Below are 112,982 nucleotides of genomic sequence, written 5' to 3'. Positions count from 1 at the left end.
ACAGGTAGGGAACTTGAACCACATGAAGTGACTTGCCAAAGGTTCCACTGGCTGTGAAACAGAACTTGAGGCCTTGCTAAATCATCCCTGGCTCCCTGCATTAACCTCAAAAGCTTTTCTTCAAGTGAGGCAAGTGTATGTTTCCTTTTGGTAAGCAGATAAGAGGGCTCTGGCAAAATGCCTCTTTCCAAATGTTAAACTCATCCTCTCTCTTACCTGGTCCTAGTGTTTAACACTAAGAGCTGTACATCCATTAGTGTATACACTGAGCCAGATTCTGACTCTACACCAGTTTCACACTGGAATAATTTTGGACTATGTTGTCAAGATTGAGTTATGAAAATTTTATGCAAAATGTTTTTCAACATCCTGACTACAACAATGGCAGATACAGACCCACTGTGTACAACAGGCAAACAGGGTGCACACACTTATGTGAAATGGTTACAAACTACTTGGGCCAGGAGCTGGGATTCTGCAAAGTTTCTCCTGTTAAGCATATATAGATTTTTTTTTTTTTTTTATCATTTTTTTCTTCTCCTGACACTAAGTTCTTGCAGACAAGACCAAGAGCGTCTTCCCTCCCTGGGACAGTAGCTCCATCTAATGGGAAAGGGACGAGTTTGGCCCCATCTCCACAGAAACATACACTGATCTAGGGTGCAAGTGGAACTTAGAGCAGTAATTGTTGTTCATGAGATTCCACATCCTCTTCGCTTGAGGCCAATCAATGTGAGGGCCGGGCACGGAGAAGGAGAAAGCCTACCCAGGTATGAACATGCTCTGTATCAGCTTCCATCCCTCTTATACCCCCACTGCACCAGGCAGTGTCCCGTATGCAGTGGGGAGGGAGAGAGGAATTTGAAGGAGACACAGGGCAAAATTCTTGATTAAGTCAGTGGGGTTATTTAAAATAAGTGTGCACAGATCATATGGGTGTGGATGTGCAGTCAGCCCAGCTCAACAGCCACGCTACTTCTAGCAGGTGTATATGTTGTGACACAGGCAGGGGCTAGGCTAACCCCTTCCACTCCCCCAGCTAAAAGTCTACCTGACCCATCTCAGTCCAAACTCAGGTGGCTAATCTATGCCACAACAGCCCTGCTGCTCTTTTATGCACTAGCTTGAGCAGAGCTAGCACATGCTGGGAGGCCCTCGCAGCTGCAGTGTAGACATACTTAAGTCTCTAGCCACTCTAGCACTGGCCTATTTCTTTCTGGGATGGTTGAGCTACACCGTTGTTGGTGGCCCTAGGAACAGTACCTCTACCACTCCATTCAGTGTTGTAAAGCATTTACTTGAGGGGGAGGTTAGCAGCTGAATGACATCCATTGGTTTGCTCTGCCCTGTCACTTTAGCTGAAAGTGGGACTGACTTAAGGGTTGGGTGACCAGATAAAGTGGAAAAATCTGCATGGGGGTAACAAACACCTCTCTGAGAAAAAGCCCCAAATATCAGGACAAAAGATCACCCTACCTAAGGATGATGATCACCAACTCTGCAATGATACAGGCAATGTGAAGACTGGTTGCTAATCCAAAGTTTAAGTCCTGCCAAGTGACCACCTCAGTGCATTTTATTAGGGCTGTCAATTAATCCCTGTTAACTCACACAATTAACTCAAATTAATCTGTTTTAATCACACTGCTAAACCATAGACTACCACTTGAAACTTAAATATTGTGGCTGTTTTTCTAGATTGGTTTCAGTTACAACACAACACAATATATATATGACAGTGTATATTTTTATAAAAATAGTTTTCAGTTCACCTCTTACAAATACTATAGTGCAACCTCTTTGTTTTGGTTTTGAGTGCAGTTATGTAACAATCTATTTGTAAGTTGCACTTTCACAACAATGTAGAACTTCAGAGGCTACAAGTCCACTCAGTCCTATTTTTTGTTCAGCCAATTGCTAAGACAAATTTGCTTACATTTACAGGAGATAATGCTGTGCTCTTCTTATTTACAATGTTACCAGACAGTGTGAACAGGCATTTATGTGGCAGTTTTGTAGCTGGTATTGCAAGATACTTACATGCTAGATATGCTAAACATTCATAAACCCCTTCATGCTTTGGCCACCATTCCAGAGGACATGCTGATGATGCTCATTTAAAAAAAGTTCATTAAATTTGTGACTGAACTTTTTTCTTTTTTGGGGGGGAGGAGGAGAATTGTATGGCCCCTGCTCTGTTTTACCCACATTATGCCATATATTTCATGTTATAGCAGTTTTGGATGACCAGCACAGGTTGTTCGTTTTAACACTTTCACTGCAGATTTGACAAAACACAAATTACTGATGTGAGATTTCTAAAGGTAGCTACAGCACTCAACCCAAGGTTTAAGAATCTGAAGTGCCTTCCAAAATCAGAGGGAGCAGATGAGGTGTGCAGCATGCTTTCAGAAGTCTTAAAATAAACACTCCGCTGCAGAAACTACAGAACCCAAACCACCAAAAATGAAAATCAACCTTCTGCTGGTGACATTAGATAACATTTGACTTGGAAAACTAAAATGAACATGCGTCCATCCAAACTGCTTTGGATTGTTATCGAGCAGAACCCATCATGGACTCATGTCCCCCTGGAAGAGTGGTTGAAGCACAAAGTGACACATGAATCTTTAGCACATCTGACATGTAAATATCTTGCAAAGCTGGCTACAATAGTGCCATGAGAACACCTGTTCTTGTTTAGAGTGTTACCTGAAAGTGAAAAGCAGGCAGCATTATCTCCTGCAAATGTCACCAAACGTGTTTGTCTGAGTGATTGGCTGAACAAGAAGTAGGACTGAGTGGACTAGCAGGCTCGAACATTTTACATTGTTTTATTTTTGAATGCAGGTTTTTTTGTACATAATTCTACATCTGTAAATTCAACTTTCATGATAGAGATTGCACTACAGTACTTGTATTTGAATTTAAAAATATTGCTTTTTTTACAGTGCAAATACTTGTAATCAAAAATAAGTGAGCACTATACACTTTGTATTCTGTTGTAATTGAAATCAATATTTGAAAATGTAGAAAACATCCAAAAATATTTAAATAAATGGTATTCTATTAAGTGAGATTAATTTTTTTTAATCACTTGACAGCTCTCCATTTTTATATATTGGGCAGATGCTGAATACCTTTTACCCCCTCTCTGCTATAAACAAGTGTTCTTGGTATGGCTTTTTCCCCCCCATCTCTTAGTAAGAAGACTTTTCCTCTCCAAAAATGAATAAATTCAGCCCTCGTGAAGGTTGCCTAATGAACATGGCTAGAAAATGAAGCGTTCACTCTAGAGCCAGAGCAGTGCTAGTACAAAGTGATCCTTGTACTGCTTTCCCCAGTATGCCTGAACTCCCAAGTGCTGGGCTTCTCTGCCAACCTGGCCTCTTGTACATTAAGAGCTAGACAGATACCACTAACTCTTTGCAGCTGTCACCACAAAAGCTAATCACTACTGACCTAGTCTGCCTCCTAAATGGTAACATGAAATACTCAATAGATCTCATCACCAGAGCCAAATTCTTCTGTTAAAGTTGAGGCATGGCTTTACAGAGCACTGAAAAGGGAGTAGATACATTTAACTGTGGTTTGGGTTTTTTTTCCTGTGCCTTCAGTGTGCACTTCATACCATTCTGTTGCTTCAAAACAATGGAAAAAGTTTTTAAAACCCACATTTACAAAAAAAAAAATTGCTTTATTCTGCTCCCCACAGGTTTTGTAGTTAAAGACCCATCAAATGCAGTGTCATAGCATACAAACTGATATCATGCTGTACTGGCTCAAGTTTTAAAGGTTGTAAGCTTCACACAACACTCAGACTTGCATAACTACAGTACAAAAAAATCATATGTAAAATTTCAAAACCATCTTATTTTGAGGAAGGATTTAAGACATTTTTAAATATCAATTCATAGAAGTGGAAGATATTTAAAATGAGACTTGTGGATTCACACAAACAAGTGCAGTATTCTGTGTAAGAACCAGGTATACATAACAAACCCCCACTTTCCACTGAAGTTTCTCTGTTTTAAAACAAAACAAAAAAACCCTAAATCAAACAGAGCATGAAATTTGATTGCATTTATTCTGAGATCTTAGGGGGGAGAAATGCATTGCACAGGTATATTAGTGATGCTGAATATAAATAAGTAAACCCAACGTCAAACTGCATGTTCCCTAAGGTGTTAGATTATTTATCTCAATTGTTACCAAAAATCCAAACTAATTAAAAAAAAACTCCTGCTCTCACCACAGTCTTCCACAGAAGATGACTTTCCATTTACAGGTATAACGTGGTAGAACTACATTCTCAATCGGTTTAAAAAAAAGTTGGGTTTGAAGTCTCTGAATGCCCTACCTTTTAAAAGCCATTAGACCAAAGCAGGTTCAAATGACACACCTGAAAGTAGTTCCTTTCCATATGCTGCTAATCCTGCCATGGATGAATGAAAGATACTTTCATAGCTATGAAGAAATGGATTTGGGGGATGACACTTTCACTAACAGATGCCAGATTCTAAGCTGGCTCACAGAGGACCTAAATCACACTTTTCTTTGGACAATAAAGTTCAAGTTGCAGTTACTGTCCTACTTTTTAAAAAAAGGAACCATGGTTGCGCAAAAAAACCCTATTACCTAAATACATTAGTTTCAGCTGAAGCTGTCTTTCATCAGAAACCATAGGATCTGATACAATGAAGTTCTTCTAGGGTCGTTTACAAGAAGAGTAGCTCAGTGCTGTATATACTATCACTGCCATACTTTGTCTCGTATCCAAGTTTAACTGTGTGTTCAGCCTTAACGCTTGAGCTGTCACATTGCATTTCAATACCTGGCCACCAGAGTCATCTCTGCTTCCCTTGGAAAATAAAGTTAGATGCCATGCTGCTCACAAAGGAGCAAGTCTCTCCTAAAGGAGAGCTGGGGGCCATTACTCCTTAGCATCTTGTTCATCTCCCTCTGCGACGCCGTCATCACTGGCCTCCTTCTCCTCTTTGCTGCGCTTGTTCTTTTTGTGCTTGTGGCGCCGGTGGCTTTCACCCTCTTCACTCTCGTGCTGCTTACTGCAATGAGGGGGAAGGGGGAGAGAAACCAGAATCAAGCGTCAGCACGGCCAACTGCCCCAGAAGTTCAATTGTACCTATGACAAAAGGTGCTGACAAGGATGACATGTTTGTGACCTAGAATAAACGTGATCGAGATTACACACGCTGAGAACGTGATGCCATAGAAAGGTTTTTATCAGCACTTGTTCAAGGACGCTCTTGTTACTCATGAATGTCAAATCCATGAGGGAGTTACACAGGTTGGCCCAGCTGGATGCTGATAAATCCTTTCTGCCATGGTGCACCAATATGTGCCACATATTTGACAGAGGTTGTTGTAGGAATAGTTTCTGGCTTTTACTACAACTATTTTTGGTATCTCTCCATCTGTAAAAGCCGGGCTCCAATAATATGTGGCAGGAGGGAATGCAGACTGTGTAGACAATAAATTTGAGAGACTGTTGAAAAATTTACCTACGCCAGCTTTTCTATGCAGAATCTCTTGGGACTTACCCGGGCTGGAAAGAAAAGACTGATCCCACTGGCAGAGACAACTGCTGACTTCCTAACTGGACAAAACAGCCCAATTCTACCTCTGATAAGCCAGGTGCTGGCCAAGGACTGAGCTTTCCCCATCCTAAGTCTCAGGCCACAGGACTGTGTGGGAAGGTTCTTTCCTGCTTCCCAAAAGTGTAAAAGTTTCTCTGCCAGGTTTTCTTTTCAAAAAGAGAAGTTGCTCTGCAGGTTGAGAATGGACAAACCAATGCAGCAGGGTTGTGTAGGGGAGAAAGTGCAGAGGAGTAGCTCCCAGGGGAGTGTACATGGAGTTTAGCACATGGATACCTTCACGCAGAACATGTGTATAGATAAGATACACAAACACATTCTTATTATAACTGGCATTCCCAAACCCAGTGGTGGAGGTACACCTCTTGCTGAACACAGGCTCTGTGTAAAAATCCCAAGGCTGCAAGTCAGTTTCTAACTTGCTTTAATCATAGTTCTATTATCATAAAAAGAAACCACTCTTCGCATATTGATAACTTAATACCTTCCCTCCAAGGATCTCACAGCATTTCCTGCACAGAGAGATAAGCCTCCCAGCATCCTGGGAGACAGATGATATCTCCTAGCCAGTCACCCAACACATCAATGGCAGAGCCAGGAACTGAACTTACTTCTGCTTGTTTTCAACCCCGTGCTCTGACCACACAGCCATCCTTCCTCTCAAAGGTCTTGAACATTTAAAATGGGGACTTTATTTCTAAACATGACAGATTTTCTTCAGACTTAAATCTAACCTAAAGCAAGTTGAAAACTGCACTGCAGCCCCTTCTCCTACTGCAAGGATCCCACATGACATCAGAGCTTACCAGCATGATAACCTCAAGCACTAGGCTCCAAAATGCAATTGTAATTCAGAGCCACCTTTAAAAACACTGTACGTGGATTTCACCATTTACTCAGTGGAACAAAATTCTCATCCAAGCACTCTGGGCTGCTCAAACGGGGGAGTGCTTGCTTTTAAAGACAGCAAGAGGAAAATCCATCTGTGTTTCATTTCCAGTTGGCATTCTGTATCCTAATTCCCTATCGAAGCACTCTAATGGCTTTTGGCATCATTTCAAGAGAGTACATGCCGCCTGTACAGCCAAGCGATTTGCTGTATTTCTACTACAACATCAGATCTCTTGGGTATCAGGAGTATTGTTATTAAACTAGCACCAGCTTCCATTTGTTTTCCATTTGGATTTCATTGTGGTTCCCACCCTCTTGTGAGATTCTAAACCTTCCTTTACATCAAGAGAGCAGTCAGTACCTCCTGGAGAAATTCATGCGCATCCTGAAAGATGAGAACAGCATTTTACCACCAGTCTCCAGAGAGAAGGTTTTTCTGATACATGGAGAAGGCATCATTATTCTCCCTCCTCCATAGAAGCAGCCCAGCCTGAAACGCTAAGGCCTGGTCTACACTACAGTTAGGTCGACGTAAGGCAGCCTACATCAACCTAATTATGTCAGTGTACATACTGCAGCCTTGCTCCCTCCATGTAAGTGCCCTACTACGTCGACATCATAACTCCACCTCCACGAGAGGCATAGAGCTTATGTCGGTGTAGTCAGGATGACGCAGTATCCATATCAACACTGTCAGTTACTTATGTCAGCTGTTGGCTGCTTTTCTTGTCAGTCACTTACAGCTTTAGCTGTCACCCCGGGGCAGGTGAGGGGCTCCAGCTAGAGCCTGCCTACCACCCAGGGTCCAGACTGGTGGACTGAACCCTCCGTCCCGTGCACACCCCTTGGAGTGGACAGGTCCATTGTTCCAGCAGAGCACAGCTGAGTTTTTCTTCCTATTTTAGTTTGACATTTTTCATGGAAAGTTAGAGTTTCCTGGTGCAGTGTCCATGACCAACGGTATCCCTGCTGGGAATCAATGTGGGGGACCTACAGATGGTGCTTTGCCAGATCCCCTTGCTCCTCTAGAATGTACAATATGAATACACAGTAATACAAAGGAATCCTTCCCCTACCAAGGATGGCTCTGAACCCCTGGCCAGATGCATTACTTATGGGATTTTGCCTTCTTCTGAAGCATCAGATACTGGACAATGTCACAGGCATAGGCAATGCCAGAATGGACTAGAGGTTAGGTTTGCTGTGGATATTCCAGCCTCTGTCCTGAGCCAAGATCCACTCCCACTTAAAGGGTGTGCTGCACCAACAAGGAATCTTACCGTCTTGAAGACTTATGTTTACTGCTGTCCTCCTTTTCTCTGTGCCTGCGCTCCCGGTGGCGATCCTCCCGCTCTCTGCTCCGATCTCTACTCCTGCGATAATCCCGCTCAAAATCATAACCTCGCTCCCGACTGTAGTAGCGATATCGCTCGTCGTCGCTTTGGGGGAGAGACAAGCGTACCGTGAGGCAGGGGGAGCTGCTAGACAGAGGGAGGGGGAAAAATACGCTACTTATTAGCACTTGAGCCTGCCCTCTAATACATTATGAGTTATGTTCATGAAGCCTGTGAAATCCCAGGGTCTCAGAGGGCCTCATCTACTCACAACCTGACCTACATGAAGACCCCCATCCTCCCAAGGGAAACATCTCCTCTCGGCAAAGTGCAATGTTGATTTTGTCTGGAATTCTCCACTAGCACAATCAGAACAGATATTTAAAAGGAAAAACCCTCGCACGTCCATAAGCTGCTTTATCAGAGCTCAGAAGCAACACTGGAGTTCAGATCAACACACACGTTTCAACAAACATTCATGCAACTGTCTGTAATAATAAACACAGAAATAATAGTTTCCTATTCCCATCCCTGGCCCTCCCACAACACACTCCAACCCCTCCAACATAAGGTATAGGAGATCTCAACTAAAGAGAATGGTTTAGAGTTTCTATAAGGATGTATAAGAGTCTAAGGACTATTCTTACACATGAGTGTGTGGTAGAGGACCTGGCCTTTGCCCAGGTGGTCTTTCTGGAACACAATTATGACATGCCTTCTCTCCATTGATCAGTCTTGCTCTACGTTTTCCATAAACTAGAAGGAAATGACCAAAGTGGCCCAGAAATGTGGTCTTTGTATCTCTCCACTCTACTAGTGCAGAACTGTACTCTGCAGTACTTTTGTTCAGGCTACTTTTACATCATGCAAGTCATGGAGCATCTGCCACTTTGAGTCTATTTTTATTTATTTACACACAAATACAGATAAATACACATACACGCACCCAAGGAAACTGTATGATGCACACAGAGACCACATGATCTTATGGTCTGCACCCTTTCTCCAGCCTAAACATCTCACCCTCTTCTATATAAAACTGCATATCCAAAATTCAGACACATTCTTTAATTCCCACTCTCTTCTCCCCTATGCCTGTCTTATAACTCCTCTTCTCCATAAAGACATTGAACACTACACCTCAAAAAGATCCCAAGTCCCATCATTGGAAACAAGAATGAAACATTTGGGGAAAAAACCTGAAGTGCAGTTTTGTGACCTATGGAAACAAGTTAAAGAAGAACACTCCCAAAATAGAAGCAATCAGCCAGAATCAAAGAAAGAGCTATCATCTGGGAAGGATCACCTCAAAAAGGGATTAACCAATTACCGTAACTTGCCCTACCTGGTGAATACAATTTAAGCTCCTACATGCCAACATACTCTACAGCAACTAAAAATGCTAGCACGATGCCTGGAGTGCTAAGCAGATCACATGATTTGTGTCCCCAGAATTCCAGGAGCCTTACAAATTCCAGTATGTTAACATGCTCATTCCTTCCCTGCCTGATCACCTTCCAAAATACCTGAAGCCTTTTTAAAAAGCTCTTTGTTACAAGAAAACAGCCTTGTTTGCTCGGCTCAGTGGCCTGGAAGTTCCCAGAGCAAGCAGTACCCTTTGCCAGGAATATACATATATTCTGATGATGTTTTCAGAAACTACTGGTATTGCTGGGCATGATGCTTGTAGAAATATCAATAGTACTTGTGACAACAGTAACAGCACGAGAGCCCTATGTGGGAGTGTGCAAAGCAACTGCATTGAAAGAACAGCAACCATCTAATCTTTCCTGTCTCTCTGGTTTGCAGCCTCCTCCACTGAGCTCTCTCATGGCTATTGTCCCCTTAAATCACACTTAATTTCCAGCAAGGTGGTTGTCTCCAGAGAAATGCCCATTGTCATTAAGGGTTTACACTGCATGGCAGGTTCACAGTGAACAGTGCTCCTTATCCCAAAAGCTTTCAAACCATGGGCCTCAGCAAAAGGGGGCAGTTTCCCATCAACATTGTTAAATTTAGAAGCTTTTCAACGGTCATCTTGAAACTACAGAATAATTAATGGTACCTAGCATTTGTATAGAACTTGTCATGCAGAGACCACAAAGTGCCTTACAGAAGAGGTGGATATATGTCATTAGCCCTGTATTCCAAGCAGAGAAACTGAGGCATGGAGATTATGTGGCTGCATACCAAGTCAACAACTGAGGAGAACCCAGGTGTCCTATCTCTCGTTCTTGTGCTCTAGTTACTGACCAGTGCTGTCTCCTCCTAGCGGAGCTTAGTACGCACATGTCACCACCGATTCCTCCAACAAGACAACTGTAAGTGTGGTAATAACTTCCATGCTCTCATCTGGCAGAGCCTAGCCCCCTCCCTGGGAGGCCATGGCAGTGTCACACGGACTACCGTGCTTACTTGTTGTATTCACTGGTGGTTGGAGTCCGGTCTCTGTCTCTCTCCCTTTCCCTTTCCCGCTCCCTTTCTCTCTCACGCCTTGAGCTGGAGTACTCCCAGTGGCTGCTGCTGGAGCTGCTTGTGCCCTTATCCACTGTCGTTACCCAGGGCGTGTGAGACGTGGAAATAGGAGGGTAGCTGATGAAACCAGAATCTGCAGTGAGAGAGCAGAACCGTCACTCGTCTGAAGGGTTAGTGCTGCCCCTTATGCTGACCCAGCGAGGAAAGACGACATGCTTCTCTGCACTCTGCAACCAGGCCACACTGGGCAGCAATTTCGTCAGATCCTGCAACCTAAACAGGTTTGCTCTAGGTCAGGTCTGGGATTGGGACTCACCCAGTAACATGTAGGTGCTCCAGTTAGTGGTACTGCTGGATCAGGAAGTGACACTCCTCCCTCTGAATAAGCACTAACCCAACCCCCACCTCTTCACCCAGGAGCCCCTCATTTTCCCCTTGCATATTCATGTATGATATTCTAACAAGTTTTAAGCATTATCTCCCTAGGCCAGAAACACGCAGATGTTGCTGCAATTACTCCAGGCACTGATTAAGGATATTCAATCAGGAGCTGCTGAGACCTGCCCTCTGTGGGTCACAGCTGCCCACTTGGCCATGTTATTGGTCTTCCCCCAGGAAGCCCCATGATTTCTTCCTTCCCCAGGAAGCATCCTCTGAGCAGGAGGACAAGACAAAGAGAAGCCCTGACGGTATGTCTCTTTTTGATTAGCCAGCAGAGTCTATAGTTTGGTCTTCAAGATTCCCAGCCAGCCCTGTTAGCTCAGAGAGCAAGAGGTCTGGTCTCCAACCCCTTGCAGGGTCGGGGCTGGTGCCTGCAGCAGGTAAATCCCAGGTTCCTTCTCTATCAGATGTTGAATTAAGAAATGCTTTGAAATATCATGCAGAGGTCTCAGTGCTGGCTAAAGGAAGAGTGATACCTAGTGAATCCCAGACCACCACTAACCTCCCTGGAGGTGTCTTAGTCACATATTGACCTGCCATTGCCCTGCTTCATTGGAAAGGGTCATCGAGGTCACAGCCTGAGCCGGTATAGGCTGCTGCTGGGATGTTTATTTGAGGGAATACTAGATTAGAAGGCTGCAGTTTCTCAAGATGCCTCATACCCAGGCTCTGCAGTCCCTACCTTCCTCTCCCCAAAAAGGGGGAGGAAGGTGTCAGCACCTGCAATCCTGCCTGCTCGACGGAGACAGGCACCACTTGTAAGTGCCGCTGACCCAGGGCAGGAGCAAGCTGGGTACTAAAGAAACAGGAAAGGACATGGGCAGCACGGGCAGAGTGTAGCGGGGAAGGAGATCTACTGAAACACTGTCACTGCATCTTCCAGCAGGAAACTAAAGGAGACAGGTTCCTGTGAGTGTGCATAGGCAGGGTGTGTACATGTAGCACAGAGTGAAGATACAGCAGGGGTGGGAGGGGGACATTCAAGGGCTCATGCAGGAAAGTCTGAAATTTGGCTGAGGGTGTGTTCTTCCCTGGAAAAAGCTAGGATTACAACTAGGGCACAGGGACCCAGGGCTGCACTGTTGCTGACATGGGAGTTGGGTGCTGAGAGCAGCTGAAACAGGAATGAGAACTGTTTAATTACAAGCATCACCTGGGTCAGAGTCACTTCAGAGAGTGCAGCTGATCTAAGACTGTCTAGAACAGAGGTGGGCAAATTACGGCCCGCGGGCCACATCCAGCCCGCAGGACCGTCCTGCCCAGCCCCTGAGGCCCACTCCCCCCCCCACAGCCTCAGCATGCCACACTGCCAGCGCTCTGGCCTGCCGCTCTTGCCGGGCAGCATGGCTAGCTCCAACATGGTAAGGGGGCAGGGAGCACTGAGCCCCAGGGGGCACAGTCAGGAGACAGGGAGCAGTTGGATGAATCGGGGGGCCTGAATAGGTGTAAGTTCCAGGGGGCGGGTTCCAGGGGGCAGTCAGACAGATAGGGGGCAGGAGCCAGGCTGTTTGGGGAGGCACAGCCTTCCCTACCTAGCCCTCCATACAGTTTTGCAACTTCTATGTGGTCCTTGGGCCAAAGTTTGCCCACCCCTGGTCTAGAACGTTTACTGTTAGGCCCATTACTGACACCCGCTGTCAGCGACTGGGCTGTCTGGAACGCAGACACAGCTTCAAAGGTCACAGTGACAGAGGCATAGGTCAGCCTAGCACAAGGGTAAGTTACCAACAACCCTCTGGCCAGCCCCATGCCCAGTCAGTTCCACCATTCTGTAGCTTCTGTGCTCACCTGCAGAGCTGTATCCAAATGGTGGAGGCTGCCTGTTATTGTAGCCGGCAGGTTGGCTTTGGAGAGAACACAAGGACACCAGTTACTAACATCAGTTACCTGCCATCAGTTTAGCATACAGAGCAGGAACCTGCAATATTGTTAACTCAATGGAGAGATTAAGACAGGACTCCTCCCCGCCCCACAGATGCCACAAGTCTCCTCCTAACCCCCTTGCTTTTCTGTTCAACTTCTGAAATCCAAGCTGGGTTCTTCACACCTGCCTGGTCTCCAGACCAACAACAAGTCTCCACTCCGCTGCTGCTGTTTCCCTCCATTGCCCTGGGTTGAGGGTGGATGTGGGATCTGGTAGCAGGGAGAGGCAGGACAGAGTGGGAGGTCTTGCCGGGAGGATGGAGATAAGAAGTGAGGGACTGGATCTGGCCAGAAGCCCTGACAGTCTCCCCTCCCTCTAGTCACAGATCCTCCTTCCTCTTTGCCATGATGCCCTGCAGCGGCCACACCAAAATTCAGGAAAATGGTCAGTCTTGAAAAGGCCAGAGGCAGTGTGAAAATGGAAGATCGTGCTGGAAATGAGAAGTGAGGAAAGCTTATCAGAGTCTGAGGAAAGGTTCTACTTAGGTTCACTCACGTTTTGGGCAAAAAATTGTATAAATTAACGTAATACAGAGTTTGTTCATCTCTAGCAGATGGTGGCAGATCATTTGGGGATGGAAGGAATGGCGATTTGAATGAAATGAGATTTTCTTTAATAGCTATAAAGCCATGTGTTATGCTACTCAAACAGCAACAACGTTTTGCCCTCCATAGCATTTTTCATGCAAGGATCTCCAACCATTCTTCTTTTGGGGGGGGAGGCCATCTGGGAACTTTAGCCATGCAAGATGACCTTTCACCTCACAGACGGCTCCCTGAAGCATGATGTGGTGTGGTGGACTGGGAGTCTGGCAATTTAAGTTATATTCCTGGCTCTGCCATGAGCCTGTTCTGTGTTCTTGGGCAAGACCCTTTGCCTCCACGAGCATTAGTCTTCCATCATCCTCCCCAATCTACACGAGGCTCATAATGCTTCATAAGAAATAATTCATAGCAGCAAAGTGCTCTAAGATCCTTGGATGAAAACTGCCAGGGAAATGCAAAATGGCATTATTAAGAACACCGTGAAAGTGACAATACAATTCCCAATACTGGTCGTGAACATATTCCTAGCATGTGTGTGACATGGCAAGATACCAGTAAACTGACAAACCAAGGGCGAAGTTTGCTGCAACAGATTAAAGCATTGGAGCAAGAGTTCACTGCAAACTTGGCAGTTCATGCTCCCCTTTCAAACCAGGTGCAGGTTGTAAGTTACAAATATTCTAAACACAAACCTAGCATTCCCAGATACCATATGGCCATGCTTATGGGTCTCCTACTATGTAGCACACCTAGTTACAGTATCCCCACATCCTGCTCCTCAAGATACCTTGATTCTTAGCACTTCTTAAAGATTCTTCACAATTCTTAAAACTGTGAAAGAAACAAGATAGCTTCTACTTCTCTACTATGCCTCCCACCCAGAGTAATTCCATTTTACTGTCATTTTAATGTCCCTTTTACATTTACATTCAGCTGTGTAAAACCAGAATGGAAAATTATCTACTCAAAGGAAGGTTCTGCCTTACCCATCAAGTGTTGGAATGAGAAGAGCTGGTGGAGGAGCCAGAGGTGGAGGGAACAGCCCTATAAATAAAAGCACAGTGTCAAGATGAGGCTGCAGCAGGCTTACAGTGTGGGGCTAGACTCCCCCAGAAATCAGGTAATTAAAGCACAGTTCTACTCTGAACAGTTGTGGAAATGGCACCTTCTTACTCCACAAACTCACACCCCTGAGTGTATTCAGAGCCATATGCCCTTACCACAACTGAACCTCTACTGCTTTTTACTCCTATGTGCCCTACAGAGACAGCACAGCTAAAGAAAAAGGAGCCAGACTCTATTCTGGCTTGTGCACCATCAACAAAATATCAACTCAAGTACAGAGTGAAAATTTCCCCCTACATTAAACCTGTGCAGTCCCATGGAGAACTGAAGGCTCGGCTCTAAGATCCCAGGTCGAAATCCCTAGGGCTGACTGTAAATAGAATGATGGTTTTAGCTGTACATTGATTGAATGTGACATGCAACACGGAAGCCTACTGTACTCTTTTGGGAAAATCACTTTTCTGACCATAACTACACCGTAGAAGGCAGAAACCACGGTAGGGCAGAGCACAAACTAGACAGTTAAATGGATGTTAGAAGGGCCCCACACGATCTCTTTCCACTTTTTAAAAGTGACTTGCATACCCAGGCTTCTAAATCCCATTGACTTTCAAAGTGGCTAAATCACTTTTGAAAATGAGACTTGGGTGATTTTGAAAATTTTACCAGTTTCAAACAAACAAGAAGTTCTTGCATAAGCCATTACCAATGGTAAGGACATCACGCTAAGTGAACCATTAGTTTCTTCCAGTGTAAAGATTTGTTTTTGTTATTTTAAAAGAATGTGTTTTCTTAAGTTATTCTGACACTCAATCATCAAGATTTCCCCCTTCCCTATTTTTGAAAGATTTTTAATCTGTAGATAATATGACTAGAGAAAGTTGTAATGCTTATGAACTCATCCCTCTAGAGCAGTTGCTATTGTTGAGACAAATCTCTGATCGTTATTAGTGAGTCATGAACCTTCCTCTAATTACCGTAGAACTAAAAATCATCACAGGATATTTTCCATGCATTACACTTTTCAATCCAATTACTCTATATGGAGCTTCCACTATAGCTAAAGTCATTTCCTTCCCCTCCAGCCCATCATAACTTTAATCTAGATGGAACCAGAATTGCAACTGGCAACAGCAGCGCCCAGAAGTAGGCTGGGATTTGTGCTCTGCTTTGCTAGAGGTGGCATTTCCCTAGATCCAAGCTCACTATGAGCAGGGTCCATTCAATAACAAAAATAATCCATTCTGCAATATTATATACACTTAGATGAGAAGTTCCAATCAGGATCTGAAGCTCCTCAAAGTCTGGGGCTCTTCCAGCTTGGGCTCAAGCTTATTTGTTACATTTGGTTTGTTACCGTTCACCAACTCTACTGTACGTCATGGGAAAGAGAACTTCCAACAAAAAAGGCCATTGTTGCCCCTTTGTTCTCACACTCTCTCTGAAATCCTACCAAATCAAAGTGCTTCATGTAAAAGACTCATCACTATGTGAGATCCCATGATGACACAAGTTAGATCTTCTGAAATTTAACCAAAAAACTTTCATGATGTCCTCTGCCAACCAAGCTCTCCAAGTTGCTTTCTGGATTATTCTTCTGAAATAAAATGATTGTTTTAAGTGGCCCTATGGATCATTATTGAGCTCTATAAGTTAAGCAGTTGAAGGAGTTTGAGATTGCACTGCTTACTTTAGCCTAAGTCTGAATGAGCTCAAGGTAAGATGCAGCCACTCCATTTCATACTACTATTCTGACTCACTGCCACTGTTAAAAGCAAATCATTAGCTTACCTGGAATGGGACCTGGTGGTGGCAAGCCTATGGAAATAAGAAAACAAACTTAGTGAGAATAACAAGATATTAACATTCTTTTGTTACTGCAAGCTAATGAGCCTGGTTTAGTAGTATCCTCTTCAAAAAGTTTGAGGCCAAGTATATTTCAGCAAACAGATATACAGTAAAAACTGTTCACTTCCCCCCCCCCCCCCTTTAGCCATCATAGAAATGAGGCAGAAAAGACCAAGGAGGCTATTACTTCATCCACTCAGGCAACACAATAATGTTCTCCATGGATTAGATGCCCTGAAAGCATATTTATTCTGGATCTGCAGAAAAGGAAGCCACCGAAGAGAGAAGCACTAGTATGATAGGCTCTTGCTGACCTCTTCCAGTCAGGAGACTAGCTGCTGCATGCTGGACGAGGTAAAGTCCAAAGTTTGGCCTTCACTTCAGTATTCTAGCCCACCAGTAATAAAGGCACTGATCACCATAGTGAGGTCAATTTTTGAGTGGAAGAGGCACAGCCTTGTTTGTAGTAAATGGAAAAAGGTGTTTCAGGCCATTGCTCATGGTGCTTAGTTAGCAAAAGGAATCAATAGGATTCTGACACCGTGCACACCCTGGACAGTCAGCAGGCAAATGCCCATGAATGAGCAAGCCATCTTGGTCTTTGCCTGCACATTTTTCTAAAAGGCTGATCCAAAACTCCACTTGACGTCAATGACAGGTATACATGTGAAACCACTACAGTCCTAAGTCTAACCGTGATTTTAGCAACAGAGTTTAAAGGACTAATTAGCTTTCACCTGAGACACTGACTCATGCAACACTAGATCAAAGATAAATGAATGACAAACTGTCCATTCAGAGTAAATATGTCTAATCTTAATCTCTGGACCAGGATCAACACGCACTACTGAACCAGATGTTTTTAAAGAGACGATTTTGGTTCCTCTCTAGAAAATAAATACTAATCTAACCCCAATTCACATAGGTTATCTCCAGGAAGGTGTGTCACACAGTGCATCAAGTAGCAGAAATGGGAGTAGAACCTGAGACTCCTGACCCCCATAGCCCTGCTCTTACCACTGAACAATGCTCCTTTCCTTCAGGAAAACAATGTAATCCCGCTATCTAATCAGCCCCTCTCTAAAGTTAGGTGTGAAGCATACACCAATTTGTCACAGTTACATTTATTATACAAGGAACCACCATCCACTTGAAATCTAGTCACTCTAAAAATAAATTTAAAATAGTTTCAGGTCTACAAATACTCAAGTCCCCCTGCCGAGTGGCTTTTTTCCCCCCCTTTTGTTGTTAAAATTTCTCTCCCCCTCTTGCTATTGTGTAAGATCCATACAAACATCAGAGGAAGGTGAGTGACTGTGCAGGAGAAAGAGAAACTGATTTATGCAAAATATTGCCAAAGACACAAAGGGGGGATACCCAGACAAAAATAGAGGCACCCTCCCTCTATCTCATTAGGTTCTAGCCTCCTAGGCATTGTAACTACCGTAGGTAAAAAGCATTCTGGGAGATGTGATTTTTAAGTTCAGTGAGTCTTCTTAAGTGCCAAGTGCACTCAACACCACGCCTACCTACTCAATCTCTGTAAGGGAGCACAAACTTGACGACATTGAGAGACACTGACAGCTTGCCAGGAGTCCATGGGAGGCCCCTCATTTGCACATACATTCACACTATTCTCTTAAAAGTGAAAAATAAAATGGGCAGAACTCTAATACCTGCTTACACTCTCAGATGTTTATACAAGTAATATCCCACAGTGACACAAGGTATGATAAAATGTATAGGATACACATATAGAAGGGATATGAACCCTTAGACTTCAGGGCACAAACTAACCACCACCCAACCTGAGTAAGAAAGAAACTTCCCCTCTAAGCAGATTATTCCAGAACTGTCCATTACGGACGGGGTGTCTCACCTTCCTCTGAAGTATCTGTCAGAGAGGATCCTGGACTATCTAGATAGCACGCTATTCTGATCCAATGAGGCAATTCCTATGTTCCTATCTTCCTTCAAAGATTAATAGAAATTGCTAGTCTACTTATCCATGTGTAAGATGCCAAGCAGCATGGTATCCAAGTGACATCAGCGACTGAAACAAAACACTGAGAGCCATTCAAGAGGAACAGCAGCCCTGAAGAGTTTGAAAGCATATATATATATCTGAAGGCAGGGAGGGTTCCCCAGCTGTCTGAGTTGCAGTTTGAGTTAGTGGAATCTCAGTGATATGATACATGGCTGCTCAACTGTCCCTTAACATTTCTTAATTATACTAAATATTCCTTTGATTTCCCCAAGCCTCAGGTATCTGAACTTAACACACTCAGAGATTGCTGGGCAATCAAGATTGCTCTGTATTCAGAGCAAATACCTACCTGGAGGATGCAGAGGAGGTGGGACAGAAGTAACTGGAGGGGGAGGGTGGAGAAAGTGTGGTGGGGGTGGCCCAGCAATTGGGGGAGGTGGGGGACCTGCTGGTGGTACAAACGGCTGTTGCTGAGGTGGCTGCTGGGGCTGTGATGGTTGCTGGGGCTGCTGTGGGGGTTGTGGCTTAGTTCCATGATCTCCAAGAACCTTTAAAACAAAAACAGACAGAAAATAGAAGATGGTATTTTACCCCTTGGAGCCTGCAGTCAGTGCCTCCCAGTGCTGGCAAAAGGGTCATGTGCCACAGAACCCAAGCACCCCAACATTACAGGGAGGGAGTAAGTCGGGGACAGTCTCAGCCTTTTAGACACACTACAGGGGAGAGGTCACAAGCTCAGCATGCAAGGAAATGCCCTGCCAACAAACATCTTTGCTAGCATGAACACAGCAAGTGGTAGAGTCCAAGCTAGCTACAAATCTACTCCTATGCGAGATACCCCTCCCCCAGGGATGCACAGAATTATGACTGAATGGGTCACTTGCATGCCCCTTACGTTAATAATACCCTTAGAACTAGCCAAAAACCGGATCCCAAGAGGGGCTGAACACAGCCACTCTTGAGATCAGGCCCCACATCACAGCCCTCAAAATAAGAGCAGCCCCATTCGAGTGGTGATATGCTAACTCTTATTAAACAGACAATTCTGTTCAAAAATTTGTTTTTGAAGTGCATCCAATTTGCTTTCTTCACAAATACAGTATGAGGTCAAATTCTGCTCCTAGTTGCATCAGTGTAAATCCACCATCAAAATTAACGGAGCACTGCTGGAGTCACACCAGTCTAACTGGCAAGAGAATTTGGCCCTTTATGTTCACATTGCCACTATTTTAAAGTTCAGTATACAGCAAACACCAAAATGATTTGGATATGCAGACACCAGCGCTTGGTAAAGGGAAGAAGAATTTACTAAGCAGATTTAGCCTTGATGCACCACTGGGGCCTACCCTTAGTAAAAGGTTTGTTTGCACTTTCCCAACATTGTTATTTTATAAAAGATTTTGGGGGGTCATGCACACTAGTTTTTTGCGTTGGAGGGGACAGATAGAAAAGAATTGTTCTGGTCAGAAGGTTCTGGGGACTCTCTGAAAACCCCTCGCTTCTGTCTGCTGAGAATCCCAGCAGAATATGGGCATTAGGTTTTATATGGGATGATACCACTGAAGTCAATGGAGTTACACTGAAGTGAGATCAGAACAGGCCCACAGTTTGTAACTTGATTTTTTTGTCCCCTTTAAAGACATCATTAAGTAGTAGAGTCCCAACACTAAGACTCTGCAGGGTGAAGAATGTCGAACAACAACTGACATGAATGTTATTTATTTTTTTAAAATGACAAAAAAAATACATAAATATTCCCTAGTAATGTTGGAAACCCCCACACAACAGCACTAGGTTAGTGCATGGGAATGGAAAAAGAAAAATGACCAGAATAGTTTTACGGTCCAACATGAGAAAAAGGTAAATGACAGCAATTAACACAAAGTAAATTGGATTGTTACAATTCTTTCAGGTTTAAAAGGAGAACACATTCGTAACAAGGTATGGCTTTAAAAAAAAAACAAAAAAACCACTAACAAATCCATCTAGGAACTTCACAGTTAACATTTGCTGAATATCATGATGGCAGTAGGGAGCTCGGACCCTCCTGCTCAAAAAACAGAAGTCCCAGTGTGTGTGGGAGGGGTGGGGGGAAGAGAATCTCCATTAGCACTGTAGGGCTGATGATACAGTTGAGTTCTGATTCCACCCATTAGGGGGGCAATGGCATGTGCATACGTTATGATTGGTGATTTATTTTGCAATCTTGACAGTGTCCATTTAAAACAAACCCCATATTTTACAGAAGTAGACAGTCAGGAAAGTGCAGACAATTGCTCAAAGTTCATCTGAAAGTGCACGGGATATCAAATGTTTGAAGACAGCTTGAAGCTGTTTACCTGAATGGGATTTTCCTCTGAGGCGTGTTTATCGCGGCGTCTTCCTTCTACCCTCCTAATAGTGCCTGCCTGTCCACCAATCACATCAATTGTCCCACCCAGCTTCCTGGTACAAAGTAGATATATCTTCTCAGGTTCAGCACAGAAATTAGAAGTAATAGTTTTTCTCCCCCCCGCCCCCTCAACAGAGAGCCCTCTCTCATGCTGGGAGAACTAAAGCAAAAAGGCCAAGCACATTCTTTTCCACCTAGGGAAAAATCACTCCAGGCAGAGCTCAAACTGGCAGGGAAACACAGTAGAAAGGTGGGGAATCCTTTGCTGCATGTGCACAACTTGAGCTCTGGCTACAGATAGAGAGAGTTAGGTCTCTTTAGACACCACTTTGTGCTTGATCCTGAGATGTGAAGAATATTCTACCGGCTTCAGAGGGAGAAGGGGGTGTTGAACATCTCCAGTTCAGACCCTGAAAACTGTCACTCACCTACCCTTCAATAAGACTACTCAAGTGAGTACAGGTTGCAGGATCAGGCCCAATGCCCTTGCAAACAGGTCTAGCAGGAGTGGAGAGCGCACAGCACTTGAGGCCCTTAGACCAGAGACAGCTCCAAATTTGCACCATTTCATGATGGATCCATGCTAACACTCATAGACCATCACTCTAAACCAAATACTCTCTTTGGTTACAATTCTGACTGTTGGACACATTTTTTGCCTCTATTCCTAGGCCCAGTCCTCCTCTCAAAGAAGTCAGGGAGAGTTTTACCACTGGCTGTAATGGGAGCAAGACGGGGCGTTATATTAATAAAGGGTGTTTGCATATAAACAGGGGAGCAAATTCTGCTGTTGGTTACCCTAGTTAGATCAAAATCAGCCCAGGATCTTTGTTTCTCAAGAATTTGTATCTTCTTGTTGCTTATTCAAAATCCTATACTGGGGACAACTATTTTCACAGCTGTGATGTCACAAGCACAGGATTTGGGGGATGAAGGAGAAGCAGGAGAGTTGAAGGGATTTTAGGAATCAAACGTAGGTTTATGAAAATATTTTCAGTAATAAAGACCAAGTGACAAGGCAGTTGGGACTATCTGAATAGACAGGTTAGAGTTTCTTGTGCAGAGACAGCAGCTCATGAAGGGCCTGATCCTTTAAAGGATGCAAAGTCCCCCTCCTCCCGAAGGCTGTGAATTTGTCATGACTTTTTGACAGTAGCTGATGTTAGGACATAAACCCAGGTCTGGGCCATTCTAGCCAGCCCCTTACTGAGTGAAACTCCACCAGGAAATTTCAGTCTGGCTCTACTGGAAAGCCACATGAGCTTTTAATTAACTGTTGAAGTCATTTACTAAAAAGAGTTCACAGTATTTTAACTAACAATAAAGGATACTTGACTCCAAATAATGGGATCCCATTAAGTGTTGCATTCCCCCCACCCAAAGTTTGTGACTTCTGCATCTTTTGCCTGACAAAGCCATTGCAAACAGCACCGCCACAGTCAGCTTCTGCTGCAATCCATCCGGCGAGAAGTAGGATCACACCTAACACCTTCTACTGTGGTACAAGCAAGTTACAGAAGGGCCAGAGCTAAACAAAACTAGTGAAGTTTGCTGTCCTTCCCATTTCCACTGTCATTGGAAACAAGACTTTGTAAACACAACCTGCTGATTGTTGAGATATAGTAGCACAATAGATGTCCAATTTCATGGCATTTATCCTAGTGCCAACAGAGAGACCTGCTGTGGCTATAGCACCAAAGGTATTTAAACACATTAACTTGGATTAAAATCAATCTCTAGATAAAGGCAATACTGATTCCATGTTAAAATGGACATTGCTAAATGTATTAGGGCTAGAATGTATTTTCTTAAAGAAAAAGGAACTTTACAAAGCCCAAAAAGGAAAGAAAAGTTTTCATTTATTTCAGTAGGAGCAGGTTGGATTTGCACAGACTTTGAGAAAGAATAGCATCACATGCGAGAGCTGGAAAGTAAAACGGATCAGTCTGATTTCTCTGTCAAGAAGGCGGGAAATGCAAGACACACTTAACTGCTTAGACAGAAAGAAAGAAATTGGAACTTTAAAGTTCTTTTAGTATGAATAATCCAGAGCGAACCCAGAGAACCTCTCTTCTCATTCTACTCAAAGTCTCCACTGAAAAGAGTGAGACACAGGTTCAGGACTGGTTCCTAGATATGATCAGCAGAGGTGTGCAAAACAGATTTTTAAAAGAAAAATCTGCTTTGGTTTCCTGTAACCAGGTTTCCCAAAGCTCCTTATAAAAAATAATCAGAGCCATATTGTCACGAAGGTGACTGTTGTCCAGTACAGGTTTCCAGTTAGAATTACTAAAAGCCATTTTACTTTGTCTAGGGAAAAAACACCAAACTGACATCCAACTGACAGTATATGCAGAGCAGGCAGTTCAAAAACCAAGTAGCTCCTCTTGTCCATTACCAAGGCCTGAGCCAGCTCTGGTTAAAGGCAACGGAATGACTTATTGACTTCAATGGGAGTTGGACCTGGCTCTGGAAGAACCAGCAGCCAAACGAGGTGAAGCTCCATAGCAGGAAGACTTCCTTGTCTTAGCCCATCCTCTGCAAAGCTCCCCTTTGTAAGGCTGGGACCATGCAGCATGGCACCAGGTCTGCCTACCTACTCACATGGTGTAACAGTGGGGACACCAACAGGGTAAGGAAATGGAGATTGGGGGGGAGGGGTGGTTTCCACAACTACAGAGCCGAGTGTCATTGGGGAGGGTGATAACTATTGAATTACAGGGTAACATCCAATATAGTTTAAAAGTTGCTGCCTTGTTTGGGGTCCATAATAGACTCAGACAAAGAAATAGCAGGATCCCACTTGTCCTATTATTTAATACATTAAAATAGAGAACTTCAATGCAGCTTCCATACACTTCCTTACCTATTTGGTGGAGGCCCAGCCTTCATCCGTCCTCCTATCAGAGCCACAAAATCCGTTTTGAATTCCGTTTTGATAATGTTGTTCTCTGGTTCTTTCTCTGAATTTCCTGTCCTTCCTTGCTGAACCTGAGGAATAAAAAGAAAAGAGAGAGACATATCTGTCTTTGGTTACCAGCTGAGTTATAAGTCATGAAGATCTGCTCTTAGTAGGAGAAAGAGGCTCCAGCGAGGAGCAAACCAGAACATTCATCTGCAATGATCCAATTGGACGACAAGGTTCACGCAAAGTAAATATCCAATCTTCAGTCAATTACAGATTTTTGCACGTTAAATGACTTTTCCATACTTGGCCTACTTTCCCCATTTTTAATTCCCATTAGAAGCCCCAAGATATACCTAACCTGACTGTGGTCCTGTTTTTCCAGTCCTTAATTCAGGAAACTGGAAATTGGATATGGAGGCTTTTGCCTCTAGCTCACCCATTCAAATCCTGCCAAGTGACCAAAAGCTGTTACCATCTGAGGGCCATTCGGTAGCCCTTGTGAAATGAGTTTGGTGGCCATGGTGGGCAGGAGTCCACATCACAAGAAGTGGCAACACAACTGGTGAAGTCTCGGCAGAGATGCCAAGGAGCGAATAGGCCAGGGAAACAATGCCCCTCACATCACAGTTGGCTCCTGAGATCAGACTTAAGTCAATGGTCTGTCAACCCTACACCTCTCACAGCACTAAATTCACACACACACCAACTTGAGGGCTTTGGCTGTGTTACCTGCCCAGCTCCACAGCCGGACAATCTGGAGGGCACAGCCTTCTTTGGGAATACACCTAAGTCTCACCATCCCAGGGGATTTTTATTTGCCATCGTATCGATAATCTCCATGTTTGCTGGAGTGCCTCATTCAACCAGGCAAGGGAACAACTTATTAGCAGAGGGAGAGTTAATCTCATCTCCACTAAAAAAAAAATGTTTAGGTCCATCATTCTTGACAGCTTGCCTTTCAGTTAATATTCCAGGATCACATTTCTAAACCAGCTTCCATTTTTAGACTTGTACTTATGTGCCCACAAAATGAGCAGGCTTCTGTGCTGCACCCACACACTGGAAAGCATGTTACTTACTGTGATCTTATTCTCACTGCTGATAGGCGGAGAGGGATCCAGTCCAAGCTGAAGCCGTCGCTGTTTTTCACAATAAGCTTTCCATGTTTCTTCATTGAATCCATAATTAAAGTAATCCGAAAGGTCAGCACCTGAAAATGAAGCTACAAGTCAACAGAGCGACTCTGGGAGTACACATTTGCACTCTCAAATGCTCCTGAAGTGCTTACATGGAGAGTTTAAAATTTCCTATAGAGAATTAGACATGGGGTTGTTCTTCACTTTTTCTGAACTTTGTATAGTGTTGGTGTGTGAGTTCCAAAACTGTTGCATTCCTCATAAGAGGTGGGTACTTCTTAGTAAAATATGAATGTAGGGCATATAGGAATGAAATCAGGAAGGCTAAATCACACCTGGAGTTGCAGCTAGCGAGAGATGTTAAGAGTAACAAGAAGGGTTTCTTCAGGTATGTTGGCAAGAAGAAAGCCAAGGAAAGTGTGGGCCCCTTACTGAATGGGGGAGGCAACCTAGTGACAGAGGATGTGGAAAAAGCTAATGTACTCAGTGCTTTTTTTGCCTCTGTCTTCACAAACAAGGTCAGCTCCCAAACTACTGCACTGGGCAGCACAGCATGGGGAGTAGGTGGCCAGCCTTCTGTGGAGAAAGAAGTGATTCGGGACTATTTAGAAAAGCTGGACGTGCACAAGTCCATGTGGCCGGATGCGTTGCATCTGAGAGTGCTAAAGGAATTGACGGATGTGACTGCAGAGCCATTGGCCATTATCTTTGAAAACTCATGGCAATCGGGGGAAGTCCCGGAAGACTGGAAAAAGGCTAATGTAGTGCCAATCTTTAAAAAAGGGAAGGAGGATCCTGGGAACTGCAGGCCAGTCAGCCTCACCTCAGTCCCCGGAAAAATCATGGAGCAGGTCCTCAAGGAATCAATTGTGAAGCACTTAGACAAGAGGAAAGTGATCAGGAACAGTCAGCATGGATTCACCAAGGGAAAGTCATGCCTGACTAATCTAATTGCCTTCTATGATGAGATAACTGATTCTGTGGATGAAGGGAAAGCAGTGGACGTGTTATTCCTTGACTTTAGCAAAGCTTTTGACACAGTCTCCCACAGTATTCTTGTCAGCAAGGTAAAGAAGTATGGGCTGGATGGAGGCTCTACAAGGTGGGTAGAAAGTTGGCTAGAGATTGTCGGGCTCAACGGGTAGTGATCAATGGCTCCATGTCTAATTGGCAGCCGGTATCTAGCGGAGTGCCCCAAGGGTCGGTCCTGGGGCCGGTTTTGTTCAATATCTTCATTAATGATCTGGAGGATGGTGTGGATTGCACTCTCAGCAAGTTTGCAGATGACACTAAACTGGAAGGAGTGGTAGATTTGCTGGAGGGTAGGGATAGGATACAGAGGGACCTAGACAAATTGGGGGATTGGGCCAAAAGAAATCTGATGAGGTTCAACAAGGACAAGTGCACAGTCCTGCACTTAGGACGGAAGAATCCAATGCACCGCTACAGACTAGGGACCGAAAGGCTAGGCAGCAGTTCTGCAGAGAAGGACCTAGGGGTGACAGTGGACGAGAAGCTGGATATGAGTCAACAGTGTGCCCTTGTTGCCAAGAGGGCCAATGGCATTTTGGGATGTATGAGTAGGGGCATTGCCAGCAGATCGAGGGACGTGATCGTTCCCCTCTATTCGACATTGGTGAGGCCTTATCTGGAGTACAGTGTCCAGTTTTGGGCCCCACACTACAAGAAGGATGTGGAGAAATTGGACAGAGTCCAGCGAGGGGCAACCAAAATGATTAGGGGTCTGGAACACATGACTTATGAGGAGAGGCTGAGGGAACTGGGATTGTTTAGTCTATGGAAGAGAAGAATGAGGGGGGATTTGATAGCTGCTTTTAACTACCTGAAAGGTGGATCCAAAGAGGATGGCTCTAGACTATTCTCAGTGATAGCAGATGACAGGACAAGGAGTAATGGTCTCAAGTTGCAGTGGAGGAGATTTAGGTTGTATATTAGGAAAAACTTTTTCACTAGGAGGGTAGTGAAACACTGGAATGCGTTACCTAGGGAGGAGGTGGAATCCCCTTCCTTAGAAGTTTTTAAGGTAAGGCTTGACAAAGCCCTGGCTGGGATGATTTAGTTGGGGATTGGTCCTGCTCTGGGCAGGGGGTTGGACTAGATGAGCTCCAGAGGTCCCTTCCAACTCTGATATTCTATGATTCTATGAAGTGCTCTGGGACCCTTTGGATGCAAGGTTCAACACAAATTCAGGATATTGTAAGAGAGATAACTTATGTGAATTCATCGATTTAGTTTTTCAGAGTGGTATCCTATATTAGTCCTCTTATAATTCTACGGAGGAGTTAGTGCTGATGAAAACTAACTGTCAGTGGCACAGAGACTTTTTCCACCTTAGCTCCACCAATGCTTTTCTATTCTGACCTGGACTGCCCTTTGCCATTCTGATTAAAGATTCTCTACACCAGGGCCTGCCCATTGCGTCAATTGTGCTAAACTGCAAGTGACCTTTATAACATGGTTTAGATCATATAGACTTATTGTTCAGTTGTGATCCCAGCCAGGATTTGAACTGAGGAGATGTGATAATTTAAAGGTTCTGTCTTTATCACTTGTGGATAATTTTATGAAATTGTATGAAGACATAACTCTACAGCAGTGTAAAACAGAAGCACTTCCTAGCATTGTTAAAAAGTCCCTCAACGTTCCCATTACAAAGGTATTTCTAGCTTGACCAACTGTAAAACAACAAATCCTAGTTTAAATCCTTGAGTTTCAGCTAAGACTATCTGGCCATGATACGGTCAGGATTTTGACCTTATACTTTCTTACATCCTCCTGCCAGCCACTTTTCCTGCTGCACCCCCAGGGCAGATGTATTCCAACTCAGGCATAGCAACATGAAATTTACACATCAGCTTCATTGGATTAGATTTTGCTCCTTCATTCATGCTTTGATGGTGTGAAGTTTCATTCCCCTCCCCGGCTTATTAAGGAGACACTATCTCGCTGACTGATCTTATTGTCTAGGACATAACCCAGAAGGCTGCCCAGGAAGAGGCTACTGAAGTAGCACAAAGAACAACCTAATGTGAATGTTAGAATATGGGCCAAGCTTGTGCTTTAATTTTACCTCAATTCATACTTCAAAGCAATATTATTTTATGGCTACTTGGATCATTCCTGGTCCAGAGATGAGTCAGCAGGACAATAATGATCCCCACGCTCGTATCTCTGAACTTTACTGGTATCACTGCTCTAATTCTGTTCTTTCCTAACTTCTTCTCTTCCTAGTCTCTCTTTCACTTCGTAGTCAAATCCCCTGCAGAAAAAAAGGATATATTTTCTATTACATCTACACCAACACCCATTCATCACAAAGTGCCTACTGCTCAATACTGAAATAACACAGTGATTTGAATTTTCCATAGTCCCTCCTACTGCCCTTCATTTCAGGTGGGTGAGATGAATCAAACACATCTCATGCACAGCGTTCCAAAAACAAGTAAAATATTAGCTCCCCGCCATTATATGAAGGAGCAAGTGAGTGGATTTTATTCCCAGACTAATAGATTTTCATGCCAATTTTGCACGGCTGCTGTAATAAGTGTTTGGATCTCTCATAAAAAATAACTAAAGTCCAGAAACACAGCTGAAAAATAGAAAAGACTTCACTTCAAGCATTTTATAGTTTGTACACAAGAGTCACTTTGATGTAGAAAACTCCCCAATACAAAACCAATATAAACAGAAGATAAAATAAACTTCCCATATTTTAATCTTATGTTACATAGCAATTTTTATCTATAGATCTCAGTGTTCTACAAAGATGAGTATCGCTATCCACATAATACAGAGACACAAACTGAGGCATGGAGAGTAACTCACCCAGGGTCACACAGTTGGCTAGTGGCAGACCCTGGAGCGGAACCCATCTTCTGACTCAAACTCTTGCCCTGTTACACACTGGCAGGAAACAACCAATACTTCCCTCCAATGTGTAAATCAGTTTATTTTCCTTACTGGGTTGTTTGGTGGCTTTTTTGATACATCAACTCACATTAGAGATGCTCCTGTCAAGAACTGAGTGTGACTGCTTTCCTTCACAATATATACAGATTATGCCCCAACTCCCACTGACAACAACAGGAATTATGTGGGTGAATGCTAACTTGCTAAGAACAAACTATCCATCCCCATGCTCCTTCATGCACCAGGTACTTCCCAACTGAAGTGCTGACATTCCAAAGGAACACCAATGACAAGGCTGCACAAGGGGTGTCCTTGAGTTCAGCCAGGAAGGGCTAAAGCATGCCAGCTGCTGTGCATCAAAAGGAGACCATCTCTCACCAACAGCCAAATCCTGACCGCACAGAAGGCAACAACAAAAAGTCCAACTGACTTCAAGATTTGGCCAAATGCTATTATACTGCTACCAGAGCTGTATGTTCTAGGAAACAGAGGGTGAATATAAAGACCAGCTACTTTTCTTTAGGAAAGTAAGAAACAGAACACAAGTCTAGCCCAATTTCTTCTGATCACTGTTGAAATTGGCACATGGCTCAGTAACTCTAGTTAGCGTCACTAATTGCTCAGAACAGGAGTCAGAGCTGAGCACTAGGGGTTGTTTGGATTTCCCCCTCCATCCCCCATGGCAGCAACACTTTGACAGAAACTATACATGAAAAGCAAAATAAAACAGAACTGCAGAAAATATTTACCACAAGAAACTTTGAGGCCCCACCTGGTTTCCTCCACGGTTTGTCTTCAAACGAATCTAAATCCACTTCTATTACAGGCAATCCATTTATATTCCCTGTGGCATCTAGATCAATACCTTTGGGCTGCAACTTGGCTTTGAAGAGAGAGAAACGGTTACTGTTTTTAATGCAATGCTTCTAATCCACCAGTTTGATGAGCAAATTATTCAGTTTAAAATAGCTATTATCCGCTATGAATTTAACATCAGCTCTGCATCTGTCTATTTCTAAATGTAACCAGATCTAACTTTTGAGTTAAAAAAAACAACACACTTTTCAGTGACTTGTGAATAGATGGCCATGGTGTTATAGCTGCTAAACCGGGAGAGCTGGGGGGCGAGGAAAAAAAGACCCACCCAAACACCAGCAATATAGATGAACGAAATAAGCCATTTAGGCAACTCTGAGATTTAGCTCAGAAGAAAATATTCTTAACTTTTCTCAAGATCATTCAGTACAATCCCCACCCCAACAGATGCAGACAGGTCTACTTTTAATGTTAGCTTTGGGCTTGATTTTACAATAGGCCAACAATCCACTGGAGCCAAAGGGAGTGTTTGGTGCTCAGCACTTTGCAAGAAGAAAAAGACTTTGGAAGCAACTACATCTCAAGTCTCCTCAGCCAGAGTGAGGATAATCACCACAAAGAGACTGGGAAAAGGGAAAATAGGGATTGCAAAAAAAGACAGTCTCCCATATCGAAAGGAAAAGAGGGGTAAAAGGGAAGAGGACATTGCAGAGATATTTTAAACCCAACATATGATGTAGAATACAAACTGAATGAGGCACTGAGGGCTGATTCCAGCCAACTAATTAGTTAACAATCAAGGGCCAGATTCTTGTGCCCTTACTCCTGGCGATTAATATCTTACACCGCATGTAGCCCTACTGATCTCAGTAAGACAACTCATGGAGTGAGGTAACACTCAGTGCAAGCAAGGATAGTAAAATCCAGCCCCAAGCATTTATTCTCTAGTAACATCCTGTACTGGACAGGTGCTGTGTTACACAGGGATTATTGTCTTTTTTTCCCCCATTTTCAGTTTAAAACAGCAATTACAACCTGGCTGCCTGGCATTTCCAGGTGATCAATTACCAGCTGGCTGTTCCTCCAACACATGTTGGGCCATCAATTCTCCCCAGCTAGCCACTAATCTTTAAGAAACTCATTGCACAGAGCTCACTCTTGCTTTAAAGAAGATACTTTAATTTCACACAACCTTCAAAAGAGAGAAAGCAATATTTTTCGCTGTTCCAGCCATTCATGCCAGAGACTTCAGCAAAAAACCTGTGCAAGAAGTGTGAAATACCCCAAAATACAGAAGGTAAAATAAATATTATTATTATGATTATAATACCTGAAGAGGATGTTCCATAGCCTCTACCTGTTTTTAAGTTCAGATTCATAGGAGTCCCCCTAGACAGAAAAGAATAAGATTTGCATCAGTATTTCAATATATAGATTAGATTGGATTTTTTGTTGTACATTCTAGCCTTAACATAAAGAGTTGTCCCAACCAACAATGCCCTTTACCTTATCTTAAGACTCCATTACTTTAAAAATTAAATTGCACTGTTCATGTAAATCTATTGATGGTGGAGAGGGCAGCATACTGAAATGGATATCCAGCAGCGTACATTCAGATACGCAGCAACACACAAGATTGTCTGGACTCAGAAGCAGAGCCTGATGATTTCCCCAGTGTTGGTAGGTACCATCCTGCCAGAGAACACGCTTGTGATAGACTATGAATTAGGATGGAGCTGGGCAATGGGGGAAAGAATTGTAGCAGCAAGTCTGTACAGAATATGTGAAAGGAAGGGAGTAGTCTGGATAACAACGAAAAACACAGAATCCAAAAAAGGATGTTTGGAAAAATCTAATGAATCAAAGAATGATGAATGGGGCCATCGCTCTTTAGAATGATCCATAAGACCCCAAACCTTTCCTGTAGAAGCAGAGGAGAGTTATCCTTGCAATGAAGGATTACAATATACTGCAATGAACAGGTAAAAGGTTTCCTTAAGACAATGGTTGCCAGCAGCAACCAGAAATGCTGCCCCCTTATTTCCATCTAATACAGAATAGCTAAGTGTTATTCAGACTCAGATTCTGAAGCATCTCAGTGACAGGTGGCTAGTTTGCAAAACTGGTCTCACCATTCCTCAGCTGTGAAGAATTGGCCAGCTGAAACAATTAATTAATTCAGGACTTCGATTTAATTCATCTGCTGTTTAGCTTGATTCTTCATTTAAATTCAGCAAAACCTCAGGAATCAAAGTAATATTAAGGACTTGCACTATTTCCCACCTTCTATTTCACTCAGTCAAGTGCTCCACCGATATTAATTATTTAATATGATGGCAGTTGACATGGGGAGTATTGGCCTCATTTTACAAATGGGTCACCCAGCAAGCCAATGCCAGAAACAGGCGCTAGCCATTAAACTCACTGCCTCTTAAAATGGTAAGATCAATAAACAGCAGGCACTGTAGCCAGAAATACATACATGTATGATGGTGCTCCTGTTTTAATGTTGCCAATGGTAACTTTCACATCATCATCATCATCACTGTCGCTATCACTGTCTTCCTCCTCATCTTCACCACTTGGAGGGGCCTAACAGTAACAGACACATGAAGACTCATTGATACTTACACCCAAGAAATTCACCTGGATGAGAACACAAGTCTTAAAAGCTCAATAAAGTAGTAAAAGTTAGAAGAATTATTCTGTTACAAAGACGTCCTTTTTCACTTGGTTAATAATCAAGAATAATTGTGTAAAAAATAATAAATATTTTTTCACCTTTTATCCAAGGATGTCTGAACTATTTTCAAACTTTAACTCCCACCGCAGCCCTGTGGGGTTGCCTAGAAGTGTTACTATACCAGTTTTGCACATTAGGCTCTGATTCAGGCAAGTGCTTAAGCACACATTTAATTTTAAGCATGTGGTTAACTCTCACCAATTTCAATGGGGTGTTATCCTGAATCAGGGCCAGAGAAATTAAGGTACAGAGGAGTTGAGAGGCTCAAAATGAGTAATCCCAGGAGTCAATGGCTGAGTCAGAAGCAGATCTTGGCAATCCCAACACCTAATACTCTGACCATTGGCGTTTTAGGCAGAAAAGCTATATGCTGTAATTAGCACCTAGAATTGCTAATTAATAAGTTGTTATGGTATAGGTGTAATAAGTTATATTTATGACAGATAGTAGCCCCTTGTTTCCTTGAGCCTTGTTATACACCAATATTTACAAGCAGTGAACATGCACTGCACAGCAATAGCCACATCCAACAGTTACAGCTGTAACACGTACATGTTGAGACATCTCTCGGTCTTCACTGGTGACAGGCCGGCTCTCCTGAGGAGCATCTTGCAAAGGATGAGAAGATTCTGCATGTCTACCAAATATAACAGACCAAAATAAATACGCTTGACCCATGGAGCAACCTATTCGTATGTCCAAAGTGCCCATCAGTACAGAATCAAGATAACATTCTGATCATAGTTTTACCAAGAACAGACATATTTGATTCTGGTGACTGGTAGTAGAGTAGTTAGCTCAAATTCAATCTCAGCAGGTTTTGCTTTTTTTGGTGAAAGTCAATTTAGAGTTCCTGAACGATGCCAAGTGGGCAGCCTTGCACACCAAACACTTATTTATCCACAAATCAGCTAAGGCACTTGCAGGAGCTCTGAAAGATTATCAGTGTGCCTCAACCCCACTACTTCTAAGGGTTAGAAGATAGTTCAGTCTCCATAGCCCATTCAATCCTTGGCCTTTCCCTGAGACTGCCAACAAGAGTGCCAATTATATAAGCATTTTAAAGTGAAGAGGACACCTGCCCAGTAGGAATTAGATTAAGATCAATTGATTCCCTTTCTACAAGCCACCAAACATTAACAACATTCAGTTATTAAGGACTTGGACTGAATTTTAACCAGTCACCTGGAGATTAAAGGATAGGTAATTAACAATCCCTAGACCATCCCATTTCCTTATTCATTGCAGATTAATCCTAATGTCCATTATTGCACTTTCAGATTTATGCTGTTAACTAAAGATTGTGGAGCAAATGTTAGTATTGCTTATTGCATTATCCAAGCAAGCCAGTCACAACAAAAATCATATGTACCTTACATGTTATGGAACTAAAAATCAGAAGGCAGTGTATTTAGCCATGGAACTGGAAGAGTTATTTTGAAATTTTAATAATAGAATCCTTTTTTAAAAAGTTAATTTAACTAAGGACTTAAGGGCCCAAACATTCCAACACTCACATCTGAGCAAAGCTTATTACTGGGAGTAATCCCATTGAAGTCAACGAAGGTACTCATGGGAATAAGCACCATGCCTGTTAGCGAGTGTTTCCTCCCTTTGGGGTTAGTTCCTGCAAACACACGACACACAGAATCCACACACTGAACAGATTAAAGCCATTTCAGAGGCCGCACAAAAGGAGACACCCTCTAAACAAAGAAGTCAAAGATCACATTGACATCATGGAGCCCAGCAATATAAAGTCTTGGAAGTTGTTACCAAGAATCAAATAAAATAAAGTCAACCCACTGCAGTTTTGGAAGCTAATGAAGCTCTCTTATTAGGAGGCGAAGAAGACAAGATTGTGGAGAGACAGACAAACCTGGGAAAATAGGCTAAATGAATTCTTTATCAGCTACACAGTCATGTTGGGGGAGAGGTAGTGGAAAGTTTCACAATTAAACAAAAGTACAGACAAAGATTTCAGTTGCAGTCCTAGTAAGCATAGGTACCAGTATGGACAAATTCCTGAGGTGGTAGCAAAAGCACTTCCATTACCAAATTAGCATAACAGGCTTCAAAAAGAAGATCAGACTCCACAACAACTCCAAGGTCATGGGCATTAAGTCATTGTGCAAAGATAAAGAGAAGCACCACTGGAGGAAATTGCCACAGATGGCTCCCCAAAACCTCTGGCATTCTTTTTACCAGATCAAAAGCAATTAAGAGGATTGACCTCAAACCACAGAATTGTCTCAGAATCTAAGATCATTGAACAGCCAGCACTGAATTAAAGAAAAGCAACAAATGTTACCTTCAGCTTCAAATCACCCGAAGTATCTGTGGATGTGTATTACAATTTGTGAATTGAAAGTTCAAGGACACATCTATAAAGTAATAGCCACTTCCTAACCCCTTTCCTACAGTTTTAAGAAGAGTGAACAAATAATCACTTTGACAGGACTAATGTCATCAGTTTTATGTTGGTAATAGTCCTGGGCATTTTATTTCCATCCCCTGAATCCCAACATAACCCTTTGTGCCAGTTATAAAACAGCCCCTTTACAGCACTGCTATAATTTCACAAAATCCTCTCCATCAAGGAATGTCAAGAGATACTGAAGACATGTAATTTGGTGTACATTGTCTTCCCACGGATAGTCAACATATTCAGATAGAACGTCATACTCGAATTTCAATGGTTAACAAATATCAGGGGGTAATGGTTAAAGAATTTAGCAACTCATTTCATTTCACAGCCCATACAAAATCTATATGTGGGGCAAAGATTCAAAATGAGGGCTATAAGAAAAATAAGAGCAGGAAGTTAATAATAATAATAATAATAATACTTTGCATTCAAGGTTTTACAGTGATTTGCAAAGATTAATAAACTGAAGGATGTAGCTACTTTATTTTATGGAGCATTTCTGATAATCTCATGTAAATCATAAAGAGATAAGAACACTATTTATGCAGGTTAGCAGTACATTTATGTCTAAAATCAGAGGCTATCCCTTGTCACAAGGGATAGTTGACATTACATTTGCTAAGTAACCATGCAATAAGATAGTCTACAGTTTGCTTGTGTGTGTTCATATTGGTTGAATGAGGATACTTGCTCCAAAGAGGATAATATTCATAATGGTCCCAAAGCGCAGCAAACACTGGGCTCAGTTTTCTGCGTTGCTGAGCACCCTGAACTCCAGTTTATGGCAGCTGCTCAACAATCCTGAAATTCCTATCATATGTACACTTACAAAAAACATTCAAATGCAGACACCTCTGGGGTGGAGGAAGGCACAGCTGGTGCATACCACACTGCAAAAGTATAGTGGAGGAGGGGGAATTTTGGTCAAGGATACTGGGAGAATTCTCTAATCTTATGAAAAGTTACACTGGATCCTTAATATCACCGCAGAACTTGTTTTTGAAGGTCTCATCCAAAAGATGTCCAAACAGTAAAGTTCATACAACCCAATTTGTTGCAGTACAAGGGGCTGAGTTGACTTTGTCAAGATCTGAAACTAGGCTCAAGGTATCTAGGTATTACAAGCCTGATGCTGAGACAAAGTTCTCCCAGCAGATACAGTTATTATGAGTGGATAGTTTATGAACTTACCCAGCAATTGGTCCATCTTCTTGCTTACCAGTGGTGTCATCTGCAAATATGATAAAAAGAACATATTAAATCAAAACCCAAAGAGATCGGAACTTATAACGCAGTCTGGACCTTTTGGGAAAAAACTGTCACATAAACACACACATTATAAAGTAATGCTTTGCTTTCAAGCAAAGCTCAATATGAAATAAAGCAATGAAAAAGTAACATTACACATCCTTGACAACTCACAGAATTAAAAAAGGCCTTTTTAATGCTAGACCCCAGATTATGCAACAGAATGAATAAAGGCAGCTATCAAGCCAGGTATGGATCTTGGCTCCAAGAGTCTTCACACATGTTTTTCTATGGGAGAGACAGACCAGGCTAGGTGGGAACAGGACCTCAAGTCAAGAAGTTTTCAAAAGCAAAAATCAAAAGACCAGAAAACATATTGATCTTAATTGACAAAAATAAAAAAATTAAAGGCTCACAACGGTAGGAAACACATGGAGTGATGGATGCATTGAAAAAGATGCTTGGTAACTGTTCCAAGAATGCTCTGCCAGCAAACCCAGGCCCTGACCCTTCACTTGGGTACATATGGAGCCTCAAGTGGCACAGGGGTCCACTTGCATCAATCCAATTACATAACTGGGGCCCAAATATGCATTTACTTGACAGATTTTAAAAGTTATTATGCATGCCAATGTCTTGCTATTAGAGTTTCATTCTGCCCCTTTTCATTCTTCATTACCCTATTACCCTAAAAAGTGATCATATACAAGCCAAACAATGCTACACTGTATTAAACAGCATCAAAGACTGTGACAGAAATTAACCAGAGGAAAAAAATTCTGATGAAAGGTCAACTCCCACTCCAGCTCACCCAGCTGAGGTAGTGGATTCAGACTTACTATTATTGATATAGTGCCATAAACATGCATGGCACACAACTGAAAGTAACAAATTTCTACTCTAAAGGAGTTTACGATCTGGAACAGACATAACCCAGTAAAGGATAACAGTAGTATCACACATGATAGCTAGAACAACAAAGTAAATTAGTAGGGCATACATATGTGTGTAGGTACATATACACTTCAGCAAAGGGAGGGAGAAAAATCCATAGGAACCCTGCCATACAATTTTAATTTATGTGGGAAACACTTAAACACTCCAGTCATGCCATCGATAGGATAGAAAAAACCTAAAACTGATAGACAGGTTAAATAGGTAAGAGTCTTTCATTTGATTGTGGTCTATCAGCAGTGCCACAACCCATGATCTCTATTCCACTCCCAATATAAAATCCTGCAACGGTCACTGGAATCTTATACAAGACCATCACATAGGGCATGTACTGGGTTGGGTATGGACAGGCTCCCAGATAAACCTAAACACCCTCAATTCCATCATCTCTTCAAGAGGAGAAGAAGAAGAGAATGTGAGGGGAAGGGAGCTGCCCAGAAGCTAAGGGGGGAGGGAGACCATAATCTGGAGAGTGCCTGTGCTCTATCCTAGTTTACTTTGCCTTCTGGCTAGTGAGAGCTTTCATGAGTTATGCCTACACAGCATTACAAACCTGGGTCTACTGACTGTTTCCAAGCCTGCACTTGAGCATCCACACTGCACTGTTAAGCCTGGCTTTACAATAGCTAGACCCCAGTCTCACAGCTGTGCTAACACGTCTATACTGCACTATACAGACTAGGGTCTGTGGCTTGAGCTGCGTCCACACTGCCAAACGACCGGGGCTGGACCCCAGCCATTCCGGGGCTGGGGGCCCTAGGCGCTTGCTGGCCCCAGTCAGTGGGGGCGGGCTGGGCCCAAAGCCGAGCCTGAGCCAGGTGCAGTGCGGACAGTCCCCGTGCCCTGCCCGCCCGCCCGCCCGCCCGCCGAGGGGTGCTCGGGCGCAGGGGAGCATCTGGCACAGCGCATCCCCCGCGGCGACTCGCGCTGGGCTCGGCGGCCGCCCGGCTACCTACCCCCGTACAACCAGTGCTCCTCGTCCTCCTCCGCCTCCAGCGGCGCCGCGCCCGAGGCAGGGGGCTCCAGCTCGGTGGCCATGGCCGCCGCCGCCGCGCCCTGGCCTGGGGGGATGCCCCGGCACCGGCCGGGCGGGAGGAGGGCGAGCGGCCTTCGCCGCCACAGGGCCGCGCCGCGCTCGGAGGGGACGCGCGGGCCTGGCGCGCCTCACGCAGGGGGCCAGGCCGCGCCGCCCCCCATGGCCCCGGTGCGTCCGGCGCAGTCCCAGCCCCGCCGCCTGCACGCGCCGCTAACGGGCCGCCATCGCTCTTTCTCTGGAGGAGGAGGAGGAGGAGGAAAAACCCGCGTGCGAGCCCGGTCCGCCGGGTCCTAGCGCCGCCGAACTGCCCCGCCGCGGGAGCAACAAAAGGCGCTCCGCACCCCAAACGAACGGTGCGCTTCCTGCTACTGCGCATGAGCAGAGGGCGGCCTGCCTTCCTACTGAGCATGCGCGGAGACCTGGCGCACATATGCCGTGGGAGAAGTGAAGCCACGGGGAAGCGCCTGTGCCCTCAATTTTTGTGCCCTCGGTTTTCCATTGGCGCTTAGCTCTGCTCTGGGCATGTGCGGGGCGGGGCTCGGTCGCTTCCTCGCGCCTCAGCGCTTGAGAGGTGGGGGGGGCTACAGCCGTGGCGCTTTGGCAGGGCGGGAGCGTGTCCCTCCCGGCCCAACCCCCTGGGCGAGGACGGTCCCTGGGCTCGTGGCCGTCCATTCCCTGGAGCGCGGCCTTTCTCAGGCGACGGGCGGTCGCTGTGCAGCACGGGCTGGGGAAGGACAAGTCCCAGCTGGAGTCACCCAAGCCCATTGTATGCGGGGGGGAGACAGGCTCAGGGTTTCCAAAAGAAATACATGAATGGATCAGGCAGGGGGAGCTGATCGAAAAGTCAAACCGAAATGAGGCGAAACTGGGGAGAATAGAATGGGCGAGGACTGAACAACATTTAAAAGGCAGAGCTGAGCATCTGCAAAAGTAAATGTAAAAAGCAAGGCCAGGTCAAACAAAGCAATATAAACAGGGAAAATCACCGGAGCTCACAAGCCATGATTGTTAGTAGTAGAATTATGTGTTGTGGTAGCATATCGGAGCCCTACTAAGAGGGCAGAACCCCATCGCGCTAGGCACTGTACGCACAAAGAACAAAAAGATAGTCCCTACCCCAAAGAGCTTACAATTTAAGAGGCATTTGGCATCAATCAGGGCCCAAATTTGCTAATATTAATGCACATGAGTAGTTCCACGGAGTTCCTTATGTAAGGGTTAGATAATGCAAGAAGATCCACACAGATGGATTCTTGTACCCATGTGGAGCCATGACTTACAAAATTATTGTTCACTGTTGACCATTGTTTGAGCAATACCTATGAAAGCACAGTGAATTCTGGCCCCTATCCTGCAAACACTTACTCACTTGCTTAACTTTAAGTCAGTGGCACTAATTGTGCTTAAAGTTAGGCATGTATATATATATATTTGTTAGATTGGGAACTTTGACTGTAAACTCTTGGGGGCAGGAACTATAATTTATTATAAATTTGAACTATGACCAACCCTGAGCATTAAAAAATCCATGAGTCAGCCCCCTCCCAAATCATGAAATTGGCTTAAAAATCATAAGATTAAAAATATTTTATTTATCTTCTGATTAACATAGGATACACTTGGAACACATTATATAGCTTTTCTCTGCAACAACGATGGCTAGAAACTTACTTTATTTTTCAAAAATGAAAGCTGACATTCTTATGAAATAACATGACTCCAAGAACTGGGGCTTTAAGAAAAACACCAAATATCATGAGACCTGCAAATTGCAAGTGTTGACAAAGCTGTATTTGCACAGTGCCTAGCATAAAAGAACCTGTTTAATGCTTCTAGTTGCTACCATAATACAACTGTTAAATAATAAATAATAATTGCCTAAGAAATTGTTACTAGATGGAAGGAATGCAATGCCTTGGACCATTTACCCCAGGGAGTGCCCTACACAAAGATCATTACTACGGTTATAACATGAAAATTGATTTTCCAAAAAGTATCTTATAGAATACAAGCAATATGATATGCTAAACAGAATGTGTTTTACACCTACTTTGCACTCGTGTCAATAACGATACAAGGTGCAGAGCAACAGAGAATCATGCCTCAAGTGTACAGAACTTCAGACAATCCAGAAGGGGAAGATTCCCAGCTTCTCAATGGTATAGCACTTGGGTTTAGTTCTGGAAAATCCCAAGATACAGGTACTTAACTTTGTCAGTTTCATATTATAATTATAATAATACCTACCTCTTATGTAGCATTTTCACCTGTAGCTCTCAAAATGGGGGAGGGATAGCTCAGTGGTTTGAGCATTGGCCTGCTAAACCTAGGGTTGTGAGCTCAATCCTTGAGGGGACCATTTAGGGATCTGAGCCAAAAATTGGGGATTGGTCCTCCTTTGAGCAGGGGGTTGGACTAGATGACCTCCTGAGGTCTCTTCCAACCCTGATATTCTAAGTGCTTTACGACGGAAATAAATTATTATCCCCATTTTACAGATGGGGAAACTGAGGCATAGGGAAGTGAGTGACCTACCCAAGGTCACCCATTAGGCCAATGGCAGAGTCAGGAATAGAACCCAGCTGTCCTGTGTGGGTCCAATGCTCTCTCTACTATGCCACAGGTCACAGTTAGTGATTTCTAAAATAGTTAAAATTTTCTTCTCTTTCTGAGCTATTTGCATTGAGATTCATGATATTAAGACAGTTTGGATTCCCTAACAGAAATTTCTAGTGAACACTTTCAGGTAGTTCAAGTTATCCAACTAGATATTGGAATGGAGGGGCTATTGGACTACTGGTTTCCGGGACCACTGGTTCTCCAAAAGAAACTCTTCAAACTGTTGAAGAGTTTTAGTGAGCCATCTAGGGTTTCCACTTGGGTTTTACAAGTGGATGGACACAAAAAGCAATATCACAACACATTTATGTATGACTCTTTAAACATTTTGTTAATAGTTCTTCTGTCAAATAGGTGGCACATGCAAGACACATGGTATGGCAATGCATTATGCAGGATTTACATGCATTTGCTTGGGATGACCTGTAATTCATTTCTGGCTTTGCAAATCATGAGTAATTTCATCTCAGTTGGAAGCCTGGAGCAGTCCACACAAGAGATCCACTTCCTGGACACTACGGTGCTAATAAGCGATGGTCACATAAACACCACCCTATACCGGAAACCTACTGACCGCTATGCCTACCTACATGCCTCCAGCTTTCATCCAGACCACACCACACGATCCATTGTCTACAGCCAAGCTCTACGATACTACCGCATTTGCTCCAACCCCTCAGACAGAGAAACACCTAGAAGATCTCTATCAAGTGATCTTACAACTACAATACCCACCTGCTGAAGTGAAGAAACAGATTGACAGAGCCAGAAGAGTACCCAGAAGTCACCTACTACAGGACAGGCCCAACAAAGAAAATAACAGAACTCCACTAGCCATCACCTTCAGCCCCCAACTAAAACCTCTCCATCGCATCATCAAGGATCTACAACCTATCCTGAAGGACGACCCATCACTCTCACAGATCTTGGGAGACAGGCCAGTCCTTGCTTACAGACAGACCCCCAACCTGAAGCAAATACTCACCAGCAACCACACACAACACAACAGAACCACTAACCCAGGAACCTATCCTTGCAACAAAGCCCGTTGCCAACTGTGTCCACATATCTATTCAGGGGACACCATCATAGGGCCTAATCACATCAGCCACACTATCAGTATGCCATCATGTGCCAGCAATGCCCCTCTGCCATGTACATTGGCCAAACTGGGCAGTCTCTACAGAAAAGAATAAATGGACACAAATCAGACTTCAAGAAGTATAACATTCAAAAACCAGTCGGAGAACACTTCAATCTCTCTGGTCACTCGATTACAGACCTAAAAGTTGCAATTCTTCAACAAAAAAACTTCAAAAACAGACTCCAACGAGAGACTGCTGAATTGGAATTAATTTGCAAACTGGATACAATTAACTTAGGCTTGAATAGAGACTGGGAGTGGATGGGCCATTACACAAAGTAAAACTATTTCCCCTTGTTTATTCCCCTTCCGCGCTGTTCCTCAGACGTTCTTGTCAACTGCTGGAAATGGCCCACCTTGATTATCACTACAAAAGGTTTCCCCCCACCCGTTCTCCTGCTGGTAATAGCTCACCTTACCTGATCACTTTCCTTACAGTGTGTATGGTAACACCCACTGTTTCATGTTCTCTATGTATATAAATCTCCCCACTGTATTTTCCACTGAATGCATCCGATGAAGTGAGCCGTAGCTCACAAAAGCTTATGCTTAAATAAATTTGTTAGTCTCTAAGGTGCCACAAGTACTCCTGTTCTAATAACAGTGAAGTTGCAGTGGCACAAACACAGGGATGAGCTAGCAACCTGAGCTGCTTATATTTATACTGAGTGCGCTTATACTTGGTGGCTAGTCTGTGCTGACATGTCTTCTTTATTCAGTAGATTAAAGCTAGTATAGGTAAATTTACCCTTGCTACAATTACATTTAAATTGCACTGTAAACGTCACTACATCCCTGTAATGTAAGGAAATATCCTCATTTTGCAGATGGGAATGGAAGCACAGATAGATTGATTTACCCAGACTCATAGAGGAAGTCTATAACAGAGCGGAAACAAAATCCCAGATCTCTTTAGTCACAATCTACTACTTTAACCACAAAATCACCTTTCTCCCATGGCTGGAAATGGAAGCATATATAGACTCATGCCAATTTCCCCCCCCCCCCCCCTTCTTCTCCAAAGGTGCAACATGGTGGTGACCGATTGTCCTTCTAGGTGCTACTGTCCACTCCAGAGGCAACTGCATTTTCAGTAGCTCTGTACATATAGTTTGTAAAACAAGAGGGTACAACATGTAATACAAGTAACTAGACCCATTAGCTATTAAAAAACACAAAATGCAAGTCAGAATAAAATTGGCTAATAGAGATTTGGCTCAGCACCCAGAAGTGTACTGTTTTAGAGGGATTTGAGTATTGGGTTGTAGCAATGAAATAAAACTGGTCAGTGAAGTGCACACGTGGGAATGCTTTTTCATTTGCCTAATGTACTGAGAAAATGCAGAGCTCTAGAAAACAGTGCTCTATCTTTGAGCAATATATTTACATATGCTAGTTACAGGGACCCAGGCATTCCCCCCTACATAAAATGCCAAAAGGCTTATGTATAAAATCCCACTCTCATAAGAAACGTTGGTATATCAACAAATATAGGATGGGAACTGGTGCTTTACAGTGTTGTGCTGCATATTGTGACAAAGTTCCTCCTCTGCCTTGGTGGGTCCTGTGCTTATTGGTGGATTTGCTTGCCTCAGAGATTCACAGCAGCCCTCAGTTTGGCCACTTTTGGTAGTGGCTCAAACCTGCTGTTCACTCAGCTAACCTCATCACTGGCCAACATGGGAAAAAGGAAGGAAAACAATCCCTGCAGTCTCTGTTGATCCACCATGTGGGTCGGGGAACAGCCCAGAGACCTTCCCCGCTGGTGGAACCCACAGTCCATGTCAACTCCTCTTGTGTCTGATCAGAACTTGGGAGGCTTGGGGGGAACCTGGGCAGCTCTCTACACTGGGTTCCAGCCCACGGCCCTGTGGTCTGCAGCTGTCTAGACTGCCTCCTGGAACAGCTGTGCGACAACTACAACTCCCTGGGCTACATCCCCAAGGCCTCCTCCCAACACCTTCTTTATCCTCACCATAGGGTCTTCCTCCTGGTGTCTGATAATGCTTGTACTCCTCAATCCTCCAGTAGTACACCTTCTCACTCTCAGCTCCTAATGCCTCTTGCTCCCAGCTCCTTACACGCACACCACAAACTGAAGTGAGGTCCTTTTTAAACTCAGGTGCCCGGATTAGCCAGCCTGCCCTAATTGAGTCTAGCAGCTTCTGAATTGGCTCCAGGTGTCCTAATTAGCCTGCCTGCCTGAATTTGTTCCAGCAAGTTCCTTCTTTTCTGTTTCAAAAAAAACTGCCCCTGTTCCCTTACCCAGGAAAAGGGGACCTGCTTAATCTGGGACTAATATATCTGCTTCAAAAAACACTCTCATGTAGCCATCTGACCTGACCCTGTCACAATGTATAGTCTTCTATTCAAGTATTTTTGTCTAACAGGCACATGTTCTTGTGCCCCCTTCAGGCTCCCCTTGAGTTGGAACTACAGCAGAATGAAAAGAACTTGCTTTTCTCAGTTCTGAGAAGTCCTCACCCTTGAGCTCCAATCCCGCAGGCATTGTGGATGCCTTGGATCTGAAGATGGCATGGGCTAGCTCCGAAACTGTGGTTCCTATTTTCCAGAGCGCTATCTCCACAATGTCAAGTGGAAAACAGTTCTTGACAAAAGTCAGTATCAACCAATTGGACAGATTCTATGGAGAAGTAGGAGTATGGCCCAGGAGGCGGCCTTGGAATCAACCACCCTCACACCAGTAGAGCCTTCATAGATTGCTGACTCCTTGTAACGTGAGCAGGCAAATGTAGCGGAGGCACTGATGTAGAGGACTATCTGGTTGGGTCAGATAGTCTTTTTTTGTAATAAAACCTGTTGTCTCAAAAAATTGACATATATGTGACAACAGAAGAGGCACAAAAGGGTGTTTTCCATTTCTACACGAACTTTGCATTATTTGTTTTAATCTCTGGATTTCATTAAAATAAAAACATTTTGAAAAGTGAGTCAGATTAACCACGTTTGACTTCCAGCTTCTTTAATAGCACAGGTCAATGCAGTAAATTATAGAGACAAAGCTTATTTAGGATTTTATTCAAAAAACTTCAAGGTGTGAGGTCCTATTAAAAAAAGTGGCTATTTACTTGTAAACAGAATAAAAATGTTAAGGACTCAATTAAAAATCCTTTCATACAACTTAAACAAAAACAGATTTCTGATGAGTTACATATAATGTTACACTTTCATAAAAACACCAAAAACAAAAACACCAAAAACAAAAATTGTAGAACAGGAATATCACACAACATTGTTTACTAAAATGGTCAGAACTATTTACATTGACTATTAACTGTTTGACATTTTTATTGCTCAAATGCTAATGTTTATAGATAAATGTAGTAAACTGATGTCAGGAGACACTAATACACGCATATTCATGTTTTTGCATACAGATTTCTGTATTTATCAAGATGAGCATATGAACTTTATCAAGACTACACTAAATTTAGCAAAAATGTGTTTTGTTTCTAGTCTCATACATAATCAAATCTAAACTTTCTACACATGTTCATATACATTTACATTTCTTTAGGCCAGCATGAAACTACTCTCAAAAAAGTCATTTTAAAGCCAGGAGATGAGAGTTTTCCTTCCCTGCCAATATTCGATAATACCGTGACATTTCCTAATGCAGAAGTCTGGAAAAGAAAACAACTATCACAGTGTTCTGACAAAACTTAAACTAAACAATGTTTCCAGACTTGCTTTTCAGGAACTTTGTGGCCAATTACATTTACAGATATTCACTTAAACTGGTTCCCTTTTCTCCCCCTCTGCACGGCACTTTTTCTTTCATTTGAACAAGTCAAGGCACTTTCCTTTCCATTTGCATTAAACTTTGTTCCCGTTACTCTTTGTTGTATTGCTATGGACCCTCTCTGATTAACAATTACTCATCACGGATAGGTTTTTACAAATTCATATTTACTTATAGGGTTTAAGGTAATATAGATTTTAGAAGACTGAAAACTATCAGATGAATGTTTATGTATTAAAGCAAATGGCAGTCAAAATAGAACCTGTCGGCAGAACGCAGTCCACAGTCTAAAGCAACACCAGTGGCTGCTTTCATCTTTAAATGAGAAAAATGATCTATGTCATTTGTATGCTGGCATTTGTAACACAATCCAAAATTACCTCTTTAGTCAGATGAAATTTGCTGTAATCTGCTGTCTTGGCTCTCATGCTCCAGACCATTTGCTAGTATTGCCTCATAGCTGGGCAAAATGTAGGGACCCATTTTTGAACTAAATTTTAATGGGGGTGAAGACTAAACAATTTGTAATGTGACATTTAAAAAAAAAAAACCCTATAGAATTTATGTTCTTAAATGAATCATTTTCATACAGATACAAGTGCAAGTCTTCTAAATTAATAACCCATTGAACATACGGTCTAACTGGGGAGAGCTGATGGTATTTTCTCTCAGCCTGGCATAGTGTTTCACAAAAATGTGTTCTAAATCAGATGGAACAATTCTGACCTGCATATGTTAAGGTCAGACACAGACTTGGGTCTAAGGGGAAGGACTGCTAATAGTTATGAGACTGAAGAGTATTCAATATTCACTACTACTCATGACATCAAACTCTCATTGGCTTTCTTGTCCCCTCAGCTGCAGAGGAACATTCTGAAAATATAGTCACTCAAATGAGGGAAGAAAATAAAGAAAGTGGTGTGGTTTCTGGGCTGTTAATTAACAAAAATGAGAGGGAATAATTATTAACAACCTCTAGCATAATAGTAAGAAGCTTCCATTACTTAAGATTTTAAGGTATTAAAAATGCTTACAATTATTCTTTTATTAGCAAAACTTACTGCCCAGAATCCTGTTTTAACAGAAATGAATATAAAATTAAGCATGCTATTCCAATTCTATTTTGCACTCTATTTTCTCCAAGTCTTTAAGCATTCCCTCTGCTTCCCACCCTTAAACACATTTCAGCATAATATGGCACTATGTATGCTTTTTGTAGTTCTGTAATAAAAAAGTTTAGCTGCAAGCTGCAGCTAAGTTTATAGTCAGACATTATTGTAGATTTTTTTAAAGTACTTACATTCTAGTGGTTTAAAATTCACTTAGTTAGCTGACACTGATCTGACACGAACTGAAACCAGTCTAAGGCTGACAATCCATTTCAGCTTCAAATATCTCAGCTTGAAGCATCACTCTTGGCAGCTGTGGTTGGAAATTACATCACAAGTACAGGAGTTTCCTGTTCCTCAGCTGAGCAACAAAAAGTATGAAGAATTTGACTCAACAAGACTACATGCCTGTAACTGGCTCTCTGTCCCTCACCACTGTTATGACAGTCTGCTGGAAGTCATGTCATGTCAACTGCAGTTTTTTAAATGCAATGGTTTACGAAATGCTTTCTTCCATTCCAACCAGGGTTTGTACCATCCCTTTTCAGTATGGATTAATATGTTAAAACAGGATTCTAAAATCAATCTGGAACTGGAAAACTTAGGCACCAAATAGCATCACAAAGAATCCAAATAACTGTAAAGCAATGCCTGGACACTAAGTTACAATAAAGCTCTTTGTGGCAAATATCAGCTCATCATGGCTTGCATCAAACGATTGTTTTGTGGTTCTCTGTTATTCTGTTTGAAAATATGTATGCTGCTCCTTTTTCATTCTGGAAAGGATGCAGTTTTAGTTAACTGCTCAATATGTAAAAAATAATATCAGGTACCACTGTGCAATAAAAATATTAAATTTAATGTTTCTTCTGTATTGATTTACCTGTCCCAAGTAGTTGGCTTTAGTTATAACAATTCAGTCCAATTACTTTAAATTTGCTTCTTCGCTTTTTTTAATTTTTTTTTTTAAAAAACCCATGTTTTTTCCTGACTTCCATATATTTGTGTCTTAAAAATAGGCTTTTAGGATAGTCTGATAATATATTAGTTGCAGTCTACTCCACAAATACAACTTTTCCAAAATGTGAGAATACTTAAGATTCCTTATTTCAGGTATTAACCAAGACACCTGAAAAATCTCTGAAGAAACACAGAAATGCTATGCATTTTTCATCCATTTACTAACAAAGTGCATCTGAGCCCTACACCTGATAGTATGTACAAACTCATTATGGCTTTACCATAAAAATGGCATATGAATGGGTCCATACAATCAGGATGCTAATAAATGTCATTAATAAATCTATGTAGAACTGTTGGCAATAATCAGAGCTATATTACATTCTGTAAACCTTGACATACCACATTTTACATTATGCAACGAGGCACTATTTACAAATCCACAGTAGGTAAAATAATTAACCCTCTAATGTAAATGATGATTTTGCAAAATGCGGGACAAAACCAGTGCTGTTAATTGCAAGTCCTATGCAAGCAAGTTATAAGTAAAATCATTGCTAACTACTGGAAGCTTACTTGGATGTTTCTATTGAGGATTTATAGTAATGTGATTTTAGAATGAAATACAGTATGATACAGAGTTAGGATGTACATGTGGAAACAGTAAGTATGGAAATTAATAAGGCAGCATGCTCAGAACAAGTTAAGCAGCACTGTTGTTAGATCCTTAGTGGCAACTATATTTGTTATTGTTAATGTTAAAAATTCAGAGTGCAACATAGAAGCCTCATTTAACATAAAAAATGTGCAAATTGTTTTCTTCTTAAACAAAAGAAAAATAACATAGCAAGGAAGATATTCTACCAAATAACAACATTTTAAAGTCACAGCAAAGTAGACCATCTTCTTTCCAAAATCAGCTACAAGGCACTAAGAGTAGGAAATTGCAGGTAACATGAAAGACTGAATACTGCTCCTCAGTCAGGTCGAAATATGGGATATTTTGGTAAGAATTCTATTAGTATTACCTGTTGAAGAAGAAAAAAACATAACATATTAACCAAACTGATTAGTTCTTTGGAATAAAGTCAATGCAATCGTATAAACATTTATTGCCAAGTGCTTGTTACTGGACTTGACATGTGCAGAACCCATGCCACCCAGACATGTATCATCAATATTTTAAAGGAAAATACTCTCAAGTTTAAAAGCTTAAAAATCAGGTACCGAGAAGAGTCCTTCTGTCCTGGGTCCCATTGGAAGGGACCCTATAGGTGCTGGGATTCCCTCCACAACTTTTTCCACTCTGCTTATCCGGAACACCTCTTTCAGTTGTGGGACAGCACTTTATACAGTTTTCTGGAATCCAAGAAATCAGTTCAACTCCAGGCTCGTCACTGAGGTTTCTTTATTGGCATACAGTCAAGCTATACTTGAGTTGATCAGGCTCGAGTGTAGGGGTGGCTACAGGGTATACCACACATCCAAAATACATAATCACTAATCAGTTTATACACATACTTACACTTACTACGTATCGCACACTATGATTGGGCTACAAATTTTTGTAGCCAATCCCTATCTAAATCATGAGCTGTTCATGCACTCCACTGCATGCTAGGCCACTCCATTACAGCTGCAAGTTATCACACATTGCTTACTATCCTCCTTCTACCTCTTTTCTACTAGCTACACCTTTTACATATTTACAATGGTACTGTAAATTATGCTTTGTTCATGGTTTCATTTCCTTGCTAAGACTAGACTTATAGTATGCACCAAAGTTTTTGCCTAAGTGACCTTCCCTGAAGTATAAAAGGTAATTTTTATGCCCAACTGAAGAGGAAAACATAGTCAAACAAGATGAACATCTTGAACTCTGCTTTCTTAGATGGATCCACTATCTTGGTCAAAGCTTTAGACAAACGCAAACCAACAAAAAATTTGCTGAAGTAGCCAAAAAACTACAAAAATTAAACACTTCTAAGTCTATGCTATACTAGTTACTTGTGAGTTATTTACAGATACTTTAATAAAGGAGAAAGGGAGAGATTTGTTCAGTGAGTATTCAACAGGTGGAGAGAAACTGAGGATGTGGGTGAGAACTAAGAAGGGGTGCGGGATCTGTAACCTCATTATAACAGATAGGGCTCCTGGGGACGCTAACTGTCAACTATTATTCAACACAAATCTCTTACAGTAGGGCTCTGAGCAGGCAACGTTATGAAGGAGAAACCCTGTTTTCAGATGACAATGTCTAAGTTTTACTACATGCAGCAGCTGCTCTGTTATGTTGCCATCTTTGTGTATCAAAATAGGATTGTTTCATTCTACTAGCCAAGAGTTTCTGTAGTAAGGCATACAAATGGTGAATTTCAAGAGGTTGTGTGCGCGTCTGCTGAAAATGAATTAGTCATGAGGAGACTGAAAGGTAAAGAGTCTGGTAGTTAATGACATTTGAACTATTAAATCACACTGTAGCAATAGATACTAAAAATGTAACAGGAAAAGAATACTCACATATTCCATCATATTGCTAGTTTCACATTTCCTTTTACTCAGCTTCCAGTGCAAACCAAGCTAAGAAAATAATTATTGTGGGATTAAAGGTATACTATTGCATTATTTCTCATCAACAACATAATATAAGCTTCAGCAATATCTAACTGTTTAAGATCTCAAGCATGTCTTTTTACATTTCATACAGTTTAAGGTGTGAGATGAATTTAGTATTTTAGCTCCAGTCCTAAACAAGCTAATAGCATTCCTGTATTGCAATTGTGCAATATTTTATTAATTCTAAATCAAAGTGGGAAAATAAGTGTATAGATTCTAGTCCTTAATATTTCTTACCTTATGATATAGTCTGTTATTTTCCCATTCTAGCAACTTCTGAATTGATCTTCTAGTCTAGGGAAGAAAGTCAACATTATATAAGAAATGGCTCAACGGTCAACCTCATTCTCAAAGGTCTTAAAGTTTATATTTGCAGCTCTCAAGAATCACATGTAAAGTGGTACCGTATGTTTTAGGAAAGGATAACTGAGCAAAGAAAGAATTTCACCTTGGAGAAATCTTGCCTTCCCAAATCCACTTGTCTCAAGTATAGATTAAAGGGGTAGAAGAGTAGGGGTGTCTTATCAGACCTATAGACTATGATTTCTCTCTAGACTCAGAAGCTCCATCATTCCCAGTACCTTTCTCAGCTGCACAATTTTGGAGTCATCTTGGACTCAGCATTTTTGGGTACCCAAGTAGCTAAGTCAGCAAAACTCCATCTTCAATCTGTTACTGGTCAAAAGATTAGAACCATCTGACCTGGTCACAGTAATCCCTACAGTTGTGACCTCTGGGCTCCAGTATTGCAACTCAGATCTAGGAATGAAGCTACACAGGCTGAAAAAAAGCTCCAGCTGGTACAAAGGTCAGCACCTGTATGCTTAGCGACACAGGACTCTGAATGTATCATCCTGGTGCTCTGCTCTCTGCACTGGCTTCCGAGAATATCAAGTTCAATTCAAGGTCTATGTCCTGAAATTCAAAATCCTCTAAGGGACTGGCCACATGTACCTAACAGATCACCTGTCTTGCAACCAGTTCAGACATGCCATAATGGTTATGTTCCACAAGAGCAAGGGAACTCTTAACACACTGTGAGAGTCACAAATACAGGAAACAGAATATACATAGGAGCTGGATCTACAATATGGAACTAAAAAATAAGTGACCTTCAAAATAGCCACTTGGAGGGCAAAATGGAAAATTCATTTCTTAAACTAATCAAACTATTTCACCAATAAGGTGAGGGAAGGGGGGGGGGGGGGGAAGACAGCGATCCATAGATTTCAAGGCCACAAAGGTTGCGATCTAGTCTGACCCCTGCATAACACAAACCATAGAATTTCACCCAGTAATTCCTATGTCAAACCCAATAACTGTGGTTGGGCTAGAGCATCTCTTTTAGAAAGACATCCAATCTTGATTTAAAGATTTCAAGTGGGGGAGAATCCACCATTTCCCTTGATAAGTTTTTCTACTTGTTAAACTACTCTCAATTTTTAAATTTGCCCTTTATTTCCAGTTTCAGTTGGTCTAGTTTCAAATTTCAGCCCCTGGATCTTGTTATGCCTTTGTCAAATTAGAGAACCTTTCACTATCAGACATCTTATCATGTGAGTATTTGTAGACAGTGATCAGGACACTTAACCCTGTCTTCAATAAACTAATTAGATTAATCTATAATCCTTCACTGTAAGGCATGTTTTCCTGTCCTCAAATCATGTTTACAGCTCTTCTCTGAATCCTCTCCTCTTTTTCAACATTTTTTTTTAATAGTGTTTACACCTGAATGGAAACAATATTCCAGTTATGGTCTGATCAGTGCGATATTGTCTCCCTACTCCTACTCTCTATATACCTGTTTATACCTTTGAGGATTACATTAACCCTTTTGGCTCCAGCACTGGACTGGAAGCTTGTGTTTATTTGAATGTTTGTCATCATACCTAAATCCTTTTAAGAGTTACTGCTTTCCAGGAGGAAGCTCCCCCTATCCCCCATCCAGATCGCTCTGTAAAAGTGGTACAAGTGTTATTTCTATTTTAAATACTTGGGAAGCACTCAGATACACTGATGAACACTGTATAGGATTAGACAAGGGCTATGTCTACACTACAGAGCATATGCTGGCATTAGGGTGACCAGATGTCCTGATTTTATAGGGACAATCCAGTTATTTGGGGCTTTTTCTTATATAGGCTCTTATTACCCCCCACCCCGATTTTTCACACTTGCTGTCTGGTCACCCTAGCTGGCATAGCCCCCCAGCATAGTACGTATGCTGACAGAAGGAGCTATTCTGCTGGTGTAGGAATGCCATGTTAGCTATGCTGACAGAAACACTATTACGTAAGCATAGCTGTGCCTACACTGGGTTTTTTTGTTGGCATAGCTATGTTGCAAAGGTGTACAGTTTTTTTCATGCCCCTGACTGACATAGTATACATTTTCAGTGTAGACCAAGCCTAGGTAAGAGTGCTTGGAGATCCTTTCTGGGGACCAGTGAAGGAGGGAAACTGAGGCAGATGCAGCTGTCGTGCTGCATCCTGCATGGAAGGGCACTCAAGGAGAAGCCAACTGTATGACAGCAGCCCAGTGGGTTAAAGCACTATGCTTTTCAATCCTGAAATCAGGGCTGAACCCTTATGAAGTCAAATATTAAATATAGTCTCCTTGTACACCCCAGCAAAGGTTTGTCCTCTATTACAAAAACCACATATTTTGATTCTCTCTACTTAAGGAAGGCCCAAATATCATAATATAAGGGATGCTGCAGGGAAGAACGAGTATGATCTGGAAGAGGGGCATGGGAAAATGCCTGCCTGCATTCTGCTTCACTCCAAGCAGTTCTATTATTGTTACTTTCATGAACAAATTGAAGGAGCTGCCAAACCACTTCTCTCTGCATGTGGTGCAACCTGTAGGCTTTTTTTGGGTAGAGTTTAGTGCACTTTCCTTTTCACAATTAGCTCACTAGAAAAGAAACAAAACTAGATAATGGGAGAAATGACCCAATCTTTTGACCATCTATAACATTAGCTTCCATTCACAATGATAAATCCTGATATGAAACTAGAAAAGTAACTGATGGATGAAGAAAAGGAGTACTTGTGGCACCTTAGAGACTAACAAATTTATCTGAGCATAAGCTTTCGTGAGCTACAGCTCACTTCATCGGATATATGCGAAAGCTTATGCTCAAATAAATTTGTTAGTCTCTAAGGTGCCAAAAATACTCCTTTTCTTTTTGTGGATACAGACTAACACGGCTGCTACTCTGAAACCTGATGGATGAAGGAATATACTGTTTCTTCCTTTAATAAATTGTACAATGTACACAGGCTTACAAAGAGATTTCAGTCTATTTAGGATGTTCTTTGGCTCATTAACTGCTACTCCGGCACAACTCATTGTTATTAACAAAATTCAACATTGTTTACTTAGTGTGTATATATATTCTATTCCCACATGCATATATACATACACACACACACACACAATATTCTGTTACTATTAAAGATTAATAGCTAGCAAACATATCTCACCAGTGAAAGGGAGACTTACAATGGCAAATGGGGATACAGAAAGAAGTTTCAGAATAAATAAAGGCATCGTTACTTAAAGGTTATTAAACATTAGCAACAGTTGTCAATTTTTGGTCACAATGCAACTTTGAAATGTGCACTTACTCTTTTATTAAGACAGATAACAGGCCACAGGCTGCAACCCAGGGTGCAGCAGCAGCACAGACAGCCACAAAGCAGCCATTTTACATTGACAGGGAGATTCTTCCTTAAACACGCATTCACACGGCTGATACTAGTCTTAAATTCTTCTGGAGCAACCTACAACAGAAATGGCAAACTTTAACTGGAAGCCATTGCAGATATGCTTTCTTATTCAATGGTTCCATGGATTACAATATAAGTGACAGAGGTACAGTTATTAGGTGTGAAATAAAGCTGCAGAAATCCTCCAAAAACATTGCTAGTACAGCTAGTGTGAAAGTTCACCTTCCTAAATCAAGTCCATTTACCCGGTGTTTTTGAAATTTTTTTTATGTAAAAATGATAATTGCAGTAAGTTAGAAGAGTTTCTTCCCATGTTCTCTTGCAACTGTCAAGTCAACTGTGTTGATAACACAACCATCCCCTGTAACGCTAGATTAGGAAGAGAGCCAAGCAGCACACAAAATTGGTGACATTGACAAAAAATTGGATGAAAAAGACATTTTGGTTTTCATGGAAACAAAAGGTAACTTTGTATGTAAAAAGGTGCCATTTCACATACAAAACAAGTGTTCATCACGGTGTCTAATTTCTCCCCATCACAAGCTTGTAACATGCATGTGAAGTTGCACTCTCTTTGGAGCAAAAAGCTGTGCTTGCCAATAGAAATGAAAATATTTTTTCCAGGAACAAATTACTGATTGGTACCATCCCACAGCTCTAATTATGGTATCCTGCTGAGGAGGCGTAACCAAGAAGGGAACAGGTGAGTTATAATAGCTATGCTTTATATAGGAGTATAAAACATGCCTAGGATCAACAGCATGCTGAACAGTGATGTGAAGGTTTGAAGTATTAGCTGTATTCCTTCCTATTTCAACTAATTTTGTTGTTTGCTACGGTGTACAAGTCATACAATGAAGAGTGGCTGGTTCTGAGATAAGTAAAAGTTACAAACATTGGCCAAGATTTTCCAGAGTGACTGGTGGTTCTGGATGCCTCAAATCAGTGGGTGCTTAACCTGAAAGACTTTAAAGGGGCCTGATTTTCAGAGAGTGGATGCTCAGTGCTTTCTGAAAGTTAGGGCTCTTTAAAATCTAAGTGACACACTCACTAACCAAGGCACCCCAAAATTACTAATCACTCTGGAAAGAGCCTTGGCCAAGGTCTTCATGACTGAAAGTTTACTAAGACAGTGATATACAGTGAAGTAAATTTACCCCCTTTCACGTACAGAAAGCCCCACCCCGATTTATAAAACATTCCCCCGTCCAATGAAATGATCTACTACTGCAAGTGTCACAAATAAACTGTGTATTGACAGGTGTTATCTGTGTGAATATCCACCGTCTTTGCTCTGATCAGAGGAATAAAAGCATGAAGTTCTCAGCCTCAAACAGTTACTGTTTAATGTAAGTTCCTGAGATCTGCTCATTGACAACACATGTTAGAAGTCCACAACTCTTCTTACAGGAGGCAAACTAGTGCCTTCCAAGAACTCCAGAAAGTTCTTAAGTGTCAGAACCTGAGTGGCACTAAGACCAAATTTCCCCATATGCACTCAACTTCAGCATTGGGCAGAGAACAAGTGATCTTTAGAAAATTAATCATGCCCCAATAAGTTGACTCTTAGAAGCCAAATGTCTAATATGGAAACAACTTCAGGCTCTGCTGACAAAGATTGGCGACCACAATTGCCAGACACAAGCCACTTTGTAGCTTGCAATTTCACTGACTGAGATAATCTCCCCCATTGAACCTGAGGTGCTTTCTATGCTTGTTTTATCAAAGATGTCAGAGCATGAGTTCTGGCAATCTTCTCAATTTAAAGCAGGACTAATACAGCTCACAGATGTAGTGAGACTTTGGCACCAGCACCAATTCTGTAGTCTCCATTTTCACAAGAGATATTAATATATCCTGTAGTGGTTTACTATGAGAAGGACTGGGGATCAGGATTTGGCCTGAAAAACTGAAAAGCATATATCCATTCAAGAACTCCAGGACCCAGCGACCTGGCGAGAGACCTGACATTCTGCAATGCCTGTGAACATCTTAAAAATTAAAATGGCTTCTAGAGCTTCTGGCAAAACTGCTGTTTCACTGGAAGGGCAGAAGATGGACCAAGATGGATGACTGTTTCTGCAGTGACTAAAAAAAATCTCCTGCACCCTTGAGTGATGTGATGAAGAACTGTGCTGGACCCAGAAACCAAATTAAAAAATAAAAAAGGAGCTTCTGTTGCTTCCCAGCCTCAGTGATCTTACTATTAATCTAATTGCAGAATTACAAAGCCAGCCATGATGTGGACTACAGTGGTGATAACCAGGGACCTAGTTGCAGGGTCTGACATGTCAATGTAGACCATCAATGAGTAAATTTTGCAAATTTCTGAACTACTCCAGTGAAGGAGATCTTTCAAAATTAGAACCAATCTTCAGCAAAGTCTCTACCAGACCATGAGGACCAATGCGCATTACTGGATATCTGTTTGCCCCTATGCTTTCTGCAATTTTTAGAAGCTGACACGTGCATTTGGGGAATGCCTTCACTCTTAGAGCACTTGGCTGTTCTACTCATAGGCAAATCTTTTTGCATCCAGGTTCAGACCTTGAAGTGCATTCCAAAATCCAATGACTAGATCCTTCTCCAACAGATATGAGGACTTCCTGGGCAAAGACTCAGAAGAACCTTCTGGCATCATGCAGCAGTTCTGAGAGACCTCTTGCAGGAGTGCTCTTAAGTGCTGCATGGCTTCCTCCCTGTCAGGGCATGGAGTCCTGAACTACCACCTCTCTTTTGACCTGCAAAGGAAATCTAAACAGAGTCCACACAAACTCTATGAACTTATTACTAGATAAATACTTTATGGACTAAAATATTCAATTAACTCCATTCCCAATGCAAGCAGAGGGTAGGGTTCTGTCCACTTAGGTCAATGGAAGGAGGTAATGACGTATAATTGCATGTGTGTAGAGGAGCTTACACCCCTGATTTCACAAGGTTGTGACAGAGGCATACAAATACTCCTGCAAAGGCTGCTTTGAAATGAGTCCAGCTGCTGAATGGCAGGACCTGTGATCTCATAATGGGATCTGTGGGGGCAAAGTCATGAAGAATATAACATGAACATATTTTAACAGGAACTCTGCTGAACACACATGTACTCACATGTGCTCTTAAATTTGAAACTGAATAAAGAAAAAAGTCTTCTGAAATATATCTGGTTATGATTTAAAGATTAGAACTTTTACGTTTTATATATGCAACTTCAAAAAAGGATACTTTGCAAAACTGGACATAGTAACTGATTAATCTGTTTTTATATTTAAAAAGGAAGCTTTTATTTTTCCATAGTATTGACTATCAAAACATTTTCCTATTACTAGGTTTTAAGATGATGAGATTAAATTCTATAGATATTCTTTTAATGGCAACCACTGGAACAGCTGAGTAAATTCTAGAATAATTACAATCAAAGACATAACTGATTGTCAATTTACTTTAACAGAAATCACTGCTACCATAGCAAGAACTTTTCAGAAGTATACAGTAAATGGATTGTTATATGAGGTTACAAATCTTTGTTTAGCATTAAGGCAAAAATCCCATCTCCTGGAGCCATACCATCCATCCTGCTTGGCGAGAAAGGATTAGGGGATTTGTTTACTGGCCACAGAGAAACCTCAAGAATTGGACTTTACACAGAGCATGAGCAACCCCTACACAACCTCAACCAAATCTTGCTACATGCCATCCCGCAATTTTTGTACACCAGAAATGCATCAGTTTCACTGCAACCGTTGTTCTTTCACATCTGCAGAGGAGGGGGCAGGAAATGTTGAAGATAGGCGGTAGCAGGATCCTAAGAGCTAAGAACATAGAAAAGACTGCAGGAGTGGGTGCCAAAAAAAAAAAGCACAACAGCTGTTTCCTGACCATTTGGATCACCGATCATTGAAATCAGTGGTGATTTGGGTTTGCACATAAGCCAGGCTTGCTGCCAGTTAACAAAAAAACATCAATCAGGATGGTACTTTTTGGTAGCATGAATGAATAACTATGAAGTGAAGATTTTAGAAGCATATTTTTTGGGGGGGGCTAAGGAAACAAGCTTGCATTCTCTGACAAATGGGCTAGTTCAAATACAGTGTATACTTCACAATTTAAAAAACAACAAATTATTCAATTAATTATTTTCATGAGCACAAATGGAACAATTCCAATTGATAGTTGACAACTGAAATATCAAAATTTAAAACACTTTTTTGCACCAGATCTTTCACTGGAATAAAGGAAATTTGTTTATCATCACAGCTATTTGTGGATGGGTTTATGTTAATTTTAAAATTAAGGAACATGGCACACAAAATAATCAACCAAGGGAAGTGGGATCCCCCAGGAATCCCCCGGACTTGGGATTTTTTAAAAAGGAAAAAATGGAAAAAGAATAATATATACTATAAGAAAAAAATCCTACAATAGCAGGAGGGTGGAGTAGAAGATTTAATGGGTTTTCTCCCCATCTTCAACTTTTGTGAGACTTATGAAAAATGGTTATAATTCCATAACAACACTTCATCTGTTCTCTTAATGCAAATTTTGTACTAAAAACAAACAAACCTTGGTAGACTGTTGCACAGCCCAGTAACATACAATCTTTGCAGTTACAGATGCTGGATGCTTATTCCCCAGGCATGTTGGGGTTGCGAATTAATGAGTTTGTAGTGCTAACTTTTAAGGAAATTAACTGAAATTAGTGTCTTAAATTATGGTTCTGTTCAGAAGTGTGACTCTACACAAATGGCACCTTTTCATTCAAGAGGAGTTAAGCATTTGTGTTTTCAGAGTCATATATGTTTACTCTAAGTGACAAAAATAAATGACTACTTTTTGCTCCTGCTAGCACTGCGTAGCCAACTTTGCTAAAAGAGTAAGAACTGGATTCTAGTCTCTCTTTTGCACCATGCATAGCTTTGCTCATAATGTTACATCACCTGGCACAAAAACTTATTGAAGGCAATGGAGTTACATAGAAGTCTTTTTACCACGGTTTTGGAAATCAAGCAATGATAAATAGGTCTGTGAATCAGAGATACTTTTCTCCATTAGAAACTCAAGTTTTGGTACTCTATACCAAGGTGATTCACCTTGGGGTAGACAGAAATAATATAATTCTGTTCATGTCAGTTTACAATTAATTTACAGCTCAGCAACCTTTGTCTCAAATTAAAGAACAAATGCTTTCCAGCAGATAAAAACTGAGGTTTAAACCCATCTATTTTATAAGCATTCATACCATGTTCATTTGTACATATAGGTACTGTAGGTGTTTATTATGTATTTCATCAAAAATACAGTCCATTATTAATTTCCTGATGTGTAAAATGCTACATCTTTATTGGATTACAAAAGAATTTGATACCAAATGTGCAGTAACTTTTTTAATATTCTGCCGATTTACCAATACAATGCCTTCCAGAACACAAATTCTAAGTGGACCATACCCATTTTGTTGCTACATTGAATCTGTAGCTTCTCTCCATTTGATTCTGAAGCTTTGAGAGATTAATTTAAAAAAAAGTGTTGTATTGGAAAGATTTTAGTTAATTGTCAATACATAATTCACAGCATTCTTAAACTCAGCATTTGAATAATTTTGGGTGAAAAAAAAATCACTTGGAGGGTTTCTGTCTGAATCTTGAAAAGAAAGAAAGATAAGTACGCTGCTTCTGGCTGTGCAGTCCACATTGTAGAGAAAGATTAGTTCCTTTTAGGCCTTTAAAAAAAAACATAAAAGAGGGGGGATCGTAATATTTTACAACAGGATGCAAGAGAATCTGCAAACAGAGGAAGAGAGCAAGTAAAGCCCAGCAGGTCTGATCTGCCTCCTTCAATCATCGTGATCACAAACGCTATCCATCACATGTCATGTTGGATCACAATACTAAGGGTACATTTTATGGCTTACACTTCCCTGCATTGCACACTAATCTTTGTATAGGACCCCTTATTGTTTTAAGATCAGGGCAGGAAGCTCCACTTTCTTCTTTAAGGTTCACTGGCTCTGTCATTTTCTTGTCACCTGGAGCAGTGTGCTGTTGTGCCATATATCATGAATAGTACTTTTCCAGTTTGGTTTAGCCTTTGTGATAATGAAGGAATCTCCTCTTTCCTAAACCTGTAGGACTATAAGTTATATTGCATACAAGATTACAGAGAAGTCTTAGTTTAAATAGCATTTTAAACAAACTATTTAAAATGGACCCTACATATCTAAAAAAATATACATCTAGAATTTGGCCACCAAAACCCATCAAGCTAGATTTAAAATAATGAAGTTATACAATCTGTATTTTAGATATTAGATCCTACCTTTTGTTCAACGCTTAAAAACTGTAAAGAATCAAAAACATGCAACATCGACAGTTTGAAGACCCAGTTCTACCTAGGTAGATGTGTTAAGGTTAGTATCGGTTTATCTTGAAAGATGAGAAGCTGACTAGATTAGTAGGCCCAATTTTTGACCCACCTGAAACTTTCCCCCTTTATATCTGTTTTCAGAGTCCATATAACTTCCACTACACATGTGCCCATTTCCCCAAAAAAGAGAGCAATGCTTCAGTGTGCTTTTCAGTTTACTATTTTATGTTCTCTTATTTACTCTACATCTTAGCACTCCAGAACTCTATAATAACCAGTACCTGTAAACAATGGGGGAATATTTCAGTTAAGAAACAGATTAGTGTTGTAATAATAAGAATACATAGCACTTCAACAGCACTTGTCCATAGATCTCAGAAGCACTTCAAAGTTTAAATATTACTATCCTCGTGTTACAGAGGAGGAAACTGAGGCTTACACAGGTTAAGCGAATTTCCCCGAGTCACAACTTGAGCCAGTATCATAATTCCAGAGTTAATATTTTTTGGGAGACAGTTCCTAGACAGCATCTTGTTAAAAATTAGACCTTTATTGTTACTTTACAGATTTATCTTTGGGTTTTCCTCCAGTAATATTTATTATAAAAGAAAACACAGCCCACATCCAATGGCTTAACTAATGCATCCAAGCTGCTGGACTGGATATTATGAACTCACAGATCTATTACATTGTTATGCCTGTGTTCTGAATAAAATACTACTTTGTTTTATTGCATTGTGCATTATTCTTAACAAAGAATTCTTATAAATCTTAACAATAGAATGGTTGACTAAAGAAGGGACTATGCTATGTATAACTTCCAGAGCACAATCATTCTGATGCTTTTTACATTACATTTATTTTTAAAATAAATGGAACAACTGACTGCAAAATTCACCCTTGTGAACTTTGGGTGCCACTGAAAATACATTTATACTGAATTTAAACAGACATGTTTTCGTTTTTTTAAAATAGATCAACAAATGGCCAACTGCCATGTGCATGTTTGCTTCTTGTAATTCACCTGAGCACAAGATTCTTCTTCAAAACCAAAGATGATAGTAGCTGGCAGTTAGCAAGAGAAATTATTTGCTTTTTATTCGGGCTATCGATTAATTGCAGTAAACTCACACGATTAACTCAAAAAATTAATCGTGATTAACTGTACTGTTAAACACTAGAATACCAATTGAAATTTATTAAATATTTTTGGATGTTTTTCTAGATTTTCAAATATATTGATTTCAATTACAACACAGAATACAAAGCGTAGAGTGCTCACTTTATTTTTATTACAAATATTTGCACTGTAAAAATGATAAACAAAAGAAATCGTATTTTTCAATTCACCTCATACAAGTGCCATAGTGCAATCTCTTTATCGTGAAAGTGCAACTTACAAATGTAGACTTTTTTTTGTTACATAACTGCATTCAAAAACAAAACAATGTAAAACTTTAGAGCCTACAAGTCCACTCAGTCCTACTTCTTGTTCAGACAATCACAAAGAGAAATAAGTTAGTTTACGTTTACGGGAGATAATGCTATCCGCTTCTTATTTACAATGTTACCTGAAAGTGAGAACAGGCATTTGCATGGCACTTTTGTAGCTGGCATTGTAGGGTATTTACATGCCAGATATGCTAAATATTTGGAAGCTTCTTCATGCTCCCGCCACCATTCCAGAGGACATGCTTCCATGCTGACAACGCTCGTTAAAAAAATAATGCATTAATTAAATTTATGACTGAACTCCTTTGGGGAGAATTGTATGTCTCCTGTTATGTTTTACCTGCATTCTGCCATATATTTCATGTTATAGCAGTCTCAAATGATGACCCAGCATATGTTGTTCATTTTAAGAACACTTTCACTGTAGATTTGACAAAATACCAATGTGAAATTTCTAAAGATAGCTACAGCACTCGATCCAAGTTTGAAGTGCCTTTCAAAATCTGACGGAGACCAAGTATGGAGCATGCTTTCAGAAGTCTTAAAAGCGCAACACTCTGATGCTGAAACTACAAAACCCGAACCACCAAAAAGGAAAATCAACCTTCTGCTGGTGGCCTCTGACTCAGATGATGAAAATGAACATGTGTTGGTCCACACTGCTTTGGATCATTATCTAGCAGAACCCATCATCAGCATGGATGCATGTCCTCTGGAAAAGTGGTTGAAGCATGAAGGGACATATGAATCTTTACTGTATCTGGCACAAATATCTTGCGACGCTGGCTATAGCAGTGCCTTATGAATGCCCGTTCTCACTTTCAGATGACATTGTAAACAAGAAGTGGGCAGCATTATCTTCTGCAAATGTAAACAAACTTGTTTGTCTGAGCAATTGGCTGAACACAAAGTAGGACTGAATGGACCTTCTAGGTTCTGAAGTTTTACATTGTTTTATTTTTGAATGCAGCTATTTTTTGTACATAATTCTACATTTGTAAGTTCAACTTTCATGATAAAGAGATTGCACTACAGTACTTGTATTAGGTGAATGAAAAATACTATTTCTTTTGTTTTTTACAATGCAAATATTTGTAATAAAATATAAATATAAAGTGAACACCGTACACTTTGTATTCTGTGTTGTAATTGAAATCAATATATTTGAAAATGTAGAAAACATCCAAAATATTTAAATAAATGGTATTATTATCAACAGTGCAATTATTCGCATGATTAATTGCGATTAATTTTTTTAATCACTTGACAGCCCTACTTTTTATCCCACAGGAGACTATTTGTTTATTTCAACATTTCTATAATTGAGAACAGCTCCTCAAATTGGTGTGGGAAAAAGGTAAAAATACAGATTCTGATTTCTGAAAACAAAAAATGTACAGTAGAACCTCAGAGTTACAAACACCAGTTTTGAACTGACCAGTCAACCACACACCTGAACCAGAAGTACACAATCAGGTAGCAGCAGGAAAAAAACAAAACAAAACACAAGACAGTCCTGTGTTAAATGTAAAAAAAATGACTAAATACTACTAAAAAAATAAAGGTAAAAGTTTAATTTTGTTTTGATAAGGTAAGGAAGCTTTCTATGCTTGTTTCATTTAAATTAAGATGGTTAAAAGCAGCATTTTTTTCTGCATAGTAAAATTTAAAAGTTGTATTCAGTCAATGTTCAGTTGTAAACTTTTGAAAGAACAACCATAATGTTTTTTACAGAGTTACAAACAACCTCCATTCCTGAGGTGTTCGTAACTCTGAGGTTCTACTGTATCCTGCACCCAGTTAGATCAGATATGATGTATTATTTACAAAATCATATGAAAGCCCTCAACAAGTAAGAATGAAAGGAGGATATAAGAAACCAGTCAACTTCTATTTTTTCCCTCTGAACCTAAAGAAGAGAAAAGTCAGTTGACCTGTAATGAAAACTTTTGCTATTGAACCTGGAGAATGCGCATAAAACCAGTTAACGCTGCAAACACCATTAAGAGGAAAATGAGAGAGATGCTGATGTTTCCATTAAAGTTTTATTTAAACTAGCATTTGTTAATTTCAATATTGAATTATGCTTTAACAATTATTCATGAAATTTTCCGTACTTGTAGCTTCATTTATAGAAAAATATGCTTATTTGAAACATCTGTTGAATTTTCACATTCTTTTCAAATCAAGTTTCGTTTGTTGCCTTACATCAAGGAATTATTCTGAAAGTTTAACTCAAGACCCAGGAGAATACACCAACATGTAACGTGGCAAAAACCCCTTTAGTGAAACGGGGTCTGGTTCAAAACCCAAGGAAGTCAACAAGATCCTTTCCCTACTTCAGTGAAATCTGGATTAGGCCCAGATTTACCAGGTTGCCTTCTGACACCTTGAAAATCCAAATGGAAACCGGCTTTTCCACCATTTAATTCAACTGCTGTCAAATAATATGTAGGACAGAGACTCAGTATTTTCATAATCATCATGTTCCAGGAGGAGAAATAGGTGGATTTGTCAGAACCAGACAGACAATGCCATCCAAATGCATTTATGTACAATGTTAATATGACTCAATAGTGAGTGCAAAGTCAGTAGCAGACCTTAGCTACATGCTTTGTCATTAGGGAGAGTAACAAGAGCTGAACCTTCCGTCCCCATATTCTGAAAGGGAATAGTACAGTATGGGATGAAACAAAGGGAAAAGTTAGAGTAATGTAACTGAATTTAAAGGTATGAAAGACAAGTCATAAAGTCAGAACAAATCTGAAACAGAGGTAATGTATGAACAAGAAAAGGTTTTAAAGCAAGAACCAAGAATCTGCTCATAACATTTCATTAATAGATGACTATCAATTTAAAAAGGGGATTTCTGCGAACCTCTGTCAGTCGAGATACAGAATACTATGAAAAGTGGGAGAATTTCCTCCAAAAACGTGGTGAGGCAACTGTACTTTTTCTTCTGCAAAAGATCATCTCTACAAATGACCAAATAACTATAGATCTACTTAGCAAAAGGATCAAACTTTTTTTCATTTACAGGCTTACACTGGAGACCAGACTGTCTATGGAGAAATGGAATTCCGCCTCCCACCCCCACCCCAAAAAAGCGTTAAAAGTGAATTCAGTGCTTGAGAGAGAAACCAGACTGAAAGGCACTGAAGTCCTTTATTTAATCCACACAACTGGTAGCACAGGATCCATAAACCCAGGGTGTGCCATTGTCATGTTTTGAAGAGACTGCCTATAGAGGAGTGTAGATACTGTAGGTGACGTCAGACCCCCTTGGTCCTTCTTTGCTCAGACTGGCAATGACTGCAACTGTGGTGAGTAGTTTTTATGATGTGGACATGTGCACTAGGAACTGGGCAGCGACTGCCAAATTGGTTCATGTAGGACAGAGTGGCAGACAGTAACAACCTCCTGTCAGTACTGACCTGGAAGGGATTTGGCTTAGACTTATTCTACTTGAATTCAAGAATAATGCTTCTAGACATTTGTAATGCACAAACTATTAGATGAACTGTCTTTTGAATTCAAAATTTCAATGCAAACTCAGACTTACTTTTCCTGTCAGGACAGAGGGAAATTCTGTGTCAAACTTGTTGCTCAAGCCAAACCTGGAAGACAAAAGAGACAACAAAATATATTCCATCCAACTTATTTGTTTCCCTTTTAAAAATATGTTATGCAACACTTGATTTGGTGTTTAAGGAAAAAAAGAATGAGAGTAGAATGTTTTCCCATATTTTTGTTTGTACTATTAACATATTATGCAAGATTTCATGAATTTAAAAAGTGTTTTTACAACTAAAATGCTTTTACAGAAAAAAAATTGTGACTAGAAATGTAGCTTGTCGCCTTCTTGAAGCAAGTAATTTTTAAACAGATAGCCAGACAAAGAATTCTCAGAAAATAGCAGTAATCCAAATTTAAATCTGAGATTCTTAAAAAAATACTATTTATGTTAGACTCCAATTCCAATTTGAAGAGGTCCAATTAATCATTTTATACAAGTTATTAGTTTGTGCCTGTTCATGTCACTAATTCACATATAGCAGATATATCTAGCAATAAATAAATAATAAAAACTAGTTTGTCTTCCCTATACAAAACCAGTAGCCTAATATTTAAGAATAGTTATATTAAGTTGAAGTAAATTCACACATGCAATACCTATGAATACTCATGCATATCACAGATTTTAAGAAATATGAATTTTAAGCAAAATAAATTTTACATTCATCAACAAAGAGTGGCTGGATATCTATCAGCAAAGTATTCATGTAAAGTTTAAACACTGCTCAACAATAGGCAGTGAAACCTAAAGGGAGCCAGGTATCTTGCAGAGCTTAGTAGCTCTGCAAGGGAATTGGAGATAGGAGTAGCTCCTGATCCTACACAAACTGAAAATTTTAATCAGTTTAGTAAGTAAATTGGCTTGTAGAGTGCCAGGTTCTTGCTTAAACATGTCACTTGGTGAGGTGTAAGCTGCTTTCTTTTTACAAGTATAAAGCTAAGAAGTTAAATAGGTTCAGAGGCTAATCCTGCCACTCAGCAAGCACCCTGTGGCTTTGTTATGATTGCTGGGTTCTTCTCCTGTGAAGCTCTATCCTTCACAGTTCTACAGGGCACTGAAATATACAGGTAGCCCATGGCCTCACTGAGCTACAAACTTTTATACTTGAAGAAACAAAGCTGTTTACTGTGCACTGAGTTTAGTGCTTCACTACAAACCCTGCTAAATTATCTTATCTGGTTACTTCCAACCCTTTCCTTTTAATCATAATATTCCTTTGATGCATTTTGTAGTTATATTTCTTGTAGCAATCTTTAAGTTTTTTGGGGGGAGTGGGAGAATATGCATAACAAGCCTCCAAAAACAAAGATTAAGATAAATCACAAGTTCTCTCCCCTCAAAGTTACGTCACTCATCTATGCAAATGCCAATATTGCTGACCACCACACATGTCCATTACCATTCTGCATACCATAATACCACAGACACTCAAACCTGACAATTTAACACAGTGATACTCAGAGTGAGGCCTGTGAGCTGCAAGTGGCTCTTTAGTGTGTCTCTTGTGACCCTTTGCAGTACATAATTAAAACACTGTAAAAAGAAAAGGAGTACTTGTGGCACCTTAGAGACTAACCAATTTATTTGAGCATGAGCTTTCGTGAGCTACAGCTCACTTCATCGGATGCATGCCGTGGAAACTGCAGCAGACTTTATTTATACACAGAGAATATGAAAAAATACCTCCTCCCACCCCACTGTCCTGCTGGTAATAGCTTATCTAAAGTGATCATCACTTTATCTAAAGTGATCATCAGATAAGCTATTACCAGCAGGACAGTGGGGTGGGAGGAGGTATTTTTTCATATTCTCTGTGTATAAATAAAGTCTGCTGCAGTTTCCACGGCATGCATCCGATGAAGTGAGCTGTAGCTCACGAAAGCTCATGCTCAAATAAATTGGTTAGTCTCTAAGGTGCCACAAGTACTCCTTTTCTTTTTGCGAATACAGACTAACACGGCTGTTACTCTGAAACCTGTCATTCTTAAAACACTGTGTGATTTAATTATTAACCAATTTAAGTTAACAACCAGTCAGGATGCTTTTACTATGTTATTAACCAATTAAGTTAGGCTGTGAGAATTATTTATAATTCATATTACTCTTGGGTAATGTTGATCACTAATTTGGCTCCTGAACCACTCAGGTCTTAGTATCACTGATTCAACTCATGAAATCAGCAATGTAGATTAGTGCATAATTAACTCTAAAAAAAAGTGAAGCATAACAAAGAAAACTGGTGCAGTCTCAGAAAAACTCTATAACTAAGCTCATTACAATGTTTGTGAACAGTACTAGTGAAGTCTTATAAAGCATTCCAATAGCTAATTTAATAGTCAGAGACATGGTGCTAGTAGTCTATTAAAAGCAGTACCTGCATAAAATATGCAATTAAAAAAATCAGATATACATAAAAGTATACCTGAGGTTGCACCTCAAATGCACACCTGATGCTATGCTTAAATAAAACTAGGTGGTCATTTAGTTTCATTTAAGGGGTGTCAATAAGACATTCAAATGCAAACTTAAATTCTAGAAGTCAGCTGGTTAAGCAGCTGAAGTGTCGTGTGGTTACTCCATAAGTCTGCTCAATGGTCCAACTTTTACAGAAGTGTTTTTGTCCTTTTTGTCTTTCTTCCTCAAGTATCTGCGCTTTTTTATTTCTTATTTAGTATAAACATTAGCGTACCACTTCTCATTAAGTGTATTAATAGTTCTTACGCACAGCAATAGAAACCCAAGACTACAGTTTGTAAAAGACAAATTTCAGAATCATGGTGCTAAAGAAACATTATAAATCTAGTAACAGAAAGCAGAAGTACTACAAGTCAAAAGCAGAAATTTCTCATTAATATTTATAAAGAGTTAATTTCAATTAATCTTCACTGTAAACGCTAATTCTTAAATTAAACTCATGTTTGTTTTGGATTACCTTTAAGCATTTAGGCAAACACAAAGGTTACTAAACTTTATCATGTTTCCACTTTCGGCAAATGTAATTTGACATGCCAGAATCCATTTTCAGTGTGTCTTCTTATTTAATACTACAAAAACTACAAGAGTAGTAAGATAGTCTTTATTTAATCTTAAGGAAAAAAATTAGGTGTACAAATATATTGCATAACCATTGGCAACTAAAAAAAGTCTGTTCTTGAGCATCTACTATGAGATTTCCCAACTATTAGCAATGATGGGATCTAATCAGTTTACAAAATCTGAGCAATAAAATAAGACAATATAATTGTATTTAGATACCCCATTTTGAAAATTGAGGCACTTGATATAATTCTGGAGATAATCACTGATTTATGCCCCTTTAAAATTCCTTCAGCACAAACAACCCCACCAATGGGGAAAAATAGATTAGTACTTTTCAATTACATTTGGTAAGAATGACAAGTGCTTTTCTAAAAGAGTACCATATATTTTACTGAGTGGACTTTGAAGGCATAATTGTAGCACACCTTCAATCATCACTACTGTATCAGTCCCAAAAACATTCCCCCCAATTTGAAATAAAAATTTTAATGTATAACACACCAAAGAAAGCTCAACTGTTTACAACCAGATTCTCTTAGTCATTTTTACAGATGAGATGTCTGAGACCTTGTCTACTTTGGGAAGAAAACTATGCTAAATACAAGTAAGTTTAGACAGCAGTTGCTTGCAGGGTTCTAGCATACTTTTACTGATGTGTGCCTAGAAGTTCCCTCTAAGAACCATGCTTCATGTTCTAAAATGTAGCTCTCAGATAACCAAAATCCCCACTCACAGCAGCCAGGGAAGCCATTCAACAAGCCTACTAGCAACAATAATTTCTGAGCCCTGAATTCAGATCCACAGATTGCAAGGCCAGAAGAGACCACTGTGTTCATCTAGTCTGACCTATTCTATAATAGAGGCCATGGAATTTCCCCAAATGAAATTCCTAGAGCAGTTTTAGAAAAACATCCAATCTTGATTTAAAAATTGTCAGTGATGGAAAATCCACCATGACCCTTAGCAAATTATTCCAATGATTAATTACTCTCAGTGTCAAAAATGTATGGCTTATTTCAAGTCTGAATTTGACTAGCTTCAACTTCCAGTCATTGGATTATGTACCTTTCTCTGATAGTCTGAAGAGTTTTATTATTAAATATTTGTTTCCCGTTTAGATACTTACAAACTGTAATCTAGTCACCCCGTAATACTCTCTTTGTTAAGTGGTTTGCGGTCTCTGAGTCCACCACTAGAAGGCAGGCTTTCTAGGACCTACGTGTGAATTATAACATAGAATAATAGAAATGTCAGGCTGGAAGGGACCTCAAAAAGTCATCCAGTCCATCCCCTTGCCCTAAGGCAGGACCAAATAAACCTAGACCATCCCCTCACATGTTTGTCCAACCTGTTCTTAAAAACTTCCAATGACAGGGTTTCCACAATGTCCCTTGGCAGCCTATTCCAGAGCTTAAATACACTTATAGTTAGAAAGTTCTTCCTCATATCTACCCTAAACTCCCTTGCTGCAGATTAAGCACGTTACTTCTTGTCCTACCTTCAGTGGAGGTAGAGAAAACCTGATCACTGTCTCTTCATAACAGTCCTGAACATATTTGAATACTGTTATCAGGTTTCCCCTTAGTCTTCTTTTTACATGACTAAACATGCCCAGTTTTTTTAATCTTTCCTCAATAGGTCAGGTTTTCTAAACCTTTTATCCAGTTTGTTGCGGTGCTCTGGACCCTCTCCAATTTATCCCCATCTTCCTTTTAAGTGTGGCACCCAGAACTGGACACAGGACTCCAGCTGAGGCCTTACCAGTGACAAGAAGATGGGACAATTACCTCCGGTGTCTTAATTATGAAAATCCTGTTAATACACCCCAGAATGATATTAGTCTTCTCTGCAATTGCATCACATTGACTCATATTCAATTTGTGATACTACTATAACCCCAAATGCTTTTCAACAGTACCACCACCTAGCCAGTTATTCCCCATTTTATAGTTGTGAATTTGATTTTTCCTTCCTAAGTGAAGTACTTGGCATTTGTCTTTATTGAATTTCTTCTTGATTTCAGACCAACTCTCTAATTTGTCAAGGTCAGTTTGAATTCTAATCCTATCCTCCAAAATGCCTGCAACCCCTCCCAGCTTGGTGCCATCCACAAATTTTACAGGCAGACTCACCACTCCATTGTCCAAGTCATTAACGAAAATATTGACTAATACCAGACCCCAGACTGAACCCTACAGGGCCCCCTAGATACACCCTCCCAATTTGACAGCAAATCACTGATATTTTATAACTGCTCTCTGAATATGGTCTTTCAACTAGTTGTGTACTCACCTTATAGTAATTGCATCTAAACCACATTTCCCTAGTTTGCTTATGAGTGTGTGTGACTATGTCACTTGTGTGGGACTACGTCAAAAACCTGTACATAGATAAGCTTGGTAGAATTTGATTTTTTAAAATAATTTTACAGATAATAGTGTTTATTTGTAATCATTTTTTCAATTTTTATGGATTTAAATCTTCACAGTTGTACATGTCAAAATATACAAAGTAAATATCCTTAAATCAAATCCTTAAGTTCTCAAGCAACATTTTGCTTATTTTGCCTGTCTGATAATCAAAATTTCAATTATGGAAATATTTTTTGTTGGTTTGTGTATGTACAGTGAAATTGATGTTCACTGATATTTACCGGTAAAAAATCTAATTCTTCCAAGCCTCAGTATAGATGGGCATATGTCATAAGAAGGCTGAGTACTTGTCCAAGTTCACAAAATGAGTTGATCATCCCAGAGGAGGAAGAACTGAAACACAACAATAAGTGAAGAGGCTGTCAGCTTCAAGAGATGGAGTCTTGAGTAAGGAGCAAACCATAAACTGGTTAAGAGAGGCCTGTGCAAGGAGACTGGTAATCAACTGTATTAGTGGCTCTAGCACTTCCTCATTGGCTTTCTCCAGTCACAGCAGACACAGATCATAGTTATCCCCTACCAACTCTAAAAATAGCAAGTGAAGCAAAGTAGTTTTTGCCAGATGAAACTAAGTATTTGTCCTACAAGTCATTTAAATGAAAATTTTAGTAGGTGGCCACTAACTCTGTGTTGTTCTGTAGGTGTGCAACTTGACACACATGGGGTCTGATACGCAAAATTAATGAACATTCACAACTGCTACTGAAATCAGTGGGAGCTGTGGATGCTTAGCATCTCTGATAGAAAGGTATTAGCATAGATTTGGTAGACAGGAGATCCTGAATTCTAATTCTGCCTCTGCCACTGATTCAATGTGTGGCCTCAGATAAGTTTTCACCATTTGTAAAATGGGGAGAATTCTATGAATCTTGCTGACAGATGTGGAGATAGATTCTGCAGCGATGAATGGTCCAGTAAAGGCCATGAGGGAATAGTTAATTTTGTATTTGGTATAGGGTTTCAATGGTATGCAGTAAACAAGGCAAAGATCACACATTGAATGCTGAGGATAAAAAGATACCGAACAGCTGCCCCATTCCCTGATCACCATCCATCCTGTACACTATATTCAGGGGTCTTGTGGAAAAACTAGTATACAATGCCATTGAAGATCATACCATAATGCATATGCAAAAGGGGCAGAATTAAGGTAGCATAGGCATTTCCTATCTTTTAAAACTGAAAGTGTTAGGCAACCTAAACATACAGGTTGCAACTAGCACCCACTATAATATCAGCTGAAGAACATGATGTCTATCTAGCCCTTAAAATGCACAGGCAAAAGGTTAGCAGAAGAATCAGTACAAATAGCAAAAAAACTTGATAAAAAAAGGCCTTGGTGGAATCCGGAGATCCATATTTAGTATTGTAGCATATTGCAGGCCACCTTAAAGTGCTTCACTAGGATCACCATGGTGCTAAAGTTTTATGCCCAATATTTAACAAGTTTCTTGAGCCTATTAACCCTCAAGTAATTACATTCAGGGACACTGGACCTGAAGGTTAGATGGGAATAAGAACAATTATCTTCTGCCCATTGCAAGTGGTAGATAATGCCAAGATTCCAAAGTGGCTGGCAACCCGTCAAGATACGTTATATCATTTGTACCAGGATCATACATAATAACCATCCATGAGGGGCAGTTCTAAAGGAAGAACAGAAGACATCAAAATAAAACCCAAGGAGTAGAATGAGTCTCTGTGTCTTCCTATGATTTTTTTACTGACTAGGTGAGCTTGTATTACTTCTGTCAGAACAGGAATGCTATTAGGAGCATTCTAGGCATCTTCAAGAGACAAACAAGCCTCCTGGTGACCTATCCAACAGGCCACTTCTGAAAGGTATTGTTTCCAACAGAAGAAGTGGCTTTAAGATCACAAAGTGACTAAAGTTCAGAGATGGCATGTACTGACAGAGTCCATTAAGAGGCACAATAGTTCTCATTTGCCAGGGGGTCAGCATCACCTACTCTGACCTTCTAGAGGCTATTTGAGTTTTATTAATTGACTGTGCTTATTAACCGGTTGTATTAGTTTGAGGTGACTTAAGATGTAAGAGTGACCTGTATCACATGACTGGGACTAGGAAATAAAGACCACTATACCAGCACTTCTATTTGTCATACCTTTCTTATTCAAAGAGGTTCGGAGGGAGGATGAGAATACCAATAATAAGATCATGCAGTTATATAGGCCAAATACACAACTTGATAATAATGAATCATTTAACATATTGCTTTCTTTTACCCCTGATTTAGACATCACTAATTGGCAGATTTCTTGTAGGTATCACACTAGAGCTGGGTTGTGAGAAGGGAACTGAATGAGAAGCAGATCTAAGGATCAGTGAAGGCACTGATGCAAACAGGCATTAGGGAAGAGAGCACAAAGACAGTTGTGGGAGAAAGAAAAGGTTCCTCTGAAAGTTGTGGGAGAAGTAAACAAATGTGTGATTGAGGCTAATTTTTATCTAAAACATGCTTTAAATATTAACTGCATAATTAGTAAGACATGTGCCTACCATTCCAATCACTTTGCTGCTGTGTTACATCCCTTTTATCGCCACCCTTTGTCCTTTTTAGGCTGTATGCTATTTGGGGCAGGAACTTTGTATTTTTGTGTTTTGAAAGCTCCCAGTACACCACAAAAATATAAATAAAAGAATGCCTTGGAGAATGATGTCATCATAGAGGGGATCTCCATCAGCACAAGCAGAAATTCTGTGGCGCCATGGGACAACCTGTACATAAATATTAGCTCAAACCAAACCAGATTTGGGGATTTACAGATAGACACAGTATCAAACAGGACTTTGGAGCTGTGCTCTGTCTTTGCTCCAGCTCCAGGCAAAAACCTGCAGCTCTGCTGCTCCGCAGACTCTGCTCCGAAGCCCTGGTATCAAATCTAGTTTTGGTTCTATCAGGATGCAAGATCCTCTTATTTCCCATGCCTTTGATTCAAACCATTAGATCACACCACAGAGAGAAATACATTGTCTTTTAACAGTTCGAACGCAAGCACAAGATGAAACATGGTTTATGGAGTTCTACAATACACAAATGTGAAATACTAATAATTCCCCATCCCAATTAGTGTGTAAAATAAATTATAATTTGTACACAGCCTTATGTTCAATTTCTTCACTGGCAAGAAGTGGCCTATTTTTAAACAGTTGACATAACAGTGGGTTATGCTGCTTGATCATTCTATGTATTATGATACTATAAAATACTGGCAAAATTCCTGGATTTATTTAATTTTGCTTCAGATCTTCTAATTATAAAACTTCTGAACTGCCCATGCTAAAAATAGTAAAAATCAAACTCAGTAACTCAAATTTTTAAAATGTACAATACAACATAGCCATATGTCCCCTCTCTGCAGTACAGTGTGGGGATCCAATGGCTGAGTTGAGCCCAAGAAGGAATATAGTAAAATTGTGGGGCTAGACACTTAAATCATCCATTGATTCTGTTGTCTTGTAGTCTTTAAAAGTTAACCCAGGCAGGAAATATTTTCCATCTCGAGCAATGAAACTAAGGTATTAAGTGCTGGTTAGCTATTTTTTCTGCAGACAATAGATAAGTGAATTTCACGTGTCCAGACAGGGTTTTTTGGTTGGCCCAAGTTGCTGGAAAATAGGATATTTCCCAGCCTAAGGCAAAGCATACAAAAAAGAAATAAAGATGTAAGGCAGCCAGGCCATAGTCACAAAGCCCTTAGGCAGGGAGCTACTTTTGTGGCATTATTCGTGGTACTGTTGACAGAGCAGCCTGAAGCCAAGAACTCTTCCTGATCACCTCCACCCACAGCGGCGGCAGCAGCATCCTCACCAGCACCGATCCGACGGCCCAGCAAGGCAGCCAGCAAGGACTCTGAGCGGTGCAGCTCCCCTCCCCCCGTCGCGGGGGGTTCCTGCCCACGCTCCCTCAGGCCCCCCTCCACCTGCCCCCCGCCCCTCACTCGCCCCCGCCCCCATAAGCCCCTACGCCTTACACGGTGATGTGCCCGGCGCCCCGTACCGCCACAGGGTCTGGCGCGTCTCGGGGCCGGGGCAGCTCCTGGCTCCTCACCACCGGCTCGGACTCCTCCTCCTCCTCCTCCTCCAGCTCATAGATAGTGTCGAAGTCTGCCATATTGGGGAGCAGTACGCTCATCTCCCCCCGCCCCCCACCGAAACGCCCAGTGCGCGTGCGCACTGACCCGAGGGGGGCGGGGCTCGAGCCTCTCGTGGAGGGTGATAGGGAAGCCGTGGCGGGCGCATGCGCGTCCGGATCGGCTAGTTCCCAGTCCTCAGTCCCTCCATCTCCCCCGTTTCTCAGCAAAGCAGGGTGGGGGCAGCCGCCGCCGCCGTCGCCGCCCAGGGCCCTGTCAGGTCATGGCAGCCAAGGTCCCGCCGCCTGTGTGTGAAGGGGAGGGGGCTGCCCGCCGTGGCCAAGGTGAGGGCGGCTGTGGGGTGTGAGATCCCGGCTCCCTCGGACGGGCGGGCGCACAGCAGCCCCGCGAGAGCCCCGGCCGCTGCCAGGCGGGCTCAGCCGTCGCCCGCGCCCGCTGCTTCAGAAAGCAGCGAGCCCTCCGGGCCTCTGGCGGGGAGCCCCGTGCCCTGGGGCAGCGGCGCAGCGCGGCACCCCGCGGTTCTGAGCGGCTGCCCGGGGCTGGCAGCATCCAGCAGCGGCAGCTCCTTGGGCAAGGAAGTGCCACCGGCGCTTAGAAACTCCTCCTGCCCTGCCAGGTGTGTGTGCCCCTTGCCGTACCAGTGACAGCTAGCGCTCGTGTAGGCTTTACAAAGGAGACCGTTATCAGCAGCCCTGTTTTAAGAGGGGGGGAAACTGAGGCACGGAGAGGCGAAATGACTTGCCCGCGGTCACCCAGCTCCAGCTGGCTGGTAGTAGAGCTAGAAATGAAACCCAGGTCAACTGAGTTCTGGTTCATTAGGTCACACTGCCTGTGTTCCTGCATGCTTTTGTAAGCATTTCAGTGCATGTCACCTCAAGGACTTTCTACAGCACGAAAGCATAGCAATCATGAGTCAATGCACTATTTCTTAAGGTCCTGGATGAATAATATTAACTTTGAACAGATAACTGGCACCTCCGTGCCAAGGATCCAGTGGCATTCTCTGCTATTATCCTCTGGTTTGTCAGCATTGCAGTTTTTGGTGATTTATCTTTTACTCCTACCTTTTTCTGCCAGTGACTTGCCATCTAATTAGAGAGAGCTTGCATTCTTGGCCCACAGCATCTGTACTGTCCACCACTGCTTTTGTTCATCCAGACTGAAGAGTTTTAGACAAAAAACTGGCTAGATAGCCAATGTGAGTAGGATGGGAAGGGGAAATAGTGGTGATTGTTCATGGGCTGGAGGCTATGTGGTTATCCAAGGGATAGAAACTGAAGTTTGGAGCAGCACTGGGGAAACAGAGAATCTATTGGAGTAGCTTGGAGCGTGAGCAAAGGGGAAGGGAGTAGCAATATTTTCAGGGGATGGGAGGGCTGACAAGGAAATAAAGCCCCATAGGAAAGAGTCCAGGAGTAGCAAAAGTAGAGAGTAGCCATAGGTGAAATAGCTCCTGCGAGGAGGACCACTGATTTGTTAACATTTCCACTACTCTGAGTACTATTTAGCCAAAGTCCCAAACCATAACAACACTGTGGAGTATGACATACAATACTTGGCATACAGCATTCTGAAGGTGCCTTACAATTAACATTCACAACACCCCAGCGGGTCTATATTAGACAGCCAAATGAATTGCAGCATGCAGTTCACTAAGCCACTAATGCCAAAGAGTTTACTGGACATTTACTATTAATCAGAGGCAATAAAAAAGATGAAAAAGGGAACCCTTGCCAGGGAGATCCAAAAGTGATGCCATGGTGAAGTCCCACTTTTGCTCCAGGTGCAGGAAAGGGGCATATTAGGGCTTGTCTACACTACCTGCCAGATCGGCGGGCAGTGATATAGTATAGTATAGACATGATAAATCGACCGCCGAGCGCTCTTCTGTCAACTCCGGTACTCCATGAACGAGGAGCGCAAGCGGAGTTGATGGGAGAGCGTCAGCTGTCGACTTACCACAGTGAAGACACTGCAGTAAGTAGATCTAAGTACGTTGACTTCAGCTACGTTATTCATGTAGCTGAAGTTGCATACCTTAGATCGACCCTGCGTGGTAGTGTAGACAAGCCCTTAGATTCCTACCAGAGTGCTGTCTTCAATCACCATCTTTGCCTGGTTAACAAAAGTCATGTTTGAAGGTCCTAGAAGGAAGTAGCTCACTTTCCACTTCTTTCACCTCCATTTTTGGGAAGAGGGGGAATGGGTCTGCACCCCGAGCCTCCTTCTGTTTGTGTTTGGGGGTGTTCTCCATGGTGAATAGTTCCATTACCTGCCTTTGCTACTCTTCATGGTTTTCCAAAGTAGCAGCAAGGTGGAACCAGCGTGCTTCTGGATTGTTTCACTGCTAGCTACCCACAGGGTTCTGAATAGCAAGGCGATACTGGCTAGAGTCTTGTCAGTTTCTGCTGCTTGACCAAACTATCAGCAGTGGAGATACAGAGCAGTCTGCTTGCAGACTTGGGAAGACAGCTCTGTAATGATTCACATTTGGAAAATTTTCTTCATAACCTAGGAAGAAAGTGTTCTATAATCATAGATTTTTAAAAGAAATCAAAGCTCATGTTATGGATTGTTTGATAAGTTAGACACCTGGGTAAGCTTTCCTCTTGTCATGTGCAAATAATGGATCGTTAACATTATATGTCATTTGTCAAGCCGCATTTTGCTTACTTTACTTATCTGTAAACTTCAATTAGTATTGATGGAAATATTTTTGTTGGTTTGTATGTGTATTGTGAAATCAACCTTTATTAATTTACTAATAAAAATCTAACCCTCCCAATCCTAGTGTTATATTACAATGGGGTAAGATAAATACCTGGTGGCTAATTTCGGTGGTGTTAACTGACCGAAAAGATATGACCATCTATTAGTCATAGCACAGAAAATGTTTATAATGCAGTACATGGCCTAGATAGGTGTAATGCAACAATACTGTAAGTGTTATCCTTTATGTTAGACTTTCCTCAGCTCTGGCAGTTCTGGTGGACTGTCCTTGAAGCTATAGGCTTCCTGGTGTTATTTAAAATACAACTGCAGGGGGCAAAATCCTGCTCTCCTCTTGGCCAACATGACTCTCAGGAAGAAAAAAAGCAGATTCTGAGATCCAAGTTTGTGTGTGAGCTATTGCTGAGCAGCAGAATAATTCCGTCTTGGAGTTGTTTCAAGTCAATCAGTGGAACAGTTTAGAACCAGAGCACTTATGTTATGTACTAGCAATTTCCAGCCTCAATACCTGCAGAATATTAATTAATTAAATTAGTGAGTTTGGTTCAATAAAAGATATTGCCTCACCCAACTTGTGTCTCTAATAAAACTAAGTGTCAGAGCAACAGCCAGCACTCTTCATACTAATGCACACGACAGATGTTTAGAAGATGTCTAATTAGCATTCAGTTGCAGGTACAAGTGTTGAAAGGAGTGTGCAACAAGTGTGACTGGTCAAGAATTGTGGCTTCATGGGAAAAGTAGCTAGCTGCTATTACCTTTGCAGTACAGGTCTGTAATAACCTGTGTGAAAACTTGTTAGAATTGTGTCCGGTTCTGGGTGCCACATTTCAGGAAAGATGTGGACAAATTGGAGAAAGTCCAGAGAACAGCAACAAAATGATTAAAGGTCAAGAAAACATGACCTATGAGGGAAGGTGGAAAAAAATGGGTTTGTTTAGTCTAGAAAAGAGAAGACTGAGAGTGGACATAACAGTTTTCAAGTACATAAAAGGAGGGAGGAAGAAAAATTGTTCTTCTTAACCTTTGAGGATAGGACAGGAAGCAATGGGCTTAAATTGCAGCAAGGGATGTTTAGGCTAGACATTAGGAAAAACTTCCTAAGTGTCAGGGTGGTTAAGCACTGGAATAAATTGCCTAGCGAGGTTGTGGAATCTTCATCTGTCAGGGTTCCCTCCCCACTCTGAACTCTAGGGTACAGATGTGGGGACCCGCATGAAAACCCCCCTAAGCTTATTTTTACCATCTTAGGTTAAAAACTTTCCCAAGGCACAAATTTTGCCTTGTCTTTGAACACTATGCTGCCACCAATTGATTTAGACAAAGAACAGGGAAAGGACCTCTTGGAGTTCCTATTTCCCCAAAATATCCCCCCAAGCCCTTACACGCCCTTTTCTGGGGAGGCGTGAGAATAGAGAAGGTGAGCACAAACCAGCCTTGGATTTTTAAGACCCAAAAATCCCAATCAGATTCTTAAAAATCAGAACTTTATTATAAGAACAAAAAAAGATAAGAGAACAACTCTGTAAGATCAGAATGGAAGATAATCTTACAGGCAGTCAGATTCAAAACATAGAGAATCCCTCTAGGCGAAACCTTAAGTTACAAAAAGACGCAAAAACAGGAATATACATATCCTCCAGCACAGCGAATTTCACAAGCCAAAACAAAGAAAACCTAACGCATTTCCTAGCTAGATTACTTACTAACTTTACAGAAGTTGGAGGGCTTGCATCCTTGATCTGTTCCCGGCAAAGGTATCACACAGACAGACAAAATCCTTCCCCCCCGTTCCAGATTTGAAAGTATCTTGTCCCCTCATTGGTTATTTTGGGTCAGGTGCCAGCCAGGTTACCTGAGCTTCTTAACCCTTTACAGGTAAAAGGACTTTGCCTCTGGCCAGGAGGGATTTTATAGCACTGTATACAGAAAGGAGGTTACCCTTCCCTTTATATTTATGACACCATCATTGGAGATTTTTAAGAGCAGGTTAGATAAACACCTATCAGGGATGGTCTAGATAATATTTAGTCCTGCCATGTGTGCAGGGGACTGGACTACATGACCTCTCGAGGTCCCTTCCAGTCCTATGATTCTATGAAAACTACCATGTCAGAATATTTATTAGTGTGGATGGATGGGGCTTCCAACAATGTGTGTCCAAATTAACTTTCTCATTTTGCAGGGATAAGGGATTGCTGTCTACCACCTGGAACCACAATTCCAGACAGGTGAGGTTTCAGATTAAAACAAAGGATTAAATCAAGAAATTATTGCACAATTTTGTTAAAAAAAAACCCTGGGAAGTATTATGCTAACATGGTCTTAGAAGCTATTGAAATTGTGAGGCAAGTTGGAGTGGATAAATTATTTTCTGGTTCTTCTTAGAACAAATATATATATTTGAATGGGAAAAATTAGTGGGTGCTCCCCTCACACCCCACCCCACCTCCACCTCCTCGCTACCTGCTCCTCCGCCTACTTCCCAGTGTTTCCCGCCCAGCCACCGCCAAACAGCTGTTTGCATGCTCCGGGAGGGGGGGAGAGAGGAGTGGGAACATGGCACACTCAGAGGAGGAGGTGGGGAAGAGGCGGGGCCGGGGATTTGGGGAAGGAGTTGGAATAGGGGCAGGGAGGGGATGGAGTTGGGGCGGGGACTTTATGGAAATGGTGGGAAGAGGCAGATCAGGGGTGGGGTCTCATGGAAGGGGTGAAGTGGGGGCAAGCACCCACGGAAAGGAGGGGAAGTCAGTGCCTATGTGATTATGTAGAGAAATACTGGAGCTTCCTGTCCTGGAATTAATATTGCATTACAGTTCTCACTTTTCTTGATGCTTATTTGCATTAACTCTAGAAGACCTCTCTTCTGAATTATTTTTCCATTATTGTATTTTTTAAAACTATGCTCCCACAAAAAGCCTCGGCACAGAATCACACAACCAGATCTTAAATTTCATAGATAACGAACTAGTCCAACAGTTCACGCTTATCCCACAGGGCAGGGGTTCTCAAACTGGGGATTGGGACCCCTCAGGAGGTCGCAAGGTTATTACATGGGGGGTTGAGAGCTGCCAGCCTCCATCCCAAACCCCACTTTGCATCCAGCATTTATAATGGTATTAAATATATAAAAAAGTGTTTTTAATTTATAAGGGGGGGGGGGTCGCACTCGGAGGCTTGCTATGTGAAAGGGGTCACCAGTATAAAGGTTTGAGAACCACTGCCATAGGGTGATTATACATCTTCATATAGGTAGATAGTGCTGAAGTAATAGAAGTGTATCTTTAGACTCAGTACACATTTTAAGTTTGATAGATGAGCCATTGTAAACTGGGAGATCTCTTTGCTGAGGGGACTGCAAGGGATCACTGGAGCTGGGTATGCCTCACTTATGGTGCAGCAAACTATTTTGTTAACTTTTTAACTTTAAAACAGCCTTTTTGGAAAATGCAGTGTTGTTGTAGCAGTGTTGGTCCCAGGATATTGGAAAGACAAAGTAATATCTTTTTACCTTTTCTGTTGGTGAGAGAGACAAACTTACACCAAACTCTTCTTCAGGAAAATAGCAGGTAGTCTGAGTAGTATCAGAAAGGCATATAGATCTGGGTATCCCCTATCATTTTCTGCAAGCTTTGATTAAAAGGGAAAAGGAATGAATGGATTTGAATACAAGAACAGAAAGTAGAGGGAGTTCTGTTTTGTAGCATTACTTCTTTAATCCCTTATGTGACAAACTCTGGTGAGATCAAAAAGGCTTGAGGCACCATGGCAACTTGTTGGGTGCACTGGTTAATAATAGAGCCAGATTTAACATTTTTCAAACAAGGATGGCTTAATTAAGGGGGGGAAAGAGGCCCAGATGATTTCTTGACCTTACTCATAGACAAGAGTCATGCTACTACCGTAGCTATTCTGTCAGCTCTCTAGAAGTCCTCTCACACAGTATGAGTCTCATGAGATTGAGAGCCTGTGAGTTTTTATGGTGTCTACCTATCTCATCAGGCCACACAGTTAAAGCCACAGCCATCATTTATCAATGAGAAACTACATCCTGTTTTTTTCACTGGTGCCTTTCATTTCAGCCCAGCTATGCTTCCCTGTCTTTTTGCTGAAAACAAACCAAATTAGCTCCCTGGGAACATGGGCCCATATCCTCAAAGGTACCTAAATACCTTTGAGGATCTGAGCCATGGTCTTTAATGCCTGACATAATGTGGTGTTACAGGCTGCTGTAAACAGGAATTGCAAATCGCACCTCACAAAGGGAAAGGGAGGCAAGTGAGAAACAGACTTGAGGTTTGCTGGGAGCTGGGAAGATAGTATATTTACATAGGAGGTCATATAGGGTTTTCCTGTTACAGTACAAAAGTAAAAAAAAAGAGACTAGATAATATCTTAAAATAATTTCTCCACTTCAGAAGTTCCACTCACAGAGACCTTTACACCAAGGTATAGCTCAGTGCTCTACACAGCTCAGTCCTCAGGAGTAAATCTGAATGTCTTCTTGTCCCTAAAAACCCTTCCTCGTTAAAAATTAAAAAAAGAACCCAAACCCAATACAGGAGGGAGAGCTCTCTGACCTGGTATTCACTATCCCATCACAGGGGCCTTGGGTTATTATTAATAGTAGAGATTAATTTACATGTACAACAATGAATCTGGGCTGCATAGTACCTGGTAGTATGGTATAGTTAGGAGTATTGAGGGTGGCAGGCAAAGGCATTCAAAAGTTAGCTCAATTGTTATATGAAGGAGTAAGTAGATCTGTGAAAGAAGATGTCATGGTTGGTTTATAAAATGGGGAAATGCTGAATGCCTTTTTTTTTAACTTATTTCATCTTCATGGACAGGTTGAGAGCATAGTTCCTCTTTACAGTTTAGTTTATGGCAGAGCCATAAAAACATCTACTGATTACCTAGTAAAATAGGTACATGTTTATTTTTCTCAGCACAATGTGCTTAATTAGTAGTGAACTGAACAAGACTATTAGGAAAATGTAATATATAGATTATTCAAATTTGTACATTCCTATACTACTTTCATACACTTTCTCAGGTACAGTATAGTCAGGGGAGAGTAATTTTTGTGTCTGTGGAATAAAAGTTTACAGTGGCAGGTGTTTACAGTACAGGGAACTGTACTATAAGGCGAAGACCTAAGGGGAGATTTTCAAATTGCTGCCTAGGATTTTACCACTTTATTCTGAATGGGAATTGGATTGTTAAACCCCTACTTACAGTTGCTGGGAGTAGTCTGTTAGAACGTGGGACAAGCTGGTATCTTTCCTAAACATTGCATAATTTCCTCCTCTTCCCCTGGAAAAACATGAGCATAGTGAATCACCAGAAATTCATATATGCTGCTATTATTTGAAATGTTCTAACTTTATCCCTGATTACGACAACATTCATTGTAATCTCTGCAAATAAATATAAGGGACAGTCATAAGACAAAAAAAAGGGGATGTTTTAACTGCCTTAGTTGAGTTAGTCTAACAATAATAATAATTTACAAAAACTGTTAAAATAAGTTATTTTGGTTGCAAAGTCAAAGACTTGAAAATTAGGAAATGCCAGATTTACAGTTGTCCATACAGTCTTACTTCTGTCCCCTTGTACATCCATCCTGTGCCTTGAATGAGGCAGGTTGTGATGCTGGCAAACCATGTATCAGTTTATGCCAGGGTCCCCCGCCTCAACTGAATACTGACAAATACATAGCTGGAACCAGTCTGGTTCACTTGTGTGTTAAAATAGGTGTTAGAGTTACAGAAATGTGCTTATTGTTTAGACTTCATTGAATGCTTGTGAGTTGCTGCATGCATTAATCTCAGTTATAACATCTCCGTACTGCAAGGTAATATTTGAGCATTTACATTATAAGCCTCTGTAACTGTGTAAATCACCAGACAGGAGAGAAGCTTTAATTTGTGTGAAATACTAGTCTCTGGCAGAAGATGTTGTGACCTGCCCAACAAAGAAGGCCCATCAACACCAGAGCTATTGTGGAACAACAGAGAACAAAAGACTTTGCTGATGGCTCTCCCATTCCTCCCTCACCTGCCCATGAAGAGGAGAAATGTATGTGAATTCCTCCCATCAGCTGAGGTTGCAATTTGAAGCAGAAGGGGGAAAAGAAAAAAAAGTCCGAACAAGGAGGAACTGCATCTCTATGGCTCTTGGACTCTTGAGGACAAGGTTGTCTAGGCATAAGCAAGATATACAGTATGTAGCCTGGGTTAGCCCTAAAGGACATATAGAGCTTGCTTATAGAAGCTTCTATTAATTTTATATGTTTACCTGCTTTAATTTTGTAAATAACTCTCGTTTCCTTTTAAATAAATATTTAGTTTATTATAGGATTGTCTACAAGAGTTGTCTTTGGTGTGAGATCAAACGTGCAATTGACCTGGGGTAAGTGACTGGTCCTTTGGGACTGGAAGTAACCTGAATGTTGTTGTGATCTGTGGTGCAAGAGACCATCTATCTGATACCAAAAGGTAAGTTTGCCTAGTTGACAAGATAGATCAGAATACTTCCACGGCTAGGCTGTTTTAGTGCCTGAGGAGTTTACACTTAATACTTGGTTGGTGAAATCTAAATATAGAACTCACAGCCAATCTGGGGTTTGTGTCCTGGCTCTTAACAGTCTGCCCTCAGGTTGGTACTCATGCTCTTGAGTTGTTGCAGGACAGCTTGACATAAGGGTCCTCTGAGAAAAATAGCATGTGATCATATAATTAAAAACTGTATCATAACACGTATGCCCAAGGAGGTAGAATGAAGGTTGCATGGGCAACCTATATTCTAGCATTTCTTTGAAGCGCTTGATTTTGCAACCTAAGTAACTTTCTTTTAATGTTGTTTTCTTAATCTAATTTTCTACATTTTTAAAAAAGGAAAAAGATGCAAACAAATTCTGTGAAGTACAGCTGTAACAATCTCCATATCATGCATGCTCAGCAGGGTTGAACTCTGAAACTTCAGTGCTCATTGTTACCACTTGAACTGCAGGACTAACTACATTAGTTGGAGGTCAGAAAAGGCTGTTATCCCACTGCAGGGAATGGTCTCCTGGGGCAATGTCCTGGGAGTTTACATGGGAAGACTGGCCCAGGTCTCTCTCTCTCCCGCACTTCACAGTAAGTTGTGGGAGAGCCCTACTGGGTTCTCTCCCCTATCCCCATTGCTACAGCTACTCTAGCAACTATCAAGTGTTCCACTTCCTAGTGCAGTGTGTGCATCTGCTTGCACAGCTTTGGAGGTGGCAAGGGCCAGGCTCTTTAGAATTTTAGCCCCAGATCCACAAAGGGACTTGGGCGTTGCACCACTTCGCGTCATGGCACCTAACTTTTAGGCAACTAGAAAATCACAGGAACACCATGGTGATCCACAAAGCCATTGCCTAGACTCCCGATACAATAAATGGGGAGAAATAAGCACCTAAGAATGCAATACGCAAAAGCCAGCACACTAGGTGGGAAGCCACCTAAGCTAGCCATTGGGAGGTAAATAATAGCCCACATGGATTTGTTAAAAACAAATGCCAAGCCAATCTAATTTCCTTCTTTGACTGGGTTACTGGCCTACTGAATGTGGGGGAAGCTGTAGATGTGATATATCTTCATTTTAGTAAGGCTTTTGACACAGTCCCACATGACATTCTCATAAACAAACTAGGGAAATGTACACTAGATGAAATTACTCTAAGGTGGATGTATAACTGGTTGAAAAACTATACTCATAGTAGTTATCAATGGTTTGCTATCAAACTAGGAGAATGTATCTAGTGGGGTTTTGAAGGGGTCTATCTTGGGTCTGTAAGTAGTCAATATTTGTATTAATGATTTAGATAATGGAGTGGAGAGTGTGCTTACAAAATTTGCAGGGGGGATTGTAAGCACTTTGGAGGACAGGATTAGAATTCAAATTGGCCTTGAAAAATTGGAGAACTGGTGTTTAGTCAACAAGATGAAAGTCAATAAAGACAAGTGCAAAGTTCTACATTTAGGAAGGAAAGGTCAAATGCACAACTACAAAATGGGGAATAACTAGCTAGGTAGTAGCACTGCCAAAAAGGTGATAGTGAATTACAAGTTGACTATAAGCCAGCAATGTCATGCAATTGCTCAAAAGGCTAATGTAATTCTGGGGTGTATTAAGAGGAGTGTTATATGTAAGACATGGGAGGTAATTGTCACACTCTGTTCATTGATGAAGCCTCATCCGGAGTACTGTATCCAGTTCTGAGTGCCACACTTTAGGAAAGATTTGGACAAAGTCGAGAGGAGAGCTACAAAAATGACCTCTGAGGAAAGGTTAAAAAAACTGGCATGTTAGTCTTGAGAAAAAAAAGACTGAGGGGGAACTGATAAGTCTTGAAACGTAAGGGCTTTTATAAAGAGGACGGTGATCAATTGTTCTCCATGTCCCCTGAAGGTAGGACAAGAAGTAATGGGCTTAATCTGCAGCAAAGGAGATTTTGGGTAGATATGGAGAAAACTTTTTAACTAGAAGGGTATTTAAGCTCAGGAATAGGCTGCTAAGGGAGGTTGTGGAATCTCCATCATTGTAAGTTTTCAATAATAGGTTAAACAAACACCTGTTAGGGACGGTCTAAGTTTACTTGGCCCTGCCTCAGCACAGGGGTCTGGACTAGGTGACCTCTTGAGGTCCCTTCTAGCCCTACATTTCTGTGATTTTCCCATATGGGCAGAGGGGGAAATTGAACCTGGTTGTCCCATATCACAAATGGGTGATCTAACCAGTGGGCTGAAAGTTACAAGGTACACATCACCAGCATCACAACCTTCTCTGACTTTAGCCAGCTATTTAATGGGAGCTGATCCAAGAGGCAGCCTCAGCATGCCTTCTGGATCAGGGCCAGCATGTGAGATATGTGCAAACACCTATTTCCCCCCAGTTTGTGGATTGCTCTGGGGCTTATGTGGCAGGTATGACTGAATGTGTGTAGAGTTAGGGAGCAGTGTGTATGCCCAGAGGCAGAAACATAGGCACCTAGGGAACTTTTACCCTGAAAACATAGGCGCTGGATGAGTTTAGGTACCTTCAGTATTTGGCAGGAATTCTGTGGATCACAGTGGAGCCTGAGATTTAGGTGCCTAAATCTGAGGTTTAGGCACCTAAATACCTTTGTGGATTGGATGTAAGTGACTTGTTGAAAGTTTTGGCAGAAGCTGGTGTCAGAATCAGGGCTCTGCTCAGCCACTAGACTACACTGTTCTCTTTCATAATCATTCATGGACAGATTATGATACTTCTGATGAGGTTAATCTGCAAATACTCCCATTGAAGTTCATGGGTCTAGTGGTGCTACTAAACATGCGTAAGGGGATCAAAATTTGCCCCTCAGTGTTAATACAAAGTTATATTTTTTTTGAAAGGACATCCCCTAGAAGTATTAAAATTCCCAATAATCATCCATTTTGATGCTGTTTGTCAAATATCTGAGGCTTAAACTGATCTTTTTAGAAACAGCCCCAAAAGGATGCATTAATATTACCCAGTATTTCTTTGTTTGGAAATTAAAGGTGTTTCTCTGTTTGGAAATTAAAGATATTTTATCGACTGGGAACATTACACAAAGATACAGCTGATTTTCATGATATTGTGGGTCTCTTTTTCATAGTGAATCCCACTAGCAATCTTGTGTGTACCTCTTTTTCTTTCTTTATCCTGCCTCAGTATGGGGGGGATGGTCTAGAATAGATGACCTCTTGAGTCCCTTCCATTCCTACATTTATGTGATTCCTATGTTCACTGCTCGGTTTTTGTGTTTGATGGGAATTTGTTCCCACTTATCTGCATCCAACATCTCTTTGAGATACCCTAAGCACTTTTTACAGGACTAGTTAACATATGTAAATTACTAGGCATCTTTGAACAGGCTAATTTGCTGGATTCAAGTGCATGGGTGATGTGAGAGGGATGGAGGCTGAACTAAATTATTTTTCTGTGTCATTTAAAACTCTTTAAGTCCAGTAATTTGCTCTGTGCAGGAATATTTAGTTCTGTGCTTCTCGGTAATGACCATTAGTGTATAATCCAGAGTTGGGGCCAAGTTGCACAATTACGCTCCATATCTGGCCCTGAAAAATTCTGATTCAGGGCTTTGATTTGACCTGTTCTACAGATAGTAGTTAGTGGCAAGGTCTGGGTTTGGATTTTGCACTTTTCTCTAGAAGCTGGGAAGTTTTCAGATGTGGTTCTTTCCAGTCACTAGTTTGTTTTTAAATAGGTTTTTTTTTTTAGGATTGTATTCATGAATCCAAATAGTTGAGTACTTCATTGCACATAACTGTGCTGCAATGTGTGTAAGACATTGTGCTTTCATATTAATTGAATGGCAAAAACCCTGGTTCTTGATTAAGTATTTATAGAAAGGTTTCAGAGGAACAGCCGTGTTAGTCTGTATTTGCAAAAAGAAAAGGAGTACTTGTGGCACCTTAGAGACTAACCAATTTATTTGAGCATGAGCTTTCGTGATGAAGTGAGCTGTAGCTCACGAAAGCTCATGCTCAAATAAATTGGTTAGTCTCTAAGGTGCCACAAGTACTCCTTTTCTTTATTTATAGAAAGTGGGCCTGAGAAAGGCAGTTGTTGGCAAACCATTGGCTGAGCTGCAGTATCCACCTAAGAATAAAGATGATTCAAAGAAACAGGATTTGCTGGCTGCTGGAATTAGGCAAGTGTGAGATGCAGAGGTTTTTATTTATAATCTGTATAGTTTTAAAGCATTTCACTGGTTACGGTCCAATAATACCAAGCAAATAGCTGAATTTAAATGGTGATTTGCAGTCTAGTCATTTTATATTTATATGAAGTGTAAAAGACAAGAAGTGTGAGAGCTTGGAGACTATACCTACTAGGTGAGAAAGATCATGTTTGATTTACTATTTTTTAAATTGCCTTATCGTGCTAAGGGAGAGTCTAATTAAAATCAGTGGAGAAGCCTTCAAAGGAGACAAGATAAATATTGGGAAATGTTATTTTTATCCTTCACTTTGTATTCTCACCCTGGAATGTCATGGGCATAAACATTAAATATTAATGGCCAGATTGTGCCTTATGAAGCAGCCACTTACTCTGCTCCATCAGCATTAAGGGGACATAATGAAGGCTTTCAGTGGCCCAGCAGAATATCTCGATTGTAGGGGCAGTCATAGAGCTGGTGTGTAATCGCTCTGTGCTGACCTCCTGTCCTGGTTCCTGACATAGAGGATTGGTTGAGAGTGGCAGGCAGGGGATGTGGCTAGAGCTAGTCTATCCTGGTGTAAGATCCCATGGCAGGTAGGTACAAAAGGCTGTAGTGTAGAGCAGTTCTAAATTGTACTGTGGTCTGGGACCAGAATTGGTGGCAAAGATGACGTAGGCTTAGAGGCACCTGAGTCCAGTGCCAAATCGGATGTTCAAGCCCAAAATCTTTAGTAATATGTTTTTACATCCTTTAAAGCAGAGCTGGTTGAAAATTTTCAGTCACAAACATTTTTGATGGAAATTGTCTATTTTGTCAAAATGGGAATTTCCACAGTAAATGACCATTTTTGACTAAATTTTCAGAGTTTTCATTAGAAAAAACTTTTTTTTATTAAACTGAAAAATTCTGCTTGGTCAGCTGAAAATTTTCCAGTTTTTATTTGCCAGAAGCCAAAACATTTAAATTTTTTATGAAAATGCACAAAAATCATAGAAATTTTTAAAATAAAATAATTTTTTTTGTTCCATCAACATTTTTCATAGAAAAAAATGAATCTTAAAATGTCCTCTTGGGGTTTAAATACATGCTCCATTCTCTTTCTGTTCCATTCATAGACTTTCACTTGTTACACATCTTAGCACAGGGGTCGGCAACCTGCGGCATGCTGCTGCCAGCCGGGGTCCTGGCCGCCGGCCCCGCTCAGCCTGCTACCTGCTAGGGTGAATGGAATTCCAGGCTTGCAGCAGGCTGAGCGGGGCCAGCGGCCGGGACCCCGGCTGGCGGAAGCCGGTGGATGGAACCCCAGACCGGCGACTAGCTGAGCCGTTCAGCCCACCGCTGGTCTGGGGTTCTGTCCGCTGGCCCCGTTCAGCCCGCTGACGGTCTGGAGTTCCGGCCGCTTGCCCCTTGCCAGCCGGGGTCCCTGCCATCTGACCCGCTGAGCCTGCTGCCGGTGTGGGATACCAGCCGCTGGCCCTGCTCACCTCGCTGCTGGTCTAGGGTTCCAGCCGCCCAGCCCTCTGCCAGCCGGGGTCCAGGCCTCTGGCCCTGCTCAGCCCTCCTGCCAACTTGGGGTACCAGCAGCCAGCCCAGGGATCTGCTCCTGGCCTAGGCCCAGCATTCTGCAGTCCTTATAAAAAATTACACTACAATTAGCTTAAAAACTTGAAAACTTAAAAACTTTGTATATTACAGTAATCGTTCAAAAATGTGTAATGTTAATAAATACATAGGTTTGATGAAACAAAGTAGTTGTACTTATGTGCCTGTGCTTAATTTGTGTTTTCGATGATTTACCTTCTAAAAAAATCTCACATGTCTCACACCCCCAGAAAGGGCATCTCGCACCCCAAGTTAAGAACCACTGCACTAAACTGATAAGATCTGCATTTTAATTTAATTTTAAATGAAGCGTCTTAAACATTTTAAAAACCTTGTTTACTTTACATACAACAATAGTGTAATGATATAATATAGACTTATAGAGAGAGGCATTCTAAAAATGTTAAAATGTATTACCAGCACCCAAAACCTTAAATTAGAATGAATAAATGAAGACTCGGCACACCACTTCTGAAAGGTTGCCGACCCCTGTCTTAGCACATCCACATCTAAAATCAAAATCCCATTTTAGAGGTGATCCTTATACAAACAATGGCCGTAGTTCTGAAGTATAATCTTGTGCTTTCAGCAGTTCTGTTGCTTCCTTTCTCCTACCAACATGTCACTTTCTGGCAGGAGTGTGCCCAGGAATTTAAATTTGACTGCTTTTGGAGGGGCACATTAGAGCAGTGGCTGGGGGCTGGGTCAGCGGCCAGGGCTGGAGCAGCCGCTGGGGCTAGGGCAGTGAACAACGGTCAGCCGCCGGAGCAAAGGAGTGGCGGGGGCTGGGGCTGGAGCTAGAGCAGAAATACATATTTTTAGATGAATACTGGGGGGGAGCTGTGTCCCTGCTTGCCTCCACCCCTTGTGAACATCCCTGCTTCCTGGCGGCCTGGCCTCTCAGAAAGGCTAGTGTGCAAACTGCAGCTTATGTGTGACTATAGTATGTTAGCTATGAATGATCTTGGATTTGAACCAGATAAATAGCTAGATGAAGGTTTGATTTTAGTTTGTACAATAAACTTGTTGGAAAGAGAGCCTGTTTAGATAGCAAAAAATCCTGTGTACATCTATTCGGTGAATAATTTGTAATATGTTTCCAACAGCTTTGCCACACTTTTCATGCCATTCCTGCTTCTTGATTTGAAGGCAGCAGGCCAATAGAATAGGCATGGGAGTGAGGAACACTGAATTCTAATCCCAGTTTTTATACAGATTATCTGAGTGGCTTCCGGGTAAACCAGTTAATCTTTGTCCCATTTTCTTCAGCTGGAAAAAGGGAAAATATTTGCCAGCTTCTCACATGTATGGTGAGGATTGATGAGTTAATATTTATACATTGCTTTGAAAATATAAACTTCTATTTCAGTTCTAAATTTTACTGTTATTCGTTAATCTTTTAACAGTTCAGCTAAAAGCTTCCTACTGATACGTTAGATGAGAACCAGAAGAGAAAATATTATTTGCTTGTTTATTTATATTTCTTAAAATCCACCCATAGAGTGCTACTGACAGTAGTATTTTGATGGGATTTTTTTCAAGGCTTCCCCGTTAATCTAGAAGTTATAAAAAGCTAATTATTTAGCAAGCATTGCTTGATACCTACAATTAATTAGACAGAATAACACTAGTCACTAAAGCCTGGTCTGCACTTAAAATGTAGGTTGACATAGCTATGGTACTCAGAAGTGTGAAAAACCCGTACCCCGAAGCGACCAGCAGCTAGTTTGACTGAAGAATGCTCCTGGCTGTAGTATTCTTGCGGTGACGGAAGAACCCCATCCATTGCTTTAGATGGCATCTGCACTATGGGATTGTGCTGGCATAGCTACAGCACCACAGCTATGCCACTATAGTCCCTTCCCTGTAGTAGACATGGCCTAAGAAGGACAGCAGTTTCTTAAAGTACTAGAAAAATATGCATTTCATGATGTGCTTGTAGCCACTTGCAAAATCTCACACTGTTGTTTAACAAGTTACATTTATGTCTCAATTAAGCCTTCAAGAACCAGAGGAGCATTAGTGGGGAAGGAGTAAGTGAACTGTTGGAGCAGCTGTGGCTGGAGGGATTTAAACCTACATAGAGCATGAGAAGGAATAATTATAACACTAGTGGGGAGTCAGGGTGAGCTTGCTTACCAGTGATTAAGACCTTCAGAAAAGCTGTAGCCTGCCCTTCTGTGAGAATTGACCTCCTGATGTTTGCCGGTGTGGGGGCAATTGGGATAGTAAGGCAGTTGCCCTACTCCAGACATGTTCCCTCTTGCATTTGTAAAGCATTATGGCTGCCTTCTGAATGGGAGTGATGGGGTGGGGAGAATGACTTGCTATGCTTCCTTCATCCATGCCATATTTTAGGCAGCCATCACTTTGTCCTTAAGTCTACAAAGGGACAATATGTCCAGGAGAACTGGTCAAACTGAGGAAACCATCCCCTCCATCGTTCACCAGAATAGATGTATATATGTCTTCTTTGAATGAACAATGCAGAGTACCATATGTATGGGTCTAGTCTTCTGTTGGCAGATATGTTCCTTCTGGCACAAACCAAGGCATACTAATTTAAACATACTTGTGTTAATAGATATGATTCACTGTCCCCCAAAGTGTCCATACAAATAGGCCTCCAATAATACCATTGCACACTTTTTGACTATCCATACACTATTAATAATCTGACTTTCTTCTCACTTTACAGAAGCTGCAATGATTGATTCCTACATGTACACAAAAGATTTACTGTTTGCAGTTTGCTTGCAATAAACGGTGGGAATTTATTTAATTCCATATGAATATCATATTCTAGGACAGGGGTGGCCAACCCGAGCCTGAGAAGGAGCCAGAATTTACCAATTACATTGCCAAAGAGCCACAGTAATACGTCAGCAGCCCCCACATCTGCTCTCCAGCCCCCAGTCCCTTCCGCCTGCCGGCAGCCCCCACCAATCAGCACCTACTCCTCCCTCCCCCCGCAATCAGCTGTTTCATGTGCGCAGGAGGCTATGGGGGGAAGAGGGGAGGAGCGAGGGCATGCAAGCCTTGGGGGAAGGGGTGGAGTGGGGGCAAGTCTTGGGGCAGAGCAGGGGGTTGAGTAATGAGCACCCCCAGCACACTGGAAAGTTAGCATCTATAGCTCCAGCCCCGGAATCAGTGCCTAGGTAAGGAGCCGCATATTAACCTCTGAAGAGCCGCATGTGGCTCCGGAGCCACAGGTTGGCCTCCCCTGTTTTAGGAAGTAACTTGGAGAAATCACTGAGAATGGGTTATTGATCCATAAGGTTACAGATTTTCTGCCTGTAAAATCTAACCTTAGACATTTCCTTCTACCAAAAAAATAAAAAAGGAGTAGTAATAATAATGTGAATGTTATGCTAGAATCTTGGCAACCATTTTATAGCAATTATGGTGGGACGTCTTTAAATAAATTGGGAAAGCAGTGAAAGCAAGTAGTTTAAAGTTATTTAACTTTAAAACCAGATAAAGAATCATTTATTTGGTTAGCATCACTTGGCATTAAAAATGATGTACCAGTCTTCTGCTCCCAGGTACGCTTATTATTAATCCTGCTTGACGGTAACGAAGGCAGAATTTGATCATTTAGTTCTGAGAAAAAGAATTCAACCCTGTTGAAGTAATGAATGTGTTTGGGACATGTGAGTCTTTCAGAGAACAACTGCTGGTATTTTCCTTACTTTTTGTATCCCTTTTTTCTTGTCCTTGTTTCTAATGATCTGTTTGAAGACTGAAACAGAATGATGGTTCTTTAGTAAAATATTTTTGTTTCCATATCAGTAAGGTTATGGAGTTGCTGGTAAGTACTAGATTGCTGCCAGTGATTATGCACTGTACCCTGGCACACTTACTGGTATTCTACCTGTCATCCCAAATTAATTGTAAGGGCTACCTTCTGCCCATGGACCAACACACACATTTTATTTAAAATCAGTGGGTCGTGCCTGCTGCGAGCTGGAGGCTGATATTTGACTCTAAGCTTTTTATGTCATTAGATAAACAGAATTTGTTTCAGTATTACTGAACAACTTCACGATAATGTTAGACTTCCTTCCCATTCTTAAACAATAATATATACAGTCATTGAAAAGCGAACAATGTTTGCATCTTTTGAACCACTTTGTATATACTGTGAGTATACCAGCTCTTGGCAGGTTTGCTATATAATGCTACAAATTTGAAATTCTGTTGTATTCAGAAAACTTGAATGTACAGTTATGTAGGACAAAGATGATACTTTTTATTTAGCTAGATGCAATATATTGTTTATATTGCCATTCAGTTTTTGCCAAGATTATAGAATAACACTGTATATATAGATGCTAAAATACTATGATTATGAGCATGAAATAAAATCCTATATAGAACAGAATATTATTTCTTGTTGAGTTAAAACATTTCTTTTATTATCTTTTTTTAAAAGGTGGCATTTGATAGTCTAAATCTGAACATTTTGTAAATAACTACAATTTACTCTAATTGTATTTTTAAAAAGTAATGCGCAAATACACCCAGCATCATATATTTCCTGGTATATTAGTCCATTATAATCAGTTCAGCAAGAAATTTTCCGCAATATATAAACAGACTAGAACTACGTTCACCTGAGTATTCAGTTGTTTCACTCTGTCAGTATCTGAAGCAAAATTATCTCCTACTCAAAGTTTTCTGAGTGATGGATTTTAGCAGCAAGGGTTCCCTGAGATAGCTGCAATGATTATAACATTTTGAAAACAGTCCTAGTTCCTGTGCAGGACAGCTAGCAGTCTGACACAAGTTGAATGAGAATTGTCCTTTACAAAATTGACATTTCAAGGGGAGAAAAAAAGATGAGTCCTTTTCACTTTCTCCTGTTCATTCTGAGACTATGACCTGCTGTATCTCAATGGGCTGTAATCCATTTATTGCATGTGGTGGTGGGAACAGAGAGTTAGACATCTCAGCTGGGCTAACTGAACCTGAGTCACTCTGAACTGAGCCTCCACTGCCATCAAACTGAGAGATTTTCTTCTTGATCATTTTCCTCTCCTTGGCTCGGCGATTCTGAAACCAGATTTTCACCTGAAATGTTATAAACAGTGTATGTTTAATTCTGATAAGTAGTTAGAGTGGTGTACAATAACATTAGCAACAGAAAGGGAAAAATTACCTTTAAGGAGTGAAAAAGCTATGTTTATTATGCAACCATATTATAGCTAATAGAAACTTTATTTCTTTCTCATGTCTGCCCATGTTATAGATATTTTTGTGTTTTAATTAGAACTACAGCAACATAGGAATTACCTTATTCGAAAAGACCAGAGGTCCCTCTACTCCACTATCTTTTCTCTGACAGTGGCCAGTACTAGATGTTTCTGAGGAACGTGCAATTATGGAATATGTCCATAAGAGAAGTTTCTTTCTATTCCATTAATTAGAGGTTGATTTATGTCCTGAAGCATGAGAGTTTATTACCTTCCACACTTAAAAAACCCCCCAAAACTATTTAACAAAAGGTGGATGTTCACTTTTTTTTTAATCTTGCTCTGCTCTTGACTTCAATGATATCTAGTGACAGTAAGTTCCACGGACTAATGATGCATATAAAAAGATTTCACTTTTATCAGTTTTAAATCTGCTGCCTTTTCAATTTAATTGTGTATCATCACAAGGTCTACCTTCACCATATCATTCATTTATCATCTTGTATACCTCTCTTATGTCCCCACTGATACATTTCAGAACCTCCTGTGTTTTTGCTACATTCCTTTAGATAGGTGACCAGAGCTGAAGGCTGTATTGCATGTGAGCATGTAACATTTATATAATGGCATTATAATAATTTCAGTATTTTCCATGACATTCCTTATGCATTCTACCATTTCTCTTCCTTTATAGATATTGATGATAATAACAACAACTCATATAATGTTTTTCACTGGTAGAACTCAAAACACTTTACAACAGAGGTCATTTACATTATCACCATTATATATACAAGTGGAGAAACTAAATCAAAGTGATAAGCAGGATTTAGATATGTATGTGATGTGTGTTTTAGAAATGCTAATAGATCATTACAAATTTTGTCAAAATTTTACTAGCAATAAAATTAAAGTCCATATTAATAAAAAGCACAGATTGCCATTCACAAACAGGGCTCCTTTATATAAGAGAAAAGTAACTGAACATAATAGAGGACTAATTGCTGGTTCTAAGCAGTGGCACTGATTACTTCAGAAATCTCCTTAGTGTAATGTAGGTAGGCTGGTTTACACTATGTATTCCTCAAAATCCAACGCCTAGTTTTAAAATTGAACATCTATGCATCATTACCCCCCTTTTTTTCTTTAGCGATCTCATTCTACTCCATGTTGTCTCTTAGTCTGCATGTGGAGGAAGAGGAGGCAACTAAAGAAGGAGACTATTCAAAAGAGCTGAATATGTTTACTCAGAAGAGAACTAAAAAGAAAAATCTCTAGATCTGCCCAGGCAGGGAAGAGGCACTCTGTATAAATAAAGTATTGGAGAGGTGATAGTTTTTTCAATATTAACAAATCCTGTCTCCTCCTACTGACTTCAGCAGAACCTGTAAAGTTCTGTTGTACAAGGAGGGGTGGGATTCTGGGACCCCTTACACTAGTTTATATCTCCCGCACACCATAGAGCTGTGCTCCACAGGTGCTGGATCCAATCTAGTGATTTCTGGGGGGAATTCCCCACCCTGAATACCTATAGATTTCCCCTAAACAGTGTCTATATACTTTGGCTCAATTGCAGGGAAACACCCATATTCAGGACAGCACTTAATCATGTGCTTAATGTTAGAGATAAATGTAAGTGTGTGCTGGAGTGATTTCCTGAATTAGGGCCCTGAGCTGTGCATAGGGATAAGAATTTGGCCCTAAAACTTCTGGTTTAAAGTAACCTGTGTGCTACCTATGAAATGTAAAGCATTGGTGAAAAAACTGCTGACTATCCAGGGGTATGTAAGACCCTCACTCCAGGCACTGAACTCATATAGATCAAAGGCAGATATGGCCCACAGAAAGTAATATTAATAAATCAAAACCAAAAAATACATAGACATGTTTTATTGCTATTTGCATTCTCCATTTTCATTCTGTCTGCTGATAGCTGAACTGAGCGTGATGCTGTAGATCTCTTCTGGGTCACCATTTTGTTGCGACTGCAAGAATGAAGCAAAATGGAGAATGCCATAGTTATACGGACAGAACTAAAACAATGCTATGTTATGTTAAACTGGGTCTTTTTAAAATTCCAGCTGTGTACATGTGGTTAGCTGGTGTGTAGGCAAGAAAGAGTGCTTTTCCATGCCTGTGGTTTGAGGTTAATTCCTTATGGTTAGTTATTCAAACTTTTCCCACATAGTAACCAGAGAAAAAATATATGACTCCAGGTTTTTATGTTAAACTGACTGTTATTTATTTGTATTTAGCATATTCTACAGCTCCTATAGCCATGGCAGCTACATTGCTGCAACCAATCAACTGTGTCTTGGTCCTATGTTACTTATAGAACATCAGCACTGAATTCATTGGCTTATCATCTCTGATAACTACCATTAATAGGACCTGGCCTGTAAATACGAAATATATAAAAAAATCTTGTATTCGCTCCGTTTACCTGTCTCTCAGATAGTCCCAGGTTTGCTGCAAGTTCAGACTTCCTCCTTATTGTAATGTATCTGTTGCAATGAAACTCCTTCTCTAATTCTAGTCTCTGGTGATCTGTGTAAACAACTCGGTACTTTTCCTTTGTTCTTGTTTTACCTGTTTAAGAAACACATGTATTTTAATACTTTGACTATAGCATCTTCCATCTGAGGATCTCAAAGAACTTTATAGACATTAATGAATTCAGCCTCACATTACCCATATGGGATTATTTTCTCTGTTACAGATTTGGAAACTGAGGTGCAGAGCGGTTAAGTGACTTACCCAGAGTCACACAGTGTGTCTATAGCATAGCTGTGAGCAGAATCCAGATCTCCTTATATCTATGCTTTAACTAATGCTTTCTTTCTGTTCCATTATTGCTCTAGGGAGTCATTTCTTCATAGTTTTCCCTAATTACTTTTTGTTACTAATACATGCAAAATAATCAGCAATCAAAATTATTTCTCAAAGTAAATATCCTATGCCACCTTTCTTCTGAAAGGATCCTAAAGCACTTAATACAAATTATGTGATGTAAACGTATAAATTGTTGGTGTTTGCTATCTTCTGCCCCAAAGGCTGCTGTATTTCACTGCCAGGTGAAGTGATGCCTGTGGTCTTTGTGTGTGCATATGCATACATATACATCACGGGAGTAACTTCCCGCAGCACTAAAATTCAGCCACCATCTGTTTTTTTAGAAACATGCTTTAATTCCATGTCTGGTTGAGATGTACAACCAAGGTATCATAAGAAATAAATTTGGCCCTAAGACATTGGTTTCACATCTCTTTCAAACATAGAATTAAAGAAATGTTCTACTAAAAAACAGATAGTAAATATGTTTTTTATCAGTGACCTTGTTCAGTTCTAGGGCACAAATAGCAATTCAATAACATTTAATTAGAATTACCTGCAAAATAAAGGCCCAGGTTTGCAGCGTACTGAATGCCTCTTGAGCTTGATATTATGGGTACAGAGTGCCTTCAATTGTTATTGGGAATTGAAGGCACATGGTAAAATGCTGGACCAGGCCCTAACATTAGTGTACAAAAACGATTTCAATGTCACCCCATCCCAAAACAAAATCAGACAAAAGATGCTCATAAGTATGCTGGATTAATATTATTACCATGTCTATTACTTGGTGTTTGGAAGATAAGCTTTCATTTTCTGTTGGTAAGATTATCAGATGTTAATACAGAGAGGTCATTCTGTAATGTATTTGTTCTCTTTAGCACTTTCCAAAGTTGATTGGGAAGGGTGGTGTGTTTGGTGTGTGGTGTTTTTTTTTTGTTTTTTTTTTGTAAAATCCTTCTGATCTTCCCAGGTTGTTTTTGATGTGAGGGTTTTTTGGGACAAACTGTAGGACAAAGACTCCTTTAAAGTGGTTCCCTAAACTCCATTGAGGTGTTAAGATGAAGCACACGCCACACAAAAGAGCTACAAGAAGATCTTATCAAGAACCTCTTTCACATTCAGAAACACAGCCAATTGGTTTGGAATTTACAAGCCCTAAACAAATGTCAGACTCTCTTTCATCTTAGGAAAAAAAGAAAGGGAGAGAAATAGATGAAGGAATATTTCTTTTGCTCATGGCTTTTTAATTTGTAGACTACAGCACGGCTGATTTGTGTAGATAATCCTGGTGGTTTATCTAAAGTTACACAATTTAGGGTGATTTCCTAAACCCAATATTACTTTAAATAGGAAATGTTTCTATCACTAAAAGTCACATTTATTGGTGATGTTAGTTTGTTGAATATTTCAACCCATATTTTGCTTTTCTTAGGATGGCTAAAGTCCTGGCTTTGAAATATTTGCCTTACATGATGGGTGTTCTGTTAACAGTGGTCTAGCTATTATGTTCCAATTACATTTTAAGCCATTAGTCTAACTTGTGAAAACAAGAGTTTAAACAGGGTTATTCTAACTTTTCCATAATCAGTAAATATAACCAAGATTCGAGGGAGTAGGATAGAAGGAACAGTTTATCCCATTCCACTTGGCCATAAAATTCACAGAGCATTTCTTCTGAAGACAATAAAGCTAGGAGAAGGCCTCTTTATTTGCTGTGAAAATCATCACCCTTTCCGGCAATATAACTCCTGAAGAAAAGAGGGAGAAGGAAGAGACAGGGCTGCATATCAAAGCAGAGAGAAGTGTTAAAAGGGTCTGTTGCCTCAATATGACAGATAGGCCTCAAAATCCAAGACAATGTAGCCCAGGGAAAAAATAGATGTCACAACTGGATTACAAAGTGAAATAAATTAGCATTAGAACTGGTACCTGGCCCTTTTCCTCATGGCTTCTTTCCTATTTCATTTTCCAACAGATTTTTATTGTGATGACATCTGAACTAATTGTACATCGTGATCTATCTAAACACACACATATCTATATAAAATTTGTGTAATATGTCGAAACAGAAAACGTGTCTGAGGCTTGTTCCTGCAAGCCATGCATGAATAATCTTTACTCTTAATAATCCCACTGAACTCAATGCTGATATTTTTGTGAATGTGGTTTGCCAGATTGCTCCCCCTACAATTTCCACATGCACTTCTTTGGCGGTTTGAAATACGTTCTCTGGACCTCTGTACAAATGTGCCTTCCTTCCTCCCTCCATTCCCCTTTCACCCCTCGCAGAATATGATATAAGAGAAGGAAATACTGAGTTTCATTTTATACCATTACTTGAATTGGTTTAAAAATAAATTGGATTTAAGGTCTAATCCTACACCATTAAAATCAACAGGGATTTTGTTTTTGACTCCAGCGAAAACAGGATCAAATCTTGGGGAAATAGGGATGTGTTCCTTTCAGTTTGTGGCACCCTGTCTTGAAAGGCATACAGCCTGATTCAATTTGCATTTTTAAAAAATTCTTGTTGTATAATTCATAGATTCATAGATATTTAGGTCAGTAGGGACTATTATGATCATCTAGCCTGACCTCCTGCACAACGCAGGCCACAGAATTTCACCCACCACTCCTGCGAAAAACCTCTCACCTATGTCTGAGCTATTGAAGTCTTCAAATCGTGGTTTAAAGACTTCAAGGAGCAGAGAATCCTCCAGCAAGTGACCCATGCCCCATGCTGCAGAGGAAGGCAAAAAACCTCCAGGGCCTCTTCCAATCTGCCCTGGAGGAAAATTCCTTCCCGGCCCCAAATATGGCGATCAGCTAAACCCTGAGCATATGGGCAAGATTCACCAGCCAGATACTACAGAAATAATGTGTTTCTTATTTTTAAAACCCCAACATAATTGCACTGTAGCTTTTGAAGAATGGAATTTAACATTTTCTTTGAAAATACAGTTTTAGAGGACTATATAATATGTAATTGTTTATACAAAAATATATTAATAATTACATTTCAAAGAGTCCATAATATTGGAAAGTATCAAATCATAATTTTTTTTTATTGCAGCATTTTTTTCCTGAGAATTGGTTTGGTGAGTTATTACTTTTAATGGTTTTGCTTTGGATGCAACTGAATTTAAAATATATGCAGCAAAATGTAGTATTTTGCTACAGTATGTACTGTACAAAATATATTGTCAAAATTTAATGCATTAAGTATGAGAAGAGACTTTGACATTATTTTTGTAATCCCTGCTGATATCTTCAGCACTACATTTAGGAAAGTTCCCGCATTTCATTTCATTTAATACATTTTGGCCCCAATCATGCAAAGACTTACATGTACTGAAATAAAGTTGAGTTATATCAGACTACTCACAATGAGTAAAATTAAGTACATATGAAATCTTTGTAGGTCAGGGCCATATATTTCAGATATAGTTTCTTAACTATGAAATAGTCTTGGAAGAAAAGTGATAGAAATCTTATTCCTAGAGTCATGTAAAACTAGACTGGACAGAGCTCTAGTTAATACATATGGGGGAGCACTTCTACACTGGTAGAGGTGGATATGATGACTCAGCAGGCTTTTTCCGTCTTTGATTTCTTTAATTCTATAGAAGATGGAATGTTTTAAGTTCTTCTTATTGCAATATCTTCTAGAGAAAGCATTGAACAGTTAGCCTGTATGATTCCCATTTAATTTTATCTCCTTTGCGTTTAGGTTTTTTTTTTTTTTTTTTTAAATGTAGAGACTTTTTAGCAAATTGTTAAAACTGTATTTACATTTGGACTATTACTAGGGACATGTGTGGGACTAATAACATTAACTACCTTTTACATTCAGTATTTTCCTTTTTTAAAATTAAAAAATCAAGCTTGGTGAAATCTTGTTTGGACTGTGTTATATATACATCTCACACGATATACTTCATTTTCCCAAATAGAATTTATTTTTCACAAGATTAAGACATTTTTGGACCTGATCCTGTTAGGTTCTGAGTGAACTCAAACTATTGAAGTCAAATGGGAGAGTTGAAGGTGCTCAACACCTCAAAAGATTGGGCCCTGGGAAGCTAAAGCCCTGATCAGGCAAAAACTTACCTGCTTAACTGTCCCTTAAATTGAATCTATTCACAGGCCTCAATTCAACAGTCCATTTCTGTTCACAAAGCATGTGTTAGGTACTTTGCTGAATAAAGATGGCCTTCAGCATCTGCTTAAATGTTTGGCTTAATTGGGGCTTCAGTGCATTAAATTAAGCCTGTGTATAAGTCTTTACAAGGTCTGGGCCTATTAATGGCTTCCGATGTTGGTAAACTTTTAAGTACTGTATGGAACTCGGCTTCCTGATTTTTTGTATCTATTTCATTCCTTAAACATACTAGTTCAATTAGAATTCAGTGGAGTTACATCACAAGGATGAATTTTGTCCCATTGCCCTTTAATTCAGTCACACCAGCTCTTCTGAGTCCATCCAACTCTTACATCCGTTTTACATGAATGAACTCTTGATTTGCACAAGAGAATGTGAGGAGAAAACCAGATCCTATTAATATGCCTGGTTTTGAGGAACCATGTACGTATGGACATATACAGGCTCCAAATGGACACTCTGTGATATCTGAAGATTGGCTTAGGTTTATTTTTATTTTTTAACAAAAATGAAATATAAACTAAACATGGACATTTTGGCTGAAAAACAATTGCAAAACTAATCTTGTTCTTGAGTTACTAGTAGCCATCTGTAACTGAATTTATGTATCCTGTAAGATTGTTCCAGTTGTAACTGCCCTTCTTTCCTTAGGCCATTTTCTTTGATGGTGTGTAACACACACTTACTATTTTTAACCTTAACAATAGATTTAGCAGCTGGCAGGCCTTGCTACACATAATCTACACCCAGCTGATCTACACAGAAAGGGTCTTCTGGCATGCAGCTTGTCACAAAATCGAGCACATCAAGCTCTGACAGTTTGAACAAGGGAGGTTTTTAAATGTCTAACTGTAACACATAACAAAATCCTGCTGAACAAGGAGATACTTTTAAAAACAACTAAAAAGAAAACCAAACCGAAATGAGAAGCTCTCCTTTCGTTGGGACTTGTCATGTCTGCAAAAAAATTTATACAATCAATAAAATCATAATTAAGGCTGATCGCTTGCCAGGGAATGTATCTACTCAATTGATAAATCTACTAAGTGAAATAAAAAATATACTAACCAGGAGAAAATGGCTTAATCATCATAGTTGGAGGGGCCTAAACTGAATTCTCTTTTAAAGAATTGTTGAAAGAATAAAGCCAAACTGAAGATGTCAAAACATTTATTGCTCAATAGCTAGCAAGATAGTAACATAGTATTTTTGCAAATATGACTATTAAAAGTAAGTACATTTAACACTTTCTCATAAAATGGCTTTTCTTTTAGTTAAATAATTTTTGTTATGAATACTGTTTTCTGCATGTACATTAATAATATTTTGTCTACAATACATTTTATCCAAAAGGATCTTAAAGTGCATTACAGACTATGTGCAAAGATCATGTTATAGTTTGTGAAATGTAGCCAGATCTAAGGTAGAACACAGCAGCCATTCCACACAAGCAACATTAAAAAACATTTATAAGAGAAAAGTGAAACTAGTACGAATTTAGTTCAAACTGTATTTATAAAGTGCTACATTAAATATAATGAGCAATCCAGCTAGGTATGAGATCCAATTAAGACTCTCTATAAATGAGACCAGTGAAAGATAATAGAAAATGTTTTAGAAGGTTGAAAGTTCACTTACCTGCAGTAGTAGATTGCGTTTTTCTCATCCATTCATAAGAGCTGTGCTTTTGACTGTTGGGAGAGATTTGCTCTGCATTAATTGTATCTACAGGAGGTAAAACTCCAGATCCAGCAGGATGCAGGGAATTGTAATCAGTAGAGCTGTAGGAGACCTGCCCAGGAGACGAGCCATTGATTTGTGCAGCAGTAACTATGCTGGAGGGTCCTGGGCCATAAGTATTCCAGTCTTCCCTTTGCGTGCCATAGTGGGATCCCCAACCTCCTGAAGACTGTCCATGGTTGTCCATGCTTGGCACATGATGATATCCCATGTAATCTGAATAGGATGGAGTGGAGACAAAATTTTGCACCGGTAGATTGTTGTTGCACCTTACGGATCCTGGATACATGCTGGTTTCTTTATCCAAAAGATAACTTACGTACATGATGGTTGCAACTGGTGAAAGAACTTTGTTAAGACATCCTGTTCATCAATGTTTTCTTTCACTCTTTAAAAAAATTGTATTCCTGATCTTAATAAATGATATTCTACTTGGAATCTTCTAACTCATCCTGTATTATCAACAACTGTTTTTACCAGGTGCTGGTGGTAATGGTTTACCAAGATCTTGTCTGACGTCAGGGTAACTGCCTGCCTCATAATTACATTTGCATTCAAATGAAGGGCTGACCATCCAGGCAACCCCACCTTGCTGCTAGTTCTAGTGCTTCCTTTTTCACAGATCTTTTATGTATCCTACCCCCATTCCCACTCACCTAAAACAATTCCACCACAGCACAATGATGTTGAAATTGCTTGTGCTTCTAGAAAAAAAAATTGTTTTTTAAAATCTATATAGGTAACTATAATTGCAATTTATATGTTGCCAAAAGGATTTTGCCTCAGCTCTTTTAAAATGAGGACTTTTGTCTAAAGCATTTATTTATATAGTTTTAAGGGGGATAAAGTATACTGGTAAATATGTTTATTAAACCTTTATATTCTGAACTTCACAAATTACTTGTTTATCTTTCAACTCTTTTTAAAGGGACACTACCCACTTGAATATTTTGTAACTGTCCAGTTTCAGAGAAGTCCAGTTTCTATAGACCAACCCTTTAAGTAGTATGTCTTGAATTTTTAAAATATAATTCTTTAAAAATGTGTGCTCATAGTGTTTTTTTCTTTTCTGGTGATATTTATTAGTCTTTTCAGCATGGGAGATGTTAATTCCCTAACCTTGCAATGAGCATGGCTAGACTTTTGCGCCCATATGGAGCCCCATTGACTTCACTGGGGTTTAAAGGGATTTACCAATGTAGAGTCCACTGCTGGATCAGGGGCTAACTGACTAACTTTTCAAGGTAAGCAGTGCAACGGATCAGACACAGATGGTATCAAAAGCAACCAAATGAAATAAGTGGAGTAAAAAAAAAATTATCCAAATTTCTTTCAGTTCTAGTCTTCTTGGGTGTTACTAATAGGAAATATACAATTCTGAGACAAATGTGATTTTTGAAGTTTACATTTTCTTTTCAGGTGAAATTGGTGGGACACATCTTAATTGTCAGCTCTCTGAATTTGACTTCATACCTGTATGTAGAGCACCTAGCACACCCTGGATGCTATAAAAGTAAATAGTAGTAGTAATATCAAGAAAGGGAATTTTACAAATGTTTTGATAAGGCATTGTTGAGTGTTTGTTAAACGAAGGGGATAAACCATGTCTTACTAGTTGAAAATCACCATTGTTTTTTTCAGAGGAACAGCCATGTTAGTCTGTATTCGCAAAAAGAAAAGGAGTACTTGTGGCACCTTAGAGACTAACCATGCTCAAATAAATTGGTTAGTCTCTAAGGTGCCACAAGTACTCCTTTTCTTTTTACCATTGTTTTTTTGTATATGTTAGATTTCTGTGCAGTGGATTTCATTTCACATGTTTAGCTCAGATGCATGCCTAAATAATGAGCTATTTGTCGAGAGATATGTTTGCAAAAGAGGTGCAAATTATAATGAGATCTTTTCCTTTTCAGAGGTGTGGCTTTTCATTCAGAGCCCTTTGCACTTTGACACCATTCAGACTCACACATCCCTTCTAATTCCAGCAACCTACCTGTGTACCTAATAGAAAGTGGGGAAGGGGGAGGGAAGAAAAAAGGGTTATTTTTCCAACAAATGAAGGAAAAGGAGTATACAGTATTTAAAGGCTTTAGTGGAAAATGTGTCCACTTCTTTATCAATGATTTTGTAATGTTACATTTTTCTTTGCTTCTCAGGCCAGCAGAGAATACTGTAGAAAGCTGTGTCGTGGGAGGGGGTGGACGAAGATAGGGCCTTGTGTCACTAGAGCACCCCCTCTTCCTACTAAAGAGTGGCGATGATGGGGTCAGAAGGGAATCCTGTTCTCTTTAGCTGTGAGAAAGAAATATTACAACATAATCTCTCACTTTCAAGTACTGTTTGCTGGTGATGGCTGGTGTTCAGTGGAGCATAGAAGGGATTTTCATGGATGTTTGTGAACATCTTTCAGATGAAACATTAAATGTTGATCAGACTGGAAATATGAGCAGACTGGAAATTTGCTCTATGCGTGAGCATCGTGCGAGATGTAACGTTGCTATACACTGCTACGTCTACCATGCTGTACTATCAACTTAGACAAATCCAAGTAGTTGCAATTAGGTGTGGATAAAATTTCAGCTCTGTCAACTCAATTAGCACCATGGCCATAGACTTCCAGTAAAAATGGGCTGTTTACAAAATTCAAGTCAAACACATTTTGCAAAGCCTGCTCCTCCTAAAAAAGGAATTATCACACTCATATATAAATCAGTGGCATTTATTTTTATAGCTTGAATTGTACCTACATATGATTTTTCATTCCTGGCCTTTTCCTTCTTAGTGGCTCTATTCTCCCTTTCCCACAATTTCACTATTAGCTAATCTTATATTTTTGTATCACAGAGCTTTACCTTTCTTTCTCTGTTCGTCTTTTATCTCTTGTTTTTGCTCCTCCTTTCTCTTTCTTGTTTTTGCCTGTTCTATTATCTGAATTTTCTTCAGATCTTTCAGTCCTCTCCAGAACATCTTCTTAATTAGATCAGGATATGCCCATGGCAGATTGCTGTACTGATTCAATATCAGGTTACAATAGCAGCTTTAGATAAGGCATTTTGCTTAAACAGATTTACATAAAGGATAAGATTTCTGGGTAGGACTGCAAATTTTTAGCATCCATACCAACATAAGATAACTAAACTGCCAACATACTATTGTTGTTCCACACACTGGTTCTTGTGTCTTCAACAATTCACGGCTAAGTGATGAGCATGCAGTAAAAATAAAACTAAAGGCTCCGCCAACAGGCTAGGAGCTTGAAGCCATCTAAATTTTAGAATTTGCTGTTAATCTTGATTGGATTGGTAGGAAATTAACAGGAACGGACAGAAACCCTCCATGAGTCATGTCCTGGTCATGGGACGGTGAGGCAGCTACTTCACTCAGTGGTATGGGGCGGACTGCTGGTTAGCTTGCCCTCTTTGTTAATTCAGTGTGTCCCTAGTGAGAACTATGGCTTACCAGCTCAGATCCAGCAAAGCACTTAAGTATGTGCTTAACTTTAACATGGAGGCTGAACTATTTGCTCACTTTTTGCATTGGACCTTTCTGGAAAAGAATGGATGCATCAGGTGATGAAACTTTGCATCGGGAATTTTTGCATGTAAAATCTTTGTTAGCAAAGAGAAAGATGATGGAAATCAGCATGTCAGCTGTCCATGGAGATTTCCTGAAGGTGGCCATTCTGAATTCTATATACTTCGTTTTTTAACAACATTTCAAAAGAATGTTTCAAACTATCCATTAGTTGTGAGAGGAGAGAGAGTGAGTGTAAGGGCCATGATAACCTTCTGTGGCTTTTCCCCTGTGGGCCTCTTTATAATAATGAATAATTTTTAGTGCTGTCTTTTCCATTTCATAAATAAATGGCATGTACATAATTCATGCAACCCAGAATGGATTTATATAAAGGGCAGGAGGGAGTGGTTCAGGACTGAAGGGGAGTCACACCATTCTAGAGTGTGGATGCTTTAAAGTACATCCTGGCAGCATGGGGTCCACCGTGTAACTGAGTGAGTATAGGTCACTTTGGCAAAGGAGATTATTTAACCCTAGAATGGAACATGCATGATATGTCCTAAAGTTACCTCTCCATTTTTTGTGACATCCAGTAGGAAAGGAGTCTTCTTCACTGCAGAGTGCACAGGGAACTAATTGCACTCTTTAAATACTGGAGGAAAGGAGCTGGAATGCTTTTTGGTCATGATGCTTTGGTAACTACTTCTGCTGTCCCTGTTCTGCGTTCATGTCATTGATGTTGGTGTCAATGCATGTGCTGTCAAGCAATCAGACACATATGACCATGTATCCAGATAGTGACAACTATTTTCAGTACCTAGAAAATGGGACTACTTGTGATAGTCACTATTTGGCCAGTCAAGACAAATGTGGCTTTAGCATTTCATTGTGAATTACAAATGTAGAGATTTCGGTTTGGAACAAGTCTGTACTGCATTAATATATTTGAAAATTGAATAAGGGTTCTAACTGGGACCAAGACTTCCATCTCTATGCCCAGAGTAAATATATTTGCCCAAGGAAAAAACAGCTGGAATAGAAGGTGGCACATGCCTGAAATTCAACCATGTTTGTTCCTTATGCATTGGATAATGTCCAGTTTACTGCAGAGATTGCACAGCTTAGTTTTGGAAAATCATTGAAGTTTGATGGTTTTGAATTTGCATGTCTTGCTCATTTGTACCAGATCTTCCCTGTTTAATATTATTTATGCTTCCTGTTGAGCAGTGAGAATTCAAGGTTGTATCACTGAAATCATCTGAGCTTGGATTTATACAGTTTTGGGTCCAATCACAATAAAGATGAAGAGCTTCAATACCTTTGTGAAACAATCTGGTGTGTGATGATGATAATGCCTACATTGTGCTTTTCTTCAAGGCACTTTGCTAGCAACTAGTTCTTCACCACAATCTTATGGTGTTATCCACATTTTTACAGAAGTGAGGAAAATGAGAGGCGATTAAGTCATCTGCCCAAAACCACAATGGAAGTTGGTGTCAGAGCTAAGATTAGCACCAGCAGTTCCTGGTTTCTGGTTCTTACTCAGCCGACTGGATCAAACCACCTCTATTGCTGATTGGCTCCGCATTTATCTGTCTCTTTTTATTTCTAATTGTGCTGATCACATATAATGTAGGCAAATATACTTGGCAAATTTCTTCATGAGAAATATTATTCCTTGTGCATTTGTGGGCAATCCATGTTATAATGAACAAAAGCACACTTAAGATATTTAGTTGAATTGATTACCTGTATGTTTTACAAAATGTTTATCGCTGGCGTAATTAGAAGGTTAATGATCCCTAAAGTATTATCCCGGTTTATAGATACTGCATTTGGGGCAATAAATGTTAACCTTTGAACATTTGCTTCTGCAAATAAAATTCAGCCTCATTTTGTGTACCTAACAACCTCTGATTGGAAACACATAGCAACCTATAGCAAGCAAACTTTCAGCAAACTGGAACAGAAATGAGGTAGGTCTTCAAAGTGATCACTTATCTTCCTCAATAACTCTTCTGCATGTAAACAAGATAAAACAGGCTGTTTTGCCAGATCCCTCATTCTTTGAATGGCATGTTTGTCTAGTTATAAAGAACAAGCAATTGTGCTTGGGTATATTTTTCCTTTCATACAGAAGCTTTTGAGTTAGAGACTTGAATTTCTCTTCCTTTAATCCTGCAATGGAATTTTAAAGCACTTCACAGAGATGTGAAGAAAGAGTAGGTAACTATGAACTTGATCCTGCAGGGTGTGGGGCACCTTTTTGCATGATGCTGAACACCTTCATTTTCTGTTAGTATCAATAATAGTTGAGGGCAGTTAGGACCTTGCCTAAGTATCTGAGCACCTCATAGGATTGGTCCCGAAGTTACTATATGGAGGCACAGTAGGCACAATGTTATAATTTTCAGATTTAGAATTTCAAAATGTTTTACTGTTTTGATCTCTATAGTTTGATTGTGTGTCTGTCCCCCCTTTCCTTTAGAAGAGTCCTCTTTTCTCTGTCTGTTGGAAATCAAGTGAGATCAAGCTTAAAATATAAAGAAGAAATACCATATACAGTGGAGTCTGTACACAGTGTATGTACAATTTTCCTTTAATTCAAAGTCGGATGGCTGTTGTTTGCAATTCTGATGGGCATATCTGGAAGATAATACGTCTTGATACGGTTGACATGGTTAGCAATGCAAATGATAAATCACTTTGGTAGCAAAATGCTGTAATCAAGAGCCTGCTTCCAAAGCACATTGAAATCAGTGGGATTCTTTCCATTGACCTCAGTGGACTTTGGACTCTGTCTCAGTATGCCAGTATAGACTGATTAAAGTAACTTCTTACATATTTCAATGGTAAGTGATAAATTCACCATTTTCAGGTACCAAATATTGGATATGAAATGCAAATCCAGATAACAAAATACATTACATGTAATTTTGTTAGCAGTATTTGTGTCTTCATTCTGTGCCTCATTTGTGCCCAATTCTGACCATTATGGACTATGAACTTTTTCTCCATAATTCTCATATCTTTAAGGTCAGAAAGGACCATCATGATCATCTAGTCTGACCTTCTGTACTTTGCAGGCCATGAAACCTCTCCTGTAATAGACTCCTAACCTCTGGGTGAGTTACTGAAGTCCTCAAATCATGATTTAAAGACTTCAGGTTACAGAGAATCCACCATTTATACTAGTTCAGTGGTTCTCAAACTTTAGCAGCCCGAGGAGCCCCATTTTGATTTAAAATTTTTCACGGATTCCCCAAGACCCCCACTTAGCCCCAGGGCATGCCCCCACTGAACCCCTTTCCATAAGGCTCCCCTCCCGCTCCACCTCCCTCCACCCTCACTTCACCCCTGCCCCTCCTCTTCTCCGCCTCTTTCCACCGCCTCCCCCGAGCACGCCCAGTCCATGCTCCTCCCCCTCCTGCCCAGCGGCTCCAGCATGCCACTGAACAGCTGTTCCCCAGCATGCAGGAGGCACTGGGAGGAAGGGGGAGGAGTTGATCAGCGGGGCTGGCGGCCCTGCACATGATTCTGCCCCCTCCCCCAAGTGCGCCCTGTCCCTGCTCCTCTCCCTCCCTCCCAGCGCCTCCTGTACACTGCTGAAGAGCTGTTCCCCGGCATGCAGGAGGCGCTGGGAGGGAGGGGAAGAAGTTGATCGGGGGGGGGCCCATGGAGCCCCCCTGGAGTGTCTTGGGTCTGCGGACCCCAGTTTGAGAAACTCTGTCCTAGTTTAAATCTGCAGGTAACCAGTGCCTCCTGCTGTAGAGGAAAGCAGGATCAGTGCCAATCTGCCCTAGGCTGTCTGCCAATCTGACCCAGGGGGAAATTCCTTTCTGATCCCAAATTTAGCGATCAGTTAGACCCTGAGCATGTGCGCAAGACCCGCTAGCCAGACTCCTGGGAAAGAATTCTCTGTAGTAACTTGGAGCCCTGCCCGTCATGGCAGTAGGAGCTTCCAAACCATCTCTAGGTGTTGATACAGTGAATTTGTCACACAGATTGCCATGGTGAATGACTTCCTCTTTGTGCGCTGTACCTCTCAGAACAGCAGCAGCAGTGCAGACTTCCCTCAGGCTGCCCAGCCAATCTGCCTGAATCTTGATATGGAAGGGCCACCTCTAAGGCTGAATTTAGTCTCAACACCTTATGTGGCTACTGCCAACCAGGAAGGCAATTTTAGAGGGTATTTAGAGGGCATTGTGATACAAACACATGCCCATTGGAGCTGGACTGGGACCTCTAACCTTATTTCACTTAGGCCATTGCACAACCATGAGGTATTAAAAAAACTTTGATCCTTAATGATCTGAGCTGCACTAAAATTGGTGATTTAGACGTGACATTACCAACTGCCTGAGCCATCTTGTTCTCACCATAACACCTCCACCTATACTATATATTTAAATTTTATATCATAATTATATTAAATAACAGACTGATGATGAAAATCCTTTTTACATTATCATTTTCTGCAGTAGGTTTAAACCACATTGGAAACACTTATTGAAAAGTCACTTTATTTTAGAGTTCTTTATATACAAAGTAATTTTTCATTACCCACATTAGATCATCAAAATAATATTATGATATATAATTAAAAGGAAAACAAAAATGTACATACGCTTAGGCCAAGATTTGGGGTAAAATTTTCAAAAGTGCCTGTGTGACTTGGGAATCTATGTCCCATTTCCAAAAGTGACTTAGGTACTTAAACAACAAGGAGTTCTTGTGGCACCTTAGAGACTAACACGGCTACCACTCTGAAACCTGTCACCATGTTAGGTACTTAAGAGGCTTTGTCTTAATGAGAGTCAATGGGACTTAGGAGCCTGTCACTTTTAACAATGGGACAGAGCTATTTAGGTGCTTTTGAAAATGTTACCCTTGGTGCCTAAAGCTAAATAAGTAGCCACACTTTCAAAAGTGCTGAGTACCCAACAGCTCCCACTGAAGTCAATGAGATGGCACCACTTTTGAAAATCAGGCTACTTATTTAGGTGCCTAAATATGGATTTGGCACCTTAGTATTAGGGACCCATTTAAAATATTGGCCCGAGGTTTTATTCAACCAAGATATTGATTTGCTTAGTCTCCCATTAATCTGGCCTTTCTATTTTTTAATATTAATATGTCTGAAAACCAGACTAAATTTCAAGGAATTTAAACATTATTTGGATGCATTAGATGTGTCTTTATCTATGGTTTCATTGTCTCACAAAATGCAATTGTTCCCTTAAGTATATCTAAGTTTTAAGAATTTTTCTCCCTTCACTATTTCTTTAAGAAACAAAATGGACTGAAATGATCTCTTCCACCATGAGTGAAAATGGGCCAAGATTCACAGTTCCATAATGTTTCTCCAGAAACATTTATGGGATGATTTGAAGAGCGCGTGTTTGTTCTAGTATTATTTAGCCTTGGAAGTGATTTCTGTTTAAAAAAAAAAAATCAAGCTGGACCCTCCCCAACAATAACTCAGCAGTCTGTAGCTACCTTGATCTAGGTTTTCAATCAAGTCGTCCAAAGCATGAACTAGTTTTTCAGGGCCAAATCCTGGACCCATGTGCAAAGCTTGAGAAAGTGAAATTAGCACGTGGGACCTACATAAGGATGAGAAGGGGGAGGAATCTTCCCTCTTAATCCAGTGGCAGGGCACAGAGCACATGCACAGTCCCTGTTTTGCTCTCAGGAATGCAGCATTGCCTGTGGTCCACTTCATACATCTTTTGGCTAGTGGATCCACATAGTAGCAGAACAACTGGACACCCCTTGTTCCCAGCCCACCCTCTGCACTGCCATGGGAAATGCCTGCTTTGTGGCCCAGAGAGGGTCTGGCATCCCC

The 112,982-nt window shown here is 40.8% G+C and overlaps 3 protein-coding genes and 1 long non-coding RNA gene across 10 annotated transcripts; 1 reads left to right on the top strand and 3 right to left on the bottom strand.

Moving 5' to 3' along the window:
* Window positions 1-3,676: 3,676 nt before the first annotated feature.
* On the bottom strand, window positions 3,677-38,091 carry LOC125642140 (uncharacterized). 6 transcript variants are annotated; one of them, XM_075132481.1, is made up of 17 exons: window positions 37,234-37,512; window positions 35,670-35,709; window positions 34,362-34,387; window positions 32,603-32,687; window positions 31,790-31,899; window positions 30,638-30,696; window positions 29,264-29,374; window positions 24,505-24,635; window positions 23,384-23,508; window positions 20,465-20,570; window positions 18,475-18,673; window positions 16,082-16,108; window positions 14,212-14,269; window positions 12,545-12,600; window positions 10,256-10,448; window positions 7,787-7,987; window positions 3,677-5,066 (listed from the first exon to the last, which is right to left on the bottom strand). In XM_075132481.1, exons 4-17 carry the CDS (start codon window positions 32,612-32,614, stop codon window positions 4,934-4,936), a joined length of 1,521 nt encoding a protein of 506 aa, XP_074988582.1. In that variant the 5' UTR covers window positions 32,615-32,687; window positions 34,362-34,387; window positions 35,670-35,709; window positions 37,234-37,512; the 3' UTR covers window positions 3,677-4,933. The 6 variants fall into 6 exon arrangements, with proteins under 6 accessions (XP_074988582.1, XP_048718938.1, XP_074988580.1 ...); XM_048862981.2 differs by lacking the exons at window positions 34,362-34,387; window positions 37,234-37,512 and adding an exon at window positions 37,637-38,079; XM_075132479.1 differs by lacking the exons at window positions 34,362-34,387; window positions 37,234-37,512 and adding an exon at window positions 37,637-38,079 and having other exon boundaries at window positions 7,787-7,984.
* A 6,345-nt stretch (window positions 38,092-44,436) lies between these two features.
* Window positions 44,437-74,695, bottom strand: CHIC1 (cysteine rich hydrophobic domain 1). Of its 2 annotated transcripts, XR_007358484.2 has the most exons (7): window positions 74,518-74,695; window positions 65,036-65,090; window positions 53,560-53,715; window positions 50,165-50,221; window positions 49,832-49,891; window positions 48,539-48,670; window positions 44,437-48,339 (listed from the first exon to the last, which is right to left on the bottom strand). XR_007358484.2 is itself a non-coding variant. In XM_048864419.2 (6 exons), the coding sequence occupies exons 1-6, from the start codon at window positions 74,676-74,678 to the stop codon at window positions 48,289-48,291; spliced, it is 540 nt and encodes a 179-aa protein (XP_048720376.1). In that variant the 5' UTR covers window positions 74,679-74,695; the 3' UTR covers window positions 44,438-48,288. The 2 variants fall into 2 exon arrangements, 1 of the variants encoding a protein (XP_048720376.1); XM_048864419.2 differs by lacking the exon at window positions 48,539-48,670 and having other exon boundaries at window positions 44,438-48,339.
* A 107-nt stretch (window positions 74,696-74,802) lies between these two features.
* LOC125642998 (uncharacterized) lies at window positions 74,803-83,726 on the top strand. Its single transcript, XR_007358551.2, has 3 exons — window positions 74,803-74,960; window positions 79,553-79,598; window positions 83,277-83,726. It is a non-coding gene; the product is annotated as an uncharacterized LOC125642998 (long non-coding RNA).
* Window positions 83,727-94,552: 10,826 nt separating this feature from the next.
* On the bottom strand, window positions 94,553-103,943 carry CDX4 (caudal type homeobox 4). The gene is made up of 3 exons (XM_048864072.2): window positions 103,517-103,943; window positions 97,325-97,470; window positions 94,553-94,759 (listed from the first exon to the last, which is right to left on the bottom strand). Exons 1-3 carry the CDS (start codon window positions 103,941-103,943, stop codon window positions 94,553-94,555), a joined length of 780 nt encoding a protein of 259 aa, XP_048720029.2.
* Between the last annotated feature and the right edge of the window lie 9,039 nt (window positions 103,944-112,982).

The sequence above is a fragment of the Caretta caretta genome, chromosome 9 (genome assembly GCF_965140235.1).
Source record: "Caretta caretta isolate rCarCar2 chromosome 9, rCarCar1.hap1, whole genome shotgun sequence".
Taxonomy (NCBI): Eukaryota; Metazoa; Chordata; order Testudines; family Cheloniidae; genus Caretta; species Caretta caretta.
Note: the sequence above shows the minus strand (reverse complement) of the source record. Positions and strands in the feature narration are given on the sequence as shown.

Coding starts and splice junctions, on each gene's coding strand:
- LOC125642140 (XM_048862981.2), bottom strand. CDS start 37,718: ATGGCCACCGAGCTGGAGCCCCCTGCCTCGGGCGCGGCGCCGCTGGAG. Junction 32,688..35,669: donor GAAGATGGACCAATTGCTGG/GTAAGTTCATAA, acceptor TATATTTGGTAG/ACATGCAGAATCTTCTCATC. Junction 20,571..23,383: donor GCTGGGCCTCCACCAAATAG/GTAAGGAAGTGT, acceptor ACTTTGTACCAG/GAAGCTGGGTGGGACAATTG.
- CHIC1 (XM_048864419.2), bottom strand. CDS start 74,678: ATGAGCGTACTGCTCCCCAATATGGCAGACTTCGACACTATCTATGAG. Junction 65,091..74,517: donor GGCGCCGGGCACATCACCGT/GTAAGGCGTAGG, acceptor TTTGTCTTCCAG/GTTTGGCTTGAGCAACAAGT. Junction 50,222..53,559: donor TTATCTGTCTTAATAAAAGA/GTAAGTGCACAT, acceptor TTTCTTCCCTAG/ACTAGAAGATCAATTCAGAA.
- CDX4 (XM_048864072.2), bottom strand. CDS start 103,943: ATGTACGTAAGTTATCTTTTGGATAAAGAAACCAGCATGTATCCAGGA. Junction 97,471..103,516: donor AACGCAATCTACTACTGCAG/GTAAGTGAACTT, acceptor TTTCTTAAACAG/GTAAAACAAGAACAAAGGAA. Junction 94,760..97,324: donor TGGGACTATCTGAGAGACAG/GTAAACGGAGCG, acceptor ATAACATTTCAG/GTGAAAATCTGGTTTCAGAA.